The 121,896-nt window shown below is 37.1% G+C and overlaps 1 protein-coding gene across 1 annotated transcript; it reads right to left on the reverse strand.

Annotated features, from left to right (window-relative positions):
- Positions 1-21,369: 21,369 nt before the first annotated feature.
- DYNC2I1 (dynein 2 intermediate chain 1) lies at positions 21,370-116,160 on the reverse strand. Its single transcript, XM_043969350.1, is given in 25 exon segments — positions 21,370-22,015; positions 29,714-29,937; positions 32,174-32,305; positions 33,266-33,365; positions 37,612-37,672; positions 42,788-42,839; positions 44,135-44,196; positions 44,283-44,396; positions 58,319-58,481; positions 60,393-60,565; positions 62,310-62,439; positions 69,078-69,169; positions 73,273-73,384; positions 77,050-77,179; positions 80,826-80,928; positions 83,503-83,782; positions 84,546-84,623; positions 87,280-87,345; positions 89,639-89,696; positions 92,011-92,069; positions 94,905-95,209; positions 97,495-97,581; positions 105,291-105,735; positions 107,271-107,324; positions 115,961-116,160. Coding segments are annotated over 25 exon segments (3,267 nt in total). The 5' UTR covers positions 115,976-116,160; the 3' UTR covers positions 21,370-21,843.
- Positions 116,161-121,896: the final 5,736 nt, after the last annotated feature.

Here is a 121,896-nt window from a genome sequence, read left to right on the forward strand (position 1 = left end):
TACTAGCTATGTGACCCTGGGCAAGTCACTTAACCCCAATTGCCTCACTAAAAAAAAAAAAAAAAAAAAGAAATGTAATGGGAGGGGGGAAAGCCTTTTAAACACAAAGTCAGCAATCCAGTGAATTTGTCCCACAGTTGAGAGAGCTTTAATACCTCCATCCTCTACCATTCATCTGCGTAAGATACTGGGCTAGGTATCATAACTAACAATGGACTCCCTCACAGAGGGAAGGATTATTGAAGAGTACACGCCTGATTTCAATAGCAGCCCAGCTGTACCTGAGTCAGATAAGGAGACAACTCGGTAGCCTAGCATAATTTGCCCAGCTATTGCTGATACCACACCCAACTAGAAGCAAGATAGGCTGAGTCATCTCTACAGTCAAGATAACTAAGTCCTTATAGTCAACAGCATCACCTAGTAAATTTGTTGTTGTCTTTTGTTCAGCTGCACATGTTTGAGGCAATTGGGATTAAGTGACTTGTTCACCACCAACACTAATTCCCCATCCCATAGTGAGGATTTTCCAAAGGATGTAAAACAAGGTCCTATAGTTCAGGGTCATGAGTTTATTTGGCCACATGTATTCCCTACACTGTACAGGTTACTATAAGTTTATACACCTATTTTTCCTTCTAGGTTTTACAATGAGTTTGGGGGAGAAATGTTTTGTAACCACTGTTAATGCTACATGACTTGAATAAATACATTTGCTAAAGAACTAAATTAGTTTACCAGCTGATTATTAAAGGAAAGTACACTGGTGAGGGCTTGTGAACTACTACTCTCATAAGAGGATATCCATGCAAGAATTACCTCTAAAATAAGTGGACTGATGCTGAGTGAAGTGAGCAGAACCAGGAGAACAGGGTACACAGCAACAGAAACATTGTGTGATGATCAACTATGATAGACCTAATTCTTCTCAGCAATACAATGATCCAAGACAACTCCAAAGGACTCATGATGGAAAAATGTTCTCCACATCCAGAAAAAAGAACTGTGAATTCTAAATGCAGATTGAACCATACTGCTTCTACTTTTTTTTAGGTTTTTCCCTTTTGTTCTGATTCTTCTTTTACAACATGACTAATGCAAAAATATGTTTAATGTGATTGTACATACGTAACCTCTATCAGATTGCTTTCTGTCTTGGGGAGAGGGGAGGAAAGGGAGGGAGGGAGAAAAATTTGGAATTAAAAATCTTATGAAAATATTGAAAACTATCCTTACATGTAACTGGAAATAACAAAATACTTTTGTGACTTAAAAAAATTACATCTAAAATCCTGAGAAAGGTAGTAACTGACCCTCTAAGGATCAAACTTACCTATGCCATTTTGGATTGAGGGAGTGAGACCAAATGAAGTGCTACTTTGACTTCCTAATATGATGTATTTATTTGTTCTTTCAACAAGTATTTATTAAGTGCCTATTATGTGCAAGGTTCTATGTAAGGCACTGTGAAGGCTACTTTAGAGAACTACATTGCCTGCTTTTTGGGAAGCTACATTGTACTACTGGAGAGGAATAAGATATATGTGCAAATAAATAGAATACAACTTAAAACACAGTAACTGTTTGGGGGGGGGGCATGAGGGTTAAGTGACTTGTCCAGGGTCACACAGCTAGTAAGTGACAAGTGTCTGAGGTCACATTTGAACTCAGGTCCTCCTGAATCCAGGGCCGGTGCTCTATCCACTGCGCCACCTAGCCGCCCCCTTAAAACACAGTAACTGTGAACGAGATTGGAGAGTGCGGGTATGAACTCCAAAACTCTATGGAGACCTCAGTTCAGACTTCTCATTTCTCACCCGGCTGCACTACCTTGGGACTTCACTGACTGATTTCTCCAACATGCCCCAGGAAGCTCCTTTAACCTCATCAATCTTTAAGATGTCATCAGCTTTGTGATTCTACTTCATCCCTCCCCTCTGCCTCTCTGATTCAAGGGTGGGACTACACCCACCATGAACTCCAAATGTCCATTTAAGGAAAGAACCTCAGCTGGGACATCTCTTTCTTATCTGGCAGTACTACCTTGAGACATCTCTGACTGACTTCACCATTCTTCCCACCACATCACCCCCTTTCTAGCTTCCTTATATTTTGTTTTCCCACCCGTCCCCCACCATTACATTTTTGCAATTGATTAACTGTATTCCCAGTACTTGAGTGCTTAATAAATGTTTACTATTATTGGGTATCTGTTTGGTTTGTTCAGTTGTTTCCAACTCTTCATAACCGTATTTGGGGTTTTCTTGGCAAGGATCCTGAAGTGGTTTGACATGTCTGTCTTCAGCTCATTTTACAAATGAGGAAACTGAAGCAAACAGAGTTAAGTGACTTGACTAGGGACACACAGCTAGTGAGTGTCTGAGGGCAGATTTGAACTCAGGAAGAAGAGTCTTCCTGATACCAAGCCCAGTGCGCTGTCTGTGCCACCCTAGATGCCTCCCACTATTGGCTCTCAAGGAAGGCTTTATGAAGTAGGTAGTATTGGAGCAGAGACACACGGGAGAATCTTCCATCCAATTCGACATTCATTAAGCACTTACTATGTGCAAGGAACATTCCGGGCTTAGAGAAGATTGATGGTAGAGATTTTGCTATCATCTGGTTGTTTTTCCTCTCATTGTTCCTGGAGAGAAACAAAGGACCAACTAATTCAAAGTTTTGGTTCATTGACATGCCAGTTATATACAGTTGGGTTCTGTTATTATATTTCCCTGCCCCACCTTACCTTTCCGCTACAAAAAGGGAGCAGAGACAGAGAGAGGAAGGAAACAGGGAGCATTAAAAACTAATCTTAAAATGAGCTCCAGTAGAGAAAGAAAATCTGGTAAATTGTCCTTTATGAAAGATGAATTTATGTTCTTATAGAAATGTAAAAAATATTATTTTCTCCATACTCTTATATGAAGAATCTATTCTTTTCTAGCCTGACGCAAATCTCTGCTCAAAAAAGGATCCAATTGCAACCTGGGATTCCTTTCAAGTCTTCCAAACATCAGAAAGCAAGTGAAGAAAATGGGTGACTCCAGCCTAGGCTGTATTCATTAAAATAGCGCCTTATGGCAAAACTATGACTCAGTCACTCTTCAACATATGTGGAGTAAATTTAGGCTAACAGCTATAGAAGTGAACTAAGTGTGGTGAGAAGTGCATCATGAATAATACATACGCGTTAAACATGGGCAATCTCCTTTCCCTGTGGTGGCTGCTATTTAAAGAGCAGCAGTAACTGAACTAAAACCTTTTGAAAAGCACACATCAAGCGCGAGTGGTGCTTTGTATTTCTAAAAAGTCTGACGTACATGGAAGAAAAAGCTAGGACTGTATAAAAACATAACTTGTCCAAGAGTCTTCTGGGTTGAAGAAACAGCCACCTGCAGTTTGGAAAGAGCCTCTCTTTATGGAAGCAATTGTAGAAAATGAGAAAAAGGAGTCTCAACCCCCGTTAAAAAATCATTAAGTTGGGAACAGCTAGGTGGCACAGTGGATAAAGCACTGGCCCTGGATTCAGGAGGACCTGAATTCAAATTTGACCTCAGACACTTGACACTTACTAGCTGTGTGGCCCTAGGCAAGTCACTTAACACTCATTTCCCCCCCAAAAACAACAACAAAACAAGAACAAAAACAAAACCTAAGCCTAAAAAGTCATTAAATTAATGGCAATGTTAATCCACAATGAGGATTAGTAACAGATAAGGGAAGATAATTTCTTCTATCTCTGAGTATTTAGCACAGCAGCAAGGTGTCACAGTGGTTAAAGCACTGAGCCTGGAGTCAGGAAGACCTGAGTTCAAATCTAGTCTGAGACACTTGCTAGGTTCATGATCCTGGGCAAATCACTTAACCTCTGTCTGCCTCAACTGTAAATAAGTAGAATAACAGTATCTATCTCCCAGGGTTGTGTGAGGGTCAGCTGTGATAATATGTTAAGTGCTTAGCAGAGTGCCTGGCACATAGTAGGTGCTATATAAGTGGTTTCTGACCCATGTTACTGTTGTTGTTCAGTCATTTTCAGGCACGCCCAACTCTCTGTGACAGCTTTGGGGGTTTTCTTAGCAACAATACTGGAGTGGCTTTGCCATTTCCTTCTCCAGTTCATATTACAGATGAGGAACTGAGGCAAATAGGATTAAGTGACTTGACCAGGGTCATATAACTAGAAAAAGTGTCTGAGACCATATTTGAACTCATGAAGATGAGCCTTCTTGACTCTGAGCCTGGCACTTTATCCACCAAATGCCCCCTTGTCCCATAGTAAGAGTTTAATAGACACTAGTTTACTGACTGGCTAAGGGCCACAGTGGGGCTTTTTACTCTATCTCTTAGGATTTGCATAATCAGAGGGTCATAATGTAATAGAAAAGACACTGGATCTGGAGTCAGATTTGGACCAGAGTTCAAATCCTGGTTCTGCCACTTACTCCTTGTGATCTTATCCAAATCACTTCACTTTTATGGGCTTTGGTTTTCTCATCTGTCAAATTAAAGATTTGAATTAAACAATCTCCAAAATCCCCTTCAAATTCTAAATCCTTTAAGGTCCCTTTTTCCACTCCTTCTCCCTCCCTCCACCCCTTGTGTGTATGTGTGTATTTATGTATGTACATATATACACATGTGTGTATATACATGCGAACAACCATGTACAGTGGATTTGTGTGTGTACGTGTTGCCAGGTACTGAACTAAGTATTTTTACAAATATTATCTCATTTGATCCTAAAAACAATCCTGAGAGGTAGATGACATTATCATCCCCATTTTACACATAAGGAAACTGAGGCAAACAAAAGTTAAGTGACTTCTCCAGGGTCATACACCTACTAGGTGTCAAACTGGATTTGGATTCAGGTCTTCCTGACTCCAAGTCCAGCACCCTATTTTATTTGCCACCAGCTGCTCTGCTTGTTTTGAACTCCAACATCATCATCATGCACCTCCTTTCAGCTTCTTTTTATGGATAATGTTCCTCCCATTAGATTGTAAGCTACATGAGGTCAGGGACTATCTTTTCCGCAGCATTTAGCACAATGACTGGCACATAATAGGCACTAAATAAATGTTTATCATATTGTATCCACTATACTACTGAGCTGCCTAAAATATTATATTATTTGTTACATATTATTAATAAATCATTGATTTTATATTCTAATCATTAAATTATGCTATTATTGTTGTTAATTATATATTATTATACTTTATTATTTATTCTATAAAATATGAGGTATTGTTATAATATTTTTTATTTTCTTTTATACAATTTTATCATACCATTTCTCCTGGGAACATTTGACTCCCTAAAGCCTATTTCCTGTTAATATTAACCTCATCTGGCTAAAACTTGACTCACAGAATTATAGTATTAAGTGTTTACATAGAATTATGTGTTTACATTCCTGAGATAAGGCAAGAAAAAATGAAGAGAATAAAGTATCTACTAAGAATTTTAAACTCCCCCAAAGTGATTTAGCTAATTCTATTTGTGCAAGAATTTCCCTGACACGAAACCTTTGGTTATTTTTGTAACAAATAAATCTCTTCCTATTAATTAGCCCATTGTGGCTTCTTTAAAATGTAGCCTTGTAGTTTGTGAGTGTAAGATTTTCAAACTCAGTGTTTAAATATGTAACATTATCTGTTTGATTATTTGTTCTTACTTTGTTTAATTTTAATTGAAGCAAATATGAGATAATGAATATTTGGTTAGGCCTGCATGACTTCTGTGGCCTCTTAGGCCATAAAGATTGTTTATATACATATATATATATATATATACACACACACACACATATACACACATATATACGTGTGTACATATACACATATGTATGTATGTGTGTATGTGTGTTATGTGTGTATATGACATATAGAAACTTATACACAAACATATATATACTTTTTTTTTCTGTCTGTCTGTCTGACATAACTTTCTCTATAAAGCCTTCATCAGAAACCTCAATCTTTAAGGTTTATTTTTCTACTTCCCAAACATGTGCTGAAGCATAATAAAACCTAGACTTTTGCCTGTATAATTTCTGTGTTGTAATAAATTTGTCAGCAGTAACCTATCATAGGGCAGCTAGGTGGTATAGTAGATAGTTCACCAGGCCCAGTAAGGAAGATCTAAGTTCAAATCTGGCCTCAGATATTTCCTAGCTGTGTGACCCTTGGCGAGTCAATCCTGTTTGCCTCAGTTTCTACATCTGTAAAATGAACTGGAGAAGAAAATCATAAACCATTTTTTTTAAGTGAGGCAATTGGTGTTAAGTGACTTGCCCAGGGTCACACAGCTAGTAAGTGTTAAGTGTCTGAGGCCGGATTTGAACTCAGGTCCTCCTGACTCCAGGGCTGGTGCTCTGTCCACTGCACCATCTAGCTGCCCCAATCATAAACCATTTTAGCATCTTTACCAACGAAACCCCAAATGGGGTCACAAGTCAGACATGATTGAAACAACTGAATACACACATATCACATGGGATTCAATAGGAGATATTTCTGCCATAACAGTATGTATATGTGTGCACAGAGGCAGCTAGGTAGCGCAGTGGATAAAGCACTGGCCCTGGATTCAGGAGGACCTGAGTTCAAATCCAACCTCAGACACTCAACACTTACTATCTGTGTGACCCTGGGCAGGTCACTTAACCCCAATTGCCTCACCAAAAAAAAAAATGTATATGTGTGTACCTATCTATATATGCATGTGTCAATATAGGTACATATATAGATAGGTGCATACATACGTACATATATAATATAGAGTATATACATATATTCACCCAGTCACCAATGGAGTGAAACAAGGCTGTGTGCTTGCTCCCAGCTTTTTAGCATGTTTGTAGCAATGTTGTCAGATACTTTCAATCAAGATGAACACAGTATCAAAATCAGCTACCACACTGAGGGTAAATTCTTTAACTTGAAAAAGCTACAAGCCAAGACTAAAGTGTTGGTAAAGTTGCATGATTTTGTGTTTGTAAATAATTGTGCAGTCAATGCAGTCTCTGAAGCTGAAATGCCACAAAGTATGGACCAATTCTCTGCTGCTTATGCTAATTTTGGCCTAACAATTAACACTAAGAAAATACACCAGCCAGCACTGCACCATCCATATGGAACCATTGGTTATAGCAAATGGAGAAGTTTTGAATACCGTGGATAAGTTCGCTTCCTTTGGCAGTATAATTTCCAGGAATGTACACAATGATAACGAGGTGGCCAAGCTATCTCAGGGTTGGGAGACTCCGAAGGAAACCGTGGGAGTGAAGAGATATTAGGCTGCCTACCAAAGTGAAGGTCTACAGAGTCATTGTGCTGACCTCATTGTGGTATGCCTGTGAAAGCTGGCTAGTATGTCAGCACCATGCCAGGAAACTGAATTATGTCTGTTTAAATTATCTTAGGAAGAGTCTAAAAATCACCTGGCATGATAAAGTACCAGACACTGGAGGTCCTTTCTTGAGCTAAACTGCCAAGCATTCAAACTTTATTGCTGAGAACACCCAACTGTACATATGCTTAAAAGACTATTTTATGGAGAACTCACATAAGGCAAGAGTTCACATAGTGGTCAGAAGAAGCAATACAAGGACACTCTCAAGATCTCTCTGAAGAACTTTGGAATTCATTATAGGACACAGAAGCCACTGACACAGGACTGTCCATCATGTTGTGCCCTCATCCAAGAAGGTGCTGTGCTCTACGAGCACTACAGAATTGAAGTAGCTCAAAAGAAAAGGGAGATATACACATTTAGAGAATCCACCCCAAATGCTCACATGTACTATTTGTGCCCAACATGTGGCAGATCATTCTTAACTCGTATTGGTCTAATCAGTCACAGTCAGACACACTATAACTTGACTCCAACAGTGATGTCATTTTGGTCCTCTTCAAGAACAAAAGACAACAACCAACCCCCAATATCCACACATATATGTGCATTTATATCCACTCTACATAGTTGTTTACATGCTGCCTCCCTCATCAGACCGTAAACTCCTGGAGGGCAAGGGCTGGTTTTTGTTTTTGTGTCTTTGTATTCCCGGTGTTTGGTACAGTGTCCAGTAAATAGTATGTGCTTAATAAATGCTAGCTATTCAATTTAGTTTTAAGCAACCATTTTATCACTTATTTAAATTCTGAATGTTCTATTGTTTCAGAATAGAAGAGATTTGAATCTCACCTTGAGATAACTGGTATTGTTGACCAGGGTCTAACTCAATGGCTTCATGGTTTAAAAAAGAAAAGAAAGGTCGAGGGGTACTCCCTAGCCTTTGGGCAGTGACAGTGGCATCAGTGAAGTGCAGACAGGTCCATTTGTTTAACATTATTACTCTCTATAATCTGGAACTGATAAGGTCCTTCCACTTTGCTTACTGAATCATGCCTTGTGATTAATCCCATAATTGGCCTCTTACTCAGAAATACCAGCCACTCAGGGCAACAAAGACCTATTTCAGGAAAAGGATCTTTGGACTAAGAAGTTTGGTGTTAGGGATGTGTAGCAATCAATGACCCTGGCCACTGAAGTTATTTAGAGCCAGAGGTCAGGGATAAATTGTATTAGGTCATAAATGAGACATCCCCTGGAAGAGAGGTGCCTCTGAGGAGCATACAGCTCTGCCACTCATGCCTGAGCTTTTCAAATCCACTCACAAAGGCTGCCATCACCCAGGAATCCCGAGTGTGCTTTTGTAGACAATGGAATACCATGAGAAGCCAAACTCAATATCTACCTTTTTGTGCCTCTGCTTAACCATCTATTTGATCACGTTACTCAGGCTCCAAGCATCCCACAGCAACAGAGTCAAACAGATATAATTTTTACCCAAATATATGGTACAAATGCATTTCAGAAGGAATATAGGGGTGCTGAGTAAAATGACTGCAAATATAGTCATTCCAGGACAGGGGATGGTCTCTTCTAAAGCGAGTCCAACTCATTCCCTCACCAAATGTCCCTGGAAGTTAAAAAGAATTTTTAGAAGTTAATATATTTAATAGATTAAGAAGTTAATAGATTCAAAAGGGGAAAAAAGATTTACAAGATTGAAGTTAAAATTTGATAGCTAAACCTGAAATTAAACTCCTCTTGAGAGAATAGAAATCACAAAGTATTCATGCCAGAAGATGGCATATAAGTGGGCAGCTAGGTGGCAAAGGGGATAGAGCACTGGCACTGAAGTTAGGAGGACCTGAATTCAAATCTCACCTCAAACACTTACTAGTTGTATGACCCTGGACAAGTCATTTAACCCCAATTGCCTTTAACATCCAGAGTCACCTTCAGTCATCCTAATGTATGTATCTTGACACTGGACCCAGATGGCTCTGGAGCAAAGAGTGAGGTTGGTGACTTTGCACAGCCCTCTCTCACTTAAATCCAATCCAGTGCAAGTCATGACATCACTTCCCAATATCATGGTCCCCTTCGAGAACAAAGGACAAACAACAACAAGTTTATATAATATCTAGTTCAAATCATTCATTTGGTTGTTGAGAAAACTAAAGCCTAGAGAGGTGATTTGCCCAACATGATACCGTGATTTAGTCCTCTTGCTTATCCCATAGAGCTGAGAGAAACATCAGGATTCAGCTGATGATTTTACTTCAAAGAAGCCAGGGCCTAGAGAAGTGCTGTCATTTGCCCAAGTTGATGTTACAATAAAATAATATAGTGTTAATGGATAAAATGGAAAGGCTTTTTAATGAGCCAATGCAGTATAGTAATGAAAATTCTGAATTTGGAGATAGAAGCAACACAAGGTCTCAGGCTTTATGTTTCCAAATCCAGAAAACTCTTTGCTTTCTTATACATTAAAGAAATGTTATACTGTGTGGACTTAGGACTGTTACTATTTTTAATGAAATGTTCTATTTGTGAGACTTCTCAATGGAGAATTTGCTATTTAAAAGCAGAAAAAGTGGGGCAGGATGAGGAACAGCTGTATTTGGAGGGGGAAAAGAAGTACTTTATCACTAATGTGCAGTGAGTACATACCTTTGAAGAAAAAAAAATCCATTTTAAGAAAAGCAGTAATAGGCTTTTAGGTTCAGCATGAAGTACAAGAAGTCAGAATTTCAAATTATTTCAAATTCTATTTATCATAGTTCATAGTAAATTGTTCAAGCTGGTGCCAATTATACTGGTGGTCTTTTCTCAGAAAGAATTGAAAACAAGGGTTCAAACAATGCTGAATTTCTTGGAAATGATAGCAGCTGAGACTTTGTCTCTCCTTTTTATAGCGGGCAGGTTTCTTTGCTCTCAATCTATGGACACTTTCATACTGAGGATTCTAGAATTTCAAAGCTAGAAAGGATTAGGCTTGTGTCCCCTCATTTTACAGAAGAGATAAAAAGAAGCCCAGAAAAGTTCAACATCTTATCCAAGGTGACACAATGAGGAGTAGAAGCAGGACAAGGGATCAAGTGTCCTGATTCCCAGTCCCCTGCTCTTCCAAAAGTGTTCTCAAAGTGAAGTTTTTCAGTCTGAGGACCATTCTGTTAGGGCAAAAGTACACCAGAACCACCCATCCACCCATAGCAGGATACCTAATATGAAAATAAAAGTGAGAGAAAGAATAATAAGGAAAAGAGAGAAGGAAAGAAAGAGGGGAAAAGCTAAAGAAGGAAGGAGGGAAGAAAGAAAGGAAGGAAGGGAGGAAGAAAATTAAGTATATATGTGTGTATATATGAAGAGGAAAGAGACAAAGAAACAGAGGCAGAGTTTTTTGACTAGGCAAATAGCCAATGTTATGACTGGTTCTTAAGTATTTACTTTTGACCTTATTCCTATAAATGCCTATTGATAGCTGAAAATAAATTTTAATATATCCATGAATATATCATTTTACTGATACGGGTATTCCCTCTAACTGCAGGATGTAAGCCACCTGCACCTTCTTGTTCATAAAATTCTTGCTCATGTCCTCCCATAAATCTTCCCCAGAATATCAAGCCAATGAGTCTGAGGCCTTTTCCTTCAGCTGTCTACCTGTGACTCTCCTTGCCCACGATTCATGAGTGACTAACCAGTTTTTTGGTCATGTTTCCAGGACGGTATCCTTTCACCCTGCTCCACCATCTCCTTTAGCTGACCTAGGCTTCTTGAAGGCTGTGTTAATAAAGCACAATCTCTGGCAGGTTCTATCAACCTGGAAATGCTTTAAGGACCACCCCAAAACAAGACTGTGCCTGCTGTCCTAGAACCAGCCAAGTACAGAGAGGCTCATCACCAGTAGTAGATTGGTCATTAAATGATGAATATGCTTTTCTAAAAGAATGCATCTCTTTTCTATCACAGTACTGTGAGAATACTTGCTTTCAGACCACTTTACATATCTCAAGAATGGATGCCCTGGATAAAGGGGCATGATGGGATCTCTCTGGGCATCCTGGTCAAGCTTTAAGTTTCTTCCCATGATCAGTGAATAAAATAATAAAGAGCCAAGAGTACTGCTAAAATCTTGCTGCCCTCTTGTGGATCATTTTGCCCTTTTTCTCATCATCTTCTAAAACTTAGTTTTAATATGTTTTTCAAACACTATTTCCCCCCTCCCCACAATAAAAGGTTGGCCAATAAATTTTTTTAAAATCTTAGAATATGGTTAAAATCCAATATACATGGGACTTCATAGTCAGAAAGAAAGATACCTTACTTCAGAAGACTTATCATTTCATTTAAAAGCATTTCATTACTGTTTCATTCCTTTTGCTAGCCTATTTTCTTTGTTGTAAGGCTTCTGGTTATATTTAGGAAATAATCCCATTATATAATAGGAAAACAAGGTACAAAATGAAAGCTAAATTTTTCAATATGTTTTTTTATATACTAGGAATGGTGGGAATGTTTGGATAGAATGCATACAATGACCTAAAGATGAAGAAACTATAAAACGTAAATGGGGGAAAGAATTTACACAAATGTGGACTTCATAGAGGCCTCTTTTCCAGAAATTAAAATCATCATATGAACACGTAAAAGGGCCAGGAATTCCATTGAGCAGATGACGGGGGGGGGGGGAGAGATGATATTGCCCTCTGTTTTAGGTTGCTTCTACATTTTGTCTAACCATTCATCTACATGGGCAAACTAAGGGAACTTAGGGTTTAAAAACTGGAGAACCTGAACCTCCTTCCTCCCCCATCTTCAGAAATAAAAACTTGGGAAATATGTTGAATAGTCACCGTAAGACAGGATGAGGTCTCTGACTGAGGGAACCAACTCTGATCCTGGTTAGAGACTAGAAAGAAAGGCCTAAGGGCATTAACTATTTGGGAGGGTTATACTTTTGTTCTATAAAGCCTAGTTCTTTGTCTACAAGCATCTTCTATTCAGGAGATGGGAATGGGAAGCCTCAGAGCCCAGACTTTGTGGGGAAAAACTAAGGGTTTGAGCTTTTTCTTTAAAACCTGGCTATGGGGGCAGCTACGTGGTACAGTGTATAAAGCATGGCCCTTGATTCAGGAGTACCTGAGTTCAAATCCAGCCTCAGACACTTGACACTTACTAGCTGTGTGACCCTGGACAAGTCACTTAACCCCCATTGCCCCACAAAAATTAGGGGAAAAAAAAAAACCTGGCTAAATTAACTCTACCCAAGGATTTCGGCTGAGCCAAAAACTAGAGAAGGCAGAAACTAAAGTCAAGCAGCATATTCAAGAACCACAGTTTTAGTAGAGGACAAAAACTGTAGCAATATGCAACCATAACGAATATATAGCAGAGAGTGAAAGATCAGCAGAGAGCAGTCTCTATCCAGCAGAAACTGTAAGACAAGAATCAGTGGAAACACTACAATGGTATCACTAGAAGGTATGAGTGGCAGCATTAGATGCTTATCATCCATGCACCTTGGGCACACCAATTCCCTTTGGATGTGCCTCTTGATTTGTGTACTCTTCCCGGGGATAATGATGAGTATTTTTGTAACAGTTCACTCAGTTTTAGGGGAGAAATGTTTTATTGCTATTATTATTTTACTGCTACTATTCTTACCGTGCCATTTCATTAAATGCTTTTTCTTTGAATTATTTTTTTCCTGTGACTATTAAAGGACAACACATGGGTGGGGCTCATGAGCTATAGTTTTAGAGATGTAGATGTACAGAATACTTTCAATCTGAGGGAGCTATCTGCTAGGGCACCGACCCAGGGGTATGTTGACAAATGTCATATATATATATATATATATATATATATATATAATGTCATATATAAAATAATAAATCAAGCCCTGATTTGTAGCGTTTGCTGATTTCTAGGGTGCAAATGCTCACACTGAAAATTTAAAAATCAGCATTCACGAGCCTGTCCACAATGGCTCCAACACACCCCTGAACTCACCCTACAAGATTGGGGGGTTGTACTCAAGCATTAGATATCAATATTATATTTTCATGATAGTCATCCTAATATTATATTGATAAAAATGCTACCACATCTTTCAATTTCTATAAAAGTAAATGAAGGGCAGCTAGGTGGTGCAGTGGATAAAGCACCAGCCCTGGATCCAGGAGGACCTGAGTTCAAATCCAACCTCAGATACTTGATACTTACTAGCTGTGTGACCCTGGGCAATTCACTTAACCCTCACTGCCCACCCCCAAAAAAATGAGAAGAAAAGCAATCTCTGAATCCATAGACCTAATCAGGGCAACAAATATCAATATCACTTGGACTTAGAAATAAATAAACAGGCAACTAGACAGGGCATACATACATTTTACTTGTTCCAAATGTAATTATATTATTTAAATACTTGAAAGGATCCATGATCTCATTGACAATGTATATTTATATCCTCCAAAACATCTATCTATCCTGTGTAACTCTCAGCCCTGTCCTTCCATAAATGTATCACAGCAGATCTATCTAATGTGCCAGCAAACTTCATGTTCTCTTGACAGTTAAAAGATAACCAAGAGCATAAACCCATCCATCAGTTATCCCTTACTCCTTCCATGTGAGCAGGTCATTTTTTTTTGGTCAAACATTTCTTTTTTTAAAAGTATGATTAATGCCTTTTGCCCTTACATCACAGTCATTTCTTAAGATACCCCTCTCTTCCTTTCCTAACCAACAATATTTCTCTTGTGACAAAGATTTTGAAAGAAAAAATAGTTTGGCAAAACCAACAAACACATTATTAGTCATAGACTTTTTTCAATTACATCAGGTACAACAGACTATTTCCTTCTGCATAATTCTGTTTGGAATGTGTCACAGCCTACTCGCACCTACCACATATGCCTCTCCATTGCCCTTTGGGTGATGCTCAGTTTAAATTCTTCATGGATTAGAGTGTCCCATAACTCAATATGACTCTAATAACAACAAAAGAATATTGACATTAAGAAGATGGATCTTTGCTTCAGGGAGAAACTTGGGGTTATTAGAAAGAATTTGGTTGTTTCCCAATGTCAGTCCCCTCATTCTGTTCAATTTGGGCTCCAATTTAAAGAATGTCAGTAATATTTTCACATATATATTTATATGTATGTATATATACATATGTGAAAAGTTTATAATTTGTCTGTCCAAGTACATTATCAAAGTCCAAACAACATACAAATTAAATCCTAGGAAACTTTCCCTGACTCCTCATTTTTGAACTGTTGTTTTCTCTCACAGCTCTAAAGCTTGGTTTGTGTAACTGTGTGTGTGATCCACTCGATTTCTATTTTGTTTAATGGTCATGTACATGTCGCTTTCCTCTTTAAGACCAAAAATAAGGGCAAGAATCCTGTTTTATTTCTCTTTGGATCACCGTCAGTGCCTAGGATGGCGTTTTGCACATACCTCTCAGGCAAACTGCTGATACCATACCTTGGCCAAGATGCTTTGCTCCAGAGATGGTCTGGGGGGGAGCAGTGTTCACTTCCTCCTTTCTGTGGTCCTGAAATCATTATCCTCACACCTCATGCTCCTAAAATAGTCCTATGAGGCTGAAAGGCAAGGTGGAAGCACCTGGGAGAGGGTGAGGAAACAGGTTCATTGACCAAAGGAGGTCAGAGGAGGAAAAGAAGCAGGGAAACAAGCATTTATCAAGCATTTACCATGTGCCAGACACTGTGCCAAGTGCTTTCCCAATATTATCTCATTTGATCCTCACAACAACCCTGGGAAGTAGGTATGATTTTCTTCATTTTATAGTTGAGGAAACTGAGGCAGAGAGAATTTGTTACTTGCTCAGGTTCTCACAGCTAGTGTGTGTCTAAGGACAAAATAGAACCCAAGTATTCTTGACTCCAGGTCCAGTGTTTTATCCACTGCATCACCTGCGCTGCTCCCTCTGTCCCTCTAACTTTACCCACTTTAAGACTGTCTTTCCTGGGGGGTTTCCCTACTTTCTCCATAAAGCTTGCAAGGGTACCACCTACACTTTCTAAGAGATGGTCCCAAAACCCCTTAGGTGCCAGGATTCCTAGTTCTGTCTCTGATAGTAAAAATTTGTTGAATTTAGGGGTTCACAAAAGAGCAACCCACTCTTGTTTTGACATACCTTTCCTTTTTGCACTTGTACTACCACAAAAAGATTGATGTTTGTTTTAATGTCAAGTAATCATTTTCTAATATCTATTTCCACTATGTGCTTAAATTCTGGGCTATTGATGACTCACATGAAAATAAGCTCAATTATTACCCCAAAAACTAGCAACAAGTTTAATGTTATTAGCGCTCTGTTGATTATTATTTCCTTTTTTATCATAAAAGTATTTTATTTTCCAGTTACATGTAGAGATAGTTTTCAACATTTGTTTTTATAAGATTTCTAGTTCCAAATTTTTCTCCCTCTCTTCCCTCCCCTCTCCCCAAAACAGCAAGCAATCAGAACAAAAGGGAAAAACCTCAAAAAAAGGGGAAAAATAGAAACAGTATGGTTCAATCTGCATCCAGATTCCACAGTTCTTTTTTCTGGATGTGGAGAGCATTTTCCATCATGAGTCCTATCTTGGATCATTGTATTGCTGAGAAGAGTTAAGTCTATCACAGTTAATCATCACACAGTGTTGCTGATATCATGTACAGTGTTCTCCTGGTTCTGCTCATTTCACTCAGCATCAGTTCACGTAAGTCCTTCCAGATTTCTCTGAAATCCACTTGCTCATCATTTCTTACAGCACAATAGTATTCCATTACATTCATATACCGAGACTTGTTTAGCCATTCCCCAGTTGATGGGCGTTCCCTCAATTTCCAATTCTTTGCCAGCACAAAAAGAACAGGTATAAATTTGATTATTATTTTTTGGTTGGGGCAATGAGGGTTAAGTGATTTACCCAGGTTCACACAGCTAGTAAGTGTCAAGTATCTGAGGCTGGATTTGAACTCAGGTCTTCCTGAATCCAGAGCCAGTGCTTTATCTACTTCACCACCTAGCTGCCCCAATTACTATTTCTTAAAGAAGAACGTAATGTTTTCAAAAGAAACAGGGTAGCAGTAAGTGTCAAGGAGATATACTCCTTTATGGGATAGTTACACTGTATTCTAAGAAGCTATATATTTGGAGGGGCAACTAGGTGGCACAATGGATAAAGCACTGGCCCTGGATTCGAGAGGGCCTGAATTCAAATCCAGCATCAGACACTTGACACTTACTAGCTGTGTGACCCTGGGCAAGTCACTTAACCCTCATTGCCTTGAAAAAAAAAAGAAAAAGAAAAAAAAGAAGTTATATATTTGTAAAGAAATCCATAAAGCCAAGAAAAACTCAATGGCAAAGAATTCGAATGAGGAAATAAAAGTGATATTTTTATGGAAATATAGAACAGACTTTACAATTTGATGAGAGATATGGACAATGCAGATGCCAACTATCAGGATATATGCAGGATGAGCCATTCTGTTTTAAAAAAAAATACTGCAAGTGATAGAGAAAACAGAAATTATTCCATGGCCATGGTCTAGAAAACTGAAATAGACAAAGAAAAAGTGGCTTAAGAGAAATCAAGTTCTGCATAAAAAGATGGAAGGAGAAGCACATACATAATGATTGATAATGAAACGAACCATAAGAATACTGGCAAAAAATAATCAAAGGCCATGAATATGTAAGACTTTTTGTGAAATCATAGTGGCTTACTATTGCCTCCAGGGTAAAAGAGAAACTCTTCTGTTTAGCTTTTAAAACACTTCCCAACCTGGCCTTACTCTCTCTCCAGTATCATTTGACGGTACCCCAGCTACCCTAACCCGACAAGCTGGCTTTCTGTTTTCTCACAGGACACTATTTCCTATCTCCTTCCCTTTACATTAACAGATCTCTGAGACTGGAATGTACTTGTTTCTTACCTCTACCTCAGGACCTTCCTCTCTTTCCCTTAAAATGCAGCTCAAGTCGGGGGCAGCTAGGTGGCGCAGTGGATAAAGCACAGGTCCTGGATTCAAGAGGACCTGAGTTCAAATCTGACCTCAGACACTTGACACTTAGTAGCTGTGTGACCCTGGGCAAGTCACTTAACCACAATTGCCTCACCAAAACAAAACACAAAAAAAAACAAAAAAAAACAAAAAAATAAAAAAATGCTGCTCAAGTGGGGCAGCTTGGTGACACAGTGGATAGAGTACCAGCCCTGGAGTCAGGAGTACCTGAGTTCAAATTCGGCCTCAGACACTCACTTACTAGCTGTGTGACCCTGGGCAAGTCACTTAACCACAATTGCCTCACCAAAACAAAACACACAAAAAAAACAAAAAAATTAAAAAATAAAATAAAAAAATGCTGCTCAAGTGGGGCAGCTTGGTGACACAGTGGATAGAGCACCAGCCCTGGAGTCAGGAGTACCTGAGTTCAAATTCGGCCTCAGACACTTAACACTTACTAGCTGTGTGACCCTGGGCAAGTCACTTAACCCCAATTGCCTCACTTAAAAAAAAAAAAAAGTACTGGAAGTTTCAGTTGACAACTCACTCAATATGAACCAACAGTATACCACTCCTTAAAAAATTGTTGGAAGAGTTACAGAAAGACAAGAACACTAATGAGCTGTTGGTGGAGCTGTGAATTTGTCCAGCCATTTTGGAAAGCAATTTGGAATTATAGTAAGTGACTAAAATGTCCACAGCACCCTTTGAACCCAGATATCCCACTCCTAAATAGATATTGCCCCCCTCATACACATAGAAAGGTCAAAGATAGAAAGGATACTATAATACCAAAATATTTATAGTAGCATTTTTGTAGTTTCAAAGAAATAGAAGCAAAGTAGATATCTATCAAATGGGAAATGGATAAACAAATTGGAGCATATCCATGTGGTAGAATATTATTATGAGGTAAGCAACTATTAATATACTGGGCAACATGGGGATGCCAGCCCATGATCCCAGCTGAGGATGCTACTATCTTTTGAACTTGGGAATTTTGTACTACTCCTCACTATCTGGTACTAATATAATGATCCTCATGCCTATTCCCACTTCCGAAGCAAGGGAGACCACCATTACCTAAGGAGGTGTGAACTGGCACATATTGGAAAAAAGAACAGGTGAAAGTTTCAGGCCAATCTGCACTTCTAGTCTGGGTGAGACAGAAAGACATAGACAGACAGAGGGAGGGCTGGAAGGAGAGAGGGAGGGAGGAAGGAAGGAAAAATGTAGGGAAGCATGGCAAGACAAAAACATGCAAAGTGAAGTAAACAGAAACAGGAAAACATTATACATATTGACTACAATGATATAAATGAGAACAAAAACACTGAAACTGAATGTTAATGTTATATAATCATAATGATCAATTTTGGCCACAAGCTTCCCCACTCCCCCCCCCCCTTCTTAGGTGGGAAACTATGAAAGTAGAATACATTGTATATTTCTGGATTTTATATATGTGCCTGTGATGTTGAACTGGTTTTTTAAAATTCTTTGTTATATAGCAGCAGGGTTGATCAAGGAATTGGATCCTTGATCAATTCAGTTCCCCCAGCTCACATGATTAAAGTATTGAATTCACAGGTAACAAAGCCAATGAAATGTTTCAGACTTGGTTGTATTCACACCCTGTAAAGGGTGAAACCTTGACTAGTTCACACTCTGAGTTGCTTATTCACAGATAGCCTTAAAGGGCCAGAGATAGTCAATTCACAGCTTGTAAAGGAAGTATATAAAAAACCGAAAACTTTATAATTCATTGCTCCCAGATCAGTAACACCTCCAATTGTCTTTTAAAAGCAAATGAGGGGGCAGCTAGATGGTGCAGTGGTTAAAGCACCGGCCCTGGATTCAGGAATTATTGAGTTCAAATCCAGCCTTAGACACTTGACACTTCCTAGCTGTGTGACCCTGGGCAAGTCACTTAACCCCCATTGCCTGCAAAAAAAAAAAAAAAAAAGCAAATGAGCCAGCTCTGCAGACATACTCACTAAGGGAATTAGTTATCCCTGATAGTTGAGAAGAGAGCTAGCTATTAAGGAAGAACTCTGCCCATGAAATTGCTTATATTTTCCCTTGTGCCTCTTGGGAGGGAAAAGGGAGCAAGCGAGAGAGAGAGAGAGAGAGAGAGAGAGAGAGAGAGAGAGAGAGAGAGAGAGGGAGAGGGAGAGGGAGAGGGAGAGGGAGAGGGAGAGGGAGAGGGAGAGGGAGAGGGAGAGGGAGAGGGAGAGGGAGAGGGAGAGGGAGAGGGAGAGGGAGAGGGAGAGGGAGAGGGAGAGGGAGAGGGAGAGGGAGAGGGAGAAGGAGAGGGAGAGGGAGAGGGAGAGGGAGAGGGAGAGGGAGAGGGAGAGGGAGAGGGAGAGGGAGAGCGAGAGCGAGAGCGAGAGCGAGAGCGAGAGCGAGAAAGAAAGGGGAACCTGGGTAGGAAAGATTTCCCCTCTTTTCCCCACTCTCATCAGCCATGGCACCTTTCAGTGGGGACCAAAAGGAGATGCTGCTCCTAAGACAGACTCAAGTCCAGGAGGTGTACCTGTGGAATACTGTGGGAAGCCCAGGAAAACAAATAGAGCAATGTCTCCAGAAAAGATACTGTGCCCATCAGGAAGCAGCTCGGACGTACCAAAAAAGATCTTTGGAGTCATAGGGTACTAGGGGTTCTAAGTCACGCTGGCTACTTGGATGCCCTCTGTGTACCTCTCTAATGTATGAACCCATTCTTGGCACTGACACTGTGTATATTTGTTTTAGGAGGGTAGACGCGAGGGTACCTTGAAACCTGGGGTAGTGATTCCCCAAGGACACTGTGAGTACTAGCTGGAGGTTAGTGGGGCAGTTAAGAAAAGGCATTATAATTATTAGAGTTGGGTTGCAGAGGAGAGGATGTATTAAAAAATGAAGGCGATGTAAGAACAAAAGACATCAGTAAAAGAGAAGAAAAATTATTAGCTTGAAGCACATGTCCTGATCCAGGGAAGTGTTGTCTGATGGATACTCACACTACATATGGAATACTGTCTTCTATTAGTGGCACCACATTTTAGAGGACTAACAAACTAGTGTGTCCAAAGGAGAGTAACCGGTATCATGAATGATTCGGAAACCATGCTACATAAATAACGAAAGAAGAAACTGTGATGAAGACTTAAAAGAAGCACGGTAGGTGTCTTCAGATATTTGAAAGCCTACTGAGGGCAGAACTAGAACCAGTGGATTCATGATGCAGTACAGTAGGGTAGATTTTTAGCTGGATGTAAGAAAGAACTTTTATTCTAATATTTTGAGTGATACAATAACAAAACTTTTATGAAATGAGGAACTAGTCTAGTCATCACTGAAAATGTTTAGGAAGAAGATGGAAGACCATGTCAGAGTTGTGGAAAGGATTTCTGAATTCAGGAAAAAAGTTAGACTAGATGATGGCAAAATTCCATTTCAAATAGAAGGTTCTCTGGCTACATCTTGTCAAGAGTGGAACTAATAATGATAACTCCCATATTAATTGTCTATGGAGTAGATTTTTACGTACTTTGCTTGTTGAATTGAATTGTTCTTCACAGAAACAGGAGCTTTCAATGTCTCTAAAGGGCCATATGTACCTTTTAACAATTCGTGAAGGGAGAAAAAAAGTGGTCCTAAATGTCGACTTCTTCATGTGAATTGGAGGAACTGTTAGCCTGATGTAATAGAAAGAACACTGGGCTGAAAATCAGGATTCTATTTGGCTGATTACACCAGCTTAAGAAAGCCTTGCTAGACCTGTTTCCTCATCTGTCAAGTGAAAGAACTGAACTACACAGTCTCTAAAGTCTCTTCTTCCAAGTCTAACATGGGGAAAGACTGTCACTCCCAGGTTTCCTCTACTCTAAATTCTCTTTTTATTGGGGTAATGATACAAGACTGGATAAACACTGCTAAAATGGTACCCAAAAATGAGGCTGGCGTTTTTGAGGAAAAGAAAAACTAGTAAAGAAATTTTCAACATTGGAACCACTTTTAATTTGGACAGGCATAGATACTTTTGTGTGAATAAGAAAATAGTCCATTAAAATTCATTTCATGGTGGGTGATTTAAAAACCAGTAATAAATCTGATGATCATATTTTAGAATTGTTCTGAAAAAATATATACAAAGATCCTTCATAAACAATACATTGGGAATGACTATAATGTGTTTTTCCTTTTAAGTTCAATAGATATTAAAGTGTCATTTCTTTTCCTGTTCAAAAATATTGATTTTAGTAGAAACACTGCAGTCAATAATTAAATGAATTATATACAGAATATATATAAATTCTATATACAGAAATATACATGCACATAGATGTGGTAGCTATTAAAATATACACCTCTTAATAACACCTAATGCATTTTTAATCATTGAATGAAAATTCTCTGGGTAATGCTCATTTTTTATGAATCCCTTAGAAAACTATTTTTCTGTTTCTAGAGGGCGTCCTGCAAAAGCAAACGCAGTTTCTTTTGTTCTTCCTTCTTGGGTAACACCCATCTCTTCTTTAGATACTGAATTTCAATGATCCCAGATGTTTTGGCCAGTGCCAGACCAAGGAATCTGTTTGTCTTTTCTGGATCACCCATGACTGTAGCAGTTATGAGCCTAAAATGAGAAAGCATTTATTTGCAGCCAGATCAATTATAAAGATACACACAACAGCCCTTGTTTGTCTTCTTTTCCATTTCCCCTCCAAACCAAGGAGCAAAAATGGATAATTAAAACAATAACAACAACAACGACAACAACAAGAACTTCTCTAGATTATGTTCAAACAAATAAGAATGAGTTTTCTATGGCCAGCAGCTCTCAGACCAATAGAGGGTATAAGCAATCACTAAATCAAGCGTTTATTGAGCCCCTGCTATGTGCTAGGCACTGTGTTAGGTGCTGGAGCTTTAAAAGATAAAAATGAAATGGTCCCTGGGGCAGCTAGGTGGCACAGTGGATAAAGCACTGGCCCTGGATTCAGGAGGACCTGAGTTTAAATCAGGCCTCAGACACTTGACACTTACTAGCTATGTGACCTTGGGCAAGTCACTTAACCCTCATTGCCCCCCCCCCCGCAAAAACGAAATGGCCCCTGACCTTCAAAGAGTTTACAGTCTATTGGAGAAAACAATATGTACATATGGATACATATAAAATAAATACAAGGTAATTTTGGGAGGACAGGAAAGGTATCACATGGCAAGTGGAGCCTGAGCTGAGTTTTGCAGGAAACGAGGGATACTAAGAGGTTCAGGTAAGGAAGGAGAACAGTCTAGGCCTGGGGACAGCCAGTGCAAAGAAAATGGGAGAGGAAATGGAATGTTCTGTGAGAGAAACAGCAAGAGGATGGGTTGACAGTATGAAGGCTGAGAAGGTAAGTTGGGGCTTGGTTGTGAAGGGCTTTGAAGTCAGAAGAATTTTTATTTGGGAGCCACTGTAGAATACTGAGTAGGAGTTACATGGTGAGACTTCTGGAAAATCAATTTGGCAGCAGGGCGAAAGATGGACTATACTGGGGAAAAGTTTGAGACAGAAAAACCAATTAGGAAGGGACCACGGTGACAAATACTACATTCTGTGGCTAGCCTGGAAGGAGTTAAGATACTAGGTCCAGAGATCTTCAGGGATTTCCAGGCTTCTGAGAAATGGGAGCAACTTGGTTATAGTCCATTATAGAACCATCCCAGGAGCCTGAAGCCATTAATTTATCCATTTGATAATTTAGTCAAGTGTTTACTGAAGTGATCCTATGGAGGAGCTACAAAAAAATCCAGTCCCATGTCTCTAACTGTTTAATAGACATCTCCATCTGGTTGTTCTATTAGCACTTCAAATTTAACCTCTCCAAAATTAACATGTCCAATTAACATGTCCAAAACAGCAATTCAGCTCCACCTCCACCACCCCGCTCCCAACCACCATTCATCTCCTCCCCACTTCTACAGTTCTGCTGAGGGTACTACTGCCTTTCATAACACAGGAGGAAATACTGACTCTGGAATCAAAAAACCTGGGTCCAAATACCTACTATTACCAGTGACCTTGGGCAAGTCCTTCACTCTCTTTGTGCCTTGGTTTCCTCATCTCTAAAATGAAGGTCTAAATCTATGCTTCTTTGATCTTATGACTTTTAACCTCTTGTCCCCAGACACATATTATCCCATCACAGATGCTAAATACAATTGATTCCATTTCCACAGTAATTCTCTCATTCTCTCCATTTATACAACTACTACTCTGGTTCAGGGGTCATGATTTTTCACCTGGATTACTGTAAGGCTTCCTAATTAACTGATTTTCTTACTTCAAGTCTCTCCTCTTTCCAGCTCATCCTCTCTCATCCATCCAACTGCCAAAGTTATCATCCTGAGGTTAAGGTCTGACCAAATCATTCCTCTCCTCAAATATACTCAGTGGCTCCCTGTTGCCTCTAAGATTAAATACAATCTCCTTAACCTGGCATTTAGTGCTCCCCATAATCTAATCTGTCTAACTTTATTACACATTGTTCCCCTTCACACAATGTTTTTTCTCTGTCTCCAAATCATGCCTGCCACAGGGCCCTGTACTGGGTCCTCTTTTCCCTTGATATTCCTTTGTTTGGTGATCTCATCAGCTTCTTTGGATTGAGTTATCATGTCTATGATCATTTCAAACCTACTTATCCAACCCTAACCTCTCTGCTGACCTTCTGTCTCAAATTTCCAACTGCTTAGGGAACATTCTTGAAGTGCATGTTCTCTAGATGTCTTAAACTCAACATGTTCAAAACTAAACTCATTATCTTTTTCCCCAAACAATTCTCCTTTTCCAAACTTCCTTATTACTTTGGAATTCACCACCATCAGCCCAGTGCCCCAGACTTTCAGTCTAGCTGTCATCCTCAATTCCTGTCTCTCATCCCCTTCCCCATATCCAATCTACTGCTAATGCTTGTCGACTTTGCCTTCATAACATCTCTGAAATAAACCCCCTTTGTCCCCTCTGATACTGTCAAGACCTTGGTATAGGCTTTTGTCTTCTCATGCCTGGATTATTGCAATAGCCTGCTAGCCAACCTGCCTGCCACAAGTCTCTTGCCCTTCCAGTTCATCCCACACTTAGCGGTCAAAGGGATTTTCCTAAAGCACAGGTCCAGTCAAGTGAACCTCTCTATGAATAAGCTTCAGCAGTTTCCTATTGCCTCTAGGTTCAAATATAAACTCCTCTACTTGGCATTCAATGCCCTTCATAACCCAGTCTTCCAGTCTTACACCTTATGACCCTCTCCTGCCAGATGCTCTTCAATCCAGTGACTCAAGGCACTTTTACTGATTATCCCTTACGTAGGGAATGCTCTCCTTCCTCATATGTGCTTCCTGGCGTTCCTGGTCTTCCTTAAGTCCCACATACTGTAGGAAGCCTTTCCCAATCCCTCTTTATTCTGCTGTGTTCCCTCTGATGATTATTTCCTATTTATCTTCTACGTGGCTTAGTTGTGCCTAGTCATTCGTATGTTGTCTCCCCCTATAGACTGGAAGCCCCTCAAAGATAGGGGCTGTCTTCTGTGTCCTTTGGCATCCCCAGCACTTAGCATAGTGCTCGGGGCTTAACAAATATTCATTGATGGAAGCAGCAAGGTGGCACAGCAGATAAGAGCATTGGGCCTGAAGTTAAGAAGACCTGAGTTCAAATGCAGCCTAAGACACTTACTAGGTATTTGACCTTAGTCAAATCACTTGACCTCTGTTTGTCTGTTTCCTTAACTGTAAAATGGGGTTAACAAGAAATAGATAATAAAAATACCTTCCGGGGCAGCTAAGTGGCACAGTGGCTAAAGCACCAGCCCTGGATTCAGGACAACCTGAGTTCAAATCCGGTCTCAGACACTTGACACTTATTAGCTGTGTGACCCTGAGCAAATCACTTAACCCTCACTGCCCCACAAAAAACAAAAACAAAAACAAAACAAAAAATAATACCTTCCTCACAGGGTTGTTGTGAGGATCAATGAGATAATATTTATAAAATATTTATCACAGTGCCTGGCACATGGCAGGCATTACACAAATGTTAACTATTGTTGTTGTTATTGTTCACTGATACTCTACATTCCTACCAAATTGGATCATTATCTGTTCCCCTCTATCTCCTGCCTCCATTCACAAGTATAAACTGTACTGGGCATGGATGCCCTTCATCACCTCCTCTTTTTCTCTACTTTATAGGATTATAGATTTGGAGCTGAAGGGATCTTGGAGATCAACTCCCCTGATTCTATACATTAGGAAGCATCTCAGGTAGTAAGTGGCAGGGCCCAGAATCGAACTGACATTCATCTGACTCCAAATTCAATCCCAACGTCTTTTCACCATACCTCGCACACAACCATGAAAAATTTACCTCAAATAAAAATAAGTGATAAGATTTAAAATTGGATAATGCAGTTTCACACAGACTGCGTCACTATAAAACAAAACATTTATAGATGTTTCATTACTCATTATGCAATGATGAACTCCATAAACTACAGACAGTTATTGCTTTATGTATATTTTCATGATGCCAACTGGTATTCTGTATTCCTTCATGTCAAAAGGCAGGTTTGCATATTAAAAAGAAAAATCATTTTTAAAGGAACAGATCCACCAACCCAGACAAAGTATTTGCTGTCACAGGAGCTACTTATATGAAAACTGGAAAAGTGCACGGGAAGGTGTGAAATCTCCAGACAGCTCTGACATCTCTCCTCCTTACTTCTAGCATTGTTAGAGAAAGGTGATCTGCTTTTCCTGGTCTAACCTGTCCAGGTATGGAAATAACACAACTATTTCTTTTATTCTTCTAGGTCCTAGAGATAAGAAAAGTCAACCAAAGGTAACTGACTTGCCCAAGATTAGCCTAAGCCAGAAATGAATTAGCTTAGAATGAACATGTCCTTCAAGATCCTGCCTTTTCCAGCTCTGTTGCAATCTCCTTGGTGAAGCTTTCCCAGTTGCGAGAGCTTTCTCCCTTCTTAACTTAGCATGTATTATCTTAAAGATGTATATGTCATATATTCCCATACGTGATGCCAGGGGGCAGAGGCAGTTTTGTTTCTGCATGTGTTATGGTGCCTTGAAAATATGAGATGCTAATAAAAACTTGCTGAACTGAACTGAGAAGGACAGACTCAGCCTCTGCCCTGAAGGAGCAATTATAATCTAGATGAAAACTATTCTCAGGCACTGAAGGATTAAATCATGACAGAGTGGAGAACTAAAATATTTATCCTATTGTGAAAGATATGGAATTCTCTCTTAACAAAAATCAGTCATCGTGACCAAAACCAAAACCAAGACAACATCAATAACTACTGACCCAAAGACTTGCTTTCCCGTCTATATAAAGTTTTTTATAAGACTAATCTACAAACAAAAAAAATTCCTGCTAATTTGTATCTCCAATTTTATAAATGCATTCTATGCCTGAATGATATACTGCCAAAAAATATATGTTTAGTTTTTACTGCTTGGTCTTTAATTTGGACAGGATCCCAGAAGTCATAATCAGGTAATACAAAAACTGAGAAGAGCTGGGGCACTAAGATGGAGTCCTTTCTCACTGATAGGTGATAGAGTTAAGGGAGGGAATGAAGAATCCACTTCTCCAGATGATGCATCGGGGACTAGAGTGGCAGGGAGAATGGAGTCCCCCTCTCTTCTGCAAGGTAGCAAGAAGAAGGGTGGAAGATTTCTTTTCTAGAAACAGCAAGATGGGAAGGGAGAGGTGAAAAATTGGCTTCCATGGTTGGAATCAAGTACATATTTTCTGATAGAAAAAAATGGAAACTTATCATGTAATTTGTTTTGGATAGCTGGGAACCTAGCCACTATCTATTATATTGTTTCTATAGGAAAATATAGTCTGATGTCCAAACAATTTACTTGTAAATAAACTTTTAGGAAATTTATAAACTGAGGAGTAAAAATGTCATGTCTCTGTGTACCTTATTCTGGATTTGAGTATTTATTTAGAAGTACAAATACAGTTTTCAACTTTTCAAATCTCTTTCTATTATTACTGAACATTTTAGGTGCCTTTAGACATTTTTCCTTTATTTTTTCTTTCCTTTATAAATTAAAAACCAAGCATGCTATTTTTAGCGGTATATCATTTAGTCATAAATTAAGTTTATGAAGTTGGCAAATACAAATGGGTAGGGAACACAAAGGGTTTATTCTTTTTTATTTATAGAATACCATAGATGGAGGGAAAAAAAGTCCTTGCATTTAATTGGAAACAATTAAACTATCATTACATCTCTAACCTCATTTTCTCATTCAGTACTTCATAATCCCTAGCAACATTTTTATGTCCTTTCTGAAACTATCATTTGTCCCCAAATGGCTCACCACAAATGGCAAAGGTCCTCCAGTTTGCTAAGTCTTGGAAGTCATCTGTCACATCTTAAATACGCCTCCTGCAAAGGCAGCAGATCTCTCCAGCATTCATGTCAATCAGTTCTACAAATAGCTACCTCAGTGCCCCTCAGCCAGGAATCAACAACTTCTACTACTGATCTTTCTGTCTTCTAACCCTTACCTGATGATCAGTATCACCACTTGTGGATCCAAGTCAACATTCCCTGGATACACAGAATTTTCTTCCTCTTCAGACATTGCCTATTCTACCCCTCCCTTTGTGGGAAAAGTCAATTCGTTCCAAGAGTCCAGGGATCCTGCTTGCCTTCTCTTTGTCCAATTTTCCCACCCATCAATCTGGTACAAGTCAGAATCTCCTCAGATTCTTTATCTTTTTTTGTTTTTACCTTGAATCCCTTTGTCCATTTTAGAAGAGAACCTTTTATTCTCCCTTCTCTTCCATAAAGAAGGCTAATGTGCAATTTGTGAATACACAGCAGTTACTCCATACTTGCTACAACTGAGATCCCTTGCTATTGTTGGTAGCTTGTTGCCAATTCATATGAAAAACTGTTTTGGAAACCTGCCTGCTCACCTCCCTAGAGGTACCTAAGAAAGGCTTTATCTACTTATAACAGTCTTCCTAGATTTTCTCCAAACTGAGGCTAGGTTGATCAGTTGTCTTTGAGTAGCAATTAGTAACCTCCTGCAAAAAGCCCAATGCAAATAACAACAGAAATATATGGAGGGTATCTAGCAATGTATAACTACCAATTATATTTGTCCTCCTCTTCTTTCCTGATAATCATATTTTAGAAGTCTCTCTTTGTCTTCACATTTTTCTGCTGTTCCACTTCTGAGAAGCAATTATCTTAGTAGCCCACAATAAGATGACCTTTCAAATAACTTTGATTATAAATAGTTAATAAGTAACTTACTATACAAATAATAATGCTCTGAAAAGGATGCTGAGTCTGGAGCCAGAGGATATAGATCTGAATCCAAACTCTGTCACTTACTACCTTTGTGACTTTGATAAGGTAAGTCACTTAAGATCTCTGGGCTTCAGTTCTTTATAACAGTAGGGTGTTCGACGAGATGGACTCTAAAAGCCTGTCACCCAATTATTTGCTCCCTTATAGATATATCCAAAAGGCATTACTCTAAAATAGTCATTGGTTTTACAGTAATTCTATAAAAAGCTCAAAAGTAAGAGAATGATAAGATTAGACCATGAGGTTAATTGGAATTTAAAATGTCATCAAATAAGGCATGTAAATGAAACAATGGATTCACTAAAGCTATTCAGAGACTGCAAGAATACTTACATAACACAGTCATATCTTGCAAATGAAATATGCAGAGAAGCTTGGTGTATCCCTATTCCTAAATCCTACACCCACTAAAATAACTAGGGAACAATGTATGCTTATAAATTCATCAACGAAAGCTAAAATTTGATTTATGTTCTTAAACTTATTTTGCTCTCAGATGCATTTACTTGGGTATTAAGTATGGATCTAATATTCAAATAACCTGGAATTTAACCAGATATGAACAGTAATTTTTTTTTTTTTTAGTGAGGCAATTGGGGTTAAGTGACTTGCCCAGGGTCACACAGCTAGTAAGTGTTAAATGTCTGAGGCCTGATTTGAACTCAGATACTCCTGACTCCAGGGCCGGTGCTCTATCCACTGCGCCACCTAGCTGCCCTGAAATAATTAATTTTTTTAAAAAGGAAGAAGAAAGTTGTAGGGTATGATTTAAACATAGGCACTCTTTCAGAATCCATAACAGTTTGATATGGCCTAGTGGTCTCACATAACAATTGAAAAAGAGAAGGAAAGATCATAGGATCACAGGTTGAACATCAAAGATCTTATGCAAAGAAATGCTTCTGACAATCCATTACAAATTTTAAATGACTTACTTATCTGGAGAGATGAGTTTTTTGGCTACAGGTCCCAAATCATTTTCTAGCAGGTCCCAAATGTAAATGTTGGATATGTCATCCTGGACCAAAAATACAGCAGGTCTTGTCTGGGTCCACTTTAAGGCAATAATTGCCTGGCCATTGGTGCTGTTATTCCACTGACAAACTGGATAGTCAGAATTTAGCTGATGTAACCTAATGCTTCCATCTGAACAGCCAGCCTATACCACAGAAAGAAAAAAGTAAATAATTAGGCTAACCAAAAATAAACAACTCATAAAAATGATACTGTTGAGAGGTTATGAAAAACTGCACAGTTAAAATAGATGGCAATTGTTAATAAGAACTTAAATAGGGGCAGCTAGGTGGCGCAGTGGTTAGAGCACCAGCCCTGGATTCAGAAGGACCTGAGTTCAAATCTGACCTTAGACGCTTGACTTACTAGCTGTGTGACCCTGGGCAAGTCACTTAACCCCAATTGCCTCACCAAAAACAAAACAAAACTTAAATATCAGAGAATTTCTTAATATATAGGCTACCAAAGTTGCCTTTGGATACAAAAGAACAGGCAACTACCTTTACGGTATCACACATCTGTTCTACCCATTTGCTACTTATACTAACGAAGTAAAAATCTCCACAGAAGCAAAATCCTCTAACCCACCAACTCTCACACTCTCAAAATGATAACGTAAACTGAGGAGTTAAAACTCCTTTTGGACAACATAACATGAATTAAATGTCCCTTGAAAAAATGTATAATTGATTCCACTCATTTTATTTTTGAAAAGTTATTTCCCAAGGGAGAATATATACAATGGCTAAAACCAAATCTGCAGACATATGTAACATTTGGGAAGCAAAAGGCAAAAATCTAGAAAAGCTGAGCTTATGAGTATTGATAAAATTTAGAAATTCAACAATTATTTTATCATTATAACCTCAGGTAATTTAAGCAGATCCATGATCTCATTTATCACTTATTTAACAGCTAAGGTTCAATGAAAAAAAAGTGTTTTGGCACCACTATAATTCTTATCTTCCCAAAAAATCTCATTGCTTTTTAAAATTTTTTTTTGAATGAGGTTTTTTAAAAATTTACTACTTTTGCAGAATATGACTTACCACATGCACTAAAAGGTAACTGTGAATGAAATCAGGCAACTTCTTCAAGCAAAAGAAAAAAAACTGGTTCTAATTTTTTCCTACTGAGCCTAGATTGTTCTACCCCAGTAATAACTACAATAAAAATAATACATTCTGTATTTCATTGAAAAATATAACAATATTATTATTAATAATTCACATTCTGATTAAACAGAAACTAGACTATTAGAAAACCATCATTATGATCACCTTTTTTGACTAATCCCCTTGAATACTATAGGTTGCAGATTTTATGGGGCACACATAAAAGGTTACTGAACAAAAAAGGTAATTAATTGTTTCATCTCCAAGGGCAAAAACGTTACTAATATACCAATGCACTATTTGGAGTGATTATACATTCATTTTAGGATCAAGGAAGATCCTAGTCACCCAAATCTGTATATTCCTTAGAACATGCTTTTTGTAAACAAGAAGGATATTGGGGTAAAGGAGTGCAGAAAAGCATTTCAATTCAATAAGCTATTTTAAACTACAGATGTAATTAAGACATTACAAGTAGTGATAGGTAAAGGAAAAGAGGACAATCAAAAGGCAATTTTGCTGTTTTTCAAGAGATAATCAAGGGGAAATTTCACAGAACATAACCTTGTACATTTAATTATATGGCGTACTTCAAAAATACTAGGATCTGTGATTTAATCTGCCAACGCAAATCTCTATCACTCCAAGCCTTGGGAGGTGGGTTTTTTTTGTTTTGTTTTGTTTTGTTTTGTTTTAGTGAGGCAATTGGGGTCAAGTGACTTGCCCAGGGTCACACAGCTTGTAAGTGTTAAGTGTCTGAGGCTGGATCCGAACTCAGGTCCTCCTGACTCCAGGGCTGGTGCTTTATCCACTGCGCCACCTAGCTGCCCCTGGAAGTGGTTTTTATAAACCAAGAAGAATTAAGTGTCTGGGAGCCAGCTTTCTGACAATGACAGCACCCTTTGGCTGGTACTCACACGACTTAAATCACTCAGCACATACTCCCAGCCCTTGGCAGCTTTGTAGAACTTGCCAAAGCTTACCCTGGCCTACCGCAGCCTTCAAGAACTCAGGGCTTCTTCCTCCCTCCCAAAATGAAGCACTGATATAGGATCTTCAGCTTTTTAACTAAGTTACTAATTTTTTTAAAAATCCCACTGTTCTCCCTAAAAATCTAAGTTATTAATATCCTATTTGTTTAAAGAACAAGCACGGTGTTGGCAGGCACAATATTTTTACAGGCAAATCTCTGCAAGTATCATGCTCCCCAAACAGAATATAAACTCAAGTAGGAATAATACATTAAAAAAAAAAAAACTTTTGTACCAAAAACATTGGTTCTCCAAATGGCGAAAAGTCAATCACAGTAACTTTCACTGGTCTTTCTTCACGTTGCTGAGGTTTGAACAGCTTTGGAGACACCTTTGAATCATGTCTTGCACCGTGACTTATAACACCCTATTAATATGAAGAAAATGGTGATATATATCTAAAGTAAACAAAAGTTTTTAGATAAATGTATTTTAATCACTCTATCAAAAAGAATTTATTAGAACCTAATATGCATCAGGCACTGTTCTAAGTAAGCATTGGCAATTAAAAAAAGTTAAATAATTCCCAAAATGAAGGCATTTACAATCTCACAGGGAAGACAATATGCACATATATAAGTATATACAAGGCCCATAGGACACAACTACCATGTAACTTTGGGGGGAGGGGGAGGCGAAGGGCACTACAAGCTAAGGGGAGAAAAGAAAATGCCTCCTACAGAAAATGGGATTTAGGGTGAGTCTTTAAGTACAAGAGGATTCTAAGAAGCAGACCGGAGGTGGGAATGCATTCCAAGCATGAGGGACAGTCAATGCAGAGGTAACAGATAGTGTCCTACATGAGAAATAGCTAGGCTAGAGGGGAATAAGGTATAACAAGGCTGGAAAGGTAGGATGGGGCCAGGGTTTGAAGAGTCTTAAATGCCAGAGTTGTTTTATATCCTAAAGGTAAAAGAGAGTCACTGGAGTTTGTGGGGTAATACAGTCAGACCTACAATTTGGAAAATCACTCTGGCAGCTGTGGAGGATAAAATGGAACAAGTCGAGACTTGAGTCAGGGAGATTAATTATTAGACTGTTGCAATAATAAAGGCAAGAGGTGATGGGGACATAAATGAGGGTGGTGGCTATGGCACCCTTCTCTTTATCTCTAAAACCTCCCATTCGTAGACCTTATCAGCCCCCAATTGCCATCTATTCTGGGAATAGTAAACAGGTTAAGGTTTAAGGAGGAAAAATTAGGTTAAGGAGGAAAAAATAACTTATTGACACATTGAAAACATGGAATGATTTTAAAAGACATTTTGGGAAAATCCTGGGAAATGAAAGGAATCAGTTATAGAAGGAAATTTAAAATTTTACTTACCATATCTGTACCAATAATGAAACAATTAGGATCTGAAGGCAAAAACTTAACAATCAGTGTCTGCATAGGCCTCAAACTTGTGTTAACTTTGGGGGGAAAGCTAAGAAAATACAATTGAAAAACAATGTGAATAGAATCCATCTTTAAAAACCTCAAGGATATGTAAATAGCATTAACATTTCATTAAATATTTGGCATGGGCATTTATTTCATAGTTAGATTACTTAGCAGAAACTTTGCTTATTTTCCATTATGGAAATTTGCTATTTGATATAATACTGGGGGAAGAGTTAAAAGAGTTCAGATCCAAGTAAACCTATGCAATGACCTTTTACATGATAATTAACCTGCTACTACCGCAATTTTTCTACCTATAAAACACTATCTGCCTTCAACATGAATGTTATGAGAATCAAACAAATGATAAAAGTGATTGATACTATGCTGACAGTTCACTGTATTCAAATGTTTCCTATATATGTCAGTCTTGACCTTGCCTGCTAATGGACACAGATACCAGAAGAAAACCCTCAGTTACATCTGTGGTTTTCTTATTTAATACATAACAGGAGTTGGAGATGTTTGAAAAGAAGACTAGCATTTAACTATGTTTTTTTCTCTAAGAAGAAAAACTGAAAGGGCACCAGACAAAAGTAAAAAACATGCTGTGAAATATGGATAGTATTCTAGGTGAGGAACAATTAGTTGAATATTTCTCTGTAGGAATCACCCAAAGGCATGTGACTCAGAGAAATAATAAATTCAAAGACTTATTCTTTGATGATAATTTACAAATCCAAATACCACCCATGTTATTTCCTTTAAAAAAAAAAAAACTTTTAAAAAGTGGGGGAGAGCTAGGTGGCACAGTGGATAAAGCACCAGCCCTGGATTCAGGAAGATCCGACCTCAGACACTTGACACTTACTAGCTGTGTGACCCTGGGCAAGTCACTTAACCCTCATTTGTCCTGCAAAACAAAACAAAACAAAACAAAAAAACCTTAGAAATAGTCGAAGAAGGGGGCAGCTAAGTGGTGCCCTGGATTCAGAAGAACCTGAGTTCAAATCTGGCCTCAGACACTTGACACTTATTAGCTGTGTGACCCTAGGCCAGTCACTTAATCCTCATTACCCCAGGGGGAAAAAAAAGAAAAGAAAAGAAAAAGAAATAGTAGAAGAAGCAGGCCCAATGTATTAGGGCTATTTCTTTTTTGTCTTTATATTCCCAGCATCAAACACACTGCCTGGCACATAGTGAGTACTCAATGAAATAGTTGATGAATGAATGAATGAACTGTAATCTCCAAGCCCAAAGGGCTTCGATCTAGATCCTACTGTATCACTAACTAGCTGAATGATCTTAATTAAGTCCCTTCACATGACTCAGCCTCAGTTTCCTCAGCTGTAAAGTGAAAGAGATTGGACTAGATATAAAGGAACATCTGTTCTGGAATCAGAAGACTTCAGTTCAAATCCTCCCTACTACTGTGTAGTTTGGGGAAAGTCACTAAATGTCCCTGGCACCTAGTGTTGAGTGTACTACAAATTTAGGTGCTTTCAACTCAACTGAGCTTCCAATGCATAAAAGAAACCATACTACTCCTCCCTAATCAATGCATTATCCCACTCTCCAGAGAAGCTATTCCAAACCTTCTCATTTCTCTTTTTAAATTTTTTATATTTTTTCTAATTATATGTAAAAACAATTTTAACATTTATTTTTTTTAATTTTGAGTTCCAAATTTTCTCCCCCTCTCTTCTCCCTCCTCCTTAAGAAGGCAAGCAATTTGATATAGATTATACAAGTGCAGTCATGAAAAATATACTTTCTTATTAGCCACACTGCAAAAGAAAAGACGGACCAAAAAAAGAAAAATAAAGGTTTTAAAAAATATGCTTCAATCTGCATTCAGTCTTTACTAGTTCTTTCTCTGGACAAACTAGGACCAGATGGATTTATAAGTACAATCTACCAAACACTGAAATAAAAATTAATTCCAATACTATATAAATTACTTGGGGCAAAATGGACAAAAAAGAGACCATATGAAAATCCTTATGTGACAAAATATGGTTTTGATACCTAAACCTAAGAGAGTCAAGATTAACAAAGAAAATTAAAGATCAATTTCTCTAATGAATATTGATTTTTAAATTAATAAAATAATAGCAAGGAGACTATAATAATATATTACAAAGATCATACACTGTGACCTGGCTGGATCTATATAAGGAATTTAGGGCTGGTTCAATATTAGGAACACTAAAAGCTAAAACTAAAAATTAATTACAAAATAAAAAACCTAAAAATAATAACAAAACCAATAAAAATCATATGATTTTTTCAGTAGATGCAAGAAGAGCTTTTGACAAAATGCAATACCCATTCCTGTTACAAAAAAAATTAGAAGGCATAGAAATAAATGAAGCTTTCCTAAAAATAATAAGTAGTATCTTGTTTAAAACCAAGAGCAAGGAGGCAACTAGGTGGCGCAATGGATAAAGCACCAGCCCTGGATTCAGGAGGACCTGAATTCAAATCAGGCCTCAGACATTTGACACTTACTAGCTGTGTGACCCTGGGCAAATCACTTAACCTTCACTGTCCTGCAAAAAAACAAAACAAAACAAAACAAAAAACCAAGAGCAAGAATTATCTATAATGGGGATAAACTAGAAAGCTTTCAAGTAAGATAAGGGGGCAAAAGGGGCAGCTAGGTGGCACAGTGGATAAAGCACTGGCCCTGGATTTAGGAGGACTTGAGTTCAAATCCAGCCTCAGACACTTGACACTTAATAGTTGTGTGACCATGGGCAAGTCGCTTAACCCTCACTGCCCCCCAAAAAAAAAAAAAAAAGATAAGGGATAAAACAAGCATGTCCATTATCAGCAATAACATTGTTGTCTTCAAAATCATGGGATTTTGATAACTACAAACCTGATTTCCGTGGGGATAAAGATAGCATGAAAATTAATTCCTATTTTCACACTGCCAAGTTATACTGTTAGAAGATAGAATATCACAAAATAGATGCCACAAATAAGATAAAATTCTTATGAAATTTGCTCCAATTTTCAGTTAGCCAAATGTAGCAAAAAGGATTTATACATGCAGAAAGAGGGATTTTTATTTCTGGACTAGTTCCCAAACTAATAAAAGTTTCACATAAATATTACATTCTACTTCAAGAAACTGAATTAAGGAAGATTTAACTTTAATGTCATATATTAACTAAACAGAGGCCATATCGCATGGCTGATACAGACTTAGGAAAACTTGGATTCAACTCTCTTCTTACACCAGGTCACCACAGGCAAATCAAGCAGCCTCTCTAAGCCTCAGGCAATTTTCTAAAACTCATCCACAAAATGACAAGAAAAGTTGCAATCTTCACAGGTGGAGGGAGCTCCCTCACTAACAAAATCACAGATGCTTGATATAATGACATGGCATATTTTAAATAGATTTAAAACACATATCAAATAACAATGATCTACAAAGGTTAAAACATCTCTATCCTGGGGGCAGCTAGGTGGTGCAGTGGATAAAGCACTGGCCCTGTATTCAAGAGGACCTGAGTTCAAATCCAGTCTCAGACACTTGACACTTGCTAGCTGTGTGACTTTGGGCAAGTCACTTAACCCTCACTGCCCTGCAAAAAAAAACAAAAACAGAAAAACAAAACAAAGCAAAAAATGCATCTATCCTAAGGCAGAAATTTTTAACCTGAAGTCTATGAACTTTTTAAAAATATATTTTTATAACTTTTGATATAAATAGTCTCCTTTGCAATCCTATTTATTTCATTTTATCCACATAAAAACATTATTCTGAGAAGAGTTTCATAGGCACCACCAGATTGCCAAAGGGATCCATGACACAAAAAAAGGTTAAGGACCCCTGATCTAATGAACAAAATCATTAATTCGGTTATTTATTTACAAATTTAACTAAGTATATATGCTTCTTACCAATGAACCATTTCATTAAAAAAAAATAGTATAGGGGGCAGCTAGGTGGCGCAGTGGATAAAGCACCGGCCCTGGATTCAGGAGTACCTGAGTTCAAATCCGGCCTCAGACACTTGACACTTACTAGCTGTGGGACCCTGGGCAAGTCACTTAACCCCCATTGCCCCACCAAAAAAAAAAAACACCTGTTAAAAATTTTTTTTAAATGTTTAAAAATTTTAAAAATAGTATAATGGTTGCCAATGTTCATCATGTATTTATTTCTAAATGCAATATTTCATTTCTAGCTTGCTTTTTAAGGGAGGTTAAAGAGCCTAATAAGAAAAAAATCTGTTATTTTTAGCATATTAAACATGATATAGATGGCTTACCTATTATTCAACTGAATTGTAGAGCTGTGTACCAATTTTATCTTGCCTCCTGGTATTAAACCTAAAAATAGACAGATCAAAAATAAGTTATTCTATTTGTAAAGATGGTAATTAAAGAGCTTTAAAAAATAAAGTAACTTGTTATTATTTAAATGTCTTATGTTAGGAAATGATGGCAAAGTGTGAATCATTATCATTAAAATGCATGCATAAGAGAAGAATCAGAGCAAAAAGGAAAAACCTCAAAAAAGAAAAACAACAGCACCAAAACCAAAAGAAATAGTATGGTCCAATCAGCATCCATATTCCACAGTTCCTTTTTTTTTCTTTCTGGATTTGGAAAGCCTTTTCCATTATGAGTCCTTTGGAACTTTCTTGTACCGTTGGATTGGTGAGAAGAATCTAGTCTATCACAGTTGATCAACACATAAAATGTTGATGATACTGTGTATAATGTTCTTCTGGTTCTGCTCATCTCACTCATCATCAGTTCATGCAAGTCCTTCCAGGTTTCTCTGAACTCCTCCTGTTCATCATTTCTTACAGCACAATAGAATTCCATTACATTCATATACCACAACTTGTTCAGCCATTTCCCAACTGATTTGTTTCTGGTGCTGTTGTTTTTCTTTTTTGAGGTTTTTCCTTTTTGCTCTGATTCTTCTCTTATAACATGACTAATGCAGAAATATGTTTAATGTTATTTTATATATATATATAAAACCTATATCAGATTACCTGCTGTCTAAGGGAGCGGGGAGGGAGGGAGAAAAATTTGAAATTTGAAATCTTATGTAAACACAAATGTTGAAAACTAAAATTAATTAATTTTTTTTAAATGCATGCATATAGTAGTAGTAAGCCTCCACCAGTCGGGGACGACCATGGATCAGCGCCTTGAAGAGCCACAGGCCACAGTGTGGCTGTGCAGTCCGATGTGGGAGCCGCAGCTCCTGAGTGACTTATAACCGGTAACTGCCGCATCCCGTGTTGTATCTACCCCAAAAAGAGTAGCTGGAGTATCCTCTCCATGGCGCTGGCCTGGGCAGATCAATATGGATAACAGGCTGTTGCCCATGCAGCAGGTTTTCCCTCTCCATGACATTGGTGGATCCAAAGGAGAGGCAGAGCCAATACAGTTTGGCACCAGTGCCCGCTCAGGAGTTGCCAGAGGGATGTGATGTCCAACATCCAACTGCCTAAGGGACTATGCATGCATAGAGCTATACTTATGATCCAGCTAAATAACAATTATTAAATTGATAACTAATAAACATGTAGATTTAATGTATACTTTGCTCTCTTGTAATTATGTATATGTATTTACATATATATGTATATATTCCATAGTATACTTTGCTGATATGTAACACAAAAAGATGACTAATGTGATATCTAAAATTTGGTTTTCTATTAATATTCAATCAGTAAAGCATCTTCGTGGGCAATGTAGGAGCCCAGCTCTGGATAAAAAATGAAATTCTGGTTTTACTTTCTTGATCTATTCCCTAACACTTTGTACAAAAGTTCTTTTTATTTATTTTTTTTTTTTTGGTGAGGCAATTGGGGTTAAATGACTTTCCCAGGGTCATACAGCTAGCTGAGGCTGGATTTGAACTCAGGTCCTCCTGAATTCAGGGCTGGTGCTCTACTCACTGCACCACCTAGCTACCCCATAAAGGTTCTTAATAAATGATTGTGGAAGAAAATGGGATATTAACTTAGAAATATTAATGAAGGAATTCTCCCCTTTCATTAAAAGCACAGTTTTCACCTCATAAGAAATCACCTTCAACCAACATTACTTTAAGAAATAGCCTTGAATGATGACTTTTCCTGATTCAAAAGTGTTCACTATTCCTCTTTAAGGAGTGGAGGAACATGTCTTTATAGAATACTGTGCTTTTACCACAAATTATATTCAAAATAGTTCCAATAGTTTATCAGCATTTTCACAACCTAAAACATATAAAAGCTACTTTCAGACTAATACAAGCCACATCTCTGCCCTAAACTTAAGAATTTGTCAAAATTCCCTATAGTGTAATAAAGTTATTCTAAATCTTGTTATATTGCTTTAAATTAAATTAGTGGTAAAACATTCCTGAAGTACACTTCATTGAATACAGAACTATTTTCAGAAATCAAGGAAATAGAGACATCTTACATTCATTATTAAAAATAAAATTTAAAAGATAAAGAAAAGGAATTAGAAGCTATTAACTATTTCACAGAAGTCAGCCTATCACTGAAAATGTGTTTTCTCTACAACATACCCCACACAAATGGTCATGGAGCCTGTGTTTGGAGACCTCCAATGAGGGAGAGCCTTTTTCATCTCCTACAGGCAGTCCATTCTACTTTTGGAGAGCTCTAATCATCAGGAAATGTTTCCTCACATCAAGCCTAAACTTGTCCCTTTGCCACTTCCATATCCACTGCTCCCGGTTCTGTACTCTGAGATAACAGAACAGCTCTAATTCATCTTTGTCAGGGGACACTCTATGAAATGCTTGAAGATCAGGATTATGTTTCTAATCCCCCTCACTCCAAGTCTTCTTTCTCTTCTTTGGACCAAGCATCCCCAACCCTTCCAGTTGACTCTTATATAGCATCACAGCAGGGTCCTTCATCAGCCTGGTTGCTCTCCTTGTTTGTTATGCCTTTTGGCTTATCTATCTTCATCCTAAAACGTGACTACCATAATTGAATATAATATTCTGGATGTGGTCTGACAAAGGAAACCACAACAGCAGTTCAAGCCTGAGACAAAAGGACCAACCAAATCCCAAGAATGGCCTTCTTGCTCTCTTAAAGAGAAACCAACCTAGCCTACATAAAGTTTATAGTGCTCTTATCACAATCTCAAAGGTCCTTTCCACAGCTATATCGCTGATAAAAATGTCAAACTGCATACAAACAAGCGCAGAATACTGGAGCACTCCACTAGAGAAGCTCAATCCATTAATTTGTGGCTACTCTGAGTCTGGCCATTCCATCAGCTGTGAATTCATTTCATTATAAATACATAATCTAATCCACATCTCTCCATTATCTCCACAACAATTGTAAAGCATTCTCCCTATTTACAAACTTTGTAAAAAAAAAAAAAAAAGAATTGTTAGTGGGCATGACCTGCTCTTCATGAAGCCATTCTTATCTTCTGTGGTCACCAATTCCTTTTTGAGTGCTTATTAAGCATTCATTTAATAACATATTCTAGAATTTTTTCAGGAATCAAAGTCAACTCACTGTGCTATAGTGTGCTCACTTTATTCTCTTCCTGGTTTAAAAACTGGAAACTTGCCCTTCTCCAATCCTACAACATCTTTCACATTCCCTCTGATCTTTCAAAGATTACTGATGGATGAATGGCAATCACAATGTTTTCAGTAACCAAGATGAAGTCCATCTGCACCTGGTGACTTAACTGTGATCAAGGGCAACTTAATCTCTGTTACTATCTCCTTACCTATCTTGGGTATCAACTCCTTAGTCACCATATTTGTTTTGTCCTCTCCAGTCCAGAGATCATCCTCCATGGCAGAGAAAACAGAAGCAAAATAAGATAAGTAAATCTGCCTCCTCTCTGTCTCCAGTGATTCTTGTTCTATCGAGCCTGAGCAGTGGCCTGATGCTTCCTTTGGATTTCCTCTCTGCCCTAATACGGCCAACAACAACCCAAAACCAAACCCTCATTGCTGTCATTAGCTGTCTCTGCCGACTCATTCTAAGCTTTTGCACTGCTAATGCTATTCACTGATGAATTTCCTATCTTCAGTGGTGAGCGGTAATGAGAATAACATCTGTTTCCCTCCAAACCAAGACTGTAATCTTTATCAGTACATGGCAGTAGATGGCAGATTAAGTCCCTGCAATTAAACTATAGTTTCTTATTGATAATTAGAAATAAAATCCAAAATTTGGGAAATTTTAGACTATAAATATTATCCTTTGTTGAAAATACACCTGAGTGCTTCATTATTTCAGATTTATGTTGGGATTACGAGCAAAGAAATGGAGACCAGATAGTACTGGTCAAAATCACTTCTAGACAAGACAATAGCTTTTAGCCTTCAGTATGCTTTACGGGACAGCGAGGTGGCACAGTGGATAGAGCACCAGCCTTGGATTCAGGAGGACCTGAGTTCAAATCCAGCCTCAGACACTTAACACTTACTAGCTGTGTGACCCTGGGAAAGTCACTTAACCCCAATTGCCCCACCAAAAAAAAAAAAAAAGATTCTAAATTATTTCATATTTACTTTGTCTAAAATAGTCAAGATTTAATGCAAACCCTTTATTCAGGAGAACTCTAGCTAACTACACTTAATTAAACCACTCAAATCAATGGTATTTTTACCATGGTGAAAGTTGTAGGTAAGGAAAGAAAATGCTACTGTTATTTAGAATTTTACAAATTTTGCAAAATCTCTTATATTTAATCTAACATATTTAATGAGTTTGACTTTCAGAAACATCATGAAAATGTATTCTGAAATTCCTACTTTGCAGTTACAAGCACAGGATTCCTTTTATCTTCAATTAAGGAAAAAATATAGTTTCCTGGTCTAAAAACAATATTGGAAACTACAGATCTCCATTGCTTTGGAAAAATACTACTAAATAATGCTTTCATAACAATAGGGATAAATATGATCTGTTATTGCTCTGTTAACTAAAAATATATTCATAACAATAACTAGCATTTTATAAAGTACTTTAAAATTACATAGCTCTTTACATATCTTATATATAATTTGATCCTCAAAACAAAACTGTGAAGTAGACATTATTACTAACCCCATTTCATAGATGAAGAAACTAAAAAATTTAAGTGACTTCCCTAGGGTCACACAGCTAAGGAAATTACTACTGTGGGATTTTGAACTCAGGTCTTCCTAACTCCAAATCTAGCACTCTACCACTGTGCAACCTAGTACCTCATTCCTTGGTCACATGAGCTTAACAAAAACGTTACTCACATAACACACTTATATTCAATGTAATATGGTAAAATACTCTTAAACTTTTAATTAGCTATCTCTAATGTATTACAATGGCATGTTCCCCTAGAACACATTGTTTCAAAGTGACTCAAAACCTTTTCATTTTTCTTGTAGGATTTTTTAAAGCATTCACAATCATATTTGTTCCTTTTATACTTTGTAGTTACCTAGATCACTTTGGGAACCTGCAAAATCCGCTTTTGGTAGTTCAACCACCACCTAAAATTAGAAAATTAGTGATCAATAATAATCATAAAACATTCTAAGCAAAACTTGACTACATCAAGTTGCTTTAGCTAACATTTAAAAGTGACAAAAACACTGTGAGAAAAACTAAAATTATTAAACTCAATATAAAATTATTAACTTAACATATATAAAGTGCTTTACAAATCTGAAAGTGTTGCATAAATGCCAGCTATTATCATTATTACTCATTCTACTTTATTGTTCTCTTCCTTCTCTACATTTTCTCCTTCTGTAGGCTCATTCACTTCCATGGCTTCAAATATCATTTCTATGTAGATCATTCCCTAATTCCTGATTTCCAGAGAACTTCCAACTGTAGGGTAGATATTTCCAATTTGAAGATGCCAGGGAGATCTTAGACTCAAAATACCTAAAATCAAATTCATCTGACTTCTTTCTTGTTCATAAGCCATATTTTCTGATTTCTGTTACTGGTCTCATAGCATTCATAATCACCAAGGCCTAAAACTTCAGAGATCAGAGATAGAAACAGTAATGGTATCATTTATCACAGACTCATAAGACCTTTGGTGATCTATCCTGCTTCTTACAATTTCAGGAACTACAGAATTTTAATGTAATAATACTAAATAGTAGTAGTAATAGAAGTAGAAGTAGCAGCAGGAGGAGGAAGGGAAGAAGTAGTAAATAGTATTTGCCAAGGAAATGCCTAGAAAATGTTGCATGAAATGTACTGTGCAAAAGGAAAGACATAACATGACCAATGGAGCTATGTTTTTAAGTTGTAGGCTTAAAAAAAAAAACATATATGGGGCAACTAGGTGGCGCAGTGGATAAAGCACCGGTCCTGGATTCAAGAGAACCTGGGTTCAAATCCAGCCTCAGACACTTGACACTTACTAGCTGTGTGACCCTGGACAAGTCACTTAATCCTCATTGCCCCGCAAAAAAACCAAACAAAAACCCAAATACACACACACACACACACACACACACATATATGTATATACATATATAGAGAGATAGAGACAGAGAGATGGAGAAACAGAGACAGACAAAGAAACAGAGAGAAGGCAAATGCTCATTTCAATGGTCTAAAATACTTTTTCTTTTTTCAGGGCAATGGGGTTAAGTGACTTGCCCAGGGTCACACAGCTACTAAGTGTGTCAAGTGTCTGAGGCCGGATTTGAACTCAGGTCCTCCTGAATCCAGGACTGGTGCTTTATCCACTGCGCCACCTAGCTGCCCCTCATTATTTTTAAGTTTGAAGACAAATATTAATTTTTTCATGTAGTTTACTCACCCATATATTAAGAATTCCATTTTCATCCAATGAAGCAATGTGGAATGACAAACCGGTTATTTCTAATTAAAATAAGAAAAAAACATATAAATTATTCATAAGTAAAAATCAATTTAATATGTTTATGTGAGAATTACAAATCACATACCTTCTTGATTAGAGAAAGATGAAAGCACAAAGTTCTGTTTTTTGTAGAAAGATGTTGAAACAGGTTCTATCGATTGAACAGGACTTCTGTGGTTTACTATACTAAGAACACCATCTATTGTTTTTAAAACAAAACAAAAACCATTGTACTTTTTTGAACCTTCACATTTGCACTCACATTATGGTACAGAAATGAAAAAAATAATTTATTCTTAAAATCTGTAAAGAAGGTCAAAATTTACATCATGAAAACCTTACAAGGATTACAGTTGATGTTCTAACTTCACTTTCCTCCTTTCCCAGTCTTGCTATTTATAGTTTTTTACCAACTCCACTTTATACTGTCTGGTCCTCTAATATCCCTCACATCCTTGTCATATTAACACTAATGTACAATCCCCAACTTCGGGTCATCCCCATCACTTACCACATCTACTCCTGCTCACATGCTGATGAACTGTCCTAATGTCAGTCCTACAACCATATTTAATGGATCCCTTGTGAATAAAATTAATCTAATCACAACTTGACCTTCACTGAACTATCAGAATCTTTTTATTCTTTCCTAACCAGCCCCTTCTATACACAACGGTGTTTCCAAAACTTTTCTCAGTTTTCCCACTCTGACTACCCTTCTGACCTGCCTCCTTAACTGCCAAATGCAGTGGTCTTCTCAATTCCTAGTCTTCTTGTCCTCTCCATAGTGTTTGATAATCCCTCTCCATTTGGAAACTCTCCTCTGAGTTTTCAGGACATTGCTTCTTTATTCTCTTCTGACTTGTCTGGTTGTTCTCTCTCAGTCTCTTTTTGTTGTTTTTGTTTGGGATTTTTCTGTGGGGCAATGAGGGTTAAGTGACCTTCCCAGGGTCACACAGCTAGTAAGTGTTAAGTGACTGAGGCCGAATTTGAACTCAGGTCCTCCTGAATCCAGGGCCAATGCTTTATCCACTGCACCACCTAGCAGCCCCGTTTCTCAGTCTCTTTTGCTGAGTCACCACTCATGTTCCACTCACAAATGTGAGCGTACTACAATGCTCTATCTTGAGTTAAGTCTCCACTCTCTCAGGAAATCTCAACTACTCCCACTTGTTCAAATATTTTCTCTGAGTAGATGATTACCCGGTCTATTTATCCAACTCTAGCCTCTCTTCTCAACTCCGGATTCACTTCCCCAATGGTCCATTAGACACTCTCAAAGTGGAAGTCTCATGGGCAGTCTCATGGGCACCTCAAACTTAACATATTCAAAACAGAACTTACCTTGTCCTCAAAATCCACACCTTTCTTAGCTTCCCTATTTTCCTATACCAGCTCAAGTCCCCTTTTTAAAATATTTTTATTTATTTTTAACACTCTTTTCTTTTGAAATTGCATTCCAAATTCTCTTCCTCCCTCCCATCCCTCCCCATCTACTAAGAAGCAAAATTATATCAATTATACATATGAAATCATGCAAAATATGAGTCATATTGCAAAAAAAAAGTGAGAAACATACACTTCAATTTGCACTCAAAGTTCATCAGTTTTCTCTCTGGAGGCAGATAATATTTTTTTCATCACATAACTCAAGTCCTCTTGCCTGGACAACTGCAATAGAAAGGACCAATCGCTTCACCAGATCAAGTGTCTACCTATTCCAATACCTTCTCCACATAACTGCAGATGATGATATTCCTAAAGGCCAGGCTTGAATATGTCGTCCAGCTGTTCTAAAACCCCACGGGCTACCTACTGCCTCTAGGATAAAATACAAACTTCTCTATTTGGAATCTGAGGCCTTTCACAACTGGAACCAGCTTACCTTTCCTGTCTTAGTACACGTTATTCCCGTTCAACCACCTGGTCAAACTTGGTTACCTGATGTTCCTCATACATGACATTCCACCAGCTATTTCAATGACTTTTCCATAGGTTGTCCCCTATGCCTGAAATGCATGCCCTTTTCACCTTTATTTCTCCAGATCTCCAATGTTCTTCCAACCTTAACTCAGTACCCCTTCCTCTATGGGGCCTTTCCTCCTGAAATTACTTTTTAATTTAGTTTTATATGCATATATATCTATATGGCATTTACATATACATACATACACACATATGGGGGGGGGTTCCCCAATAAAATGTAAGATTCTTGAGGCCAGACACTATTTGTTTTTGTCTTTGTATCCTGAATCAACTATGGTGAAGAATATCTAGGATTAATATAGCGATTTAAGTTGACCTTCACAACAACCCTGTGAAGGTGCTAAGAAACTGAGGCTGAGACAGGATAGGTTATGAGCCCAAGGTCTCATAACTAGTAAGGCAGGATTTTTAACTTAGCTCTCCCTGGTTCCAAGCCTAGCACTCTAACCACTGAACCACCTAGCTATAATGCATGCTTGCTTGATTGATTTAGTGATGCATGTCCGCACTTCCTTAATACCCATTTCCTTTTAGCAAGATATTATTTCATTCAATTCCACTGGATTAATGATTTCCTACATTTTCTCTCCACCAATCTAATTATACCAGTATTTTCTCCAATGTTGTTCAAAGCTGTTATCTATCAAACCAATTTAATACTTAATGTTTGTAAACTTTTAAGGAATGTGAAGAATTTAGTAAAGTACCAAGCATGAGGCCATTTGAGACTTTTTTTATTCAATTCAAAAAACATTTATTAAATGCCTAGTGTCAACAAGGCACTTTGCCAGGGCCTGATGATACAAAAATATATGTGATGCAGAAACAAGGTTCTCAGGAAGCTTACAAGGGAGCTTGCCTTTTAAGTGCTTTTAAAGAGCTGTTGTGGTGAATGTGAAGTCAACAGAGATGAATAATAGAACTGCCATGAAAATCAGTTTATATTACATTGCATAAATTTGTAGTGGGTCTAGTTGCAGTGTTTTATTTCCTCCAAAAGCTTATAGCTGCTCAGAAGCTGAGAAGAGGTTGGGATTTCAATAATGTCCAAAGTTTTAAGGTCAAAAAGAACAAAAAGGTCAAGGAGACAAGAATTCAAGTATGGAAAACATAGCAATATTGAAGTGGTTGGCCAGTAAATCAAAGCAGAGTAGAAAAGGAAGTGAAGCCAGAATAACATTGAGAAAGTGGGGAAATGTCGAAAAATCAAGGTCATGATGAGGGCAAAGAAACAGGAGTAGGAACTAGAAGAGGTAGGACAGGAGAATGTGATCTGAGAGGATAATTTCAGAGTTGATTACCCTGAATGTACAGCAGTTTCAAATAAGGGTGAAGTCAAAAGTTAATCACTATAATTGGCACCTGAAACAAAGTGAAATTGTTAGTTAAGGGAAATGAGTTCAAGGAACTCAACTAACCTCCTTTTAGAAGGTTGATGAATAACAGTCATTGAGTATAGTAGCAGAGAGAGGGTGGAGAAGATGGTGAGTACTGTAGACAAAAATGTCTACAATGTCTACAAACCAATAGGTTTGAATAGTGTAACCACAGTATAATCATAAAACTTGTAGTTTTAAGATACTTTTAAAATTAGGCTGACATAAGATTATCAAAGCTTAAAACTGCACCAAGATTTTGGGGACATGCTGGATATGGACTGGAGATTTACTATAATATAACCTGTTCTAGGTGTGAATTTGGAATAACTCAGGTCTCCCTTGAAACTCATGTGAGATGGATCCATTAGAGAATGGATTAATTGGGGCAGCTAGGTGGCACAGTGGATAGAGCACGGGCCCTGAAGTCAGGAGTACCTGAGTTCAAATCCAGTCTCAGACACTTTACACTTACTAGCTGTGTGACCCTGGGCAAGTCACTTAACCCTCATTGCCCCGCCCAGCAAAAAAAAAAAAAATTTTTAAAGATTGGAAGAGAATGGATTAATTGATCTAAATAATTAATTAGAAGTACTAGAAGTATTTCTGTAGAGCTTAGTCTCATCTATAGCACAGTTCTTTAGCATAATGCAATGTATAGTGATATAATGAGCTTCTATTTTATAAACCATCAGATTTATCAGGCATCTGAATACCTGAAATTAATTTAAAGATGCATGTTTACCAACAGGAAGAAAAAATATTCATAAATTACTGTATTCCCAATGAAGTAAAGAACTGTAATTTTTGTATTACATTAAAATGATTATGTTGTTTTAAGTGATTATATTTTTACAAATAATCACGTTTTAAACATAACCAAAACTCATTTTATAATTTTGACTTGGCTACAACAGCAGCTGCAATATTACCCCAACACTAAGACTCAGTCTATCATGCTGAATTATTAATGATGTTGATAATCAAGCAGCAAGTAAACAGAGACATATTAATTCCAAGCTCTATTAAAAACAGAGAGAAGGGGCAGCTAGGTGGCGCAGTGGATAGAGCACCGGCCCTAGAGTCAGGAGGACCTGAGTTCAAATCTGGCTTCAGACACTTAACACTTACTAGCTGGTGTGACCCTGGGCAAGTCACTTAACCCCCACTGCCCCACCAAAAAACCAAAACAAATAAACAAACAAACAAAAAACAGAGAGAAGCACAACCACTAACACTCAGGAAGGAAAAATTGGCCAAAAAAAATGTTTAAAAATGGATAATTTTTGCCCCCAAAATGAAAGCAACTCAGTAAGAATCATTTATGACCATTAACTAGCTATCATTTAATGAGCAGAAAAGAATGAAATACATTATTCACATACAGACATCAATTCCACCATGTAAAGACTATTAGGAACAATTTTTCCCCTGGACAAAAAAAAAATAGAAATTTCAGAAGACTAAGTAGAGGTCACTTTACAGTGTAATTTTGAGCCCAATTTCTTCCCAGTGAAGCTGAAGCCTAAGAAAGAAAGCCCTCAGTGGCTACTCTTCTGGGAGAGGAGGTATGAAATACTCTCTTTCTGTATAAAACCTGAAACTGTGACATTCCAGCCTCCGATCTGTGGGTTGACTATTGGACATAAAAGAAAATACAGCAAACAACCAATTATAAAGAATCCAAACAAATCTTAAGTAATTGGGATTCTTTTTGGCACTTGGAGAAAGAGACAAATGATAAAAAGCACAAAGACCTGGAAAGTCAACTCTCCTGTGCCTACTATATCCACAATGCTTTACCATCATAATAAATATTCATAATGATATTTGGGAGTACTTTGACATGTCTAATTACCTTAAAATCACTAATGTTGAGCTTATTCAGTTGGAATGTAGGACAGAGAGAAGAGATAAGCCAGTCACGTAGCCAGGATAGACAGCTCATGTGCTTCACTAGTATCAATCAACAAAACATTTATTAAGCCCTTACTGTGTACCAGGCATTGTGCCAAGCTCTGGAAGTTCAAATACAAAAGTGAAATAAGTCCCTGCCCTCTGGTAACTTAAATTCTAATGAAGGAGACAACATAAATCTATATAATCTTTAGATAATATATGTACATATGTTACCTAGAGTATGTAATTGTATAATATGTGTGTGTATATATATATATATGCTATAATAATACACACACAAATATACATAGTGTATGTAAAATGAATACAAGGTGCTTTGGGAAAGGAGAATGCCATGTCTTCCTGAATTCTATCTCCTCTCTTGGTTTATCAATCATGACTGTAAATCAGTTTCCTTTGCTCAGTCATTATCCATATGTCCCCCAGGTCCTTGAATAGTCTCCCAACTCACATTCACAGTCTTCCAAGGGAAGCTACTGCATCCCCTCTCAGAGTTATAGGGGTATCCCAGAGGAACTGGGAGTGATTTTTTTTAGTTCTATAGCTAACATATCACCAAAGGCATATTCAATAATCATCAGTTGAAATCAATTACTCAGCTAGACTTAATTTGTTTGTAAAGAGGTTTTTTCACAATCTGACTTCAATCTACTTTCCCAGCACAGTTATACATTATATACTCCCCTTTCAGAAACCTTTCAGTCCAGACAAACTGTCCCTTCTGGTGCTTATCACAGATGACATTCCATTTCTTATCTCCATGCCTTCACTCATGACTAAAAGGTACTAGGTTCTCATCTCCACCTCTTGGAATCCCAAAAGTTCCCTTCAAAGATCATTTGAAATATCAGTTCCTACATGAGACACTTGTAGATTCTCCAAACTGCTACTGCCTCATTCTGGAAATTACTTTGTATTTTGTATGTATTGTCTACAGACCTATACGTGTACATCTCATTTTCCCAAATAGTTCCTTAAAGGAGATGGCTGTATTCATGTTTGTCTTAGCATGCTTGCTGAATGACTGGCCAAGAAGAAGGCTCCCATCATGATGGGTGGATTCCTACTGAATAAGTGAGATAAACTTCACTTGAACTATCATTTATTAATCATTTGCTATGTGCAAAACACTGTCCTAATCCATGGGCATATAAAGACTGAAACCAAAAATAGTTATTAGCCTGAGGTGTTTACATTCTACTAGATTCTAGTAAGCAAGAGGGGAAAGAGCACACAAATACATTTTATACATATATATGAATGTTCATTTATATACATATGTACATATTCATTCATTCATTATATAAAGTCATTTGGAAGATTAGGAAAGGCCCTGTGGAGGCAATAGAAGCTGAGCTGGGCCTTAAAGAAAGTTAGGGACTCCAAGAGACAGAGATAAGGAAGGAGAATATTCCACATATCAGGGATAGCCTAAGTAAAGGTATGGCAGTGGAATGCTGGCTATGGGACGAAGTAAGTATGGCACTTTTGCTAAAAGAGAGGCAATGTTTGCCTTTGCACCTGATCCACCCAACCAGTTATTCCAACTAGGTCATGTTGCCATGTGCCTGGAACTACTTCCTCATTTCTCCTCACCTGGACCAGATCTCTCCACATTATACATTGATCTCTACACCCAGGACATCCAGATTTCTTGGGAAAGTTAATTCAACTCCTAGAGGTGGCTACCAAAAATATAAGACTTGACTCGCGTTGAGGAGTAAAAGTCTTTTCCTATGCTGGCATACTGGTCTAGTTTAGGCCCTTTGGCCCACCTTTACCCTTGCAGAATGTGGACCCAAATGGCCAGGCTTATACCAGAGGATCGCAAATGCCTTGTCTCTCCTCTATAATGAAATTTATTAATTTGATCATTGACAACGCTATGCTAAGGTTTAGTAAAAATCCAGCAATTCAAACAATTAAAGAAGAGAATCCAGCTTTCCAGATCAGAGTCCAGAATCCAGTTTTCCAGATCAGTTCCAGACCAGAATCCAGCTTCCTCCTGATGACATCTTACCACTTCAAGAAGATAAGAGAACTCAGAGACTTTATATGAACAGTTTTGTTTTGTTATCTCCTTCTGTTATTATATACAATCCGTAACATGTACTCTCTGCAGAGGCCCTCCCTCTGCAAGACCAATGTCAAAGTGTCGCGTTCATGAGGGACTGCCCCTCTGGACAAAAGTTCTCTCTCTCCCTTTTTCTATATTGATATTAACATATTATTAGTTAGCATAGGATATTATTTTTGGCTGTTTCATTGAGCAAACTCATTCGTTTTTCAAATGAAACAAAGGAGGGAATGTGGTTTAAAAAAAGGAAGTTTTAGCTGAATCATTTGAGAGTTGAGTGCATGCTACTGAAGCAGCTTTTGAAGGACCTCCCTTTTGGGGTGGAGTCCATGACGAACTTCCGGTATGCCAGCTTAAAACTGAGGGAGGAAGGGAAGTTCTCTCTCTCTCTGGCTTTTCAGCTTAGCTGTGGCAGTGCACGCGTTTGGTGTTCGATGTTGGTTCTCAGCCTGGCGGGCAGTTTGGGATTCAGTGAGTAAGATTATTCATTTGTATTTCTACTTTCCTATTTCCCTAATTGGTATCACCTTTTGTTGTCTAATTAATGCCCAAACAATAAAAACTAATCCCTCACTGATTAAAGCTCGGAGGCTTCTTTTTCTTAGTGGTCTGGGAGATATATAAGGGAAAAGTTAAAAGGGGGAGTTTAATGCTCGTATATCCAATTTTAAATCTCACACCTCCTAGTATAGAACTTGTGAAAGGTCCTGGAAAACCTGCAAATTGTTGCAATGCTATCCAAAGAGAGAGGTCCCCTGAAAGGAAACTCCCACCTATCTTGGATGTTTCGACAATGCCCATGCCAAAGTTAAACGTAAAATACCTAATTAGCAGTCTTGCAAAGAAAAACATGTTCCAAAGAGATTTAAGTATTAGCTTTATAACCAGTTATACTAAAAGTGATAAGTTACTAGATTTAGTTCTAATTATTCTATGATTCATTATTGCTTAACATTCCATTTTCTTTGTGGAAATAAAGTATTTCTCCCATTTTTTTTAGAAAATCATCTTTGGAACTCCTGCCCTAGAGCCCCAGACCCTTTGAAAGATGACAGATTTAGTGCAACTTAGTCCACTGAGCCCACTATATCTACTAGCAGGACCCAGACCACACAGACCATACTTCACCTTTCACATCTCAATGACCCATAGGTCTAGGCCACCTTGCTATCTGCATGCCACCACATACCCACATACTCTACAATCCCCTTAACCTACTGCTTCCCCTTGCTGCTTACTACCTCTTTCTCTAGTCACAGTAATCAAATCAATAGTGTCATTCCTTCTGGAATGAGCATATCCACTGGCTGCCCTACATTTAACCCAGTACCACTCTGAATTCCCATTAGAAAATTCCCTTTCCTGGCTAATATTTCTCTATATGTGCCATCTTGCTCTTTTAGAAGGTCAACTTAAAGGCAAGAACTGTCTCCCTTATTGTAATGGTATGAGCTTAGCTCAGCACATTCACAGTAAGCATTTAATAAAAGTATTCTCATTCATTCATTCATTCAAAGTAAAATCAGTTTGAAGAGAGATGCTGGAACTGGATTATGAATGGCTTTAAAGGACAAACCAAGGAATTTTCATTTACACTAAAGGCAATAGGGAATCACTGAAGTTTCTTTAGCAGAGGAATAACAAGTTTAGATTTGTGCTTAAGGAATATCAACTTAGAAACTGAATGAAAAATGGATTGGGCAAAGAGACTGATTAGAGAGTTATTGAAATAAACCAAGTAGGAGAAATAAGGGTCTGAGCTAGTGTGACTGTGGAGTGTATGGAAAGAAAGTCAGAGATGTGAGAAACATGGAAAATGGGAACAACAAAACTGAGCACTAGGGGCAGCTAGGTGGCGCAGTGGATAAAGCACCGGCCCTGGATTCAGGAGTAGGGGAGTTCAAATCCGGCCTCAGACACTTAACACTTACTGGCTGTGTGACCCTGGGCAAGTCACTTGACCCCCATTGCCCCGCAAAAAAAACAAAAACAAAAACAAAAAAACAACAACAACAAAAAACTGAGCACTAGTAATTGGATACGTAATGGAAAAGAAGAATCAAGGAATGCTTTATGAATTTAGGTGACTAAAGCATGGTAGTCCTCTCAACAGAAAAAGGGAAGGTGAGAAGTGTGTTTAGGGGGGAAATCAATTCTATTTTGGTGTCTTAACATGTAAATTATTATCTTAAAGTCAAAGATATAGTTTTGAGTTACTCCTGTTCCAGTTACTAGAATTGCCAAATAGGAACTGTAACAACACAATATCAAATGATATTCCTCAGAGGAAGAATGACAAAATCAAGAACTGATCATCTTTAACTATGCTATTTATTTCTTTTTTTTTCTTCCTTTTTTTAGTGAGGCAATTGGGGTTAAGTGACTTGCCCAAGGTCACACAGCTAGTAAGTGTTAAGTGTCTGAGGCCAGATTTGAACTCAGGTACTCCTGACTCCAGGGCCGGTGCTCTATCCACTGCGCCACCTAGCTGCACCACTATTTATTTCTAAAAAGCCAAAACAATACCCAATGCTAGTTTTGAGTTCTATTTTGGATGGGCTGGTTTTGTGATGCATGTGGGACATCCATATGAAGATGTCCAGCACACAGCTGACTCAAGACAGAAGCGTAAGGGAGAGACACTAGCTGTATATTTCGGTAACCCTGGAGAAAACAATTTGAGTACACTGTTAACAGCACAAGTCAGATTTCAATGGCTTGAAAAATAAGTAGGAAATAAGGAAGTAGAAACATGAGCAAAGATGACATTTTCTAGGAATTAAAGGAGATTTGCATGGTCAAGAAGACTTGCATATGATAAAATCATAGCAAACTACACTACTGGAGGAAGTACCCACAAAGATGAGATCACACATATAGTGAAGTGTTAGGGCTAAAATTCTAGCTATACTGTCTAAAATATCTAATGAGTGGTCACCAATAAATTATAAGCTTTAGCAAGAGTTAGACTTTTAAGCATTTATTAAGGAGAATAATAATTTGGTAAAGAGAGAGAGAAAGGCCTACATTCATCTATCTATTAAAGGGAGAGCATATTTCTAGCTCCCTTCTCCACTGGAGTCCTCAGGAAAGAGTGAGTCAAAGTGTCAGCCTGCCCCTTCTTCCTCCCACAAGCAAACTTCCTGACGCCAAAGAAAAGACACATGGTCTTGCCTTCAGAGACCTTCACTTCATAGCGGAGCTTTTCTACAGTAAGTCTCCAGCAGGTGGCATCATTCCAATCGTTATAGTAGTCAACATGTTTGGTAGCATTTTAGTATTATTTTATTAAATTCGATTTCTTTAAAATTGACAGTCCACATATGGTATATATGAAAACTCTTAGTTAGCCACAGTATTATATTAATCAAAGCAATATATTTCCTAATCATTCTGAATAAAATGAAGTTTACTATACATAATCAAAAATGTTGATGACTAATTTTCAGTGACTCCAACTGTGTGGCATAAACGACTCAAGAAAACAACGCAAGGAAATGTTACTCATCTTGCACCTTTTTCAAAATTCTACAGACAACTTACTAAGCATTAAGTAGTTACTTCCTATCAAAATAGCAAATAGTTATATAAAAGAGTCCCTTTATCAGTCAAAGTCAGTCCAGGTGGCACAGTGGATAGAGTGCCGGACCTGGTATCAGGAAGAGTCTAAGGGAAATCAGAGTACTGATGGGTTTATATATGGGGAAGCCAATGGATATGCTCATTCCAGAAGGAATGGCACTATTCATGAGTTCAAATCCAGCCTCAGCCACTTACTAGTAGCTATTAGACCCTGGGCAAGTCACTTAACCTGTTTGCCTCAGTTTTCTCAACTGTAAAATGGGAAAATAACAGTATCCACCTCACAGGATTGTTTTAAGAATCAAATGAGATAATATTTGTAAAAGTGGTTAGCACAGGGCCTAGCACATAGTATGTGTTATACAGATCTGTATTCCCTTCCTTTTTCCATACTTTCTACATACACTGTGTATAGAGTTAAAAACATAGTATCAGTAAATTTAGGCACAGCAGTTAATCCTGACTATAAACTTAAAGTTTTTGAGTAAGGAAATCAAAGTTATAAAATATTTTACTTTGAATTGGGAAAAACCTTTCAACACAGGTAAACAATTATAAGAAGAAAGAAAAGGGGCAGCTAGGTGGTACAGTGGATAGAACATCAGCCCTGGAGTCAGGAGGACCTGAGTTCAAATCCAGCCTCAGACACTTGACACTAGCTGTGTGACCCTGGGCAAGTCACTTAACCCCAATTGCCTCACACACAAAAAAAAGGAAGAAGAAGAAGAAGAAAGAAAAATTATACAGTTGAGACTGACATTATGGTACCAGTTATATAGTTAAGAAATTTTCATTTTAAAAAAATTTCACTGATTGTAAAGATGACAGAGAATAAAAGGAGACTGGGGGTTTCAATCATGGTATCTACCTACATTCTTTTCCCATATCTCATATTTCCCTAGTTCTCTATCCTATTAGCTCAGATTTTACATATCGATTATACATAAAAAAGCTTTCCATCTATTTAAACCCAAAGTGCCTTATTACAGTGATCTCCCCAGGGAGTGTCTACGGGGTTTTTTGTCCTATTGGAATATAATTGTGCCAAACGTTACTAAGATGAGTGATTGACTTCCTCAAAGCCTAGAAATATGTACCTTAAAAAGATTTTAACTGCAATCCCATTTGTGGTCATTTTATTTGACCTATGTACAATTCAAAATAATTTTAATAAGTATAATTAGCTAGGTCATTTGTTAAAGCAGAAATTATTTTCTTTCATATAGTTAAGGATACAGAATTGAGTTACATTTTTTGACATTATAATCCCCAAATAGACACCATAACATCAGTTTACCAAGGGAAAGATGACAAAATTTGGAATTGACTCTCTTTAACTTAGATTATTTATTATGTCAAAATGACAGCCATTGTTTTTTCAATAATTTTTTAGTTTTTTTAGTCAATAAATTTTGTTTAAAAAATAATCATTGAAATAGACTGCCTGGGGGGCAACTGGGTGGTGTAGTGGATAAAGCACCGGCCCTGGATTCAGGAGGACCTGAGTTCAAATCCGGCCTCAGACACTTAACACTTACTAGCTGTGTGACCCTGGGCAAGTCACTTAACCCCAATTGCCTTACCAAAAAAAAAAAAAGAAAGAAATAGACTGCCTGGCAAATGACTAAATGATTAGCTAACAATTATTTTTTATTCCCCAATTGATAAATGGCCAAATTATATAAATAGGAAGTTTTTAGATAAAGAAATCAAAGCTATCTACAGTCATATGAAAAAATTATCTAAATCACTACTGATTGGAGAAATGCAAATTATAACAACTCTGAAATACCACCTCACATTTCTCAGATTAGCTAATATTACAGAAAAGGAAAATAATAAATGTAGGAGAGGATGTGGGAAAATTAGGATATGAATGAATTGTTGGTATAGTTATAAACTGATCCAACTATCCTGGAGAGCAATTTGGAACTATGCCCAAAGGCTATAAAACTGTGAGTACAAGGGCAGCTAGGTGGCACAGTGGATAAAGTACTGGCCCTGGATTCAGGAGGATCTGAGTTCAAAATCTGGCCTCAGACACTTGACACACTTACTAGTTATGTGAACCTGGGCAAGTCACTTAACCCTCATTGCCCCACACACAAAAAAAAATTAAAAAAATAAAATAAAACTGTGAGTACCCTTTGATCCAGCATGGAAGTGTATGGAGTGGGGGAGCTATCTGTACAAAAATAGTTAGCTCTTTTTGTAGGGGCAAAGAAATGAAAATTGAGGGAATGCCCATGAATGTCCATGAGGGAATGGCTGAACAAGCTGTGGTATATGATTGCAATGGAACATTACTAGGCTATAAGAAATGATGAGCAGATTGATTTCAGAAAACCTTGGAAAGAATTATATAATCTGATGCAAAGTGAATTGAACAGAACCAGGAGGACATTGTATACAGTAACAGCAATACCGTACAGTGATCAACTGTGAATGACTTAGCTATTCTCAGCAACAAAATGATCTAAGACAATTATAAAGGGCTCATAATGAAAAATGCTAACCACCCCCAGAGAAAGAATTGATGAAGTCTGAATGCAGATAGAAGCATGTTATTTTTCACTTTCTGGATTTTTTTTCATTTTTAAAATTTTGGTTCTGTCTTCTTTCACAACATTACTAATATGGTAATATGTTTTGCACAACTGAACATGTATAACCTATATATCAGATTGCTTACTCTTTCAAGAAGGGGAGAGGTTGGGGCAGCTAGATGGTACAGTGGATAGAGCACCGGCCCTGGAGTCAGGAGGACCTGAGTTCAAATCCAGCCTCAGACACTTAACACTTACTGGCTGTGTGACCCTGGGCAAGTCACTTAACCCCAATTGCCTCACCAAAAAAAAAAGGGGGGGGAGGCAAAAAAAGGAGATAGAAAAGTTAAAACTTAAAAATTTTTTAACAAATGTTTAAAATTGTTTTTATATATAACTGGGGAAAAATAAAATATTATTTTTAAAAGACCTTTTATTTTTAATTTTTCAAACTTCTAGGAAAAAAACTGTCTACAGTCATTGTCTTTACTTCTTCACTTCCTAAGACATAATGTATAAGCAGATCTAGGTGAATACTGGTAAATAAATTTAAATTTTAAAATACATATATATATTATATATACATACATACACACACATATACACATACTATTTCTTTGAAAAGAAAACTGACCAGTAGAAAATGTCGCTGTTCTAAATGTCCAAACACAATCTTTTAACTTCACATAGTGATGCATCCTGGAGTCTTCGCGTAGATCCCACAAAACTACTGAGCCATGGATTGTTCCAGCAAATAGCAAAATTGCTTTAAAAGGGCTAAAGCAGCAGCACATGACCTTTCAAGAAAACCCAGAAAAAAAAAAACTTCAATCACTAAACTGTTCTAAAATTACAATTACAACACAAATATAATCCTTGGGTTTTTTTGCTGAGCTGTGGAAACCCTTACATTTAGCCTCTTCCTGCTCCATTGACTTACTTGATTTCTCTTTTCCCACTCCTGCCATTTTATTTATAGTAAGTACCTGTTTTATAAAATATATTTTCAATCCTTGACAACTAATTACTAAAGAAATTATTTTTCTCCACACCCTCAGGCAGGTAGCTCAAGTTTGCAAGGAAAGGAAGAAGAGCAAAATAATTTTAAAATTTCCCTTTTCTCAACCCAGATCTTGAAAAAAGAGTAAGTCCTTCAAAACCTGCCCCTCCCCCACTTTTCTAGTCTTTGTGGGGCAATGAGGGTTATGTGACTTGCCCAGGGTCACACAGCTAGTGTTGAGTGTCTGAAGTCGAATTTGAACTCAGGTCCTCATGAATCCAGGGCTGGTGCTTTATCCACTGCACCACCTAACTGCCAACCCCTTCCATACTCTGCAAACTAGTGACATGGCCTCCTTGCTATTCTTTGCATAAGATTCTTTATCTCCTGACTCTAGACCTTTTCAATGGTTATCCCCCATTCTTGGAATGCTCTCCATCCTCATCTCTGCCTTCTGGATTTTCTGGCTTCCTTCCAGTTCTAGGTAAATTCTCACCTTCTAAAGGAAACCTTTCTGGATCCCCTTAATTCTAATTCTTAATTCTCCCCTATGTTAATTATCTCCAATTTACCTTATATGTAGCTTTTTTAATATGCAGTTGTTTATATATGGTCTCCCCTTTTAGACTGTGAGCCCACTAAGAGCAGGGACTGCCTTTTGTCTTTTTTGATATTTCCAGTATCCACTACAGTGTCTGTCTGGCACATAGTAGGTACTTAATAAATGTTTCTTGACTGACTATTGAAAAGTATGTCTTAAACTGAACTCTGAGACTCTCCAAAACAAATCTCCATCAAAAGGTAGGCAAAAGAATTCTTAAGATAATCATCTTCAAGGGAAAATCCACAGCCCTCTTAATTGTAACAGAGCAACAGTGTAACAGTTCAAACCAAATAAGAGAATACAAACATTGGCTATAAGATCATAATTTGAAAAATGTTCTTAGGCAGCTAGGTGGCGCAGTGGCTAAAGCACTGGCCCTGGATTCAGGAGGACCTGAGTTCAAATGCCACTTCAGACACTTGACACTTATCAGCTGTGTGACCCTGGGCAAGTCACTTAACCCTCATTGTCCCGCCCCCAAAAGAAAAAAAAAAATGTTCTTCTCAAGCTCAAAGCTTAAACCTTCCAAATAATCTTCCTTGACCATAGGAACTGCCTTCAAACAATCACAATCACTTCTTCCCATAGGTTTTCCTGAGTCAAACCTCTGAGCCAGGGGGAGCATCATTCTACTTCGTTAATAAGATGATATGGGGCAGCTAGGTGGTGCAGTGGATAAAGCGCTGACCCTGGATTCAGGAGGACCTGAGTTCAAATTCAGCCTCAGACACTTGACACTTACTAGCTGTGTGACCCTGGGCAAGTCACTTAACCCTCACTGCCCCGCCCCCCCAAAAAATAATAATAAATAAAAACAAAAACAAAAACAAAAAAGATGATGAAGCAGACCACCAGTGGGACATTGAAAACTACCTTTTATATCTTAGTGTCTAACAAAAAGGAATACAAACTTTTTCTCACCCTTTCTTGCTCCCTTTTAAAAATGTTATCTGATGCTCTTTATTCCCATCATTTTTTCTTTCTTTTCTGCTTCCCTTTCTTATCAATCCACATCCAAGTCAATGAATTACAAAGCCCTCCATCCCATCCTTTTGGCCAATAAGTATATAATTCACAGACTGAAAAGATCAACTGTAACTGTACCTTTGATTCACAGATTAAAACTTTCTGAGGGCTGGAAGGCTGCCAAATATCCCATACACAGAGAATAAATCTTTTATCCAGTATATCAGAAAATGGCTTTTCTGGTAACTCATGAACAGAAACTAAAGTCTGTCTCTGGATCTGAGAAACATGTAAAGAGGATACTTTTCGATCTAGGGAAGAAATGAAGAAAAAAGTTCATTTAAATGAAAAGCAAGTTACTGAAATAAAATCCCAATTAAATCAAAGCTAACTTAAAATACTGAAACAATGAAAAATTCAGTGGTTATGATGTAATTGTGTCTGTTGAGTAAACCAGTATGGGTTTTTTCTACTATGTTCAATCCAAATCAATTCAACAAACATCTTATTAAGCCATTTACTATACACAAGGTACTGTGATAGGCACTAAAAAAACAAACCAAAATAATCCTTGTGCACAAGGTACTTACGTTCAAATAGGTTCAATCATGAAATAAAACTTTTGATAAGTGACTGTATCCACTATTCAACAGACCTATCGTTTCAGTTGGCCTGAAATCTTTGTTCAAAAATAGAAACTTCATTAGTTATAAATTGTTCCGGGTCAGCAAGTTTCTGACACTGCTCTGAATTATCTCTATGACAATGGGCAATTCATTTCACGCTCAGGTCTCAGTTCCCTAATCTGTAAAATGGGAGTTTTGTTTCAGATGATTCTCAATCTAATAATTCTACAAACTTCCCTTTGGAATTAGGGTTTCCTTAAAGCATTTTTTCTCTTTATGAAAATCAGTTCTCTATAATAATAAAAATTATATAATTCACATTTACATTTTGCATCATGTCTTAACTGCTTAATAAATGTTTTATCTAATCTAATTAAAAGAACACTTTAAAATTTGCAAAGCACTTTACACTTGAATATCATATTGTTATCAATAAGTTTTACATATTTTGTTATGGTAATTTGGTACACTGTTGCCAAATTATAGCAGTTGTGGTATGTGATAGGTCTAGGTTTCACAAATATATAGAAGTCTATAGAAAATCAATGCTTCAACATTACCATAAGGATAAAGACCTTCAAAAAACTTAAGCACTCTGATAGATGCAATTACCCACCATGATTCCAGAGGATGGAGGGTGAAACATGCCATTTTACCTCCTGACACTGAGGTGATGGATTCAAAATGCTGAATTTTTAGAAACAGACAAGGAGGGGTATTCGTTTTTGCTTGACCATTCATGTTTGCTAAAAAGGGCTTTGTTCTTACTTTAAATTGGGGCTGGGGAGGGGAGGGAGAGAAAATAAATACTTGTTAATTTAAAATGGAAAAAATTAAAAGAGGGTAATTTTTACAACTAAAAAAAGAAATGTTAAAAAAGAAAGAAAGAAAAAGAAAATCAATGCTTCAAAGACTTTCAGGTGATTCTGAAGCTTAATGCCATGCTGGTGACCAATTCTGTCTCCAAAGGGACATTCTTGATTCAGAGAATCATAAAATCTTAAGTGATATAAAAGACCTTAGAGATGATCTACCCCAACTTCCTACTGAATGCTTGCCTCTATATCTTTCCTAAGAGGTAGGTCTTTGCTTGAAAATGACTGGCTTTAGGTGAATTGTCACCTTACTTCCAGAACAGCTATGATTGTTCAGAAAATTCCTCCTCAAACTGAGAAAAAAAAATCTACCTTTCATCAGCTGCTATGACTTCTACCTTCTGCCTATCCGGGATAAACTGAATCCCTCTTTCCACATAACAGTCTCAAATACTTGAATCTAGTTATCAAATGTGGTCCACTCCCCAGCCTCTGGTGCCCCTCAAATCGTCTGCTCTCTAAAGTCAATGTCCTCAGTTCCTGAACCATTCATCACTACTGACTGATCATATCAATTAAGGTTTTTAGATGAAGAATAGACATTACAGTCTTACTTTGTAGGAATGGCAGGTTAGTGTTCATCTGGGCGCAGCTTTCACTGATATTAAGGGCATTTTCTTGAGACCTGATATTCCAACTGGGTTCTGTTGCAGCACGGTCTTCCTCAAGTAACACAGCAATCACCTGCCAACATAAAGAGTTATGCTTTCAATATGGATTTTCACATTTATTTCAAAATTATTTTGCTTTTCTCCCCCTAGAAAATTTGCCAGCCATAATCATATTTCAACAGTTAAATCAGTACAATAGTTTGAAAAGTTCATTTTCTGCTTTTTCTGGAGAGTATCTGAAGTTGATTTCAAATGACTGCAATATTCTAACAACCTCTATGGGCTATTTAAATTGTTCTTTTACAGGAGAATTTGATGTAATTAGTGCAGAATTTGCTTTGCCCCATTCTAATGTACTTGACTTGTACTGTCATATATTATTATGGTGATCAGCATAGGTGGCTTATCTCCCTACTTTACAGTTAGTTCTGTAAGGGCAGGAATCATCTTACCCCAAATGAATATTGTCCCCAATGTCTAACACAGAACTCTGCATGTAGTACATAGCCAACATTTGTTGAGCTTTATTGAAATGCTAAAAACAACATTTCTAGTCTGAAAAAGCTGGAGAGGAAACAAGGTCTGTTCTGTGAAGATGAAAAGAAATGTGCCATGCACCATCTGTAATTCATACCTGAATGTGGCAAGTGTTATATTTTCACATCAATGTTTTAGAGATATTCAATCATGCACAGCCATCATTTAAAGAGAAAAATTGAGATGTGGCAATAAGATATTAACCAGGGGTCATTCCACAACAGAACAGTTGCCTCCATGATCATATGCCCTGAGAAAGGGTCATTTCCTCTTCGGACCTCCCAGAACACTTAAATTGTTCTACTCCTGAACATTTATCATGTATTGTAGTTTTAGAGCATGTATCTTATTCTCCTGCTAGTCTATAAGCTTCTGTGATTAGTGACTACATCTTCTTTATCTAATCTTTTCAAGAACATACAACAAAGTCCTCCTTTGAAGAAAGAGTAAATTAGACTATCAGCTAAGCTCCATGTAGTTAGATACCATTTCTTAATTTGTATCTTTACTATTCCCTAAAATGGTGGTCAAAACACAGTAGACATTTAACAACTCTCAGTATCCTAGGCAACTCTCTAAGACCATAAGTTGCAGAACAGTTGCTTGTTTACACTGTTAAGAGGAGTTTCCTCACTGAGTGTTCATTCAGTGAGTCATGTTCAACTCTTTGTGACCCCATGGACCACAGCACACCAGGCCCTTCTATCCTCCACTATCTCCCAAAGTTTGTCCAGGCTCACGTTCATTGCTTCCATAACACCATCTGTCCATCTCATCTGCTGCTGTCCCCTTCTCCTTTTCCCTTCAATTTTTCCCAACACCAGGATCTTTTCCAACGAATCACTATATAGCCAAAGTATTTAAACTTCAGCTTTGGTATCTGTCCTTCCAATGAGTAGTCTGAATTGATTTAAGTATTGACTGATTTCATCCCCTTACTGTCCAAGGGATTCTCAGAAGTCTTCTCCAGCACCACAATTCGAAAGCAGCACTCAGCTTTCTTTGTAGTCCAACTCTCACAGCCATACATTACTACTGGAAAAACCATAGCTTTTCCTATCTGGACCTTTGACAACAAGGTAATGTCTCCGTTTTTCAGTATACTATCCAGATTTGCCATCACAATGGCTGCAGTGGCCATCTGCAATGATTTTTGACCCCAAGAATATAAAACCTGACAGTCTGTATTTCTATTCCCTCTGTTTGCCAGTAAGTGATGGGGCCACTTGCTGTGATCTTAGTTTTTTCGATATTAAGCTTCAAGCCAACTTTTACACTTTCTTCTTTCATTCTCATGAAAAGGTTTCTTAATTCTTCACTTTCTGCCATCAAAATGGTATCATCTGCATCATGGAAATTGCTGATATTTCTCAAGGCAACCTTAATTCTAGCTTTTGATTTATCCAGCCTGGAATTTTGTGTTCTGCATATAAAGTAAAAGAATAAGGTGACATTTATACAGCTTTATTGTATGCCTTTCCCAATCTTAAATTAATCAGCTGTTCCAGATTTACTTCTTTTTTTTTGTTTGGGTTTTTTTTTTGGGGGGGGGGGCAATGGGGGTTAAGCGACTTGCCCAGGGTCACACAGCTAGTAAGTGTCAAGTGTCTGAGACCGGATTTGAACTCAGGTACTCCTGAATCCAGGGCCGGCACTTTATCCACTGCGCCACCTAGCCGCCCCCCAGATTTACTTCTAACTATTGCTTCTGGCCCTGCATACAGGTTCCTCAAGAGACAAGTAAAATGATCAAGTACTCCCCATTTCTTTGAAGACTTGCTATATTTTCTTGTGATTTACACAATCAATCAAAGGCTTTAGTGTAGTCAATGAAACAGAAATAGAGGTTTTTTTCTGGAATTCCTTTGCATTCTCCATAATCCAGCAAATGTTGGCAATTTGATCTCTGGTTCCTCTGCCTCTTTCGAAAACCAGCCTACACTTCTGGAAAATTCTTAGTATACATATTGCTGTAATCTAGCTTGCAGAATCTTAAGAATAATCTTGCCTGCACATGAAATGAGTGCAGTTGTTTGGTAATTTGAACATTCTTTGGCATTGCCCTTTTTTAGGATTGGAATATAAACTGATCTTTTCTGATCCAGTGGCCACTGTTGTGTTTTCCAAATTTGCTGATATATTGAGTCCACCACTTTAAAAGCATTATCTTTTAAAATTTTAAATAGCAATGCTTTCTAAGGTCCACTTGACTTCATTCTCCAGGATGTCTGGCTTTAGATCAATAACCACACCATCATGGTTATCAGTAATATGAAGATCTTTCTTGTATAGTTCTTCTGTATATTCTTGCCACCTCTTCTTTTTTAATATAATTTATTATTTTTCCCAATTATATATAAAGATCCTTTTTAAACATTCATTTTTCTTTTTTTTTCTTTTTTTTGGTGAGGCAATTGGGGTTAAGTGACTTGCCCAAGGTCACACAGCTAGTAAGTGTTAAGTGTCTGAGGCCGGATTTGAACTCAGGTCCTCCTGACTCCAGGGCCGGTGCTCTATCCACTGCACCACCTAGCTGCCCCTTAAACATTCATTTTAAAAAAATTTTTGAGTTCAAAATTCTCACTCCTCTCCTCCCACCCTGAGATGGTAAGCAATTTGATGTGGGTTATACATGTACAGTCATGCAAAACATCTTTCCATATTAGTCATAGTATGAAAAAAAATCACAAGCCAAAAGAAAAAAAAAAGTGAGAAAAATTAAGAAAGTTAAAAATATTATGCTTCTATCTGCATTCAGGCTTCAACAGTTCTTTCTCTGGATGAGTACAGCATGTCTCATCATGAATCCTCTGGAATTTGTCATTTCTTCTTAATCTCTTCTGCTTCGGTTAAGTCCCTAGCATATTTGTCTTTTATCATGCCCATATATCTGAATGAAACTTTCCCTTGATATCTCTAATTTTCTTTTCTTTTCTTTTCTTTTTTTTTTGGTGGGGCAATGAGGGTTAAGTGACTTGCCCAGGGTCACACAGCTAGTAAGTGTCAAGTATCTGAGGCCGGCTTTGAACTCAGGTCCTCCTGAATCCAGGGCAGGTGCTTTAACCACTGCGCTACCTAGCTGCCTAGCTCTAATTTTCTTGAAGAGATCTCTTTCCCATTCCATTGTTTTCTTCTATTTGTTTGCATTGCTCATTTAAGAAAATCTTTTTATCTCTCCTTTCTATTATCTGGAATTCTTCTGCATTCCACTGAGCATGTCTTTCCCTTTCTCCTTTCTCCTTTCCCTTTCTTTTCCTTCTTCCTCAGCTAACTGTAAAGCCTCATTAGACAGCCATTTTGCTTTTTTTTGCTTTTTTTCTTTTGGAATGTTTCTTATGACATAAATAAAATCCATTATGAATAAGAAGTGGAAGTGATGAATAGATTTAAGGGACTGAATCTGGTAGAGAGCATGCCTGAAGACCTATGGACAGAAGTTAGCAATATTATACAGGATAAAGCAACAAAAAATATTTCAAAGAAGAAGATTCAAGAAATGGAATCAGTGTCAGATTTTATATTCTTGGGGTCAAAGACCATTGCAGATAGCAACTGCAGCCAAGAAATTAAAAGACACTTGCTCCTTGGAAGGAAAGCTATGGCAAACCTAGACAGTATACTAAAAATCAGAGACATCACCTTGCTGACAAAGGTACAGAAAGTAAAAGCTATGGTTTTTCCAGGAGTAATATATGGCTGTGAAAATTGGACTAAAGGAAAGCTGAGCGCTGCAGAATAGATGCTTTCAAATTGTGGTGCTAGAGAAGACTTCCCAGAGTCCCTTGGACAGCAAGGAGATGAAATGCTATTTACTGGAAGGTCAGATACTGAAGCTGAAGCTTAAATACTTTGGTCACATGAGAAGATGGGACTCATGGGAAAAGACTCTGATGTTGGGGAAAATTGAAGGCAAAGGAGAAGGGGACGATAGAGGATGAGGTGGACAGATGGTGTCATGAAAGCAATGAATGTGAGCTTGGACAGACTTTGGGAGATAGCAGAGTACAGAAAGGTCCATGGGGTCATGAAAGAGTAAGACATAACTGAACAACAACAACATACAATCTGATGGTTTTCCCCATTTTTTTTCCAATTTAAGTATGAATTTTGCAATAAGAAGCTCATGATCTAAACCACAATAAGGTCCAGGTTTTGTTTGAACTGACCATACAGAGCTTCTCCACCTTTCACTGCATGGCATGTAATCAGTTTAATTTTGATATTGACCATCTGGTGATATCCATGTGTAGAATTGTCTTTTGGGTTGTTAAAAAATTGTATTTTCTACGACCAGCCAGTTACATTGATAAAAATCTGTTAGTCTCTACCCTACTCCAAGGCCAAACTTGTCTGTAATTCCAATTATTTTTTGATTTCTTACTTTAGCATTCCCATCCTCTATGATGAATGAAACATCTTTGTTTAAATGTTATTTCTAGAAGACATTGTAGGTCTTCATGGAACTGGTCAACTTTGGCCTCTTTGGCATAGTTGGAACATAGACTTGCATTACTGTGATGCTGAACAGTTTGCCTTGGATTCAAACAGATACTATGCCTCACTGAGTAGTGCCCTCTAAAAATTTTATCAAAGGTAGAAAGAGATAAGGTAGATGGGCAGAGTGGAAACAGATTATGAAGGTCTTGAAAGCTGAACACAACATTGAAGTGGTAGATAATGGGGCCCTACTATAGATTCTGGTGCTACAAAGTATCATAATGAAGGCAATTTGCTTTACCTCTGTACCATAAGAATCTTTGGGCCTTTCCAACTTGCAGATGAAACCTCCTATATGTGTTGTCTCTCCCATTAGCATGTTAGCTACTGGACAGGAGGGACTGCCTGGCTTTCCCTATTGTATCCCCAGTGCTTTGCATATGGTAAGAGTGTAATTGGGGCAGCTAGGTGGCACAGTGGATAGAGCACCAGCCCTGGAGTCAGGAGGACCTGAGTTCAAATCCGGCCTCAGACACTTAACACTTACTAGCTGTGTGACCCTGGGCAAGTCACTTAACCCCAATTGCCTCACTAAAAAATAAAAATAAAAATAAAAAAGAGTGTAATTAAGTTTATTTCATTCATTCAATGCTTTAGGAATATTAGTCCAGCAACAATATGCAGAATGGATTAGGAAACATCAGAATTTTTTAAAAATCAGAATCAAAAAGTCCTGTTAGAAGACTGATTCAATAATTTAGTTGAGAAATGGTAAGTGGAAAGGAAAGGATAACTCTGAGAGACATCGGGAAAAAATAAATGACAGGATTTAGTGACAGAACGGGTGGAGGAGGTAAAGAACAAAGACGTGAGACCAAATACTCCATCTCCAACATGACTTATCATGGTGGGGTTTTTTTTGTTTGTTTGTTTGTTTGGGTTTTTTTTTAGTGAGGCAATTGGGGTTAAGTGACTTGCCCAGGGTCACACAGCTAGGAAGTGTTAAGTGTCTGAGGCTGGATTTGAACTCAGGTCCTCCTGACTCCAGGGCCGGTGCTCTATCCACTGCGCCATCTAGCTGCCCCACTTATCATGTTTTTACCTTGTCACCTATACCTTTCTCCTTCCATATCCAACTATAACCCATTTAACCTCTTCTGCTCATCCAAACCTCAATTTCATTCTCTCTCTGACCTCCCCAAGAAGATCAACAGGACCTGGTATAACCAAAAACCATATATCCATATATGTAAATGTTCAAAATGAATAAACAATAAAATCCTTTATGACAATGGTGCTAAATCATGGAACTAAGCATGTTCTGTTAGTGGTTGCCTTATTTTGCGTGGTTTGATTTGATGGACAATTTCACCATAGTTTTTCCAAGTTCCCATAATGATAAAGTATAAAATAAATATTACTGTGTTGTTTTTGTTTCATTGCCATGTTTATTTGCTACAAATGATGCAGTATGCTATATGTGTGCCTAACATTTTTGTCTATATTAACTTCAGAATATACAAAACAAATAACCATAGATTGTGTCTTTGCCAATTTACTTTTTTGTAAACAACATACCAAATGTAGAGAGTAAGTTGAAATGTCATGCATACATAAATATTTAATATATACTACTCTGATCATCATTTTTATTATCTTAGGCAACATAGATAGCCCAGTTATTTAACCTCTCCCTATACATTATATGTATAAGCATTTGTAGAACATTGACTATACCTGACAAGCAGCCCGGAGAAAATTAGCTAACCTTGGTGTGTCAATCTTTGTTACATATGTACCATCAGACATATCTCTGCTGTTTTTAGTACCTGAAAAAAGATATTAGGTTATACAGCATAATGTACCACAAAACGATAAGAAGAGAATCTGTAAGAGGCATATTGTAATTTCAAGATGTTAGTAACTAAAATTTCCAGCTCAAAGGTGTATAAAATTTTGGACAAGGGGCAGCTAGGTGGCACAGTGGATAGAGCACCAGCCCTGGAGTCAGGAGGACCTGAATTCAAATCCGGCCTCAGACACTTAACACTTACTAGCTGTGTGACCCTGGGCAAGTCGCTTAACCCCAATTGCCTCACTTAAAAAAAAAAAAAATTTTGGACAGCTTGGTATATAGTGCCATGGATAGAATGCTGGGCCTGGAGTCAAGAAGACTCATCTTCCCTAGTTCAAATATGACCTCAGACACCTACTACCTGTGTGACCCTGGGCAAGTTACTTAACCCTGTTTGCCTCAGTTTCCTCATCTGTCAAGCGAACTAGAGAAAGAATGGCAAAACACTCCAGTACTTTTAACAAGAAAACCCAAATTGGGTCATGAAGAATCAGATGCAACTTAAAACTACTGAACAACAATGACAACAAAGTAACTAAGAAGCTGTCAGGAAATAGGTTATAAATTTCTAAATCCCCTAATAACATACCATGCATATTTTCCCTAAGTTTCTGCAGATGTAGTTTTTTAACCAAACCTGTGATTTCAGTGGTATAGGGAACTCGCATGAGGAAACTCCTTCATCAATGCAGATCAGCAGTCCTACCTCTGAGGTAACTAAATTGCTCAAGGTCACAAAGCCAAGAGATCTCAGTTGCGGGACTTGAACATCAGTCTTCCTAACTTTGATGCTGGTTGTCTATCCACTACCCAATGCTGCCTCTCTATACAGATACCCCATGCTCATTCTTGCATACATGCCTTTACAATGAGTATCATCATCATCATTGTTCACCCAGGTCCTACTCTATTATCCCATACAGAGATAAGGTAATGCTATGGTTGGCATGGCAGACTATGCATCTGACATATGATGGTCCATCTAGCTAAATTAAAAGAAGCTCATGACCAGAAGGTTAATGGGGGGAACTTGTTTGGCCACAGGAACTCGTTACTATGGCACAGAGAGGTTGTGATATATACCAGTAAATGGAATATAAACATATGTATCAAATTACAGATCCTTGAAGTACTGGAGTATAATAAGAATCATAATATAGATGGCATTCATACTTCACAGCTTACCAAGTCCATTATCTTTTTGGGGGGTGGGGCAGGACAACGAGGGTTAAGTGACTTGCCCAGGGTCACACAGCTAGTAAGTGTCAATTGTCTGAGGCCCGATTTTACCTCAGGTCCTCCAGAATCCAGGGCTGGCGCTTTATCCATTGCACCACCTAACTGCCCCCTCAAAGTCCATTATCTTATCTGATCACCAAACAAGACTTCTGTGAGTTAATGAAGGTATGATTCACCCATTGGTACAGTAAAGGAATTAAGAGAAAGAAAAGTGAAATGACTTATCTGTCATTCACACCTAGATCTCCTGATTCCAAATTACGTGCTATTTTGTATGACTGAAAATTTAATTTTTGTAAATTTAATTCTATTTTAAATGTACTAAGGAAGCTAAATATTTAAATGTCACCTTTATAGATTCCTTTCATAAAATGAAGTTACTACTAATTTATCTAGTTTATAAATTCACATGTTTATATATTAGCTCTCTGAAAGTAGGGCTCATCTTTACAAAGGAGGATAGTAATAATTCCCTTCCCTCATAGGGATATGTTGAAGAATTAACAGTGAGTGAGCAATTTCAGTTATAATTACATAACAAAGATCAGCACCTAGTATAATGCCAGGACCCTATGAGCCTTTAATGGATACCAATTGATCTTATTTTAAAATAACATTGAAAATGAAATAATTGACTCAAAGGAGTATAAATGTACCCAGTTTATGACCAGGCTGTGTTCCAAAAGCTAATTTTTAAGCTGGCTTGTGGAAGACAACATGACAGAGCGTGAAGAGCCCTGAGCTATTTTAGTTTCAGTCCCTTGACACACTAGCTATATGACCTTGAACAGGTCACAATTTCTCAGTCTCAAAATCTCCATCGACAAAATGGATATAATACCTTGTCTGTTACTTTATAAGAGTCTGTAAGGATTAAATGAGATAACATATGGCCAAGTTCTTTTAAAAGTCATGGAAATTTAAGACAAGCATCTATAGTCATTCAAACAAGAAATTAATGATTTTTTCATACCCTCCCACTCCTATGCCTTCTATACATGATAGACTCCCAAAAATTTGCATTCTATGGGATTCCATTTTTAACGTATTAGGGGAAGTATTTACTAAGTTTATAATCCCCTCTCTCCTTTGTTACCTCTTGAATCCCTATCCAAGGTAAATTCCCCCTTTGTCCACGAAGCAGGCTCTGATGCACCTGGAGGATAACCACCTCCCCCATCAGACTGCATATTAGCACTTTGTTTTACAACTACTGCACTTATCTTTTAATGCTGTATATTTCAGGAATGTAATTTTGTGTCACCCCCAATTCCAGACAGTCTGTAAGGTCCATGAAAGCAAGGACTATGTCTGACCTAAATACTGAGTCTTCTCCAGCTGCTAGTAGGGTGCTCTGAACTTCAGGAATCTATCAATGTGCATGCTTTCTTTCAATGCACGTCACAGCCCCGATGCTGCTTGGTAGATGGTGTTGTGGAGTTGCCATAGCTAAAAAATTCATTATCCTGTAGCCAATTTGGGGGTGAGCATCTCCAGACTAAGCTAAGGCAGTTCTCAGACATATATTCTGTCATAGAACCCATGCTTTGAAGCCTCTTCCGGTCTCCATATTTGACAATGCTTAACAATACAGAAGATGCTTAACAAATGTTTGTGGCAGGAAAGGAGGGAACTTTGACTACACTTTCCCACAGAAACAATGTTATAAATAATAAGTCCCAGGGAAACTCACCAAAGTCTATGTAACTTACATTTATATTAATTCTTCAAGGATCTGCAATTTCATCAGCCTGGGTCCTCCCAACCTCTCCTGTAGTCTTAGCAGCTATTCAAGAGCTGCTATTGCCAAAAAATGTATGACTGTCTCTCTAAACTTAACTAGGCCAGTCTTCAGCACACATGTGGTCTATTATCCAGCTCACACCTGAAGCCTCTGCAGATTGTTAGCAGCTGACAAGATTTTTTTCTCAGGTGCTTTCTAGAACACAGGGTCACCTATCTACACACCATAAATAGGTATGAGACAGATTTGAGCAGAAAATTCAGCTCATATACCTAAAATAGTACTAAACAGTAGCTCTGATCCCAGAGCGCTATTAAATCCCCTTAGCCTTAAATCCATCAGGAAGAGCTTAAGGAGTCCTTTTGACAGCCCCAAAGGGGGTCCTAGGGTGACTATAAGCATCTATGTAGAACTGATATATACCTCCTGGAAGGCCTACACTCTACCTCTGTTTTTTAAAAAATCATTTATTTAGATTATCTGGCTTGAACAACCACCCAGTACATGAAATCCTTTTTACATAAGCGCTGAACATGTAGATCCCAAAATGTCTAAATGGGCATATATTAATTTTTTTAAATATTATTCTCCAGATAAAAAGTCAACCCTGTGACTCTTTATTCAATACAAGTTTATTATATGTACATATAATATACTTGTTATATACATGTTATATGTACATGTAATATACCCCCATCTCCATGAAGGATCATGCCTGAAATTGAGAGGGCCACAGAAAGGACTCATACGTGAAAAGATTATTTATTACAAATACACAGTAATACAGTGGTAGACCATATTTTGAATGGCCATGTATGCATTACTTAATTATAGTAATGAAAAAATAGAATAAAAATTTTTAAATTTAAAAAATAAAAACTATAGTAATGATATTCTATTAAATTTAAGATTTCAAAGTTAAAATGAATGTACTGAAATAGAAGTATGATTTATTCCTTTAAATAAATAAACTATTTTCCATACCAGCAGTATAAGAACTATCTGAAGACATACATTAAAGGGGAAAAAAGGCACATTAGAAAAATAAAATATAATGGACCTCAAGGCTTTTACATAATTAAACAATGACTTACCTCCGGATACAATGGTACTTTCACCAGGATGCTGGGTCCATACTTCATGGGTTTCAATTTCATCAGTCTGAACATCTCTTTCGACATTATCTTCATTATATTGAACATATGCCTTAAGTACAAAGATATGCCACAATTATGATTTTAAAGATCATGATGATTCCTTATATTTGACATGATTAGTGTGGATTCTCCTCCTAGACGCATACATGGCCCTACACACCTCAACAGATTACTGTCTTGAAAAACATCCATGGCCTGGTTTTCAATGTTCCAGTGATGAATCTTCCTAAACTTAACTAGGTTGGTCTTCAAATAAAAGACAAAGAGATCCATTTTAAAAGCCTTTACAATAAAGTAGGAGTGGCCAGAGATTCTGCTATACTGGCTTGGTTTTCAAAGACCCAGGGTAAGATGCTCATTTGGAACAGTCTCAAGGCCTGTCACCATCCTAGGTGCCCTTCTTTTGAACAATTCATTTTTCTCTAATTATACTTCTAGATAATCAATTTTTTTTCCTAAAATGTGGCAACAAATCAGAATGCGAAACCCTATATGTAATCTGGCCAGGAGAGAGTAAAATGGTATTGTTGCATACACAGTCTGGGACACTGTGCCTCTTTTAATGTAGTGTAAACATTGTCTTGGCTACCATAACATTCTGATGACTCATAGTCAATATGTAATCTATTAAAACTCCTAGATATTTTTTCAGAAACACTGCTCCCTAAGGCACACCTGATTCATTCTTTATTTGTGAAGTTGATTTTTAGACCACAACTATATGACCTCATATTTATCTCTATCAAATTTCAGCCAATAATATTAGGGCAGATAAAGGAATCAGAGTCCCTGGGGTCATTTCCACAACAAAATAAGGCATCTAAAGAGGACTTTAGTGGAGGGGGCTGATTTCTCCAAAACTGATACATAGTGCTTCCTATAGTGCATAAGAAGCTAGTTTTTTTTTTTTAAGCAGTATAGATATAGATACAGATATACATACCCTTACACGTGTGTATATGATATGCGTCTAGTCAACATACCTACTAATCATGACAGGAAAAGAAATCTAGGTAAAGTTCTCATATGCCTTACACATCTGAAAATCTTGTTTTACTCAATTATCAGTGACATTAAACGAGGCTGTTTTATAGATGTAAAGTAAAAATTGTATTCTCAAAACTATCTAGAACTTGTATGCATCACTGCTTTAGCACCTGTTTTACCTAAATCAAAATGTGTAATTTTTTTGTTATTCTATAAGTATGTCCCTTAACAAAGCTATCATTTTAGAGTTTATAAAAGCAAGATTCAAATTAAGGTTAACAAAAAAAGGAGTAAGAAGGCTAAATAATAATTTATTTTCTCAAGATCAAACACTGGGATAATAATTGTCAAGGTGTTACACTTCATAAACTCATTTCAATTCAGTCTGGTAAACAAGCAAGATTTTATTTTTGTAGCATGGGTGCTTTGCGCAGAGTAGACACATATTTAATGATGATTAAATGACAGTCACTGACCAAAATCCTACCCTGATGCTTCACAGTGGTTGAAGGCAATTAACTGGCTTCTCAAATGCTACAGTAGGGAAGCAGAAAATCTGTCAGATCCTAACAAGCAACGAAAGCCCCACTGTGTTCCCTGAAATGGATGGACATAAAGCATATTTCACCCAAAGACTCAGCTGATTCAAATGTTCCTAATCAGAAGGCCAGCTACCAGACATAGCAGCTCACAAAAAAAAACACCTAAAAGGCGTGTTTGGGGAACAAAACACATCAGTTGAGGAAGTACCCACATGGATGAAATCATAGTCTTTTCTTTTTTTTTTGTGGGGCAATGGGGGTTACGTGACTTGCCTAGGGTCACACAGCTAGTAAGTGTCAAGTGTCTGAGGCAGGATTTGAACTCAGGTCCTCCTGAATCCAGAGCCAGTGCTTTATCCACTATGCCACCTAGCTGCCCCATCGTAGCTCTTTTAAAGTTAAAATATATACTAGAGACTGACACAAGAGAAAGAGAAGCCATGATTCTTGCCCTCAAAACATATAATCTTTGGGCAGCTAGGTGGAACAGTGGATAAAGCACCGGCCCTGGATTCAGGAGGACCTGAGTTCGAATCTAGCCTCAGACACTTCTCACTTACTAGCTGTGTGATCCTGGGCAAGTCATTTAACCCTCATTGCCCCACAAAAAAAGAAAAAGAAAAAGCATTGAGGAGATGAGAAATACACACATGAGGTAACTGAGGAATTAGGAGACTAATTAGAGATAGAAGGCAGTAGCAAACAATGCAGTGTTAGAGAAACACTACCTCTGAAAGAGTGATAAGGGAACTATCAGGGTATGTCATCCATGGAGGTGGTAGAATTTAAAGGACAGAGAGAACTGAGACAGGTCAAAAGGAAAGGCAAGACATCGGAAGGAGAGTGGAATGAACATGTCACGTTTGGAGTACAGTGAAGAAACTGGTCTGCCTCTAGCTAAGGATAGTGCTAAGTAGTGGGAGATGTGGTGAGACAGGTAGAGTGAGCCCTTGAATTATAGATGCCCTTGAATTATATTTAGTACACAGTTATTAAGTATAAAGCATTTTGAGATCCCAATTTCCCTATTTCTGCTTTTCTGGTCTGCCATAATGAGGTAAATTTATTTTTAATGTACCTTTTATTTTAATTTTGCCTTTTAATTTCATAAGCCATTCTTTTTTTTTTTTTTTAGTGAGGCAATTGGGGTTAAGTGACTTGCCCAGGGTCACACAGCTAGTAAGTGTTAAGTGTTTGAAGCCGGATTTGAACTCAGGTACTCCTGACTCCAGGGCTGGTGCTCTATCCACTGCGCCACCTAGCTGCCCCACCATTCATTTTTACAAAAATATTCATAGAAAGGCATGTTATGGTAGCAAAGAACTGGTAACAACAAAGGGAGTATTTTTTCAGCTTCATTACCCTGATTGAGGAATGGAAAAATAAATTGTGGCATAGGAATGTAGCCAATATTATTATAAACTAAGAAATGACAAATATGAAGAATTAAGAGAAACACAAAAGATATGTATGAAATGATACAGGTTTAAAAAAAAAAGCCATAGATATGACTCCAAGAATACTCCCTCCTCATTCACAGCTCACAGAATCCTACCCATGCTTCACATGCAGCTCAAGCACCACTTTTTTATTTCATGTTTATATTCTATTTCTATATAAATGTGGGTATGTATATATACATACATACATATACATATATATAAACACACACACATATATACATATGTTCTGTATATATTGTAATAGGTCCATGTCATCTCCTTAAGAGCAAGGATTGTTTCTTTCTTTTAGTCTTTGAATCCAAGGTGCCTACCTAGCACAGTGCCTGATATGGTGCTTAATCAATACCTGTTGACTGATAGTTTGGTTCCCTGAATGACTGAGAAGAACACTAAGAGGAAGGGGAATTCAAAGTAAATGTAAAAAACACTATGCGTCCCAAAGAAGAGGCCATGAAACAAGCTTTACTCATCTAAGCAAAAGAAAGGAAGGAAGGAAGGAAGGAAGGAAAGAAAGAAAGAAAGAAAGAAAGAGAGAGAGAGAAAAAAAACAGGAGCAGAATGTTGTAGGTATTATCAGACATGATTAATTAGGGGTAGTTTTTAATGAACTCTTCCTTTGTTACAATGAAAAAAAGGAAAGATAGAGAAGACTCATCCAGAAATTACTGTAAAATTCAGAAATAAAAGGTATGAATAAAGTCTTTTTTTAATTGTGCACTCACCTGCTTAGTATTTCTTTTACCAAAGTTTCTTATGTACATATCATACTCATTTACTGGTGGCAAATCCAAGAGAGAAAAACTAAATGAAAAATCCAAGTCAATCAGTCGAAGTAACTTTGCACTACGTGACCTTTAAAAGGAATTAGACAACAGAACACAAAATTAAGAAGCATGGTATAAGTATTCACAATCCTTTAATATTTCTATACCTCAACTATTAAAAGACAAAGAATTACCCTAATATCTCAAATGCTGCCCTGCAGCATTTTATTCACCTCTTATCACCTCCCTACTGAATTGTCCACAGCAGCTATTCCAAATCTTTTCCCATACTTCTCAATCCCATCCATACCTCTCTTATTCTCAAGAGATAAGCTAATTCTTTACTGAGAAGACAAGAACATCTGGAGAGAATTTTCTAAATTTCTTCCATTTTTGTCTAAAAAATTCTGTGGGGGCAGCTAGGTGGCGCAGTGAATAGAGAACCGGCCCTGGAGTCAGGACCTGAGTTCAAATCCGACCTCAGACACTTAACACTTACTAGCTATGTGACCCTGGGCAAGTCACTTAACCCCAATTGCCTCACTAAAAAAAAAAAAAATTAAAAAAAAATTTCTGTGGATCTTCTCGTTACTACCTCCCTTCACCCTGTCTCAGCAGAAGAATTGTTTCTTCGTTCTAAGGCTAAACTTTCCATTCACATTCTTTATCACATCTTTTTTCAACTTTGGCACCTTGGCTCCATCAATAACCCACCCCCTCTCTTTTATCTTCAATCTCCTTCTTTCTCTTTGTTCTTGACATTTAGCCTAGAAATATAATCAGATCTCCCCTATCTTTCTTTGTTTTTTTGTTTGGTTTGGTTTAGTTTGCAGGGCAATGAGGGTTAAGTGACTTGCCCAGGGTCACACAGCTAGTAAGTTCCCCTATCTTTAAAAAGAAAAAAAAAAAAGGGAAAAAAGCCTTTCCTTCATCCTAATGCCCCTATAAGCTATTGGCTCATTTCTCACCTTCATTTCACTAAATAAACTTTTATCAGAGCCATCCATGTTGCTCCCTTGGCATCCAATGATTCCTTAAACTCTTTTGACCTAACTTCTGCTCAATCCTATTGGACCTGTCTCCACTTTACCAGACTCTTAATCAGCAAATACAAGACCTTTATTATCTTCAGGCCTCAATCTCCTTGATCTTTCAGCAACATTTGACACTGTTAACTTCCTCCTCCTTCCTGAAACTCTCTCCTCCTTTGGCTCTCCTCTCCTACAATATCCAAGTTATACTACTTCATAGATAAATTTTACAACAGAAGGGATCTTAAATATCATATAATTCAGCCCTTTCATGGTCTAGTTGAATAAACTGAGACCCAAAGATGTTTAAAAAAAAAAACTTACCCAAATTCACACTACCAGTTAGTGGCATGGCTGGGATCGAAAGAACCCAGTTCTTTCACACTACCCCATGCAACCTTGGATTACTTGCCCTAAATATGGACATTTTTCCCAAAGTTTAATCTTCAGCCTTTCTCATTCTTTTGCTATACTCCCTCCTACCCCATGAATTCAACTTCTATAACAATGACTTCCAAATGTATTTGCCACCAGTTGCCACATATATCCCCAACCTCCCCCTAGATAAACCAGTCCCTATTTCCAACTGCCTGGTAGACAGTTCTACCTGTGTCCTGCTGAGCACTTAGCACAAAGCAAGCCCTTGTACACAACAGGCACTTAATAAATGACTGACTAAAAAAATCATTTTGCTGACACCTCCCCTAAATCCACCTCCCAAAGAAAACATTCTTCCTCCTGTCTTCCTTATTTCAATTAATTGTACTGCCCATTTTCCCAGTTACCCAGAATCATAAAATTTTGAATCATCTTTAGGTCCTTAGCCTTGCCTTTCTTTCATCTGCTAATTCTTCCTTGGAAATGTCTCTTCCTTTCCATTCCCATGACCACCATCCTGACACAGGTCCTTACTTACCTTAACCTGGAACTACTTCAATAGTTTCTTAGCTAGTCTGCCTGCTTCCAGCCTTTCCCCCATCCAATCCATGCTGCATTCCTCTCCCTATGGGAACCCAGGAAACCACAGAGAGGAGGATGTGTCAGTGGTAACTGAGTTGGACATCTACTAGGTAATGTTTTGAGATCTACTGAGAAATCCCGAACTATTGGGTGGGGCCTTGGAGTGATGACAAAGTTTCTTTAATGTATAAGAATATTAATTTTATTTTTGCATTTAACTTGGCATTAAAGTAGCTTAATAATTACACTGTAGAAATTATATTCCTATATTGTATTATTTTATTATATATCTTACACATACCCTCTATTGCATTTTCTTTTCACTACAAGATGGAATTCTTAAATAAAATTTTAATACATATTATTACCAATAAAAGGAATAACATGAAGAAAACTCAGAACTTCCCAATGCTTGCCTCCTACATACAATCCCAAATGTATATCTGCTTCATAAAGAAAACACTTTCCTTATGTGCTTCCCAATTCTTCTGAGAAGAGGAAGGTTGGATACCCATTCCAACTTGCTCTTACTTCGTAGTTGCTTATACACACACATGTATATGCATATGTATGTGTATAGGCATATAGGTGTATATGTGTGTGCTATGCATGTGTGTATGTGTATCACATGTGTATACATATATACATGTGTGTATACATATATATACCTATACAAAAATAGCCAGTACACAAAGGGTTGGAGCTCCTCCCTCAAGTTTCTGACCTTAAATCATGTGCAACAAAGAGGCAGGAAAGTCATGCTCAACTGAATCAAGGTAGCATCCTTATTAAGGATCCTTTCAACACTATGAATGTTCTCCACTACTGTAATGAAGTAAAAGTCTTTTTGTTAATGTCAGATGGATGAACAAATATTTCATTTAATTTCCATCTCACACCTGAGGTACCATCCTGAGCCAGAACTGGCCTACAGACACAACAATTAAAATTCAGCTAAATGAAAACACTGTAGCTCTAACTCAGATGTTGAAAATATTTATATAGTGGTTTGCTTCCTGATTACTAGATGATCAGGTTGAATAGAACATGTTGGTTAAAAAAAGACAGGCAGTTTCATTTTGTAAGTGTCAATATCATAAAGAGAATCATACTATTATTATGTTCTCACATTTGTCAAATCATATTTTCCTGTTTTGATTAAGAATTCTTTGGAAACATGATTTTAATGAAGGGTACTATGAACAGGAGATGAGAAAAAAATACTCATTTTAGAGGATCTTGATAACATAATCCACATTCTCCTCCAGAATCCCTCAAGAAAAGTCAGGTATTTTTCAGTTCATTCATGTTCCTCTGAACATGCACCTTCAAAAAGAACCCTCCTCCAAGAGATCCTTTGAAAAAGACCATACTCGGGGCAGCTAGGTGGCGCAGTGGATAAAGCACCGGCCCTGGATTCAAGGGTACCTGAGTTCAAATCCGACCTCAGACACTTGACACTTAGTAGCTGTGTGACCCTGGGCAAGTCACTTAACCCCCATTGTCCCGCAAAAAAAAAAAAGAAAAGAAAAGAAAAAAAAGAAAAAGACCATACTCTAACAGTATAATTTACATTTGGAAAGGAATAATTATGGGACAGGAACAGCATGATTTTATTGAAAATATAACACAAACTACGTATCAGGTTCTCAGAAATAAGTGGTAAGAATTAAAAATGACAAAAATGAATAATAGAATTTTGGTAAAAATCCATATTGGCATAAAGTTATTAAAGTCACCCACCGCTGTTTAAAGGCATGATTCCGACAACTCTGTCTCTGTGAAGCTGCAGCAAAGTCCATAAATATTCCACAGAGAGAGCCTCTAGAAGGGGACTCTTTTGCTTCTGTATGAAAACGGAAATTGTTTTAGGGAAATCATCTATTAAAAATGAAAATAGGTGAGGCATAGAACAGATTGTTAGCAACTCTAACCATGATATTTAATGAGGCATTAGGTTAAACTTAACAAAAAGAAGTCATAATAAAATGATCTGTGCCATAAACATTTAACACTTTTATAGTTTAGATCTTTGAGATATTCATTCAATAAATGAGTATTTATTGAGTAATACACTAGTAGCTCCACAAGAAAAAGAGAAATAAAAATCACAGTCCCTACTAGAGTTTACTACCTAATTAAGGAATCAAATCATACTTATTGAAATAACTAGAGAATATTTTTAAAATGCAAAATAATGTGGAAAATGCCATACATACTGAAATCTGATTTTTTTTTACAACTCTCACAATAAATCAATAAATGATTAACCAATATCTAGGCACCCTGAAATTTCAATGTTTAATACATGTTCATATAAAATAATTTGTGTAATCTATTAGGCAACTTTCACATTGATCTATTTTAAATAACAATGTGTTTCATAACACATAACCAGTTTTGAAACCAGAGGGGGAAAAATTTCCTCTGGGACAACTTCTTAGGTTTTAAACATGTACTTCAGACTCCTCATACTATATGGTACCACACTTAGATATAGTAAATCAATACTGCAAAATAAAAATCTTAAGGTACTTAATTGTCTGCTATGAAACTATGGTACTTACAAGAAAACACACAACAGTTCTCAACAGTTTAGACTTATGATAGGGAAGTTTTACAATGTAGTCATTGGAATTTGGTCTGATGGTAACATGATGCCTTCTGAAGATCATTAAATTTGGATGTTTTCAGGCAACAAAGAGCACTCTGAACAAATTATTAGGACCAGTAGAAATCAATAAACATTAGATATCAGTAGCTCCAATAAAAGCATCCTTTGCTTAACAGAAATTACATTAACAGCATTTCAAAATTAAGGAATTCACAAATTCTCTCTATAATATAGCAAATCCCAATTTAACCAAATCTGTAGGACTCCTTCCCATACCCATTTTGTTTCTGCTATTGCTGCTACAGGATACTACCTTGCCATACCATCTGTGCTATGACTAAATTCTTGTGGAACTAGAGTCTAACTTTGAGCAACACTTCAACAGACTCAACAAAAGATGCTACCAGCCATCAGATAAGTCACTGAATGCAGTCTATTTATGTCCTGATCACTGTTTGGTGTTAGTTGCCAGACAACTGTGTACAAATGAGATAATATACACAGAGCACTCTGTAAAACTTAAAGCATGGCATAAATGTCTTATTATTATTATTGTTGTTGTTAATAATAATAATAATAATAATAATAATACAAAAATGCATATTAACCTACTTGTCTTGTGGAATTGAAATATTTCATCAAAATTTGTTCCAAAGAAAATGTCTAAGTGAGTAATGTTTTATTTATATAGTTTATTCCTAACTAGCAAACTCCAAAGCCAGAATCCAGAGCCTGAGCTATCAAATGAGGGATCAGACTTTTGTAATCTCAATTTCATGTGCTTTTCTTAAGTAAAGCTATGCTAATGAAATGTTAGCACAACTAAGTAGAAATGTGGGGAATGAGGTCGGTAAGTTCAAGTAATAGATAAAAAACAACCACACACACACACACACACACACACACACACACACACACACACATATATATGCATATACATATTTCAGTCAATTAACATTTTAAGACATTTTATAGTTTGTAACTGAGATAAACTTATAAAACTTAAGAGACTGCTACTTTTATACTTCTTTTATATTTCCTTTATATACTTCTTTTATACTTCCATTATGATAGAAACAATACATAAGGTAGGGTTCAAGCAGACAATTATATTGATAGAATTCCTGGTACTCTAGTATCCTTTCACTTTCTATCATTTTATCCTACAACTTGCTTGGAATATTATTCTAAAATTTTGAGTGTTATGGGCTATAATTTTTCCTTACGGAAATCAATGGGAAAATAGAATTAATTTTGAAATCTCTTTATAACAGATTTTGTTGAAATGTGTCTAACTCCATAAACTTGGCAATTACTAACTATGTTAGAGAACCTTGCTACCCTGCTCCCCGACAACATTTCTGAATCCCATGTGCTTTTATGACCATTTAAGTTCCTGGCTCCCTCAGTCGAGTCAATAAAGAAACTGAGTTAGAGGCAATTCAAAGTATGGGCCACAGTTAAATAAAACTAGCAACGATAAAAATTTGCTATTAACTGTAAGTAAAGCACTATACTAGTTTCTTATACAGAAAAGGATAAAATACAGTCTAATATAATCATCCTGTAATTCCTGGCTTCTGTCTCTCAAGAGCTCTTTATTAACCTGAACTCAGAGAGAGTGTCATTCCTAATAATCAGTTTATTGAGAACCCAATAAACGCTCAATTATGCTAGACAGTGAATCATCATGAATCCATAAAAATCACTTTCACCAATAAGAAACTGATTTTGAAATGCAAAGTAAGTACATGTATCATTACCCAAACAGTTTAAAATAATTTTGAAAATCATTTGCTTGTATACCTGTTCTTGGTTCTTTTTCAAATTCTGTTTGAAATTGCTTTTGAATTTGCTTTGAAGGTAATATACCAATTCTTTCATTTTCTGCATTAATGGCTCTTTGAATTTCTTGTATCTCCATTTTCCTGGCTAGAGGAATTTCTTCATCTCTTTCCTTTATTTGTCCTTCAGCACTACTACTACCATTAACACCATTGTCATCGTCGTCATCATCATCGTCGTCGTCATCGTCGTCATTATCACCATCATCACCATCACAATTTTCAAAATCATCTTCATAGTCCTTAAAAAGTAAGAATTTTACTTATTGTTTTAATGTTAGTTAACCCTAATTAAAGTTCAAGAACTTTCAGAGACTTTTTAAAATTCAGGAATATTTCAATTCAAAGACAGAATCACTAAGGAGCAACTTCATTATGTTGGTGACCTTGAAACTAAATAATAAAATTTGTTAGAAACCCCTTAAAAATTACACTGTTTTAAATACTTATGGGTATTTTAACATAAAAAAAAGAAAGCACTGCTCTGGATTTGTATTTATAGGATTTTCCTACAAGAAGACTTGAGTTTTTAAGTGATTTAGAAATATAAAATTTGGACCAAAAGCAATCCATAAAAACAGAAAATATATAACTTTGGTTGAGCACTATATTTTCATAAATTTTCTATATTTTGTTATATTTTGAATTATACTAGGAACACTATATAACACAAATATATTGAAAATATCCTGGAGTCATAGAAATTAACTAACATCGCCAGATTCTTAAGGTATCATAAAGAGAACATGAAATACACACAAATATTTTTAGACAGAGTACAAGTGAGAGTAAAATAAATTTTATAGTTTTTTGATTAATTTATAACATTAGGTATAGTTAAAAATAAGATAAGGTAGTTTTGGCAAAAATGTATTCAAATAGTTCAAATATAGAATACTAATGGTAATAATAAGAAATGTAATGCAAATAGGAAATTGCTATAATAAAATCACTGCTAAGAATCAAAGATACAGACTAAGAAAAAAGTCTAGTTTTTATGAGTACTTCGAAATCATCTTCATAATTGGCAGTGTAGTCATCAGCACCATCATTTTCTAAATCAATATCTTCCTTTTCAACATCCTATAAAAGTAAAAACAATATACAATAAAGTGAAGTTGGTAAAAACTACCTCATTTGAGCATACTGAATGGGTTAAATAAATTTTAGTATTTATTTACTTTGACTAGTGAATATTTTTTAACAATTTTATAAATCAAAATCCAGGTAAGAAGAAAAATACTCCAATACCTATGAATTAATACTATTGTTCTATTAATATAAACAAGTATAATACTTTTAAAATGTGCTTCTACTTTATATGCATATTTTTTCCTAGCATCATAACTAATATTAATGTTCCTCCATAGTTTTTTTGGTAGCTTCCAGATTTCTGGTAGGCTCTTCCTATGCTGCTTATGCATATTCTCCTCACAAGAAAATACTCCATTTTATACTATTAATTTATACTCTGAATGAAAAGAAGACTGGTAGACTTTCAGCCCCTATCCCTGTCTGAATTTTTACCAATTCTGAGTTACTGAAATCTGAATTAAGTCCTGTTATTAATGTAGCTGGTTAGTAGGAATATAGCATTATTCTTTTATGTTCTTTTTTCCTCAATTTTGCTGAAATAAAAATTGCATATATATAGACTTTCCTCATTAGGATTGAGAACCGGTAAGATCAAATTACTGTTGTTCATTTTCTAAGAGGACCGATGACATCATGGGTGATGCCTTGACTTGGGCATAAATTGGATTTGTGAGGTAGAGTTACACAAAGTCATCAGTCAGTTTCACTTTCTCTTCCAGAGTCAACTGAGTCCAATGGAAAAACAAAAGTCAAGACAACCAGACATGGCCCAGGATCTGGTAGATGGCCAAGTCTTCAATGCCTGACCAAGCTCTAAACACTCCACAGTGTCTGCTTCTGCTGCCTCCACCGCCCTTGGAAAAAATTGTTCTCATCTGCCTGTTCCTCACACGTTTGGGATACACATGTTCAATACATGTTCACGGATGGGTTTGAGGCCTATACGTTACCCTCAACTTGACTTAGCCCATTTGCTGAGATGGTTTTACTAGGGCATAGCTGCTGCACATGCTACAGCTTTTTGGAGCCAAAGGTGAGAACCAGGTGTTAAGTGGACATCAAAAGCAGATGAGGGGGGCGGCTAGGTGGCGCAGTGGATAAAGCACCGGCCCTGGAGTCAGGAGTACCTGAGTTCAAATCCGGTCTCAGACACTTAACACTTACTAGCTGTGTGACCCTGGGCAAGTCACTTAACCCCAATTGCCTCACTAAAAAAATAAAAAATATATATATATATACCTAAAAGCAGATGAGGGGCAGCTAGGTGGCCCAGTGGATAAAGCACTGGCCCTAGACTCAGGAGGACCTGAGTTCAAATCTGACCTCAGACACTTAACACTTACTAGCTGTGTGACCCTGGGCAAGTCACTTAACCCAAATTGCCTCAACAACAACAACAAAAAAGCAGATGAGCATCCTTGAAGTATATGGGGTGTTCAGAAAGGACTAGTATGTCAGGTACTATGTTAATGATTCTCAGAAGAAAAAAATGCAAAATACTCACAACATATGAAAAAACGTTCGAAATGATAAGAGAAATCACTAGGATGAAGATCATCCTAGTGATCCTAAAAACTGAAGGGAAAGTCACTATCTATTCCTTATAGAGACAAACTGCCATTAAATCCAAGCCAAAGGAAAAGGAGGGAGATGTAGACTATTTTATCTTTGGTTTAGTTGACCTTCGTTAGGCCCCCAGAATGATTTTATATGGAACTAACCTTATTTGACATTGAATAGAACCTGAGAGGCAGAAGAAGCTGCCACTTATGCATGATGTGTTAAGCTCTGAATTCCACATTTTTGTAAGAATATTATAAGCTAATGGAAAAAAAAATACCTCATACATTTAAAAAAAAAAAAAAGAATATTATAAGCTGCAGTGCACTGAGAAACTGACAGGCCTCAAACCTGTCAGTGAGTTAGGGGCTGTCTACCCAAGTTTGTGAAGACGTCCCCTACCAGAACGGTAGGGTGAGAACAATTTGTTCCACAATCCAAAAGATGGCTGAAGCAGGCGCTATGAAACACTTAGAACTTAGACACTGAAGACACCAAGTTCATCCACTGCATGCTGGGCCATCGCCAGCTGTCTTGACTTTTGTCCTGCTACTGGACTTCAATGACACTGGAAGAGTGAGGCTGATGACTTTGCACAGCTCTGCCTCACTTAAACCTAATTAACTTATGAGTCCAGACATCACCCTCGCGATATCATTGATCCTCCTCAAGAACTAAGGAAGAAGTATGACAGCAACCACAACCAGCAGGTATGTGAGAACTTAGCCTTAACTTAGTCTCAGTTTCCTCATCTGTCAAAGTGCATGATGCCAGCAATACCTGTCTCCCAGGGTTGCTGTAAGAGTCAAGGAAGACTGTGGATGAAAAGCACTTGGCAAATGTTAAAGAACTATAGAAACTAATATTTTCATTCTTATCATTATTAGTTAAAAGATGTATTTTCAGGGGCAGCTAGGTGGCGCAGTGGATAGAGCACGGGCCCTGGAGTCAGGAGGACCTGAATTCAAATCTGACCTCAGACACTTGACAACTTAGTAGCTGTATGACCCTGGGCAAATCAATTAGCCCCAATTGCCTCACCAAAAAAGAAAAAAGGAAAAAAAAGATGTATTTTCATCCTTACATCGGTTTCCTCACTTGATTGCCGTCGGACAGATTTCCACACAGACATTTCTTCATCACCAGTTTGCTAAAAGATACATAACAATTGCAAATAAAGTAAAAAGTCTAAAAAGTAAACTTGAATGTTACCTATTACACAGGATCTCAAGTGAAAATATAACCAGGAAACATATTTTTCTAAAAAAAAGAAAAGTCTCTAGGGAAGCCACTATCTAAAACTATTCAAATACTATTTGAAATTATAATATTCATAATTATAGAGTATGAAAAGAATTCTCTAGAGTGAACTTCAAATGTCCTGCAGGTAACCCTTACATTCAGAAAATCATTCTGATATATTTTGATATAGGTCACATTAAAGTTTTGGTTGTGTTGATATTCAAGAAACATTCATTGCAGTCCTGAACATGTGATAAATATGAAAGACAAGCATTTACAGGGTATGCATTAGTTGTACCTAAAAATTTTCAGGTCGCAAAAGCACCATATATTTTGCCTTCTGGCCTTGTTAACCTGATATCCTGAAGAGTTCGTGGATGAGCAATTTATTCCCAGGAAGTGGCATTCTCTCCCATCCTATCTATATGTTATCAGACAGACGATATGTTTGTTCATTTTGCTTAAGTGTACTTCTTTGCTATAAGTTCTATGGTGAGGGAACAGCTTGAGGTGGGAAGAAGAGATGCTACTGACATGTGATAGCGAGACATATATATGTGTATATATGTATACATATATATATATTTTTTTAAATACATCTTTAAACAAACATTTTTAAAGGCAAAGGCAAGCATGGACTTTTCTTCCAGTTTGGAAGTCACTATATACATAGTTTGTTTTAAGTTCCTCTGAACTGTGAGTAATACTTTGTAGAGATTGACTCACTAACCCACTGAATGCTTTGAGACTTAGACAAATCATAAATACCATGATTCTGTTTGAAAAGAAAAACATAATTTTACCAGCTCATATTGCAAGAATTCTTAATTAATGTTCTTGTTACTGGAAAAAAGCATTATGCCCTCCTCCCCTTGAAAGTTTAGACTAATTACTTCATTTACAATCAAACCCCAAGTTACATTAAAGCTACATTAGTGGAAAAAAAAACTAAAACATTAAGTCAATGACCAAGACCAGTGACCAAGATTTGGTAAAAAGGAACTGAACAAGAAGGAAAATAAAGACCTATAAATACTAGTGAGTCTATAAAACCATTAGAGGTACAAAGATTTTCTTGGACAAGTTAAACCTACCAATCATTCACAATTTGTTTATATTACTTTAATCAGATAATCAGGTTGACTAAAACTTCCTGTAATAAGTAGTAGCATATGAGTTTTGATGAAATAATATAGGAAAGAGAAGAAATTTTGGATAATGGGGCATTAAAAATAAAGGCAAGCATAGAAGAATGATACAGTAAGGGACATTACTGAGATGGCCAGATGACAGGACAAGAACCAAATGGAGGGAAAGGGGTAAAAAAAAACTGAGAAGGCACGAAAAATAAATTTTAAGGTTGCCTAGGAATGGTCTATCCACATAATAGTTGAAATCATCTAGGGTAAGACACAAAACTGAAATTGGCCACACTATAAAAAACAATTGTCTAAGTTAAAGATCATAATTTTTCAGAGTATACACCAAAGAAGACTTGCAATGACTGATCAATTGGTCAGTAAACATTTATTAAGCACCTACCATTGTGTCTTCTTTTACACTGTCTATGCTCCAATAAGAGGATAAATTTCTATAATCAATAAGCAATAATGTTATTAACACTGTCTTTTAAATGATTAATGTTTTGGAGGCAGCTAGGTAGCACAGTGGATAAAGCACTAGCCCTGGATTCAGGAGGACCTGAGTTCAAATCCAGAGTTAAGACATTTGACACTTACTAGCAGTGTGACCCTGGGCAAGGCACGTAACCCTCATTGCCCATCAAAAAATAAATGAATTAATTAATTAATACTTAATGTTTTCCCTAAGAATGATCTGTCTACACGCTAAATTTAAATTACCTGTGGTACAACACAAGCTGAAAATGGCCACACAAAAAGAAACATGACAGCATAATAAAAACACCTGAAACTGGGGGTCCAATTGTCTAAATTAAAGATGAAAATTTTTCCAGAATGGAGCATTGTATCTAAATGTAAAGTGTGCATTTCTCACTCTTTTTCTCATACAGTGACAATACAATAAAAGATATATAGCTTTAATTATGTGCACATGACCCTATTTCTTATTCAATCATGACATTCTATTAGGCTACAAGTATTTAGTTTAAATAGTCCTAATTTTATTTTATAACAAAATGTACGTGACCAATTATTCATTCCCAAAGCAAATTGTTTTACCTTTCTTCTTGAGTCTTTGCTGTCCTTTCCACCAGTCTTTCCTGAAATCTCAGCACGCCTAGAAACCAAAGTTACAAAGATTTAGATACTAGGTAAGACTCATCATATTTTTCACATGACATAAAAAATAAGCATCTTTCTAGGCAAATTATTAATAAAGTTTCTCCAAACTAAAAAAGTATAAGCCTATCATTTTAAGTATTTATAGCTGAGTCTGTACTCTATCTTTGGAAGGCTTTTAGCAAATCCCTGAACTTTCTTATTAGCTATCCCACCCCAATTTAGAAATAATGTGAGACTTCTATCTTTACGAATTAATATGAGTTCCACTTCAAAATTAACCCTATTGGGGCAGCTAGGTAGCAGTGCAGTGGATAAAGCACCAGCCCTGGATTCAGGAGGACCTGAGTTCAAATCCAGCCTCAGACACTTTACACTATCTGTGTGACCTTGGGCAAATCACTCATTGCCCTGCAAAAAAAAAAAAAAAAAAAAACCAGAAAGACAAAATTAACCCTATTTCTTATTGGATTGTGTACTTCTAAATGGCTAATTACTGGCTGGCCAAAAAATAAATAAATAAATCCCTTCAACAATTTTTACTTTTAATGTTTGTATTTAAATGTCTTTTTTTTTAAATAAATAAATTAAGGAGCTTCATAAAAAGCACACAAATCTGAGCAAAAGCTTTTCATACCTTTTGTTTGTTTGTTTGTTTTTTTAGTGAGGCAATTGGGGTTAAGCGACTTGCCCAGGGTCATACAACTAGTAAGTGTTAAGTGTCTGAGGCCAGATTTGAACTCAGGTACTCCTGACTCCAGGGCCGGTGCTCTATCCACTGCGCCATCTAGCTGCCTCCTTTTCATACCTTTTAATGCTCTTAAACAAGAGTTCTTAACCTTTTTGTGATGGACCCTTTGGCAGATTGACGAAACCTATGGAACTCTTCCTTAGAATAATGGTGTGGGTTTTTTTAATGTATAATGAAAGGAAATGCTAAATTTCAGCTAGAAATAAGTAAAAATAAAGATGTCATTATTTTCTCACCTAAGTTCACAAATAGCCTGAAATCTATCCATAGACCTGTTGGCAGTTTGTGGACCACAGGTCAAGAAACCCTGCTCTAAAGCAAGAGTTAGCAACTTTCCAGAAGCGGGACACCAAGTTACAAAGGGAAGGATATTGAGAATGATACTAGCAAGTGCCCTTGCTTTTAAAATTCTACTCACAAAAAAAAAAAAAATTCTAACAAATAAATAAAATTCTACTCACTCCACCAATATTTAAGTTGATTTACCTTTAAGAATTCTTTTTGTTTTAATTACAAAAATTCCCAGTAACAGTTAAACCCATAATTCATTCACAAGATACTATAAATTAATTTTATCAATAAGATCTCAAAGAGCTAGCTAACAGTCTTAAGGGTATCTTTTGATTTGGGGAGGAAAAAGGCTGGTCCCTTTGATGGAGATTGGGAAGGGAATGTAAGAAACTAGTACAAAAGCCCTAGGAACCTCAGGATCAAGGGAGTGGGTCCTGGGAATTGAGAATATACAAAAAAAGGAGGTATCAAGACAACAATGATAAACTTTATGGAATTTTCAAATTTGCCTAGAGGCTATATTCAACAAAAGAAATAAAGGACCTAAATGCATGCGGGCCAAATTTTAAAGGGAAAGCAAAATGTCTTTACTCACACTTTCAAATTATATTCCCTTCTATAGGGAGCATAATTAATTATTTTGTGCTTATAAAAAAGGAAATCAAGAGCTCATTTAAAAATGCTGTAACTTTTTCAGGTTCCTGGAGTAATCTAGATAGCAAATCAATCACCTTTTCTGGTACATCATTAATAGGCCCAAGTTCCAAAAAGTATGCAAGGGGTACCTCATCATGAACAAACCCCAAACAAAAAACTTAAACAAATGTAATATTTTCTCTTTTCAGTTACTCCCCAAGGATTTCTTTTGGATACCAAACTCCCCTGAGTTCAAATCTAGCCCCCAGACACTTAACACTTACTAGCTGTGTGACCCCGGGCAAGTCACTTAACCCCAATTGCCTCACCAAAAAAAAAATTAATAATAAGATTTTAATTACAATAATCACATACAACTTTTCAAGAACGTGATTATTACACACAATGAGTCCCCTGAGGGAAGGAACTGAAGTGTCTCCCTTTCGTATTAATACCCTCAGCATTTGGCACAGTCCTTTGCACACAATTCTACCGTTTAATATATGCTTTTCCATTCATTCATTTGCCTATAATTTACTCTAATTAAAATTAGAGCCGACATGTAGAGTTTGTAAGCAAACTCTAAAAGAACTGTGAAATACATATCTGGAATCAAATCATTCATCTTCCTTACTGGCTGCCAGATATATTTTCTCTTTTGAAATTTGTCACTCCACTTCTGTGTTCACCAGTCTGTGAAACAAAATCATAATGAATTTCATTATTTTTCTTAGCTAGCATTTGGAAAACATCTACCATAAAACAGATATTATTTCAAATTTTAAAATAGTACCTAGAGAGGAAGGAGAGAAAGATATACTGGGAAATCAGAGTTATATCAAAATAAGTTATCAATAAAAATCAATGTTTTTTAAAAAATAACAATGCTATGAAAAAAAATATCAACTGCAGTTCCAACTGGTAATCCTTAAAATAACCTATTTTATGTTCTAGTAATCTCTGAAATAAAGTAATGCACCATGCCTAAGAGATAGCTGAATAAAGGAATGCTAACAAGTATTATTTTTTCAAATAGTTCCAAGAATTTACAATTCCTTGTTAAAAATATAACAAATTGCTAGGTTTTAAAAGTTTGATTTATATCCTTATTGAAAAACTACCTACAATTACATGGTTTTGTACATTTCAGCTTTTCAAGATGATCCAAAAATTTCTATACTGATATATTAATGCCCTTTACAAAAAGGAATATGGTAAACACTTTCATTTTTATATTCTGATGAAATAATTACACTGAGAAGCTTTCTTTGTCTGGGTAACACAGCCAATATATGCATATGACGACAAACTCCATTCAAGTCAACTGTCCCAACTCCAAGACCCACCCTCCATCTACTAAGCTATTCTGAATGTGTCCTATAAAAAAGCAAGTAAGGATGCATGCCTGATGAAAACAAGGAGTACATATTGAGGCCAAGTGGGAAATAAAGTTGGATAGATACAGATTTGGGAGTCAAGTAGATGAGTTTGAACTTCATCTAATGACAGGTTTTTGAGAAGAAACGTGAAGGATGAACATCTTGTTTAGAAAAGATTGGTTTGGGAGTAGTAGGGAGAAGAAATTGAAAGAAGGAGGGATAGGAGTCAGAAAGACTAGCTATGAGGCAGTTATAACATTTTATATTTGGGGTTAATAAGGGTCTAGATTAGGATAGAAATTGAAAAAAGGCACTTCAAAGTAAAAATATCACTTTTTTTTTTAGTGCGGCAATTGGGGTTAAGTGACTTGCCCAGGGTCACACAGCTAGTTAAGTATTAAGTGTCTGAGGCCGGATTTGAACTCAGGTACTCCTGACTCCAAGGCCGGTGCTCTATCCACTGCGCCATCTAGCTGCCCCCCAAAGTAAAAATATCAAGACAGGGTGACTGGATATAGGAATTAAAAGAAGGGAATGAGTCTAAGTGACTCCAAAATTTCAACCCCCGGGGTAACTAGGGTCATCAGCATAAATCACTATACCTGTAACCATTAGAGAAGATAAGTTCTACAAGAGAGGATGGATATGGAAACAATAAATGGTTGAGAAAAGACCTTTTGGCTGCACAATCTACGTAAGGAAACAGGAGAAGGAAGGGAAATGAGGGAGAGAAAGAAATGAGTATGTAGAAGTAGAACCAGTGGAATGGGTTCTGTCACAGAAAGGGGAAGAAAGGACACCTCAAGTAGGAACAGGTAGTCAAGAGGGTCAAATGAAGCAGTCAGGTCTAAGGAAATTAAGTCAGAGAAAGACCCTTAGCTTTGGCAGTGAGAAAGGCATGTTTACCTTTCAAGTGAATAGTTAAGCAAGAGTTATGGGAATGAAAGCCAGATTCGAAGGCATTCAGGAGAGAGCTGGGTAGGTTGGTACACTGTAGGGGGAAGCAGAGTTGGGTGCTAGTGCTAACGTGAAGGAAGAATTAAGGGGAGAGGAGGAGGGCAGTTTTGGATCCCTAGAGAGCAGCATGAAGGCAGTGGACACCTGAGAAGCAGGCGGGGGTGATAGTACAGGGAATAAGAAAGAAAATACTGAAAGGAAAGTAGAAAATCAGCAGATAAACTCTAGCTAGACAAAAGATAAAGGGCAGTCAATCCTGGTATTCGTCAGTGAAAGGAAGGACAAAATAGGAGCAGAACTAATGTGGGCAACTTGAAACTTCAAGTGAAATATTTTCAAGACGGCATTCTTAACATGATTTTCTATCCATTTACATACTATGATTTTAATTCATAAAGCTTAGTTTAACAACTCGGCTTCTAAAATCAGAACGATAATTAAGGCTTGAGAAGGGAAAGCCAGTGACTAAGCACTAACTCCATAAAATTCAGTTCTTACTCCGGCTTCATCAGTGAGTTGTGCTCTGTAACCCCAAACAATTACTTTACTTGTCTGTCCTAGATAGGTTTGCAAAATGGGGCTGATAGCTATTCTTTCCTACAAAATAATAAATGTGAAAATGCCTTGAATTCAGGTAAAGAGAAGCAATACATAAATCTAAATTACTGTAAGAAGGTAGCAACAAGAGAAAAAAGCCTTGCTTTCTAATTCACTAAAGAGAGCCAGGCAATGAATAGAATAATTATTATTGATTGATTTCTTTGAAATTCAATAATGTATCTAGAATTCTATTAAGCAACCCCAGCATTTAAATCAATATACACGCATAGCATAACAGACCCTTTATAGTCAATGACAATTTTATATAAAGTGATAATAAAGCCACAATTTCTTGCTTTTTCAACCTTAATTCAGAGAATTTTTGAGCACTTCAAAGCATTTCTTATTAATGCAATCAATATACAAATTGTAGGTAATGGCTTTATTTGTTAGAACATCAAAATTTTATTGTCTTCCAATACTAATCCAAAAATCTTAATTTCAGCTATGTTTGTCTCCAATATTTGTAGCCATAAATCTCCACATTCACTTCACTAGAATCAACTATGACTCTGCCACTGGTGTCAAACAGAATACATAAACCAGAGGACTAAATGATAAAATCCAGTTTCTGAGTAAGAGAAAATTTTACCTTGGATTCCCTTTTCTTCCTATGTTCTTCCTTAGCTTTTTCCTTTTTATCAGTGATATTTTTTGATCTTTCATCCTCAAAAGAAACTCCTTCTTTATGTCGTTTTTCTTTATGTTTTTCTTCCACATCCCTGTCAGAGGCCATGTTGCTTCTTTCTTTTGATACTTTTTCTCTTTTTTCCCTAGTGTTGCTTTTTTCTCTGTGTTTCTTCTCTTGTTCTTGTTCTTTTGGTTTCTTGTGCTTTCTTTCTCCATCTTCTTTATGCAGATAATATCTGAGAGTAAACTCTTTATTTTCACCATACTGCAATATTTAAAAATATTAAGTTGGATAATTTCAGACCAAAAAACATGAAGTCCTTAAATACACAGAAGATATAGTTTATCTGCCATGAAAAGAAAAACGGATATATTTATATGCCTATAGCTGCAGTAATGATAATCTCTGATTTACATGGCTAACCTTAGCTAATGGGCAGCTAGGTGGTATTGTGGATAGAGTGCGGGGCCTGAAGTCAGAAAGACTCAACTGGCCTGAGACACTGACTAGCTGTGTGACCTTGGACAAGTCACTTAACCCTATTTGCTCCAGTTTCCTCATCAATAAAATGAGCTGGAGAAGGAAATGGCAAACCATTGTATCTTTGCCAAGGAAACCCTAAAGAGGGTCACAAAGCATTAGACACAACTGAAAAATGACTAAACTGAATCTTAGGTAGGTGGCCATGAGAACCTTCTTCTTCATCAACAGTCTGGGACTAAGTTACTACTTCTCACCTTAACCCACTATAGCACAGAAGAGAAGGTAAACTTTGTTATCATGGTCATTCCACTGATCCCTGAACAGAATGTATTAATATTAATATGCAGAATGTATTAATGAAAAACAGCTTCGAATATGTCAGTAGTGCTTATCACCAGCAAAGGGGAAGCAAAGGGAAAGGAGGAATAGAAAAAGGGATGCCAAAGCAAACCCTGACTCACCACCATACCTCATCTTAAGTGGATGAGATGTTGAAAGCACTCTATGAAGTTTGGCAGGAAAGGAAGGTAGGTTACTTCTGAGTTGGGATGATGAGGGAAGGTTTTTTAATGTTCTACCTAACTGCCCTCTAGTTAGGTCCTTTTTTCTCATCCTTGAACTATTATTCAATTTTCCAAATTCAGAAGTGGTTTTTTTTCCCCAATACAGCCTCTTGTTTGTCATCCTGCCAAGCAGGGTTCTGGGCTAAGGTTTCTCTGGTCCTTCTGATTTATAGTGAATATTTTCCCTAAGCTTCCAAGAAAGTTATTTAAAATAGGCCTATGCTTCCTCTGGGATATTTACTTTTAATTCTTCAATTATTTTTCTCACCACATTTTGTCACAGGTATCTTAATTACTATTGCTACATAAGTTTGACCACAGGTATATGTGTCCTTAGTGTGCCTTTGTTACTCAGGAAAAAATACAAATACAATGGGAAAAAGCTAGTATATTTATTTTCTTGTAATGCCTAAGACTACTTGTTCTAAAAACAGTCTCTGGAGTTCTTCTAAAAACCTTCCCATCTCACTGAGAGGAGGTATTCCAATAGTCTACAATCTTTTTTATTTCTGACAACTTTCCTAATTCATTCTTTTTATCTCAAGGAACTCTGTCACTCTGATACCTCAAACTCAAGAGGAGAGTGTGACCATCATAAAAAGAGCATGGAATGAGGAATCGCCTTGTCTCAACTGCACCACACTAACTAGCTGAAACATCCTTGACCAAATCACTTAATCTCAGTTTATCTGAAAAATGAAAATAATAGAATTTAAAAGACTACTTTGTCTGGGGTTCATTTCCTTTTCCCCATAGCTATTATTCACTGCCCTTCAGCAGCACAGCAATTACCCATGTTCTCACTGATTCATTCAACAAACATGTATGTAGTATTATATTATAATCTGCCCTCCACTAACTTGACCTAATAGATTAATCAGGTAACTGTAGGCTAAGGACTGATGCATTACGACACATATGGACAGGATGTAGCTTCTCCGGTATTTCTTCAAACTTTTCTCTTCAGTTAAAGACTTCTATCAGTCTCTGACAGGTCATAAAGGACCAGAAAATTATATTCTGCTGCTGAGTGCCTGGCGTTTAACTCAGTTCCCTGACATTCTTCTTTTAATGGGTCTGCCAGTCATTAAGATTATACTTCCTTTCTAGCAATCTCATTGGTGTAAAATGAGGAAATGTAAAAAGACCATATAACAAAACTCAATAAACAAGGTTGAGCAAAGTGTCCAAATTCATCGTTCACTCTGTCCTACCCGATAATGTCTTTTTGGGGGGCAACATTTTCCTGATCACTGTGAATCTAAGTACCTACATGTCACTAGGGCAAAGGAGAAATCCTCTACATGTTACTCGTTGTGTTCCAGGTACTAACTGTGCTAATGCATAGATTAATCACGAGTTCATTCCATTTACCTCATGGTCTTGTCCTGACTGTTTATCTTATGTTTTTAAAAGCTCAAAGAAAACATCATGTTTAGTCATAATTATTAAAGTTTCCCCCCATTTGAAACCATTGTAGAATTTAGTTCCTACTTTGTTTCCTCTCTTTTCTCTGTACTTTCTGTCTTTGTCATCATCTCTTTTTTCAGAATATCTTTTTGTTCTTTGTCTTTATCTTTTTCCTTTAACTCCTATAAAAATGAAAGTTTTATTATTTACACTCTAAACAGAAATTTTGACACCAAAACCATGCTATTAGGCTCTTGCAACTTTTCAATATTTTTATATATATGGTGTGTGTATCTATTTATATATGTACATGTACACAAATTGCATATACCCAAATATACGTTGATGTGTGTATATCTTTTGTGTGTATGTATATGGTAGTGTATGTATATGTATTGTGTATGTGTATATGTATAGTATATGTATTATATAAAGATTACTCCTCAGCTGGGTCTGGGTCATTGAGTAAGGAAAGAATAGTGAATGGATGAAGGTCCTAACACTGGGGTCAGAGCTAAGGCTATAGCCAGATGCTTACAGCATGAATGGATATATGGATGGATGGATGGATTGAAGGAAGTGAAGGAAGAAAGGAAGGAAGGGGAGCAAGAGCAAAACAAAATTATTTTATTTTGAGGGAAAAAAGGTTATTTCTTATCTCTAAGGGCTTAATAGTTCTTATATTTTAAAATGTTATATCTTACCTTAGAATTCTTATGAATTAAGAGTAAATTATATATAAAAAGTTACTTTTTTAAAGTAAAACTGATAGTTTCTAAGCAACTTATTTTCCATCAGCATAGTCTAATTTTACTTATTTGTAAGAGAAAACAAACTAATCCAGGGATATAAGAAAGAACAGAACAGACTGATCAGTGTTTCTACAGCAATCTCTTGTCATTATAGATGGAAGTTTGGGCTCTAGAACCTGAGAAGCCAATGTGTTATATGAGTAATTTAAAATGACACTTAAGAAGATGAAACTCAGAAGAGAAGCTGGCTATAGAAAGTATACAAAAAAGAAATATGAGCTAGAACAGATACAATTTTGTAAGCAGTGAAGGATCAGTTTCAAGCTATATCTAAGAGAAGAATATACCAAACAAATGGAAAAAATTTTGGATGGTATCATTACCACCCCAAGAAAAGATGACTAAGTACATCAGCAAGCACCTACCCACACATGTATCGAGAGTAATCTTCATAGAAAATATACAACGGGAAGAGGCAAGTTTTCATGGACAATTTTCTATAGCAGAACACACATTCATGATCACACAAATTACTGAGAGGCACAGAAAATACAAGATCCTACAAGATCTATTGTAAGTTGATCATAAAAGAGCAACTGAGTCATAAGAAAAAAAATGAAGCACTTTCAAGAATATATATCCATTTATCTGTTAAGATAATGCAAAATTCCTTTTATAGATGTAACCACAGAGATAAGTTTGCTCAATAAGCATCTAATTATACTAACAAGCAAGACCTAAAACAAGGAGATGCAGCTTGGCAAAGATATTCACTATTGTTTGTGAAGATGACTCTTGTCTTTCCCTCACATCCCCACCCACTATGCCACATTTAGCCAGTGGCCCACGTCAATTCCATCTTTCCAACATCTGCCACATCAAACCCCTCCTTGATACCTGCTTGACACTACTTGTAAGTTCTTTATTAGTCTCCCTACCTCCAATCTCTCCCCTCTTCAATCTATTTACGATACAGCTGCCAAAAGCATCTTCCTAAGGCACATCTTTGGAACTCAGTTATGCATAAATAAGGAGCTGACTAGATAGTCTCTTAAGTTTCTTTTTAGCTCTAAAGGTATGGTCCTATGTCTTGAATAGAATAAAAATAAAAGAGGGATCAATTTATAGATCAGAGGTTCTTAATCTTTTTTGTGTCATGGCCCCTTTGGTAATCTGGTGAAGCCTATTGCTCATTTCTCAGAATAATGTTTTTAAACACACAAATGCATAAGGTTACAAAAGAAACCAAAAGTTAGTGAAAATACATAGGTAATTTTTTCCCATCCAAGTTCACAGACCCCAGGTTAAAAATGGTGATATCCTCAAGGTATTCTTGTTTGTGAATTATATTGGGCAGACTTCATGAAGCTCCCTCCCGGCAAATCCTCCTCAGTGAGAATCAGGATTACTTAAAAGAGATAGAAGAGATAGGTCTTACAAACTACACAGAGAAAAACAAAAGAATGAATAACACCAATTATCCAAACCATGACATGCATTTGGATAAATTAGTCCACTGAATTAATTAACCAATCAATACAAGGTAGGCATAGTAAATGGATGAGCTGGGGCCAAACTTGAATAGAAAGAGGACAACTGAATTGTGTGATGAGGTTATAATGGAACACTACTGTGCTATAAGAAATGATGACCAGGAAGCTCTCAGAAAAAACTTGGACTTACATGAGCTAATGCAAAGTGAAATGTACTATATACAAGGTAACAGAATTCTTATAAGATGATCAGCTTAATATGGAAATGTTTGCATGACTACACATGTATAACATATTAAATTGCTTGAGTTCTTAAGACGGGGTGGGGAAGGAGGAAGAGAATTTGGAACATGAAATTTTTTTAATGGACATTAAAAATTGTTTTTACATGTAATTAGGGAAAAATAAAATTCTAAAGAAATGAAAAAATTTAAAAAGAAAATTTTTTAAAAGGAAAACTAGTGGAATTTGCATTTAGGAAATTGTGCAAGGCTTTCAACAAAATGTAATAACATTCATATGAAGGAACAAAAAGTCAAGAATCTCAAGGGAAAATGGAGAAATAAAGAAATCTCAAACCACACTATTGTGTAGAAATCATCAAAACCATATGGTACTAGTTAAAGAATACAAAGCTTGATCAATGGAACACATCAAATAAGCAATACCAGAAGTAAAAGAAAAGTATAGCCTAGTGTTAGATAACCCCCAAAACACAAACCACTGATACACCGATTCTCTATTCCACAAAAATAGCCAGGAAAACTAGAAAGGAATTTGGGCAGAAACTGGGTTAGAAAAACATCTCACAGTATATATCACACACAAAACAAAACCCCTCTATATTAACATGACTTAAATATTTAAAATGTCACATTTTAAAAGAGAATGAAAGGAGATGCCTTTTACAAGCATGTCAGAGAGAGGAACTTATAAAAAGCAAATAAAATATATAAAATCTATAAAATATAAAAATTTGTACAAAGAAAACCAACATATCTAGGAAAAGAAAACTGTCAACAGCACCAAATATCTCCAATATAAAAGCTTTATATCAAACACTAAGCTACTTCCTTAGAAACCTGGCTGAGAAACTAACAAAAATATGTAAGACCATGATGCACTTCCCAAAAGATAAGTGAATAATTTTAATAGTAAATTGCTCTCGGGGCAGCTAGGTGGCGCAGTGGATAGAGCACCGGCCCTGGAGTCAGGAGTACCTGAGTTCAAATCCAGCCTCAGACACTTAACACTTACTAGCTGTGTGACCTTGGGCAAGTCACTTAACCCCAATTGCCTCACTAAAAAAAAACAACAAAAAAAAATAGTAAATTGCTCTCAATCAAATGAAAAACTACTCCAAATCACTATAACAAAAGAAATTAAAACTCTGACATTTTACCACACAACCATCAGACTGGAAAAAATGACAAATAATGGATGGATAAATTGTGGAAGGTGCAGGAAGGCAGGCACACTCAGACAATGATGGCAAAACTAAGTTATTTCAACTATTCTGGAAAATAATTTAGAACAAAAATAAATCCACTAACATACATATATGCCATTTAACTGAGAAAAACCAATGCCAAAATAGTACAATGATTTCAACAAAGAAGAAAACTGAGAAGCTACTGAATGTGGCAGTTAAAGGTGTCACTGGTAACCTTGAGAAAACATTTTGAATGGAGTATAGGGTTAGAAGCCAGACTTCATGGGACTGAGAAGTGAGTGAGAGGAGAGGAAGTAGAAGGCAATGAGTACTCATAGCTTGTTCTAGAAGTTTGGCACTTAAAGAGAAGATGGATAAAGGATGAATTTTGAGAAAATGGTAAGGTCAAGGGAAAGCTTTTATTAAGAATTGGGGCAGGGGCAGCTAGGTGGCACAGTGGATAGAGCACCGGCCCTGGAGTCAGGAGTACCTGAGTTCAAATCCGGCCTCAGACACTTAACACTTACTAGCTGTGTGACCCTGGGCAAGTCACTTAACCCCAATTGCCTCACTAAAAAAAACCAAAAAACAAAACAAAAAAACAAGAATTGGGGCAGCTAGGTGGCGCAGTGGATAGAGCACCGGCCGTGGATTCAGGAGGACCTAAGTTCAAATCCTGCCTCACACCCTTGACAATTACTAGCTGTGTGACCCTGGGCAAGTCACTTAACCCCAACTGCCTCACCAAAAAAAAAAAAAAAATAAGAATTGGGGAGTCCTGGGTATTTCTGTAGGCAATAGAAAAATAGATAATGGATAAGAAAAATAACTGAAAAAAAAAAAACAAAACAAAACCAAGGAGAGTGGTATGATGATAATGGATACTATTGTGCTATAAATGACAAGTAGGATAATTTCAGAAAAACCTGGAAAGACTTACATGAACTGATACAAAATGAAGTGAACAGAACCAGGAGAACATTGTATACGGTAATAGCAACATTGTATGATGATCAACTGTGAATGACTTAGCTATTCTCAGCAATACAATGATCCAAGACATTCCCAAAGGACTCAAGAATGAAAAATGCTATACAACTCCAGAGAAAGAAATGATGGAGTCTGAGTGAAGATCAAAGCATTCTATCTTTCACTTTTTTTTTTTTTTTTTGCGGGGCCATGGGGATTAAGTGATTTGCCCAGGGTCACACAGCTAGTAAGTGTCAAGTGTCTGAGGCCGGATTTGAACTCAGGTCCTCCTGAATCCAGGGCTGGTGCTTTATCCACTCTGCCACCTAGCTGCCCCATTTTCTTTTTTTTAATGAGTTTTTTGGGGGGAGGTCTGTGTTTCCTTTCACAGTATGACTAATATGGAAATATATTTTGTATGATTACACATGTATAACCTATATCAAATTGCTTACCATTTTAGGAAGGGTGGGAAGGAAAGAGAAAATTTGGAACAGAAAATTTTGTAAAATAAATGTTAAAAGTTGTTTGTACCGGGGGCAGCTAGGTGGCGCAGTGGATGGGGCACCAGCTCTGAAGTCAGGAGTACCTGAGTTCAGATCCAGCCTCAGACACTTGACACTTGCTGGCTGTGTGACCCTGGGCAAGTCACTTGGCCCCCATTGCCCCGCAAAAAAAAAAAAAAAATTGTACATGTAACTGGGAAAAAATAAAATATTTGTTCAAAGAAAAATTAAAAATAGGGAGAAAGATAAGATGATCACAGTAACAATTTGCTGGAGAAAATGGTAAAAAAAATAAATAGGATCAAAGGCATAAGTATAAGGACTAGAACAAAGAAAGAGAGCACAGAGAACATCATCCAGGTGTTTTAAGATACAGAAGAGGGGAGAAAAGGAAGCTCATTGCAAATGGCCTCTATTTTTCTCAGAAAAGTATGAAACAAGGTCTTCTGCTGAGAAGGTAAAGTGAAGAGTAGCACTGCAAGTTTGGAGAGTAAAGCAAAGATTTGAAACAGTTGCTAGGGAAGTATGATAGTAAAAATTAAAGAGAAAAGGGATTACTTTGCAGTGAGAGCCAAGGGGAGATTAGAGAACCCAAATTTGTAGGGGAACTAGTCCACATGGTTGTGTGGCTTCCTCCACCGTCATTCTGCAGTCAGTAAGTAAGAAAAGAGAAGGTGTGTGAGATTTGACAAGACAAAATGCTGATGGATTCAAGCATGGAAGATAGTATGTATCTGAACTGGCTGATTATAAATTCAGGATTGGAGAGAAAATAAAGTAGAGGCCAGAGTAGTGGTGGCCTGGGAGAGCATTGACAGTTTACCAACCAAAATATGTGCCCAAGGAGTAGTACAAGATGATATACAGGTAATAAATGATCAGAAAGGAAAAGAAAAGCCTGCCACCATGAGCAAGTGATAATAGACAGGCAAGTACAAGACTAATTAACCTGGAAAAGTTGAATGACCAACATACAAGAAAGCCTTTAGCATGTTCAATTAATCCTCTATCGTAAATTGGGAATTAATAGAGGCAACACAAAATTCTAAATTTAGAGCTAGAGGGGAATATTTTAGGACAGCTAATCCTTACAGGTGAAAAAAATGAGAGGTTGGGTAACTTCTCCTAAGGTAACTGTAGGTTGTAGGCAACAGAGCCAAGATTTAAGCCCACATCCTCTGACTCCAGATTCAGTTCTTTTTCCAATGTATCACATACTTCCAAACATGGACAAGAATTGCATAGAAAGAAGAGGTATTTACAAGTATGATCAATTTATTGATTATCAAGAATTTATTAAGTAGTTACTATCTGTTAGGACAACATGAACCCCTGGAGGAAGGACCCAATTAGAAAAGATCATGGAAGGGCAGGTAGGTGGTGCAATAGATAAAGCGCTGGCCCTGGATTCAGGAGGACCAGAGTTCAAATCCGACCTCAGACACTTGACACTAGCTGTGTGACCCTGGGCAAGTCACTTAACCCTCACTGCCCCCGCCAAAAAAAAAAAAAAAGGTCATGGATCCATTGTGAAGTAAAGTACAGGTAGTATTTGGAATCTAAGTTTTCAATGGAAAATGAACCTAAATTTTTTTTCATTAAGAGACCAGCAATTAGTTAAAATTTTGAACATGTAATTTTCTGCAAAAAATAAATATATATATATTTGAAATATTCACAGAAAAAATACTGATATCTAGAATTTTCTATACATTTTTTATTTTTAAATTTTTATGTGACATTTTACTATAAAGAAAATTACACATTATAATATTTATACTCTAACACATAGAAAGGTAGTAAATTATATACTTAATAATGTAACTTTTTACACAGCAAATTGGTTTAGTTTCGAGAGATAGGTAAAGATATAAAAGCATTTTTTTATTTAATCCCCCCATACAGTGACTTCTTCAGAAGATATTATTTTATAGCTAGTTACTGAACAAATAGACATTGCTATAGATGGTCATAAATCTAGCTTCAGTATTTTAACCTCCAACACACTGATAGAGTTTCAGTTAGCATACTTACATACATACATACATACATACATACATACATACATCCTTCCATCCATCCATCCATCCATCCATCTTCTCAGTGTAGCAATGAAAGCAAAACTGGTCACAACTGCCAGAAGGGCTTGGTCACGTACTGCATCTATAACTGAATCACCCAGTTTCAAACTCTGAATTCCAAATTAATGTTTAGCCATTCTAGTTCTACTATTGGAAGTGACAGGCGTCTGCCCACACTGCCTTCCCATCCTTGAAGCCCCAGAAAATCAGTGAAAAAAGTCCAGGGGAGGGGCCAGCCCCGCTCCCTACCAGGGAAGACCAGAAGGGACATGGGGACAGGGACCCCTTCACACACCTTTATCAGCCAGTCCATTGTGAGCCTGGCCCTGGAGCACTCACCTGGTTCAGCCTCTAGTTATTCACCTGTAAATTCTTTCAATAAAAATCTAAATGTTCATGAAAATGAAATTAAAACAAAGCATTTTAGAATTTATGTAAAGAAAAATTTTCTAAAAAGAAAAAAATTTTTTCTAGATAAATACATTTAAGATCATTTTGGTAGCTAATATTATCAATGCCTGAGAGTTACACCATCCTGATATGGGAAATAAGGGGTAATTTTAAAAATTGTATCCAATTCCACCTGACCAATTCTAAATGATTTTGCTAAACTGAAGAGAAACAAGCAAGAAATGCTCAATAAGACAAGTGAACATACCTGAAAAAACTTTCTTTTCTAATTTTTCCACATCTTTATCTCGCATTTCAAATCCCTTTATATTATGATATGAAATAACTTGTTTAGAATCTTCTTTCTTAATTTTTTTTTCTTTATCTTTTTCTTTGTCCTTCCCTCGGTGATATCTTTCCTTCTCAGCATCCTGTTCACGATGTTTCTCTTTATTTTTTTCTCTCTCTCGTTCTTTTGTTTCTTTTCTCTTTTCTCTTGATTTATCTCTGTCTCTATCACCATAATAACCTTTTCCAGTGTCTCTAGTTATGTGGCTGCCTCTTTCTCCTGTCCTTTCTTTATTTTTTAGTATCTCTCTTTCTTGATCTCTGTGTTTATATTCTCTGTATTCCAACTCACTCATTTCTGAATCTCTGTGGAGTTTCTTTTCTCTATGTTTCTTTTCTTCTTTTTGAGTATCTGACAGTGACGCCTAGAGAATAAAAAGAAAAAGGATGATACTTTCTTATACTAGAAAAATGGTTTTTACCTTTGAAGAGTCCAAAGTACATTTGATACTGGGTAAGAATCATTATTCTCCTTCAAAAGAGAATAGCCATGGGGGCAGCTAGGTGATACAGTGGATAAAGCACCAGCCCTGTATTCAGGAAGACCTGAGTTCAAATCTGACCTCGGACACTTGACACTTACTAGCTGTGTGACCCTGGGCAAGTCACTTAACCTTCATTGCCCTGCCAAAAAGAGAGAGAGAGAGAGAGAGAGAGAGAATAGCTATATCTACCCAAAACATATATCATAATATATGTATTCAAATCAACTTCTTTCTAACCTCAGAAAGAGGAAGGGCTAAATCAATCACTTTAGATTTCCACTGTATTTTGATTCACATTGTTATATGTAATATTATAGGCATTAAATGATACTATAAACATCATATTAAAATAATACAACTAACCTATCTTGCTTAATTTTCTTATAAACTCCTCTCCCCATAGCCATTTCTGCCTGCCCATCTTCTCTCTCCCTGTGCCAAAGATCGAACCCCTTTTTTTTCTACCACTCTCTTAAATTTTTCATCTCTTTGGGCTCTAACAATGGTAGCATCAACAGGTGCTGTCACTGATAAAAACCGATCCCTGGTGTGGTTCTGGACATTCACCTCCACTTTTTGTTTCATGAAATACAAATAAACGATGGGACCTTAAGACTTGAATAACCAAATTACTAGGCAACTGATGGGAATTTACTAGTAGTTCTGAGAATCCTGGTTACAGAACCTGAAGAAGCCCTTGAAAGAAGGCAATTTCTATCCCTGTGTTAATGTTCAATCATTTCAGTTGTGTTCAACTCTTCATGACCTCATTTGGGGTTTTCTTGGCAGAGATTCCGTAGTGGTTTGCCATTTCCTTCTCCAGCTCATTTTATAGATGAGGAAACTGAGGTCAACGGCGTTAAGTGACTTTCCCAGGATCACACAGCTAGGAAATGTCTAAGGCCAAATTTGAACTCAGGCCTTCCTGACCCCAGGCCCAGTTCTTTATCCACTGCACCATCTCCATATATGAAATGCTATCCTCCACTAACTCCACCCCACTCACAAAAAATTGAAAAAGAAATTTAAAAACCTAATAGAAACTAGAGGAATATCTGATATATTTTTTATCATTGATAAATCTCGGTAGATTTGCTGAGAGTATGAATATAGAACAAGAACTCACCCAATAATAAGGGATCTGAAAGTTCCTATCATCATGACCCTAGCAGTAGATCTATTCTCAGCCATTATACTTTTTATCCTACTTCTATAACTGTAGGTAGTCATCCAAGAAAGAAACTCATTTAAATACATAATGACATAAAGACATAAAAGTAGGTGCTATGTCACCTAACCAAAAGCCCCTTGAAAAATATAGTATTCTCATAATGGAATTAATGAGCCAAATAAAGTTATCAGTAAAAATAATTCAGAAATTCAATGAACCTTCATTTAAATCTTTGAAACATTACCCGAAGGTATTTCTTGAGATCATCAGTTCTCCAAGTATCATCTTTGGTTCTTCTCTGAAAAGAAAAATAAAGTAAAAGTGTACAAAGGAATTTAGATTGAGTCATTTTAACAATGATTAAGTTTGAGTATTTTCCTCTATCTCATTCCTATGTTTAGAAATGAATACCACTGAGTCTTATTCGAAGTACATACAGGACATGTATCAGAGAGAATCCTCAAAAAATAATAAAACCTTGCTATTCTGGAGAATAATTTGGAACTGTGCCCAAAGGGCAATCAAACTGCATATCCTTTGAGCTAGCAATACTACTTACTAAGTCTGTATCACAAAAGGGACCAAAATAAAATGGAAAAGGAAAAAGGACGTATATGTACAAAAATATTTATAACAGCTCTTTTTGTGGTGGCAAAGAATTGGAAATTGAGGGGTTGCCCAGCAATTGGAGAATGAACAAGTTATAGTATATGATTGTGATGGAATACCAATGTGCTATAAGAAATGACAAACAGGAAGGTTTCAGAAAAATTTGGAAAGACTTATATGAACTGATGCAAAGTGAGGAGAATCAGCAGAACATTGTACAAAGTAACAGCAATACTGTACGATGATCAACTATGAATGACTTGGCTGTTCTCAGCAATGATACAAGATTCCAAAGGACTTTTACACTTCCAGAGAAAGAACTGATGGAGTCTGAATGCACATCAAAGCATACTTTTTAAAATTTTATTTTTCTTGGAGGGGTTTTTGGTCTGTGTTTTCTTTTGCAACATGACTAATATGGAAATGTGTTTTGCATTGACTGAACATGTATAATTATATCAAATTTCCTGCCTTCTCAAGGAGGGGGAGAAGAGGGTGGAAGTGAACTTGGACTTCAAAAAATTTTTTAGTAAATACTGTTTTATTTTTTCCAGTTACATGTAAATAGTTTTCAACATTCATTTTTTATAAGATTTTGAGTTCTAAATTTTTCTCTCTCCTTCCCATCCACCCTCCCCAAGATGGCAAACAATTTGATATAGGTTATACATGTACAATCATTTTAAACACATTTCCACATTACTAATGTGAAAAAAGAAATAGAACAAAAGGGAAAAGCCATGAAAAATAAAAAAACAAAGTGAAGATAGTATGCTTTGATCTGCATTCAGACTCCATTCTTTCTCTGGATGTGGAGAGCATCTTCTGTCAAGTCTCTTGGAATTGTCTTTGATCATGTATTGCTGAGAAGAGCTAAGTCCATCATAGTTGATCATCGCACATTGTTGCTATTGCTGTGTACAATGTTTTCCTAGTTCTGCTCATTTCACTCAGCATCAGTTCATGTAAGTCTTTGTAGGTTTGTCTGAAATACACCTGCTCATAAATTCTTATAGCACAATAATATTATATTACATTAATATACCACAACTTGTTTAGCCATTCCCCAATGGATGGGCATTCTCTCAATTTCTAATTCTTTGACACAAAAAGAGCTGTTATAAATATTTTTGAACATGTAGGTTATTTTCCCTTTTTTATGATCTCTTTGGGATACAGATTTAGTGGTGATATTGCTGGATCAAAGCATATACACAATTATATATATTTTTAATATGCAATATATACATACAATATATACAATTATGCCCTTTGGGCATAATTCCAAATTGCTTTCCAGAATGGTTAGATCAGTTCATAACTCCATCAACAACGCATTAGTGGAACTCAAAAATGTTTTAAACTGTTAGAAATTGTTTTTATATGTAAAGGGGGAAAATATATATTAAAAAAAAAATTAAGTACCTACTAAGTCCAAGTCACTGAACTCTATTAGTGTAGCAACTTGTTTGTTACAGATCAAATATCTCACATTATGAGTATCAACAATTAAACTAATGTTTTTAAATCATTAAAAATGGTGAGATTCTTAATATCTTCTGCCTCCCTTTCTGCTACTCTACCACCATCACTGTGAAATCAAGCACAGGACTGAGGCCCAATTTGTATTTTATCTGGTTTATGTGTCACCAGGGCCATTACCTAGTAGCTGAATTTCTGTTGATGTACCTTCGCATCTGTAAACTGGTCTTCAAAGTGTCTGTCACCTCAAGCATACTCACCACCTCTAATGATTTAAGATTTTATATATAATATATAAGTCCATATATATACACAAAAGACTTCTACAAGGGGCAGCTAGATGGCGCAGTGGTTAAGCACCGGCCCTGGATTCAGGAGTACCTGAGTTCAAATCCGGCCTCAGACACTTGACACTTACTAGCTGTGTGACCCTGGGCAAGTCACTTAATCCCCGTTGCCTGCAAAAAAAAAAAAGACTTCTACAAGCCTATGTGCTACAGGCATAAACTATTATATATTATAGTTTTATAAACTATTATTATACTACAAGTATATTGTGTGTGTGCACATATAAAATGTAATGTTAGATTGTAAATTCCTTGAGGACAAGAAAGTTCTTCCCTTTTGTATTTGTATTCCCAGCACCAGGCTTGGCTCATATTTCTTTTTTTTTAATAGTATTTTTTCAGTTACATGGAAAGATAGTTTTTAACAATCATAAGTCTATTTTTTATAAAATTTGAAGTTTTGGGATGAACATTTGTAATAGTGATGTCTTGCTTTTTTATAAGAAGTCTATTTTTTACAAAATTTGAACATTTTTATAAGATTTTGAGTTCCAGATTTTTCTCCCTCCCTCCCTTCCCTTCCCCCTCCCCAAGACAGCAAAGCAATCTGATATAGGTTATATATGTACAATCACATTAAACATATTTCCACAGTAGTCATGTTGTGAAAGATGAATCAGAACAAAAGGGAAAACCCTCAAAAAAGAAAAAAAAAAGTAAAAATAGTATAATTCAATCTACATTCAGATTACACAGTTCTTTTTCTGGATATGGATATTTCCCATCATGAGTCCTTTAGAAATGTCTTGGATCAATGTACTGCTGAAAAAAGCAGTCTCTCACAGCTGATCATTACACAATTTTGCTGTTACTGTGTACAATGTTCTCCTGATTCTGCTCACTTTTCTCATCATCAGTTCACATAAGTCCAGATTTTTCTGAAATCTGCTTGCTCATCATTTCTTACAGCACAATAGTATTCCATTACATTCATATACTACAGCTTGTTCAGATATTCCCCAATTGATGGGCATCCCCTCAATTTCCAATTCTTTTTGGCTCATATTTCTTCATCCATTCTCCCTTCCCCCAAAATGCCTGAGTAGAATCTGTAATGACTGGAATGACGCCACCTGCTGGAAACTTACTATAGGAAAGCTCTGCAATGAGGAGAAGGCGCCTGAGGGCAAGACATTTGGCTTTTCTTTGGTGTCAGGAAGTTTGCTTGTGGGAGGAAGAGGGGGCAAGGCTGGCTCTCTCGGGCTCTTTCGCCAGGACTCTCATGGAGAGCGGAGCAGAACTGTAGCTTCCCGAGATAGCTGAATCTAGGGCTCTTTCTCTCTCTCTTTATCAAATTCTTATTCTCCTTAACAAATGCTTAAAAGTCTAACTCTTGCTAAAGCTTATAATTTATTGGTGACCAGTCATTAGATATTTTAGACAGTATAGCTAGAATTTTAGCCCCTTACAAATCCATTCTCCTCACTATTGCTAAAGTACTTTTTCTATATTCCAAGTCTCACCATGTTACTCTCTTATTCAATAAACTCCAATGATTTTCTTCTTTGGAGCAAAAATAAACTCCTGTGTTTGCTATTTAAAGCCCTTCACCACCTGAACCTATCTCACCTTTCCCATCTTACTGTACATTCACCCCCTTGCACCCACTATAGCTAGTCACAGTGACCTTCTTAACTTTTTCTTAAGTAATACTTGATGTCCAGTCTCCACACCTTCCACACTCTCTGCCCCCATCACTGGAAATCTCTTCATCTTCACCACTACTTCTTAAGACCCTTAGCTTTTTTTCAAGCCTCAACTCAATATTCCCTTTCTAGGAGCTTTTCCTGACCTCCCCAGCTGCAAGTGCCAATGATTTTTATGCACATACACCTATATATTCACATGTTTTACTTAATAAAATATAAACTCTTTTTGGGAAATGACTGTTTCATTCTATTACTCAATCTATATTCCTAGAACTTTGCACAGTGCGTAGCACATAGCTGACACTTCATAATTGCTTGGTGACTAATTGGTCATGTCATTCATCTGAAAATCAACTTTATACACATAATAATTAAAACTACACAAAGCTAAAACTTTAAAGCCTGAAAACTGCATAAACTCATAACTTTTAGAAACTTTCACCATAAAAACCATTCCAACATAATTAAGTCACAAGTTATATCTTTATTTAGGAGAGGGAAAAGTACATCATTAATGATTCTAAATGATATTTTATATAACTATGCTGTATCCTGACAAGTTAATGACAAACTTATAACTGAGAACCTAATGCAAGTACTCTTTAAATGAGAAGAAATGCCTGACCCTGGGACACTGCTGCATTTCAACTTTTTTTATGCTACATTTAGAATAAGCCTCCAGCTAGAGATATGGAAATAACATAGATATAACTGACTAAATAGATTGTATCTATGGGTTCCAGAAAGAGAAGGACTAGGGAGACAAGAACTAAACAACATATCTTGAAGGCCATAAATTTCTATGGGGAATACCATACTCTAATCCCTAGAGTGTAATCTAGAGAAAAGCAAAAGTACATGAAATCTCAATTTACATGAGAGGAATAACACAAATTTATAACACACAGAGCCATTCCCCAATAGATAAATGAGCAAAGAAAATAAACAGCTTTCAAAAGAAGAGATGCAACCTATAAATGGTCATGTTACAAAAAAATGTCCTAAAACATAAATACCAAATGCAAATTAGAACTGAAGTTTCATCTCACAGCACACTGAAAAAGATAGCCAAAGATGGGAATGGTAGTAGGTGTTGGAAAGGTTGTAGGAAGATAGACACACAGATACTTTTTTGGTAGGGCTACGAAGTGGTCCAGCTGTTCTGGATTTCAATTTGGAATTATTCAAGGAAAGTGACCAGCTGATTCAGACCTTTTTGACAGAACAATCCCACTAATGGATGTATTTATACACCAAGGAAATAAAAGACAGAAACAAAGGTCTGATATATACCAAGATATTCAAAGCAGTACTCTATGCAAGAGGCAGCTAGGTGGTGCCTACTACACCACTAAGTAATGTAATAAATACAGTACTGGGCCACAAGTCAGGAAGACCTGAGCTCAAATTCAGCCTCGGAAACTTATCAGCTGTTTGACTCTGGGCAAATCACTTAACCTGTCTTCCCAGGTTTCCTCATCTGTACAACAGAAATAGCAAAAGCACCTACCTCCTAGGGATGTTACGAAGATCAAATGAGATTATATTTGTAAAGTGTTTAGCACAGTGACTGGCACATAGTAGGCACTTAATAGAAGTTTACTACCTTCCCCTTTGTAGAAGTAAAGAAGAGAAACAAAGGAGGGGGGGCAGCTAGGTGGTGCAGTGGATAGAGCATCAGCCCTGGATTCAGGAGCACCTGAGTTCAAATCCGGCCTCAGACACTTAACACTTACTAGCTGTGTGACCCTGGGCAAGTCACGTAACCCCAATTGCCTCACCAAAAAAAAAGAAAAAAGAAACAAAGGAGGTGCCCTTCAGTTGGGAAATGAAAAAACCATAGTATATGAATGTAATGGGATACTCTTGCATGGCATGATATTACAAATATAAGGAATTTGAAGAAACAAGAGGATTTGATGCAAAGCAAAATAAGTAGAACCAAGAGAACAATGACTACGATGAAGAAAATGAAAGACTCATTCAAAGGAAGTTGAACTCAAAAGTAATGGGAAAAACCAGTGAAGATTGTGGAGAAGAGATCAAAAACCATCTCCTTCTTCAAGACAGAGAACTGAAGGACTAGCAGGACAAAATACTACATATACTGTCATTATAGAAAAAGTTTTTGCTGAGTGCTTTTTCTTTGTCATAAGGAAAGTTTCAACCTGGGTGTGGGGGGAGAGGATTGGAGATAACTGGGATGTCATAAGGAAAAGCATGCAAAAAATGTCTTTCCTTGGGCAAACAATACATTGTTATGAATTATAATTTCAACATAATAACATAAAAACAAAGCTATCATCCTAATAGGGATATGCAGTAAGAAAATGAAGGTCATAGGCAGGAGCCCATCATTAATCCATAGGATAAGAAATAATGACATCAAATTATCATAAAGTTGATACATGAAAGATATAATATGTAAATTAAGCTTCTTCAAGGATCCATGCTTTATTGGTGAGGATATCTTTTCAACCAACACAGATCGAAATCTCTTTATCTCTTAGGAGAAAGTCATTCTGAGATGCTATGGCCAAAAATAAATAAATAAATGAAGTTTAAGATGTGCTAGATTGTGCATATAAACAAGGTATCTCTCAAACTGAAAACCTTGGTAGGCCATACTGCAATCATCATGACCACTCCCTATGCAATCTAGCTTCCCATCTCATCCCTCAATATTAACCGCTCTCTCCAAAATAACCAATAATCCCAACTGCCAATTCTAATGCTTCCCCCCTCCCCCCATCCTGCCCACTGTCTCCATCCTTCTCCCTCTTGACCTATCTGCTACATTTGACACTGCGGGCCTCCCTTCTCCTCTCTGGATTTCCATGACACTTCTTTTTTTTCAAGGTGCACTTACCTGTCTGGCTAATTCTGGCCTGGCTCATTATTCTTAACAGAAGCCCTCCTAGTGGCTGTTCTCCAAGTTTCTATCCTGAGGCCATTTCTCTTTAGTTTTCAAAGCCCTATACCAGTTCATATGACTTATTCTATATACATGTATAAGCCTCTGTATTTTCTAATCAGTATGAGTATGGAGTAGGACTCTGAAGGAAGAGTATTTTGATAAAGTATATATTCAATTTGAACTCGGATAAGCCATTTACATGTTTATATAGAAATGTGTCCCTTATTATCATTCAGTAAACCTAATAGGTGACAGAGCTGAATCATTGAATGAATCAAAGGCAACTACAGCATGGATCTAAGAAACAAATAAATAAACAACTGGATTAAAAAAGTAAATCAATTGGAAAAAATAAATCAATTTTAAAATTTTTAAAAACTCTATACAACCTCTCTTTCTAGCCTCACTGGATATTCCCCCATCCTCCACCTTGTATAACCAAACTGGTCTTTTCTCTTGGTTCCTTACACACTATTCCCCAATATCCCTAGCTGTTCCACTAGCAATCCTGCATGCCTGGTTCCTCCTCACCTTTCCATCAAAGAATCCCTATTTCAAGAAACAACTCAAGCACTACCTTCTACATGAAACATTTACCAATCCCACACACACACATACACACACAAACATATACAAATGCTAGTGTCTTCCTCTCAAACTATCCTGTATTTAATTACTTTATATTTGCTTGAATTTATTTTCTTCATTTTTACTGTGTATACTTATATGTACTTGTCTTCCCTGTTACAATGTAAACTTCTTATTGGACAAGAGGGAGTGGTTTTTTATTTTCTTTTTTAAAATCTCATTATTTATTTTTAACATTCTTTTTCATAATATTAAGTTCCAAATTTCCTCCCTCCAGACCCTCCCCTACCCACTGAGAAGGCAAGCAATCTATCAATTATACATGTGAAATCATGCAAAACACATTTCCATATTAGTCATGTTGCAAAAAAAAGCAAGAAAAATAAAGTGAGAAAATCATAATTAAATTTGCACTCAGGATTGTGGGCGGGTTTTCCATATTATTGTGTGTCCCCAGAACCTAGCACAGAGACTTACAAGACAGTGGCCACTTAATAAACGCTTACAGATTGACTGATAATGGTTTCTCAACATTTGTTATCTAGCAGAGTGTTGGACAGCTGAGCAGATTGAGTATAAAGCTTGAAATCTGAAACCTGGGTTTGAATTCTACCTCTGGCACTTTCGTGTCCACGGGCAAAATCATTTCGTTTCTTTAAGCATGTTTCCCCAAGTGTAAGATGGACTTAATAATACTTATGGTAACTATCTACCAGAAGAGGACACGTGCTTGATTCACTTAAAGCACTTTTCAAACCTTTAAGTGTTACCTAAATGCTTGCTGCTCTGCTTATGAATTCAAAAATATGACTTACAACAAAATACCACGTGTTTTGGAAAATGCACACAAATGGGCTTTGGCTTCACCTTTATCAAACTAGATACAAAGGGGCAAAAAACAAACCTGTCCCACACTTTCAAAACAACAACAACCACAAGGAAAGGCGAAGATCTCCTCCAGCTAATGCAGAAACCAAGGCTACCACCATCCTATGAGAGAGACAAAAAGGCTCTGGGGCCGGGGTGGGGGGTGGGGAGTATCTTTTTGTTTTTTGGAGGGAAGGATGCTTTCCACGTAAGAAATGAATGATTCCGCCTAGATCCTTCCCCGAGTCCTCCTCTCTGCACTCAATCCACTTTTAAAGCGGCTTCTTCTTGGGGGTGAAATTGCCACCACGTGAGAGGCACGGACAGATACGTTTTTAACCGCTTTTCTCGGAGCAAGAGACGGAGAAGAAAGGACAAGGCCAGGGGAGAGAAGAACCGCTGGGCCCCAGTGGCCCTCGGAAGGAGGCCCTGAAGGCCTCTCCCAGCAGCGTCGCGACCCCCTCCTCGCACTAACCTTTCCTGACTCCATCTTTCTCCTCAGGCCCACACCTTGTTTTCTTCCCCCGTCCCCGGAGGACAATGAATTCCGTGGCCTGGGACTAGAAGAGGAGAAACTCCAGGAAAGACACAACTAGGCCAGAAGTGGATGCCCTCGGCCGCTCAGCTGCAACACAGGCGCCTGCGCTGAGGCCACTCTGAGGGGCCTCGGCGCGCGTCCCCTTTCTCCCTAGCAACGGCCAGGCAGAAGCAGGAGACGGCTGAGCAAGCGATCGATCTAACTCCTCCCTCCTTCCACTCTCACACCCTCTCCGGTCCAACCCTTCTCCTCCCGCCAGCCTTCCAAAAGGGCTGAATTCTCTCTCTTGCTTTGTAGAGGCAGTGGCCTCGGCGAGGTTTTTGCAGAGAATTTGCAAATCCTTTGAGGATTTTTGGAAAATCTCTCTCCACTCCGCGCGGTAAAACGCAACCCAGCCACAGGAAATATAGCGGGAAGGGAACCAAGAATGAGCCTTTAGGGATTAGAGTAATAAGAGGATCTGGTGCTAGTTTTAGTCATTAATCTCCCAGCATTCTATACTTGGACGTCAGTTTATCTTGTACGAAATTCCTTACACAATTCCCCTTTCACCTCGAAATGCCAGAGACTAGAGCTTATATTTCTGAGTCAGTAACTGTTGTGCAATGGGCAATGAACGGGGAGGCAGAAAATTGACCTGTGCCCGATTCTGCTTCTACCACTTGCTAGACCAACTTTACTATCTTTTATTGTGTGAACTTTGGGAAGTCTCTGAATTTCTTTGAATTTTGGTTTACACATCTTCAAAAGGGAACTTTAAGAATAATGCTCCACACCATTCACAGGTTATTGTGCAGATAAACTGAAACAGGTATGTGAAAGAAAGAGCCTCCAAACCAGAATCTTGCAGAAATAAATGTTACTTCTTGATCATAATATTTTCTCCAGCGGTTCCTTATATAGAAGCAAAATGATTGAAAAATCTCCATGCAGCTAATTCACTAATAAAGGTCACCAGCTCCTAAAATGAAAGTAGGTTTGCATTGGCTAATAAAAACATCATCAATATTGTCCAAAACGTACTTGTTGAAATGTTTCAGCTGTTTGTAGAATAAAACAAATGGCCTCATAAATACAATATGAATATTCGCAGTGTGAGATATCATCAATGTTTTTTAAAAAATCAGCTGCTAGGATTTATAGATTTTAAAAAGAAAGCCAAACTGCAGCCTTTCTAAGTTTTCCACTAATGGATAATATTTAGCTTGCATTTATGGAAAATTTGCTTTGAATTTATTCATGTATGTGTACACATATCACTTAGGTAAGTTGCCTTCACTTAAATATTTTCACAAAGCAAAGAATCTAGAATCATGTCTTGGGCAATAAGAAGGATCCATTCTCTAATGAACCAGACTTGGTTTGAAAGCTAGGAGGGAGAACAGAATCAATATGCAAAGCTGAAACCTCCCTACTGGCAGCAGGTTACAGAAACCAAGGTCATGCTGTCACTGGCTTGGCAATGTCAATGATATTTTGAAGGGAAATATGTAGAGAAAGCTCTGCCATCCTCTCTGTATTTAGGGACCTGGACTGGATCCTCCTAAAATCAAAGGCAAGAGAGCTGTTATGGTCCTATACAAAGAACCCTACACTGGAATCTAAATGACCTGAGTTCTGGTCTGCTGACTTGCTATGTGATGTTAGACAAGCCCCTTCCCCTTCTAGACCTCAGTTTCCTCTTGTGTAATGCTAAAGGCTTACACCAGATGACTTTTGAAATCCCTTCTAACCTAATGGAAAGAAGAAAAAAGGGGAGCTGAGGAGAGAAACCTTAGATCTAGATTTAGGTTTCTCTCTTCTGTCCTCGAGCTACTGTTAGAAGATTCAAAGAAATTAAGTGATTTCCTCAAGTTCACATAAGCTAGTAAGGTCTAGTAAATGGCAGCACCAAGTCAGCTATTGACTCTTAAAGGTTCAGAGTTCATTACACTACAACTACTGCCTCTTAGAAATTTTAACTCCAAAGAGCTACAAGTTCATCTGGGCTTCTTATTCCAATTTCAGCTGTACAAGTATGCTGCAGTGGAAAGAGTCTGGATTGTAAATTAGAATACTTGGGTTCAAATTGTAGTTCTACTAATTACTACTACCTGTGGGTAATTCACCAGTAGAATCAATCAATCAACAAGAATTGTTTTAAGAGTCTATTATGTGTCAGGTATTGTAGACTAGGGATTCAAAGACAAAATAAACACTAGTTCTTATCTTCAAGGACTTGACATTCTATTAGGGGAAACAAAATGTAAATATATAATTGCATATCAAAAAAAAGTGTAGCCCTGCCAAAAAAAAAAAGTGTAGAGTTTTGGGGGAAGAACCAGAAGCTGGGAAGATCAAGAAAGACCAGGTAAGGGGCGGCTAGGTGGCGAAGTGGATAAAGCACCGGCCCCTGGATTCAGGAGTTCCTGAGTTCAATCCAGCCTCAGACACTTGACACTTACTAGCTGTGTGACCTTGGGCAAGTCACTTGACCCCCATTGCCCTGCAAAAAAAAAAAACTAAACAAAAACAATAGCAAAAACAAAAACAACAACAAATGAAAGACCAGGTAGAAGATGGTACTTGGGCGACAAAGAATTTTAAGAGAGGAAATGCATTCCAGGAATTAGGGACAGTCAGTGCAAAGACACCAGGGGATCAAAGACGGAACGTCATGTTTGAAAGAGTAAGGCATTTGGCTGGACTATAAAATACAGAAAGGGGAGGAATGTACAAATAAGACTTAGTGTGGTAAAAAAATACTAAAGTTTTTTAACAGTCGGTTAGGATAACTGAAAGACACCAGTTTTTTTTTTAAGGACCACCCTTTCGGGGAGGAAACCAACGGCATGAGCTACGCACGCCAGATAATAAGAAACTATAACTGACATCTTCCATCCCAGAATTGTACAAAAATACCATCAGAAGCCCAGTCAGCAATAGGAAATAGCCCTTTCCACAAGGTAAGCTTCAGTCAGCACTACCAAAGACTACAATAGACAAAGTTAGAATCATGACTCATGAGAGAGCAGGAGAAAATGAGGACAAAAATTGTAAACATTGAATAAATAGTAGAAAAGGCAAGATATCTGATTTGAAAAAAAAAAAAAACCTAACCTGGAAAATAAGTCTAGAAATAATTTAAGAATCACCAGAATCTGTGAAAACCATGATTTTTTAAAATCCTAGAAATTATATTTCAAGAAATCACAAACGTAAACTGTCCAGAGCTATAAGAGCTAGAGAACAAAATAAGGTTGGAAAGAAACCCACCAATCACTTTTGTGAGAGGAAGCCAAAATGAAAAGTACCCGTAATATAATGGCCAAAAGCTAGAGCTCTCATATCAAAGAAACAATTCTTCAAGTATCCAGAAAGGAAAAAGTTCAAGTACCAAGGAAAGAGAATTGGGATCACACAAGGTTTAGTAGTTTCAACATTAAACCAGAGCAGATCGTGGAATACAGTTTTCCAAAAGGCAAAAGAGATAGGGGTAAAAACAAGAATAAATTGTCCAGCAAATCTATCATCCTATAAGGAGAAAATGGATTTATGATGGAATGCAAGACTTTCAAGCATTTCTAATGAAAAATTAGAGCTCAGTAAGAACTTTGAAATATAAATCCAAGACTCCAGAGAAATATAAACACACACACACACACACACACACACACACACAATCTCATTTAGACTACACCTAAAAAAAAAAAGAATCCTCGTTACCAAGAAAGTAGTCTCCTATGCTTAAAGAGTGGTGATCTCTGCTTGGTCAGCCTCTGCTTGAAGACTTCACTGATTAAAAAAGAATTCACTTCTCTGGGCAACCCATTCTGCTTTTAAGCAGTACTAACTGTCAGGAAGTTTACCTTTATTTCAAGGTGAAATCAACAGCTTTGCAATTTCTACCCATGGCCCATTTTCTACCCTCTGTGGCTAAACAGAAAAAATTCTAATTCCTCTTCCATATGATTGCATTCAAACACTTTGAAAATGACTGTGATGACCTCCTAAGTCTTCTTTTCCACTAGCTAAACACCCTCAGTTCTTTTGACTGATGGAGGTGTGGTCCTGTTTAGTCCCCTCAAGACCCTGGCTGCCCTACTCTGTACCTAATCTAGGTTGTAAAAATCCTTCCTAAAATATGATGCCCAGAACCAACCAAAATGTAGTTTGACCTGGGACTATCAGTTCCCTTGTTCTAAACTTTTTGGGTAGGGGGCAGGGAATTCCCAATGAAGAAAAACAAAACCCACCCTCTACCAATCCAGATTGGCACCATACTCTGTCATTTTGAGTCTTTGAGAGTTACTCTGCCTGAGGCACTGAGAGGTGATTTGCCCACACATAAGTAAGTGTCATACTTGCATTCAGTGTATATTAGAGGCTAGTCTGGAACCCATCTTCCCCAGACTCCAAGACAGGTTCCCTACCACTATATCATTCTGGTTCTCTAAATTGTAATCCCAGAACTGAATAATGCTTCAGATGTGTTCTGATTAGGACTTTCAGTCCCCTTGTACCTCAGTGCCCCTGGGCACTAGGCTTCTATTAATGCATCCCAAGATCATATTAACTACCATTTACAGTATCACACAATACTCACTCTTTGTGAGCTGGAAATACCTACTTGATTAATTGAGCCAGACATGAAAAGATCCACTCAGCTCCTTTTTAAGATGTGGTTCCCAGGTCAGCCAGAATGTTAATGTTGAATTCAGCCTTCTTTTCAACTTTTATATCAAGTTCACCCTCATGTCCCTGAAAAGGAACCCTTCTACAGAAAGCCTGAGGAGGAGAATAAGGATGAGAGGAGGTGGGAAATATAGAGGGTTAAGGGTGGTACATTAATGAAATAGCATATTATAAAGAAAACAAAATCTACAGGTATAAGAAATTCAAAGAAATGCAGAAAAAAACTCTATAAAAGTATGCTTTACAGGGGGCAGCTAGGTGGTGCAGTGGATAAAGCACTGGCCTTGGATTCAGGAGGACCTGAGTTCAATCTAGCCTCAGACACTTGACACTGGCTGTGTGACCCTGGGCAAGTCACTTTAACCCTCATTGCCCCATAAAACAAAAAACAAAACAAAACAAAAAGTATGCTTTACAAAAAGAGGCAAATTCAGGAGAATGAAGAATGCACCATAACCATATGAAAGGAAAATATATGAGAATTAAGGACAAAAACCTCTGGGGCTTTGAAATGGAGGGTGCTTTTAGTTATTCCCTCTATTGAATTTAATTTGAATGAAAAGAGTTTGCTAAGGCAGTTTATTTGCTTTTGTTGATAGTGATAGAAGATTTTTTAATAAAACATTTACTTAAAAAAAAAAAGAAAAATAGGGCTGGCCGTTAGTGGAATTTCTGTTGGGGTTCAAATTAAACCTGTTGACAAGGATGCTGTGATGTGTGAATGAATCAAATAAGCATAGTAAGTGAGGGGGTATTTCTTTCTCTGTCCAAGAGATGTACATTGTGAGAAGTAGGGCTGATAGCTGAGGAAGAATGTTAAAAGGAGAAAGTAGGAAGGAAATGTTGGGGTGGGGAATAATAGCAATTCTTGAAGAAAAGAAGTACTAGGTAAGATAGGATTTGTGGGGAAGAGCCTTCATTATAGAAGCCCTTATACTTGAGACTGTATACTTCTCTAGGAGACTGATATTAAAATCGTGAACATACATACATAATATAAATGTCGTTGGACAAATAGTTGTTTATTCAAAGACTATTTTTGTTTGTTTCCTCCTTCTTTTAATAAAAGTTTATCCTGTTGTCAGTATACTGGAGAGTACCATGAACACATGATCTCAGGATTCATGGATGGGGGGTGCGGTACGTATAAGAAAGTGAGAAAAATCTCCAAAAGCATACCTGTGCTCTCATGTCAGGAG

Source organism: Dromiciops gliroides, chromosome 5, assembly GCF_019393635.1.
Source record: "Dromiciops gliroides isolate mDroGli1 chromosome 5, mDroGli1.pri, whole genome shotgun sequence".
Lineage (NCBI taxonomy): Eukaryota > Metazoa > Chordata > Mammalia > Microbiotheria > Microbiotheriidae > Dromiciops > Dromiciops gliroides.